Source organism: Carya illinoinensis, chromosome 4 (assembly GCF_018687715.1).
Source record: "Carya illinoinensis cultivar Pawnee chromosome 4, C.illinoinensisPawnee_v1, whole genome shotgun sequence".
Taxonomy (NCBI): Eukaryota; Viridiplantae; Streptophyta; class Magnoliopsida; order Fagales; family Juglandaceae; genus Carya; species Carya illinoinensis.
The window spans coordinates 36,090,484-36,191,862 of record NC_056755.1 but is presented as its reverse complement, the minus strand read 5'-3'; the positions used below and the strand labels follow the sequence as shown (position 1 = coordinate 36,191,862).

General features: G+C 37.4%; 4 protein-coding genes and 2 pseudogenes across 4 annotated transcripts; 5 read left to right on the top strand and 1 right to left on the bottom strand.

Moving 5' to 3' along the window:
• The first annotated feature begins 21,375 nt into the window (after nucleotides 1-21,375).
• Nucleotides 21,376-26,385, top strand: LOC122308151 (receptor-like protein kinase HSL1). Its single transcript, XM_043121340.1, has 3 exons — nucleotides 21,376-21,579; nucleotides 23,018-25,697; nucleotides 25,803-26,385. Exons 2-3 carry the CDS (start codon nucleotides 23,078-23,080, stop codon nucleotides 26,162-26,164), a joined length of 2,982 nt encoding a protein of 993 aa, XP_042977274.1. The 5' UTR covers nucleotides 21,376-21,579; nucleotides 23,018-23,077; the 3' UTR covers nucleotides 26,165-26,385.
• A 23,995-nt stretch (nucleotides 26,386-50,380) lies between these two features.
• Nucleotides 50,381-50,962, bottom strand: LOC122306457. Its single transcript, XM_043118888.1, has one exon. The coding sequence runs from the start codon at nucleotides 50,960-50,962 to the stop codon at nucleotides 50,381-50,383; it is 582 nt and encodes a 193-aa protein (XP_042974822.1).
• A 9,232-nt stretch (nucleotides 50,963-60,194) lies between these two features.
• Nucleotides 60,195-66,631, top strand: LOC122306456 (annotated as a pseudogene).
• A 438-nt stretch (nucleotides 66,632-67,069) lies between these two features.
• On the top strand, nucleotides 67,070-69,205 carry LOC122306455 (annotated as a pseudogene).
• An 11,748-nt stretch (nucleotides 69,206-80,953) lies between these two features.
• On the top strand, nucleotides 80,954-81,622 carry LOC122306454 (uncharacterized mitochondrial protein AtMg00810-like). Its single transcript, XM_043118885.1, has 2 exons — nucleotides 80,954-81,173; nucleotides 81,492-81,622. The coding sequence occupies exons 1-2, from the start codon at nucleotides 80,954-80,956 to the stop codon at nucleotides 81,620-81,622; spliced, it is 351 nt and encodes a 116-aa protein (XP_042974819.1).
• A 6,122-nt stretch (nucleotides 81,623-87,744) lies between these two features.
• Nucleotides 87,745-91,353, top strand: LOC122306453 (receptor-like protein 52). Its single transcript, XM_043118884.1, has 4 exons — nucleotides 87,745-88,338; nucleotides 89,805-89,877; nucleotides 90,192-90,351; nucleotides 90,405-91,353. The coding sequence occupies exons 1-4, from the start codon at nucleotides 87,745-87,747 to the stop codon at nucleotides 91,351-91,353; spliced, it is 1,776 nt and encodes a 591-aa protein (XP_042974818.1).
• The last annotated feature ends 10,026 nt before the right edge of the window (nucleotides 91,354-101,379 follow it).

Sequence of the window (101,379 nt, the reverse complement as noted above, 5' to 3'; positions counted from 1 at the left end):
TTCAGCCATCCTCAAAACTTTCTCAAACCCCCTTTTGTCCTTCTTCTTCTGATTATTATTACTCAAATAAAACTTTCTTGGAGGTACAACATTGCATAAAAATCTCTTCTTTGAGCTGGTAAAGCAGCCAAAACTAGACCAACCCCATAGATCCCTTCTCCAAACATTTTAGGAACTGTTGATTCAGTACCCTCTTTCCATGTCTTTCCACCCCAACTTTCCTATTTATTCCATCTTTTTACCTCAGGTTTCTCAGGTCCAACATTTACATCAACCATATGCTTGGACCTATGCCTAATCTTATCCCATCTCGGATCATCAATGACCCTTGATTCTTATTCTCCTTCTTATATCTTCCTCAAAATCTCCATCTCTGTGAACAAAATAACTTTGTCGATCCTCTACCTTGTCTATTATATTCCTAGCTTCTTCACTCCCTTGTAAAAAATAGGAAAACTAGATATGGTCATCCTACAACATTCTCATTGGTTTAGCCAAATGTAAATGCAAACTAAAATTTGACTAGCAATCCTTTAAAATAGTCTACATTGGAAGAGGCAAAATCCAAATGAAAAAATCTCTCATTTTACTGCTACATTACAGTTGCACCACTAATTATTATTTACATATATATATATACACAAGTGCTTGGGTTCATATAGTTTTACAATGGATTTGAATAAAAAAATGTGAGAAAAATAAAATAGACAAAAATAATTTAAAAATAATTAATAATATTTTATTATTATTTTAACTAATAGATGGATAATCTAACGTGGGAATCTCTTTTGAAGGGAATAGGGAAAAGACAAAATATATGATTTTAACTTTGCTTTTGTCAATAAGAATGCTATTCTCTGGGGTCTTTACTAATGGGCTCTGCTGAGGACAAATGTCATATTATCATCATGCCATGTTAGCATCAAGAAACAGGCAATTACATTATTGATGTACTTTATCTTTGTGTAATAATCGTATCTTGGTTTTTCTAATAATTCCAACCCATTTCATGGAGGTTGTGGAAAGCATTGGCCATTGACTAAAGAGATCGCATGCAGCTTGACTGCTTGCATGATTGGTTGAGGAAAAAATGAAGCTATCTAGAATCCCAATAGATTGGTTGTGGAAAAAATGAAGCTATCTAGAATCCCAATAGATGAAGGAGTTGCTCCCATTGGATATAACTTTTCCTAACAACAATTCCACTTATCAAAATGAGAATGATACTTGCAGTCATGATGAGTATGTAAACGTCTCGCAATCACTTTAAAAAAAACGAATAAATATGGGATCCACATGAAAAAAAAATTAATTTTTTTATAGTGGACCTCACTCTTTTTCAAAGCGACTATATAGTACTTGCACATTTCACGACTGTATGTAGTATTATTCAATCAAAATAATTAAATAAATAAAATTCTGACAACAATCCCATTCATGAAAAATTATTTGACATCATGATAGACAAGGAAAAAAACAAAGCAATTTTGCCATGCTCCCAAACTACTAAAAATTTCAGTTGATCTCCTTTTCCCCTTAAAAAGATAAAACTACACCTATAAATTCAACAAAACAAAAAATACCAAAAAATCCTATTAAATCAAATTTTTTATTTTTAAAAAATTAAAATGGGAAATCACCACTTATCTAAAAATATAGAGCTAATGGGAATATGCGGATTATATTATTTATTTTATATTTTAACACTCCCGCTCAATGAATGAGTCCAAAATGTAGAATATTTAATTAAATAGGGTAGAGTAAAGAGTTAGGGTTCAAACTTAGTAACTTTAATCTAAAACCATGTGAAATCACTTAAATTTTTTAACTTCTGATTTTATTGTTAAAAAAATATATAATTTTTTGATAATTTGAAGGATAATTTGCCTAAATTGATAGTAAACTTATTCCTCATTCTTCCCTTGTTCACGTTGAGCCAAGCTTCAAACTTTGTTTTTCATCTTAAAGAATCATTAGATAAAGGTGCTTTTGAAAAAGAGAATAACTTATCATTAAAAAAAGGATTTATATTTTAGGTGGATCTAAAGAATTTGTTTGGAACTTTCACCTCCTAAACCTACACAATTCATGATGTTTTATATTTAAATGCTCCATTTGACTTGTCAACACAATTCATGCTTAACAAGATTGATTTGGCTACTATATTTAAAAATCAAGACTTTCTAGTGATTAGAAGAACAAAACAACAAAAACACCACAAAATAGAGTTTTTCGATGAAAACAAGGATTTTAAGCTCGTACCAATCATATTAAACACTCCCTTGTGGTCAAGGTGGTGGTTGGGGGAGATTTTGCTTCTTTTTTGGGAAATTTTGCATAAATACGGTGGTTGGATGCAATGAAGGGGTGAAGGCGTAGCCATTGCTTTGGGTGTTGAGTATTGCCCGTTTTGGAAGTACACATTCCTCGGATTATTTTATCCAAAAATGTATCGAGTTTCATATCTCGTTTAGTTAAATAGATGAAATAAGATAAAATGATAAATCTATTAATATTAGTGAAATGGTTTGAGTTAAAATGTTTTATGGGATTTTGAGAAAGGAAAGAGGAAAATTAAATAAAATTATTATAAAGTTAAAATATAATTATAATATAGTTTTTTAGTATTATTTTTATTTTGAGTTTTAAAAAAATTAAATTTTCTTTTGTGTTTTGTTTGGAAGTTAAGAAAGTTGTAATGATTATATAAAAAAAGTTGAAAATATGAAATTAAAATGCATTTATGTTTAAATAGTATTTGGATATTAAGATGAGATGGATTGAGACCATCTATGAAACCAAATGAAGCCTCGGTCTTTTTAGGTTTGTTATTCAATTTCACTTAAATGAACGCTGACCAGATTGTTTTGTCATATCCTTTAAGAAGTGTTAGGGTTTCTTGCTAGTTCAATATGCCTAAAGGAAATAATATAGAAAAGCAAACTGTTTGCATTCTCTTTAGTGGCTTGAGGGAAAATAAATGAAAGTACAAACACCTTAATCTCAGGAGTGTAACCTAAAATGTGTGTTGAAAGATATAATTCAACCAATCTGGTCATAATAATTATGTTGAAGAAGCCCAATTTATTTAAAAAATTAAGTGCTACAGCAACAAAAAGATGGAAAAGGGAATATAGACACCCTAACCTCCCAAAAGAACATAATTATTATTATTATTTAAATTCAAATAAAATTTGATAAAAAATAATATTGATCCTAAAAATTTTAAAAACTTCTTAAAATCTTTGTAAAATATGAAATTTTTCTTCTAATCCCATATAAAATTCTTGCGTCTTCTTAAAAGTTTGAAAAAATGGTTCTCTATATTTTAAAATTCATAATTTTTGCATCCAAAATATAAAAATGAGTATGCGTACATATAAAAATTTTAAAAAGAAAAGAACAAAAAGACAAAACTATACCACTAAAAATTTAAAAATTTGGAAATATGAATTAAAAAATATACAATCCAAAAAGTATTTCTTATAAATTGTAGGAATATGAAATTAAATTACGTCTATAATGTGTTTTCTTATAATTACAAATAATAAAATGTATAATATATACACAGAGGCATGAATGCAAGCATTATCGTCATTGCATAGGTAGTGACGGAACCAGCAATTTCTTTAAAGAGGGGCCAATTTTTTTTACCATGTGACACATTTATGCAAAATAAACAAAAATTAAAAAATCATAAAAACATTACTACATTTTTTTTTTATAAGAAGATGTACTTTTTATTCATTAAACTCAAATATTACAAATTTGAATAAACCCAAATAGCTTGGGAAATTCAATCTGGAATTGAGTTCCACCAAATACGTACATATATCATCTAAATTCCATGCAAAACGAGCCAAAGCATGAGCAACTCCATTTGCTTCCCTTCCCTTATGATGAAGGGACCAAGTTGGATACCTTTGAAGCATATTTTTAATCTCTTTAATCAATCCACCCCATAATGTAGTGGAATACCCTTCCTTTTCCAACTGTTGAATTGCAAACAAAGAATCAGATTCCACTCTAAGTTCTGTAATTCCAAGGGACACTCACAATTGCAAACCCCTCAAAATTGCAAGGAATTCAATCTCCAAAGAATCAACTATAGCAGGTTCAGATTTACTTGCTGCAAATATCACATTCCCTTCATTGTCACGAAGCACAGTACCAACACCAGCCTTACATTGATCACTGAAAAGAACACCATCGATATTCAGCTTCAAAACACCTTCAGGAGGAGGCTGCCAATGGCACTTATACTTCTGTTTAATCTTCGTGGCCTCTATTGCTGCTTTATGTTCCTGGTATAAGGTAAATGCATGCTCCATAACTTGCTGAGTTGATAGGACGTTTCCCTCATATATTCTTTGGTTTCTTCTATACCAAAGTCCCTATGCAAGAAGGAAAAACTTCTCTAATTCTCCTGTTCTTCTTCTCTTAATTACAGCAGTAGCTAATTGCATAAACTGCATCCTGACTGTTGCTTGTATTATGGAAGGGAAAACCTGCAACCAACAATCAATAACACAAGGGCAATAAACCAGTGCATGAGTTAGATCTTCATCTTCTACTTGGCACCATTGACAGGTAGCTTCTTCCATCACTCTTCTATTCTTCAGATTTTGAAAAGTTGGAAGAACGTTTTTACACACTCTCCATGCAAAAACCTTGACTCTTTGAGGAACATGCATCTTCCATAGGTGCTTCCATAATAATTTTTCATCTTCTGCTCTGGAACTTTCAGCCTCATCTCTATTATGCTCAAGAGACTTGAAAAAATCATAAGCACTTTTTACACTGAAAATCCTACTCTTATCATGCTCCCATATAAGTATGTCAGGTATGTTATCTGTAGGCAAATGTATACTTAATACTTCATTAGCTTCTCTTGCTGGCAAAACACTCCTTACCTTCTCAATATCCCAACTATTCTGTTTTGGCATCATCAGAGAGGACACCATCTGTAATCCTGTTTCAGGAGGAGTATCAACCACAGAAGATAGAAACTTTTGTTTTGGTAGCCAATAATCAATCCAAACTAGATTCACCTGCAACCTTTAAGCAAACTGTTCTTGGTTTCCCATATGCCTCTCCACACATAAGAAGGATTCCCAGTCATTCTAGATTCAATAAAGCTAGTTGTTGGGAAGTATCTAGCTTTAAAAATCTTATGCGGTAGGGAAGATTCTTCATGCATTATCCTCCATCCTTGCTTAGCTAGAAGGGCCTTGTTAAAAATTTGAATACTTTTAAAACCCATACCTCCTTCCATTTTTGACTCACACATCCTCCTCCAACTAATCTAGCTTAATTTTCTCTCTTCTTGTTTCTAACCCCACCAGAAACTAGCCATTAAGCTTTCAAGTTCAGAACATAGGGACTTAGGCAATTTAAAACAGCTCATAGTGTAAGTAGATATGGATAGAGTAACAGCTTTCAACAAAACTTCTTTCCCTCCTTGTGATAAAAGTTTTTCCTTCTGACCTTGTAATTTAGATCATACTCTATGCTTCAAAACAGAAAAAGCTTGGTACTTACCTCTTCCAACCATAGGTGGCAATCCTAGATATTTCTCATATTGCTGAAAATGAGTGACACTCCAAAACTGCATGATCTCCATTCTTTGGGCTGAAGGCACATTGTGACTAAAAACCGTATATAGAAGTCTTTGATCTATTAATCTTCTGTCCAGAGGCTTTTTCATAAATATCAAGTCTATGTTGCAAAACTAAGCAAGATTGCATGTTAGCTTTGCAGAACAAAACACTATCACCTGCAAACAGTAGGTGATTCAGCTTAGGAGCCCCTCTACATACTTGAATTCCTTCAATCTGTTGATGCACATTTGCCTTGTTCAGCAATGTTATGAGACCCTTAGTACACAGTAGGAATAGATATGGAGAAATGGGATCACCTTGTCTTAGTCCACGAGTTGGCTGAATTGGCTCTTTGGGTTCTCCATTCACAAGAATTGAAAAAGAAAATGTTGTGACACAAAACATCACCAATTGAATCCATCTTGAACTGAACCCCATCTGTCTCATCACCTCTTCAAGAAACTTCCATTCAATTCGATCGTAAGCCTTGCTCACATCCAGCTTCAGAGACATGAAACCATCTTTTCCACTTCTCTTCCTTCTTAAAAAGTGCACCATTTCATAGGCCACAAGAACATTATCCGTGATTAATCTACTTGGTACAAAAGCTGTTTGTGATGGTGAAATAATAGTAGGCAAAACTAACTTGAGTCTGTTAGCTAAAACCTTTGAGATTAACTTATAAATAACATTACACAAACTAATAGGCCTATAGTCAGAAACAAGCTCAGGTAGTTTCTTTTTAGGGATCAATGTGATAAAAGTATGATTAATCTCCAAAGGAAATGAGCCACTGTTAAGAGCTTTAAGCATTGCATCGGTACCAACAATAAACCAGAATTTCTGATAAAAAATAGAGGCCATTCCATCTGGTCTAGGTGCTTTTGTAGGATGCATTTCATCTAATTGCTCTCTTTACTTCCTCAGCTGTGAAAGTTGCATCAAGCTGTTCTACCATCTGAGCATCAACTCTACCATTAAGATCTTGCAAGAAATCCATATTACCCAATTCCTCAGCAGTTGCAAAAAGGGTCTGAAAATACTTAGTAATAACTCTATCTCTTGCCTCATTGACTTGCCACCTTCGAGTTGAGTCTTTGATCCCTTTGATGCAATTCTTCTTCTTCCTTTGAGATGCTTTATGGTGGAAAAATTTAGAATTCCTATCTCCCTTAGCCAACCACAGCACCTTAAATCTTTGTTTCCACATAATCTCACTTCTTTGCAGCCATTGTTGGACATCCTTTCTTACCTGTTGAATTTGCTGCCTATTAAGTGATAAAGGATCATTCTGATGAGCCATTCTGAGCTTTTCTTGAGCCAAACTTAAACACCTTTGCACATTGCCAAAGCTTGCTCTATTCCAAAGTGACAATTTTTCACTACAGTACTCAATTTTCTTCATGACTATACTATGTTCCCTTTTTCATTCAACAGCCTTCCAAGCTCCATCTACCACTTGCTTACATCCAGAATCTTCAATCCACATTGCCTTAAAATGAAACAATTTCCTTCCAGGTCCCTTTTGCACCTCATTTGACAGTTTTAGAATGATAGGCTTATGATCTGAATAAGCAACTACCCCATGAGTAACCACAGCCATTGGATAACAAGAGTGCCACTTCAAATTTGAAAAACACCAACCAAGCCTCTCACTAATTGTATGGCCCTCTTCCCTCCCATTACACCAAGTAAAAGGACTGCCTTTAAACCCCAGGTCATGCACTTGACATTCCTCAACAACATCTCTAAAGGCCTTCAATTGTCTTTCTGGTTTGGCTCTACCACCACTTTTCTCATCATTACTCATAATCTCATTGAAATCTCCCAATTTAATCTAACCTATATCAGGATGAACATTTAGAGACCTCAACAAAGACCATGATTCATTCCTTTTACTGACTTCTGGTTGACCATAAAACCCAGTTAGCCACCAAGAATGTCCATTTGCTCCTTCCTCAGTTACTTCAGCATGAATATGAAACTTAGAAAAACTTTGAACTTTAACGATGTATTTCTTCTTCCAATACAGAGCTATTCCTCCACTTCTCTCTTCACTACTAACAGCTAAATAGCCAAAAAAACCCAATTTAAACTTCAACCTTTCCATAGCTCGAGAATGCAATCTAGTTTCTTGTAAAAATAAAATCTCAGGGGCTTCTTTTCTGACCAAGTCAGATAGAATTTGAATTCCCAATGGGTTCCCAAGCCCACGGGAATTCCACCTTATAAAACTCATTGATCTCGGCAGGGCTGTTGTACAGCCTCTGCCGATCCCAATTGGTTATTTCCTCTTCTAGAGTGAATTCCTTTCTCAACATACACACCATCATCATTGGATAAAACTGTATACTTACCTCTTTTATGCTCACTAACAAGTACTTCATCACCAGCATTCCCCTCCAATGATCTCTTCCTTTTGGCTTCCTCCTCAACTTGGCTTGAAAGCTCCTCAGATGAAACATGAGAAAATGCTCTAGCTCTTTTCTTCCAAATACTTCTGGTGCACCTTCTCTGCAATGGCATAGCTTGGTCACTTTGAGCATCATTTAGATGATCTTCATTTACTTGGACAGGCTTAGCAACATCCCCTCCATTTGCCTCAGACAGCCCAACTTCAGCCCCAATAATAGGCCCATTGATAGGCCCAATATGAAAAGGACTCATAGACTTAGTATTGATAGGCCCAAGATTACCTACTTTGTGCACATGAACTTCAGTAACTACTTCAGCTTCAATATTCTCATCAGTCATTACAACATCAGAAACTTCTTGCTGACTATAACAGTCAGTAACTGATGTCTTTTGGAAACTGTCGTGAGTTATTCCTACCTTTATACCTGAATGAATGCTCCCCTCATAATGGTGCAATGAAGTAGAACATCCGTTACCTTTTGTGGCCTCAGCCACCGCAGCAACACCAGCCACCACCTTGTTCTGCTCCTGCATCACCCCATTGTTCATGGCACCACCTTTAGCATTATGATCCTGCAATGATTCCCATCTTCTCTTGAAATTTGACTCTGCCAGTAACAAAGCACCAAATTAAGGAGATGATTGAGGTTCCAGTTGACAAGTAGAACTTTCATGTATAATTCTACCACATGTAAAACAGAATCTAGGGAGCTTCTCATACTATATAGGACACCATACTTTAGTTCCTTGCACCGTGCATGTCCTTCCTCGAGCAAGTGGTTTCTTCAGATCAATCATAATCTTTACTCTGAGACAGCTACCCCATCCAACCTCATCATTATCAACATCCACATCCAAAACATTGCCGATAGATCCACCCAACTTGACACCATAATCCTTATTCATACCAAACAAATGAAGGTTATGGAATTGCACCCAGAAAGGTGCAACATCAAACTTCAATGCCTGTACTAGAGTAATGGCATCGAATGGGATAATCACAAATAATTGGCCATCAAAAAACCATGGCCTTCCCGCTCTATTCTTTCCTTATCAACGTGAGTTGCAAAACTCATCACAAACACATTCCTGCCAACCTCCTTCAACATAGTAGGTTTGCTAAGTCGCCATATTCTTGCCATTGTCGACTCCACCACCTGCTTTCCCAGTTGTCGATCACACCACATTTTTCCTATCAAACTCAAATCACCCTTAATCTTCACCACTGAAACATCCACCTCCTCCAACACAATTGATGCATCTTCCTCTTCACTTAGCCGCAGACTACTCCACATATTTTGCAACCCTTTCATTCTAAAATAAAACCACCGAGACTGGAAAAGAAACCACCCCTCAGGGACAACACACCACCTCTAAAATTCTCCCAGGAAAGAACCTTGAGAGAAAACTAGAGAGGAGACTCCATGGGTGTTCTCAAATTTGGATTAAGATTTTTCTAATTACATAACATTACTACATATAAAAATATAGGATCTTGATAGTTTGCTACATACCGTAGAAATAAGATTCTATAAGTACAACTTAATATATGTTTCAGATTTTTTACAATAATGTTTTATAAAATAATATCCATCCGTTATTATTTGCGTAATGAAATATTTAGAATTTAATTTTTTTGATAAAAACTATCAAGTGATAGTTTTGAAGGTCATATTTTATTATAGTATGTAAGCTAATTATGTTTTATGTAAAATTTAGATATTTTTGTGTTACATTAAACATAATGTTATTTTTTCATAAAAACTATCAAGTGAAATTTTTTAAGGTCATCTTTTATTATAGTATGTAAGCTAATTATATTTTATGTAAAATCTAGATATTTTTGTGTTACATTAAACATAATGTTATAATTGAGACCTTAAATATATATAAATATATATATATATATATATATTTTGCTTAATGAAGTCTAGAAAATAAAACCTCTCAACTATTTTTTTTATATAGATTATCAAGCTTAAATGATTTTTCTTGTATTAATTTCAATTTGGACTCCATACATTTAATAAGCCTATTATTATATAACAAAAACTTTGAAATCAATATTAATAAGTTTATTATTTCTCTGATTAATTTTAATTTAATTTTGGTGAGACCAAATCCTTGAAAATATATATTATATAGAAATTATACAAATTTTAAGAACTATAAGAGAAAAATTAGAGAGACATTTTTAAGTATATTAAAATTCTATAAAATTTTAAAAAGTATATGGTGTTATAAACTTACTTGTATGACCATCTTTAGCCACCATCTTTAGCCATCAATTAAGACCATTGAGCCATCGATTAAGACCTATCTTTAGCCATCCATTAAGACTTAAGCTATACCTAAACTCTTTTGTACTCCTATATATATGAGTATCATTCACTTGTATAAGATCAAATTTTGCATTGAATAACAACTCTTTCTCTTACAATATCCTCTTTCTCTTGCAATATCATTTCTCTTTTAGTTTCATAATACGTTATCAACATGAAGGTTCTGACGATTTTGAAGCTAGTAGTCTTCTACTTCAAGTAAGTTTTTCAATATATTATTTGTAGTTCCCAAAATGAATATGAAATGTTACATTACTTATTATTACTTGATGAAACTCTATGTTTATTCTCATGATTTTGTGAATGTATTTCTTTTTCTTTTTTTTATAAGAAAAACGACTTCATTCAATGAGCAAAAGATTATAGATGAGAGAGATCAAGCCAACAGACTTGAGAAAGAAAAGGAGGGACAGACCCCATTCACATCTCCAACTCATCTACGGATGATGAAGCGCTAAAACTGCATGATTAAGTTACTTAAGTGAATAAATTGTTTAATAAAAAAATAATTTAAGTACTTAATTATGCAATAGATCACAATACTTGAGTCAATTGATAATTCTGATATTCTTAGTGCTTTTGAAGATTTATAATACAATTATTTCACATAAAAATAAATATTTCATTTTTATTCCTCTCATATCAGGGGTAGTTTGGGCAATACACAGCAAAGACATCATTCAAAAAAATGAAGTGTAAATGCACACATGCAGACCAGCAGAACACTCACACATGCAGACCAGCAAAACACTCACTCGGACAGCACTCACTCGGACAACACTCATTCGGATAGCACACAGCCGGACAGCAGCCACTCACACATGCAATACACATGCAGCAAGGAAACTCACACATGCAGACCAGGCCTAAAAGCAGCAGATTTATTCTTTCTTTTTCGAGTAGCTGGACGTGCAGCAGGAGATCAATAGCATCACATGGACAACAGCTCACACATGCAATACACATGCAGCAAGAAACTCACACGGACGGACAACACACACTCGGAAAGCAGGAGCAATGCAGCTCATGCATCATTTCGTTGGAAAGCAGCTTTTGGCATGTGAAGCTGAGAGATGGAAGCACGTTGAAGACAGCAGGATGCTGGAACTCACAGATGGAAGGGAAACAAATCAACAAACATAGCAGACAGCACGCAAGAAAGCAACAGAATCATGTGCTGGACCAAAAACAGAACCATGCACATGCATGTTGCAGGAGAAGAATGGGAGGTAGCACGTTGCAGACACTCGGACAGCAGCAGAATTATTCTTCTTTCCGGATGCTTGAACGTGCAGCAGCAGGAGATCACATGGGATCATGGAAGACAATTGAACGTGCAGCAGCGGAGATTTTATTCTTCTTCTTTCTTTCGTTTAAGCGGGAGCAGCAGGAGATCAGCTATTTATTTAGCTGGAAGCAGCAACACCAGAAGGAGTTCTTAGCTTTTTCTTTCTTTCTTTTCGTAGAGTAGCTTAGCTTAGATTTTTATTTTCTTTCATTTGCTTTCTTTTTCGTTTAAGCTAGGAGTTGAGTAGCTTAGCTTGTATTTTTATTTTCTTTCTTTTGTTTTAGACGCTGGGCAGCCAGTTTATCTTTCTTGCTGTTTCTTTCATTTTCATTCGGCTACAGCAGTAGCTTAGCTTGGATTTTTTTCTTCCTTTCATTTTCAAAAGTGCAGTAGCTTAGCGTGGAGTTTATTTCTTCCTTTCATTTTCAAAAGTTTAGTAGCTTAGCTTGGAGTTTATTTCTTCCTTTCATTTTCATTCGATGCAGTAGCTTAGCTTGGAGTTTATTACTTTCTTTCATTTTCATTCGGTGTTGCAGCAGTTTTATTTTTATTTCATTTTCGTTTCAGACGGTATCTTTATTTTTATTCGGCTGCTTCTTCGTTTTATTTTTCTGGGTTGCTCTTCATTCTATTTTCTGCAATTTACATTTCAGTGTTTATTTTGGTGTTTGTTCTCCTGCGGGCAGTGGCAACATCTTTAGGATTTATCTCATTCGGATATTTTCTCAGATTTTGTCATGACTCAACTTAGATTTATTTTTATCACTAGAAACATCATGTGTAGCTAATTTAGAAACTTGGGTTGTGGAATGAGATTTAATTTATTTTAAGTTCTAGTTTAATGCAATATTTTGTGATTGATTGTTGATTTCACTATATTACTAGTCAGATTTAAATTGAAAATAGATTGCGGCTCTTGCTCTTGTTTTGTTGTTGACGTAAGGCACAACAAAAGCTTGAAAATTATCAAGGCTTCTCTCGATTGTTTGTTAATGTGTTTGGCTAGTAAAGTAGAGAATCCCTTAGAAAAAAATATTGCAAAACTTGAGCATAACTTTTTATCTTCCGTTTATCAATGCCTTGACTGGATTGTTAATCGAGAAAATTATTTAGAATCTGAAATAAAGAGAGTCTCATACCCAACCCAAGTGTTCGTTAATTTGTTTTTTTTTAGAAACTCTAATTTCAACTTCGATTATCTTTTTGCATTGCATTTGAATTTTATATTCATCTCTCATACTTGATTCATTTGTTACTCACAAATCTCTTATACGCTTTGATAACCCATTATCCCTGTGGAATACGATCATGGACTTATCCTTGATACAACTTGACACTTCTACACTTGGAAGCACATTCGAAAACAGAGTCAACGGACTAGGCATGTCTTGCCAAGGTGTGAGCTACTTGATTTCCACTTCGGACCACATGTTGAACTTTAAAATCATCAAACATTTTGAGTAGATCCCGGATCTCCTGTATAATGTTGCCTTGAGTTGATAACAGTCCTGTGTTTGCAGAAAAGGCTTCAACCATGATTAAACAATCACTTTCAAGCACCACTTTTGAGATCCCCAAATGCAAGGTAAATTGAAGGCCTCGTAACATTGCTAAAGCCTCAACGGATTCTGGTTCATGGAGCTCGTGTTTGACTTTGCTGACAGCCATAAGCATAATACCCCTATCATCTCTAACCATAGCCCCTAGTCTGGCCTTCCTGAGATCAAAAAATAAAGCAGCATCCACATTTATCTTGCAGAAACCAGTTGGAGGGGCACACCAGCAGCCTATTTTCTGCATTAAGTAGCTTGGTTCAGAGGTTGGTGGGATTTGAGACTTTCGTAATCCGATAGCATGGTGGGCAGTCTGCATAGGACTCAGAAGTGAGTGTTCAATATTCCACTTATTTCTCCTATACCAAAAAGACCAAGCAATTAAGAAAAATCTTCAAAGTAAGTTTTGGTCCCCCCTATGTACGAAAACCAGAGCTGCTTGAACAATTGTACACAACTCAGGCAAATCAGATACCTCGGGTAATAATTGCTTCCATGCATCTTTGATGTCCTGGCAATTTAGCACTACATGGGCTATATCTTCAATGGGGTAATTGCAAAACTCACATGTAGTATTCTCTACTATCTTCCTCTTACACAGGTGTAGCTTGGAGGGTAGACTATCCTTGCAAAGTCTCCATGCAAACACTCTAACTTTATTGGGTACCTGAATTTTCCATATGGCTTTCCATAGTTTTTGGTTTTGACTAGCAGCAGAACTCTCAGCAGCTTCCTGTGTTGAAAGATATTTGAAGAACCTATAGCCACTTCGAACACTAAATACCCCATTTTTCTCATGCCCCCACATTCATACATCTTCATGTTGGCCAGGACTGAGGAGGATTTTTAGGATGTCTGAAGATACTTTTGGATTGAAGAGAGCTCTAACCTTTGGAACATCCAACCAATGTGTCTCTTCGTTTATCAAAGAATCAACTCTTGCTAAGAGATCCCTCTCCTCATTTCTAGATACCTCACTCAACAAAGAATAGTGGCCTAGAACCCAAATGCCTTGCCATATCCGTGCCTTAGCTCCATTCCCAATTCTCCATTGGCATCCCTTTCTCAGTATATTACTAACTTCCCAGATTCCTCTCCAGGTGTATGAAGCATTGTGGCCCAACTGAGACTCGAAGAAAGAAGAGTTAGGGAAATATTTTGCCTTGTACAGCTTATGGACTAAAGAGTCTTTTGACTTGAGCACCCTCCAAGCCTATTTAGCTAACAGAGCCAAATTGAATAACTTGAGATCTCGGAAGCCCATCCCACTAAATGTATTTCTTATTTACAATATAAACATACTTGTGTTCCTAATTTATATATGTAGAAAATGTCAAATTTTACAAAATTGGAATTCGTTGCTCTTGACATTTCTAGAAAAAATTATTTATCTTGGATCCTTGATGCTGAGATCCATCAGGATGTGATGAACCTAAGAGATACAATTAAAAAAGGAAATCAAGGCTCCCGGCAGGACCGCGCCAAGGTAATGATTTTCCTTCGGCACCATCTTCATGAAGAATTAAAAACTGAGTATCTCACGGTGAAAGATCCCCTTATTTTGTGGAATGAGTTAAGGGAGAGATATGAGCACCAGAAAACTGTAATCCTCCCAAAAGCTCGTTATGATTAGATGCACCTGAAGTTGCAAAACTTTGAGAGTGTTAGTGAGTATAAATTTGCACTCTTTAAAATTAGCTCATTATTGAAATTAAGTGGTGAAAATGTCACTAATGATGACTTGTTAGAGACGACATACAGTAACTTCATGCATCGAATGTGCTCCTGCAACAGCAGTATCAAGAGCGAAAGGTCAAAAGATATTCTGAACTTATATCTTATCTTCTAGTGGCTGAGCAAAATAATGAGATTTTGTTAAGAAATCATCAATCACGTCCTACTGGTTCTATATCATTCCCTGAAGTGAATGGTACTAGATTTACACCATTCCCAGAAGCGAATGGTGCATCTTTTCAAAGAAACCGAGGGCATGGACAAGGTAAAAAAAACTATAGAAGTGGAGGTTCTAGAAGCGACCACACTAAAAGGGATAATAATCAATATACACCGTACCATCAGAAGTGGTTCAACTCAGAGAAAGGTAAAGGTCCTCAAAACAAATTTTTAAAGAAATATGAAGATGGATGCCATAGATGTGGTATGCTGGACATTGGTCTCGTACTTGTCGTATAGCTAAGCACTTGGTTGACTTATACCAAGCTTCTATAAAAAAAAAATGAAAAAGTTTGAAACAAATTTTGCTGAATCATCAGATGCTTTAGTTTCTATAGATAGAGAAGATATTACAAACCTTGATGTTTCTGATTTCTTTGAGGATTCTAGTGGTAGAGTTGATCATTTGATTAGTGATGGAAGTGTTCCTTTTAATTAATGTATTTTTTTTTTATCTTATTGTAAAACTTTTTTTATATTTTGCAATGTATTGTAGTAATGAAAGTTTTATATATTTTGTAGAATCATGAGTCTTACTAATAAACTTTTTATCTCTGAGATGAATAATAGAGATGTATGTCTGGCTGACAGTGCTACAACTCACACAATTCTTAAGGATAAAAAATATTTTCAAAATCTAACATTGAGTAAATCCTACGTTCATACCATATCTGGCTTATATTGTTTTGTCTAATGGTACCAAATTTTGTATTGATGATGCTCTATTTTCTTCACGATCCAGAAGAAATACATTGAGTTTTAAGGATGTACGTTGTAATGGTTGTCATATTGAAACCACCAACGAAGACAATAAAGAGTATCTTCTCATTACTAAAATAATTTCGAGCCAGAAGCTCGTATTAGAAAAACTATCTGCTCTCTCATCTGGATTGTATTATACATAAATGAGAATAATCGAATCACATGTGGTAATGCACCAGAAGTGCATTGACCCCAAAGTATTTATGACTTGGCATGATCGCCTTGGACATCCGGGATCAATAATGATGAGACGAATAATTGATAATTCGAATGGGCATCCCTTAAAGAATTAGAACATTATCTTACCTAATGAATATCCATGCTCTGCATGTTCTTAGGGTAAATTGATTATCAAACCATCTCTCTCAAAGGTTGTTTTTGAATCTTCTTCATTTTTACAAATGATTCATGGGGATATATGTGGGCCTATTCAACTATCAAGTCGACTGTTCAGATACTTTATGGTTTTAATTGATGCATCAAGTCGATGGTCACATGTTTGTCTATTTTCCACTAGAAATATTGCATTTGCTTAATTTCTTACCCAAATAATTAAACTATGAGTATAATTCCATAACTATCCAATTAAAACTATTCGATTGGATAATACATGTGAATTTACATCTCAAGTTTTTGATAATTATTGGATGTCAATAGGAATAAATGTTGAACATCCAGTTGCCCACACACACACTCAAAATGGTTTAACTGAATCATTAATTAAAAGGTTTCAGCTAATCGCTAGATCTTTACTTATGAAATCAAAACTTCCTATTTCTGCTTGGGGACATCCTATACTTCATGCAGCATCGTTGATTCGAGTTAGCCCATCAACATATCACAAATATTCTCCATTACAGTTTGAATTTGGTCAACAACCAAATATTTCTCATCTTCTTATTTTTGGATGTACAGTATATGTTCCAATTGCACCTCCACAACGTACAAAAATGGGTCCTCAAGGTAGACTTGGGATATATGTTGGGTTTGAATCTCCATTTATTATTAGATACCTTGAACCTCTTACAGGGGATATGTTTAAGGCACGTTTTGAGGATTGTCATTTTGACAAATCCATTTTTCCAATATTGGGTAATGAGAAGTCGGTGCCTGAAACACGACAGGAAATTACTTGAAAAAATAAAGCCCTTTCCCAATTTGATCCTTATACAAATGAATGTAAACTAGAGGTTAAAAAGATTATTCATTTGCAAAGTATTGCAAATCAATTACCGAATGTATTTATTGACACTAAAGGTGTGGTAAAATCATATATTCCTGCTATTAATGTTCCAGCAAGGATTGTAGTCCCTGAAGGACAAGTTGTCAAAACAACAATAGGTGACTCTAAGATATGCCTGAAGCATGGACAGCCTATTAGTGCAAAGGATAAAATTCCTTGGAAGAGAAAAATACAAAATGAATTTGGTACTCCTGAAGAGTTCATACCCACAACACAGGCCATAAGAGTAATTGATGCTTCTGAAGAGACTAAATCTCCTGAAAAAGAACCTCCTAAAGAGGAATTTAATGAAATGTCTTCCCTTAAAGAGGGACATGTACCTGAAAATAATAAGATCTCGATACATTTCATGAGTATTGGAGAAATTTTGGATAGAAATAAAACTGTTGTCGACAAGATATTTTCATATAAAATGGCCCTTGACATTACCAGAAGTAATGAAGAAATTGAGTCAAGAACTGTCGAAGAATGTCGACGTAGAAATGACTGGTCAAAATGAAAATCATCTATTGAAGCTGAATTAAACTCACTAGCAAAGCGAGAGGTCTTTGGACCAATTGTACAAATACCAAAGGGTGTAATGTCTGTTAGATATAAATGAGTATTTTATACGTAAGTGTAATGAGAGCAATGAAATTGTACGATATAAAGCACAACTTGTTGCACAAGCTTTCCTGCAGAAACCAGTGATTGATTATGAGAAAACATAGTCTCCTATTATGGATGCAATCACATTCAGATTTTTTATTAATTTGGTGGTTATAAAAAGATTGGATATGCAGTTGATGGATGTGGTCACTGCATATTTATATGGATTATTGGATCATGACATATATATGAAAATCCCTGAAGAATATAAAATGCCTAAATCTTCTAATCTAAGTACATCTAGAAATATGTATTCTATTAAATTTCAAAGATATTTATATGGGTTAAAGCAATCCGAACGCATGTGCTATAAATGCCTTAGCAAATATCTATTGAAATAAGGATTTGAGAATAATCCAATATGCCTATGTGTTTTTATTAAGAAATCAGACTCCAGATTTGTTATTATTACGATTTATGTTCTGATATAAATCTTGTTGGAACTCCTGAAGAGATCAGAGGAACCGTTACATATTTAAAGAATGAATTTGAAATGAAAGACCTTGGCAAAACGAAATTTTGTCTTGGCCTACAGCTCGAGCATTTACAAAATGGAATTCTCATTCATCAGTCAAATTATACAAATAAAGTCTTGAAGTACTTTTACATGGACAAAGCTCATCCCCTGAGTACTCCAATGGTTGTTCGATCACTTGATGTGCAGAAAAATCCATTTCGTCCTTGTGAAGATGATGAAGAAATTCTTGATCCTAAAATACCTTATCTCAATGCAATTTGAACCCTGATGTATTTTGCAAATTACACTCGGCCTAATATTGCATTTTCAGTTAATTTACTTGCAAGATATAGTTTCGCACCAATTCAAAATTATTGGAATGGCATTAAACATGTCATTCGATACATCCGAGGTATGGTTGATATGGGATTATTTTATCAACATGGATCAAGTCCACAATTAGTTGGATATGCGGATGCATGTTATCTTTTAGATCCACACAGAGGTAGATCTCAAACTGGATATGTATTTACTTATGGAAATTCTGCTATATCATGGAGATCTGTCAAGCAAACACTATCTGCTACCTCTTCAAATCACTCAGAGATCATTGCAATTCATGAGGCATGTAGAGAATGTATTTGGCTAAAATCAGTGATTCAACATATTCAAGAAAAGTGTGGTCTTCCAGTGATTAATGATAGTCCAACAATTTTATACGAAGATAATGCTGCTTGTATTACTCAAATTAGAGGAGAATATATCAAAAGTGATAGAACCAAACATATTTTATCTAAACTCTTTTATACCAATGAACTTCAGGAAAAATGTGAAATTAATGTTAAGCAGATACGTCAAGTGATAATCTGATAGATTTTATTCATTAAAGCATTCCAACTGCAACATTTAAGAAGATTGTGCAAAATATTAGAATGTGAAGACTTGAAGACCTATTATCATGCACTTTTCAGGAGGAGGAAATATCTTGAAGACTTGTGCTGATTGTATTCTTTTTCATTCACTAAGCTTTTATCCCACTCGGTTGTCCTTTGTAAGATTTTAATGAGGCAATCTTAAAGCACTTAGCAATACACATGAATGTTGTACTCTTTTTCTTTCACCATTGGTTTTTTTCCCACTGGGTTTTTCCTTAGCAAGATCTTAACGATGCATATTTTTATGTATGGTCATCCAAAAGGGGAGTGTTATAAACTTATTTGTATGACCATCTTTAACTATCAATTAAGACCATTTAGCCATCAATTAAGATCAATCTTTAGCTATCAATTAAGACCATTGAGCCACCAATTAAGACCTATCTTTTGCCATCAATTAAGAGTTAAGCTATACCTAAATTCATTTGTACTCCTATATATATGAGTATCAATCACTTGTATATGATCAAGTTTTGCATTGAATAACAACTCTTTTTCTTGCAATATCCTCTTTCTCTTATAATATCATTTCTCTTTTAGTTTCATAATATTTGAGATTATGAATTTTTTGGGATGAGTCATTTTCTATATTTATAAAACTATATTTAATAAGATCTTAGAATCTTGGAGCTATTTTGAATTTTCCGTAAATTTGGAGGGTCATGCCCCCTTAAGCTAAAGGTGGTTCCATCACTATGTATAGGTCATTGCATACATCAATATGCCCCCAAAATAGAATTCCTACTTTGGACATTGACTAAATACCGTCGTGGGCCTACTTTGATCTAGATAGTGGTATGATATATATTTAGACATAACCCTCTTTATGTGGTATGCATTTTTTGGATAATGAGAAATCACATTGACCAATAAGAGATTGCAATGTGGCAAGTTTAGATAATGAGAGAAAAAATAGAATAATATTTTTTAGTTCTATAAAAAAATTTCTGAAAATAAATAATAAATTTGAAATTTTATTTGAATATGTATATATTTTTATAATAATTTTTGTGTTGATTTATATTTAGATAATGATTAAATAAAACATTTAAATGGCATATGTTCTAGATGATTTCGAATAATATTGTTTTAAAAAAAATTAAAAATTTGAAAAAGCCTTTTGTGTCTGGATCTTTAATTGAAGGACTACTGCCGGTGAGAAACCTCACAGTATGCCATGATGGCACGAAGAAAGAGGTAAATATATCATTGTATTTTTATCTTTGTGTAATAATTATATCTGATTTTTCTACTTCTATCCCATTTCATCGAAGTTGTAGAAAAGTAATGTGATGTATATTCATAAAATATGTAAATATTATATATTCATTTAAAAATAAAAGGTAAAATTTATTATTAAAAAATTAACTTTTTTTTATATAAATACTATACTTATTTTTTTTTTAAATAATTATACGATTGGGACTGATAGTCTGATATATTATTTCTTGTTACGGGCAAGCATCGGCCTTGACTAAGGTGATAAGGTCAGTGTCAATGCTTTAATGGAAGTGGAAAAAAGGATTGCGCTATCCAATGAATGAAGGAGAAGGTGCTGCTCCGCTGGACATCGTAGTCGTGAAGTTCACGGGATAGTGCGGATACAACCAATACATCATCCAAACGAGTCAAAAGTCTAATACACAAGTGAGGTTGGCGTCTTTGACGTTTCAACCCTTGTTCACTTTGGAAAATTTGCAGATGCGAGATTCCTTGAATTTTCCTTGATTCGACGTTTCGACGTTTCACCATTTGATGTGTTTTTTTTTACTAAATTTACTGTGCCGTTGTAAGTGTATTTCTCTACATGATTATTTTTAAAAATAATTTTTTTAAAAATTTTACTTAATTATTAAGTAATTTTTAATATATTAATATATTTTTTAAATATTATAAAAAATAAAAATAAAAACATATTTTTGCCACGCAACACGCCCAGCGACATCCTAGCACTGCTTTTGTTTTTCTCCAGAAATTTCCGTCCAAATTAGATCCAGACAGTAGAGTATTATTCTTTTCATCTGAATCCAGTTATTAACCCAGTTAATCCGGTTATTTTAAATTCCAACAAAACTTTTACCTGTGCCGAGAGAGAATAAATAAAAATGTTAAAAATCGCTCCCTCCTAATTTTCTATATAAAGCTTTCTCCCATGCCAAGACACCTACTCGAAACTCAACCCCTCCCCCTCTCTCTCTCTCTCTCTCTCTCTCTCTCTCTCTCTCTCTCTCACACACACACACACACACACACCCTCTCTCTAGTGGTTTATTCATGAAGTACTTCTGTTAAAAAACCAACGGTGCCATCTGAGTCAACTCAAGCCAATCAACCGCTGCGAAACCAGGGCTCCAGCCCCAGCTGCTGCCGCAAAACTCACAAGGTAAGGTCTTTGTTCGAATTTAATAGCTTTAAAGTTTAAAAAATGTCTATAAAAATGTTAATTATATAAAAAATAATAAACATAAAGTCCTATTAAAAAAATCCTTTCAAAAATTGTTAAAATGATTTTTTTTTAAAAAAAAAACAGAAAGAGCAAAAAAGGAATAGTAATAAATCCGGATATCTAATTACAACTTAGATATTTGGAATTAAACTCAATTATCCGCCTAGATAAATCTGGCCAACCACTCGGGTTTTAGCCAAATTTACCTACGCGGATAATCTCCTGGTTTTCAAAACCTAGATATGGATCTAGTTATGATCAGGTATCCGAATCTGTATCTAGTTACAATCATATTTTCATATATTGATTAGCTCATTGTTGAGATAGAGTTTAGATTAGAGCCAGAGCCAAAGTAACTCAACCCTTGCAATGACGAAAGCAACTCTAACATTTATCCATTTTTATTTCTACCTCAATACCTTTTCTCTCTTTCTCATCCATGCAAACTCTCAGCTTAATGCTCGAGAACAAGGAATCTTACTAACCTTGAAAAAACTCTAGGACATTGGATTCCAACAAACTCCTTGTCCCTTGTTCGTGACCTTAGATCACTTGCTCCAATGGCTCTATCATCAGATTATCCTTATGAGAATATAACATCAATAGAACAATCTCACCATTTATTTTCAACCTTAAGAACCTCACAACATTCTATGTTTATAATAATAGTTTCCACTCAATAGAGTTCTCGAGAGCTCTCTACAACTATTCAAAGTGGAAATTTCTAGACCCCTCACAAAACTACTTTTATGGTGTAAAAATTCTTGACCTCTCTACAACTTATTTTTTAAAGGATTTGTACAAAATCTTTATGACCTCTTGCATAAATCATTTTTCTTATTTTAAATATAATTTATACTAAATAAGATTTGGCAGCTATATTTAAAAATCGAAACTTTCAAGTGACTAGAGGAATTAATATACTACAAAATTATTATTATTATTATTATTATTATTATTATGTAAACAAAGATTTGAAGCATGTACCAATAATGTTAAACACTCTCTTAGGGGTTGCAAAGTCAATCATGACACAAAAAATAAGAGCGAGATGGATAGTTCTTAACAAACTATCCTCTTGGTTCTAAATATATGAGTAAATCTACTAATCTTGTTTTAAAAACGATTGTTTTCTTTAAGAATCCTTTGTTTTGGTTCTTATTTACTTAATAGGGATGCAAAGTTCTAGCCCAACATAGCTATATCATCTCAGCAAGGATGTTGGACTAAACTTGCAATTATTGCTCAATGAATTTGCTTTCCAAGGAAAATAAGCAGATGTTACACTCTTTTAATTTTCCTTGATTGGAAGTTTGAACATCTCACCATTGGTGTGTTTTTTCTTATCTTTCTCGTATTTTCATGTGTTTATTAGCTCATTGTTGAGATCGAAGTTTAGACCAGAGCTAGAAGCAAAGGAACTCAACCTCATATAATGAAGAGAACAACTCTAATATTTCTCCATTTCTCTATCTGCATCGGTACCTTTTTCCACTTTCTCAGCCATGCAAACTCCCAACTCAGTGCTCAAGAACAAGGAATCCTACTAAACCTAAAAAAACTTTGGGGAAACCCAGAATCTCTCAAACACTGGATTCCAACAAACTTCTCCTCTCATTGTTCCTGGCCTGAGATCACTTGCTCCAACAGCTCAATCATTGGATTATCCTTTCGAGATTATAACATCAATGGAACAATCGCACCCTTCATCTGCAACCTCAAGAACCTCACAACATTTGATGTTTCTAATAACAGTTTCCACTCAAAGGAGTTCCCAAGAGCCCTCTACAACTGTTCCAAGCTAGAAATTCTTGACCTCTCACAGAACTACTTTTATGGTGCAATCCCCGATGACATTCATCGCATGTCTCGGCTTCGAGAGCTGAGCCTCGAAGGCAACAACTTCGACGGTAACATCCCGGCATCTATCGGGCAGTTGCCAAAACTGAGAAAACTCAAGCTTATCTCTTGTTCATTTACTGGTTCTTTCCCACCAGAAATTGGAAACTTGTCCAATCTGGAGGATCTAAGATTGGTTGATAATTCAAAGATAGTATCAACGTTCCCTTCGGAGTTTGGAAAGTTGAAGAAACTGAAGTATTTATGGATGGCCAGGACGAATTTGATTGGAGAAATCCCAAACGTGATTGGAGAAATGGAAGCTTTGGAGCATTTGGATTTGTCACAAAATAGCTTGACTGGGAAGATCCCGGGCAGTTTGTTTATGCCAAAGAATCTAACGATTGTTTACCTTCACAAAAACAAATTTTCTGGGGAGATTCCTTCGGTGGTTAAGGCTTTGAACCTCGATGTCGTCGACCTCTCTGAAAATAAATTGTCAGGGACAGTTCCTGATGATTTTGGAAAGCTCATAAATTTGACAGGTCTGGCTTTGTTTCTGAATCAATTATCTGGAAAAATCCCAGATAGCATTGGTCGTCTTCCGAGGCTGGTAAATCTTGGCTTATTTAACAATAATTTTTCAGGGAGTTTGCCTGCAGAACTAGGGAGGTATTCTATGTTGGAAAAGCTTTGGGTTTCATCCAACAGACTTATGGGCCAGTTGCCAGAACACTTGTGTGACAATGGAAAGTTGGTGGAAGTGATAGCTTATGAAAACCAGCTCGTTGGAGAGTTGCCCAAGTCATTTGGAAAATGTAGCAGTTTGGAATTAGTCAAGATATACAAAAATAATTTTTCTGGGAATATTCCAAGTGGTCTTTGGACATCATCAAATCTGAGCATGTTGATGTTAAGTGATAATTCTTTTACAGGCGAGCTTCCTGAGAGATTGGCATGGAATCTTTCACGATTGGAGATGAATAATAATAGGTTTTCAGGTAAAATTCCACAGGGAGTGTCTTCCTCGAGGAATTTGTTGGTTCTCATGGCTAGTAATAACCTCTTCACTAGCACGATTCCTCAAGATCTTTCTCGTTTGACAATTCTTTTGCTTGATCGAAACCGACTTTCGGGCTCCCTTCCATCATATATTAGTTCATGGAAATCATTGAATACACTAAACCTCAGCCAAAATGCAATCTCTGGACATATTCCAGAGGAACTTGGTTCCTTAACAGGCCTTACTGAATTGGACTTGTCAGAAAACCAGTTGTCTGGCCTAATTCCATCAAAACTTGGCTTCCTAAAGCTCACTTCACTCAATTTGTCTTCAAATCATCTGACTGGAAACATCCCAATTCAATTCGAAAATGATGAATATGCCCACAGCTTCTTAAACAATCCTGGTCTTTGTGCTAATAGACCATCTCGATCCCTTAACCTAGAAAATTGCAGTTTACGTCGCCAAAAGTCGAGCAAAACTTCTTACAAATTAATTGCTTGGATCATAGGTTTGGTGGTAGCAATTCTTCTAGGTTTATTTATTTCATTCTTTGTGATAAGAAATTACAAAAAAGGAAAGCATGGATTACATTTGACATGGAAGCTCGTTTCATTCCAGAAGCTGAATTTTACAGAATCAGACATTTTGTCAGGATTGATAGCAAATAACCTAATTGGTTCTGGCGGATCAGGTCAAGTATATCGTGTTGTTGTTAATCATTCAAGTGATATTGTTGCTGTGAAAAAGATTTGGAATAACAGAAAGCTTGAAGAAAAGCTTGAAAAAGAATTTCTGGCAGAAGTCAAAATACTTAGTTCAATTCGACATGCCAACATCGTGAAGTTGCTCTGCTATATTTCCAATGATAATTCAAAACTTCTTGTCTACAAGTATTTGGATAACCGTAGCCTGGATCGCTGGCTGCATAGGAAGAGTAGAGTAACAACTTTTTCAAGTTCAGTCAATCATGCTGTCTTGGATTGGCCTAAAAGGTTGCGTATAGCAGTTGGAGCTGCCCAGGGGCTCTCTTATATGCACCACGACTGCTCACCACCCATTGTTCATCGAGATGTGAAGTCAAGCAACATCCTTTTAGATCTTGATTTCAATGCACAAATAGCTGATTTTGGTCTAGCAAAGATATTGATCAAGGAGGGAGAACAGACTGCAATGTCAACTGTGGCTGGCTCTTTTGGCTACATCGCTCCAGGTGTGTGACAATATAGATTTCCAAGTTTGCTTTTATTGATGATGTTTTCCTCTTTCTCCATCACCAGAAGTTTGGCTTAGCTTGTGTTGTTGAATTGAAATGCAGAGTATGCTCGCACAAAAAGAATTAATGAGAAGATCGATGTTTACAGCTTTGGGGTTATTCTTCTAGAACTGACAACCGGAAGGAAAGCCAATGAAGGTGATGAAGACTCATCCCTAGCCGAATGGGCACTGCGACACATTCAAGATGGAAAACCAATAGGTGACGCCTTGGATGAGGAGGTCAAGGAACCCTGTCACTTGAATGAAATGTGTCATGTTTTCAGACTTGGACTCTATTGTACTAGCACACAGCCTTCTACCAGGCCATTCATGAAAGAGGTTCTTAAGGTTTTGCTCCAATGTAGCCAAATAGTTAGAAATGAAGAGAAGAATGCAACAACTCAGATGTTTTTCCCTTCCTAAGGAATTCAAAGCCAAATTAGGATGCTCCGCAACTTTTCAAGACAAATGAAAGACTAGACCCTCTATGGTTCCTAAATTGAGTGAATTCAATGTTGAAGTTATTACCATTAAGACTGTGTTTGGTAAGTGAAGTAGTCTCAGGGTTGAATTGGATAGAGAGTCAAACTAGGCCTCAGACTACTTCACTACAATTTACAAACTATTTGCTATTTTTTTCACAACTATTGTGATGCCCCCAACTCCCACATACGGACACGTGAAAATCGAGGCGTCGGGATGATGACAACACGGGTCACACATCCCATCGCCAAGTGCTAAGTGTGTGTACGTGCAACACATGTACATAAAAATAATGCAGCGGTAATAAAAAGTCTTCCAACTAAGTACCAAAATTTTGTTCAAATACAAACTCGCTTAAAAACAAGCGTACTAATAATATTACAAATAATCAGTAAAAATATAATACCAATCAAAGATAGGAAATTAAACCACAAGCCATGAGTGATCCCCAATCACTCCTCTGGCGACGCCGCCTCCTTAGGCTTAGCCTCCTCGTCCTCTGCATTAAAATCTACAGTACCACAGGTAAGTAACAAACCAAACAAACCTCAAGATAAAATATATCCATGCCACAACAATATGCATGAACATAATGCCATATGCATATGTCGCAAAAATTCACATTATCCACGCATGCCAAAAATCCCATTTTGGCCCAAAACATTTCCTTTAAACATATTCTCACCATTATCCCAGATAATGGCCCAAAAATCAATCTTGCTATTTTTTCAGAAAATTGCCCGTTAACCAAACCATCAGAGCACTGTAGGCAGGAATTGCAGGCGGGAGTCTACCACCATCCCTACTCACCACCATCCCTACGAGTGCACCGTAGGCAAGAATCATATGTGGGACTCTACCACTATCCCTACTTACCACCATCCCTATGCTGCGTGCACCGTAGCCGGGACTCTACCACCATCCCTGCTCACCACCATCCCTACACTTGCCTCTGACACAAACTAGTCAATCCAATCGTTCACATATACCGAAAATCATTTCTCGCTTGAGAACCCAGTTTGCAAGTTCCAACACATGTACATGCATGCAATTACACGAAAACCCAGTTTTCCTTTTCAAACATGAACATGCATGCACTATGCAATGCAAACATCAAGATACAAAATATCCAATAAATCTCAAAATCAACCAAACATAATTAACTCCATACTCAAATCCATTCGACCCCCGACTCCTCGGACTCAGTCCTACAACCAACCAATCACAATTATTTGTTAAAGCAAAATACATTTAAATCTTAAAGGAAGTTTGAAAAATACTTGCAGCGCTATATAATAATTTTCGGATGATCAATGGGCTGCAAAAGGCGGAGAAAAAGCAACATAACAGTGTAAAAACACTGTGGATGTAGGTTGTAAAAATACCCACTTTTGAATGGGGACAAACCAAGGCTTGGGATTGATAGGGAATGGCTTAAAGGTGTTTATGAAGCTAGTGGAAGTGGTGGTTGGCAGTGGGTGGTGGAGAAAACGGCGGTGAAAGTGAAAAATGGCCAAAACGGAGTTGAGCTCGTGGGGGCTGCTCTGGCAACAGATCGGAGCTGGAAATGGGTGGTTTAGGACGGCAAGAGGTCGGTGATGAAACTGTGAAGAGATGGTGTCCGGAGGTGGAACGACGGCCACGGAAAGTGGTGAAAACCGTGAGGCTTGGTGGACTTCGTGGGGGCAAACGCGGCTCAAATGGAGGTCAAATTTGGTGGGGAGGTGCGCCGGCCGGAGGGGAAGAGGAAGGGTTGGGCGGTGTGTTACACGGTGGCCCCACGAGGCAGGTCTGGGCGAACGAAGAAATAGATGGAGGGAGGGGGAGGGGGTGAGTCATGTGGCTGGGGAGAAATAAGGAGGAAGAAAGAAAAAGAAAGAAAAGAAAGAAAAAGAGAAAGGAAAAAGATAAAGAAAAAAGAAAAAAGGAAGGAAAAGAAATATGGTCCAATCCTCACATCTAGGGTCCAGAAATTGATCCAACGAAAACAATTTTAAAAGCTATAAATTGAATAAAATAATTTTAACGCATTACCTTGCTAAAATATAATAAATAACTAGTAAAAACTAACAACAAAATTTTAAATCCAAAAATAAACTAAATTAAATTAAACAACAATTTAAACACAAAATAATAATTAATATTAAGAAAGTACCTTAAAATAAAGAGCACAATAAAATAAATATAATCTACATAAAAACACTTCAATTCAATATTAATAACATAAAATAGTTAAAGACCAACAATAAAGTAATTCAAGCTAGATAGTAATTTAAAATGTGATGTAATTATTAATACTAAGAAAACACATTATTTAAATCTCACAACTTAAAAATCATAAAACAATACGACGAAAAATACGTTTAATTTAAAAATAAAGGAACCACTAACTATAATAATTTCAAATAATCCTTTAATAAAAATACACGTAAATACAGGGTTTCACAACTATTCGCTACTTTTTTACTTGAAAGCAATTGTTGAGATTTCAAGAACCTTTAAGGTATTGTATAGGATAGCATATTGTATGATTGTATTGCCTATCCTTGTGGTAAGACTTTTAGAAAATGATTTTAAGAAAGAGACATGAATTACCATTCGCTTTAAAGCTTTTTGCATTTCCTACCTAGGATACAAAACACTTTATGTTTAAAAATAAAATAGGCTTCTTAAATTAAAGAGAGTTACAGCGGAAAATACTAAACTTTAAAGTTAAAAGTCCTTGATACAAAACATAATGCATAAGCTTTCGTGCTCTTCTCCTTTGGGCCATGTCCGTTCTGACGCCTTCTACTCATTTTGTTCCTAGGAGGGGCATACATAAAATCTAAAATGAATCGAATACTCATAGGCGTTACTTCAAATAGTCAAAATATACTAACATATGTTTCCAGTCATGTATTCATCACTCCATACATACTATACATAAAACATTCGTTCATTTAAAACATTACAAGGTGTGGTTCTTTTTAAGAAGAATTTTCTTTCGTAAAAACATTTTCCTACGCCTCGTGTCTTCATTTCTTAAAGAGTCAAAGCACACATACATTTTCTCTTATCACTTTCGTTCGGCCAGTACACACTGTTATGTCTCGTGTGTGAGGGCTAACGGTCTTCCCTTGGACTTGAACTCCGCTCGTGGCCACGGGTTGGGAATCTCTTTCAGTCAAGGGGCAGCACTGGGTGCACCGTTAGTACTATTTACCCGACATTGCAATCTGCCCATTCATTTGGTACCATCATTCATTCATATGGCCATTATGTATTTTCATACATTATGCATTCATTCATTCAATCCTTTCATTCCTTTTCATTCTTTCAGTCCCTTCATTCATAAACGTCATTTAAAAGCATGAGCTTAAATATCATCTTTCAAGGCATTAATTAAAGACATCAGCTCATGGCATCCTTAAAGCATCAATTTATAGGACACTTAAAACACTTTCTTCACATCATTTAAAGCATCGCTTAAAGCATAAGGCATAAGCATCACAATTCATTTCATGAAAATACATACAATATGTACTATGTATAATATCCATTCACATGCATACAATTAATATTTTGGGGTGCATAAAAATGGGCTGCCAATAAGGGCCATTACATACATATACTTGAAGATTTATACTTAGCATGTTTTCATAAAACATCATTGATTTTGTAAAGCATCATAAAGAGAAACATGTTATTTTCAACGCATTCATATCTTTAGAAAAATCTAGAATTGTATGAATATAATACTTACCTGGACTCCATGCTATACTCATTTCATGCAGTTCATTCATGTGCATGTCAGATGGTAACCTACATGCATACAGAACCTTAACGTCATTCTCCATCTAGTGCATAAGCTTCTAAACTAGAAAACACAGACTACATTTCACTTAAACACACTCTCCTTCTATCCCGTCCTTCTATATCTTCCATATCATGTTTCCTCTTTCTGGGACCCACTTGGGTCACCTTTTCCAAATTCAGCGTTCTATTTCGAGGTCTTATCTTTTAAAGAAAACCTCTATGATTTACCTTAGGATTAAGACACTAGTACCTTAATCTTACTCTTCCTATCAACCACATCCTGATGCATAACTTGAACTGAACAAGTCATGCCTCCCAGTCCTAGTCCATACACACGTCACTTCCTCCCTGCATCCTAGCCCACACTTCATCCTCATTCTCATCCATGCAGACCACATAACTTTAAGCTGACTCTATGACTTAAACATTATGTACCCATGCTCAAATAGATTACCCATTACATATAATAAATCCGTGCAGCACATGTGTCTAACCAGATTACACACGTACCCTACTCCCTTTTATCACCTATGATCAACATATAATCCGTTTAACTCTCGCTAGTGTAAACAAGCTCCATACTCTGATACCAACTTTTTACTCAAACTCGGCTAGCATGACTCTTCATGCTACCCGTCCAACAACATAGTTCATCCCAACACTTAACAAACAAGACTCCATTCACAACTACACATCTTCTACATTACGTTGCTTGAGAATAATCCCAAGCTACACTGTTATCCTCCACTTCACCTGGGATCATGCCACGTCACTTCAACACCAACTTCTAACTCATTACAAGCACGACTCCTCACGTGCTCATGCCATTACGTGACATCCCGTCATGTTTCCACTATGTCACTCTTACACCACTCTGTGGCTTCACAAGTACTCTCAGCCATACCCAACTACACCTTGACACCTGGCACTACGGCAGGATCACATCACAATTACTCCGGGACACTGTTCCGCAATTTCTGACACTACACAACATGCTCTAAACACCTTAACTATGCCATCACCCAAACATTCGTAACACGCAATCTAGTGCATCACAACTTCACCACACGAAGTACACTCCAAGTGTACTCCCTCCAATCCATACTTCACCACACACCACCACGATAATGGCACACACTTCACAACCACCATTACAGCATAGCCCACACACTACAAAAAATCTTGTATTTTGCGGCGACATAATTTCGCCGCAAAAAGCATCTCTTTTGCCCCCAAAGGAATAAACCGACTGAAAGTCATTTGCAGAAAATTGGCCGAGAATAAAAAGTCTGGGTTGATGAACTGCGGTGAGCTTTGGAATTCGTCGGATTGAAGAGTTTTTGCTATGAAGGAATTCCGTCGGAAATAATAGGTTTTCAACTAAGGCAAAAACATTTTGCTGCGGGGTTGGATCTCTGGAAATAGTTATTTGCGGTGAGTATTTTGCGTCGCAAGTAATAATTATCCCCAAAAAAAAATTATACAAGCATAAAACTGCATTAGTAAAAAAGCAGGCCAAATAAAAATTGTATATTTCAAGGGAAATCAATAAAAATCCAAGTACAAGAAAAATTATCCAAAAGAATAAAAGTAAATGTCCTCTAAAAGATAAACATCAAGTAAAAGTTGAATATGCAAACATGACACAAGGATTTCACCTGTGTCATGTTCAAAACATCCTCAAAAATATGTTTGCAATAGATTCACCAAATGCATACTTTTCTATGTTTTGCTTCCGGTTCAAATTTAGATATTTCATCCATTAGCTGATGGCTCAAAAGTATATATTCTGCATGCTTTCTTTGCAAACAAATGCAAGGGATCTATAAAAGAAACAACATCAAAACTATAATGTGCACATATGGGTTTCACATATAGCCACGACCACTTAAAATATGTAAAGAGAATTAGATGTTGCAACTTTGTCCATACAAGTCTTCAAAGCAATCACTCCAGGGCCTTCAATTGGAAAGGAAGAAAGAAAGAAATGAGCAATTTGTACCGGGAGAACATACAGTCCCCTTAAAACAGTTGATTTGTAAGATAAGAGCTGTATAAGAAACCCTTCAGCTTCCAGCAAAGCTTGAAGTGTACCATCTTCACCAATACATCCATGCACTGCAAATAATAAAAGATAAGCTTCAAAAAGAGAGATTGCAAAGAAGATGATGTCCATTCCACATATTAGCTGTGTTCAGAATAGTATATTTTATTAAAGGTGATTTTTTCATTTAAAAAAAATAACACTAAATTCATGCATAAAAAATTAGTAGTAAGCTATCATGTTTTTGAGACTCAAAGAAAAAGAAAAAAATGTAATATTCCTCCACTATAAAATAAATGGATGGTAATCAAAACATGCAATAAAAACTGTTGCTTGAACTTCCTTGGCTTGCTTGATCCATTCCCTCAAAGAAAATCTCACAGGAGGTGGTTCATCAGAAATATCAAGTTCTGTAAACCAACCATGTTTTGTTAAACCCTCCATGAGATCATTTATCACTGTGTTCTGCAACTGAGATATCAGCGCAGCTCGAGCTGGTTCAATTGCCTCTATGCATGCAACAATCGCTTCCTCTGTTGTGTGTCTTAGCAAAAGAAAGTAACTGTAGTCAAAGAAACAACTTGCTGATGTGAATCTAACTCTTCAACTTTTTAATCAATTGAGTAATATAATGAGTACATTGAATATTTGGCAGACCCTTGAAAGACTGTCATTTGGTAGAATGATTTCAAGAATAACCAATCTATGTAGAGATACTGCAAAAATCATTACTGAAGAAGCAGATAAACCATACAAAGTGACATGCTATCTTGGGTACTAGAAATTTCGGTGTATATGACTAAAATAAATACCTTATTTGTAATTGCATGGAAACATACTAAACTTAGGGACACCCATATGTGATCTACACTTACTGTTTTCCTTTCTTCTGTCCTCAGAGAGAGAGAGAGAGAGAGAGAGAGAGAGAGAGAGAGAGAGATACATGAAAACCTTAATCTTTGAGCCAACCAAGTTCTTTCCATTATCTGATTCTTAAGACAACAATCACTCAATAAGAAACTGATTTCAAAAGCACAAAGGAATAACTTAAAGTAACTATAGTTAAGGAACAAGCCTCTAGCTGTATCTTTCCACCACCACCAATTCCTTCCAACTCCACTACCATTTCATGTGAATATCCTAGCAAAAGACAAGTTTTTTATTAGATCATATTCAAACAAAACTTGTAGCCTTGCATTGAACTAACCTGTTGAACATTAGTACAATTGTTATTAAAGAAGCTGGACATATCTATACCATTACAGACTGTAAAAATAATAACATGCTTCAAGGTAGAAAAGTGCAAACAACTGAAAAAGTTTTACCTTGGTACCAAGTCCAATTGTTTTCTTCAATTTGAAAAAGTCATGTGTGTAAAATAACTTCAAAGGTGTTTCTTTTGTGGAAACTCCCAAGTCAGAGAACTTCTTTAAGACATTACAGTTTCTGAAAACAATCAAATATCCCAAATTAGCTAATATCACACTTGAAAGGGCTTAATTGGTATGAACTACAAGTTCATTGGCCTCCACGTATATAGAATCAATTCAATTTACACTAAGCGAATCATTCTCATTTCGAAATGCAAAACTAATGAAATAATCAATTGAATTCTGATTACTTTTTTTTCTCCCATGTCATGAAGAAGTTTAAAAAAAAAAAAACATTACATGTCATGAACAACCACTTTGTATCCTGCCTTTATTAGATTATTCACCATTCTAGAGCCCATATTTCCCAGTCCTATGAACCCAACACTCTGTAATACATCAATGGCTTGAGAAATTTGAAGTAACTCCACAAAAATGCATTACAATTTAGAAGACTTGGAAGGAAAAACACCAGATTTTCAGATGGGGAGAGCTAAAAACATCTACAGTAACTCAACACCAAACACACATGAATATCCCAAAAATGACTAAAAAAAATTTACCCAAACACACAGGAACTCCAAATCTATGAAATAAAAACAAACAGAGATGAAGGCAATAAAACTACGCTCAGATTGAATGCTTGCAATACATTTACCTAAAACGGGAGGGAAAAAAATTGAAGAACATAGAGCCATTACTCACCTCCTCAGTGAGGTGGCGACGACACGACAATAGGCACGGCTTGGGAAGGGCGGCAACAAACTCACTAAGAATAGAGATGGAGTATTGAGTAGGGGGAAAAGAAAATTGGGGGGGGGGGGGGGGGAGAAAAAGAAACAGGGGGGCTGGGAAAGAAACTTGCTAGGGAGAAAAGCCGTGAGGTTTTTATAAGAACCTTTTGCGTCTGTGAAAACTCGTCGCATGAGGTATTTTTAGCAGTGATTTTTTTTTGCTCACCAAAACAAAAACACAGTTACAGTTGAAAACGGCTCTGCCGTCCAATTGTTGCTCCCGCATAACTTTTTGGCTATAAAAATGACATTTTCTTGTAGTGACAACAACACACTAAACGTCACAACTATGCCCAACACTTCACATACACAGCCACACTTCACGTCAGCCAACTACTCAGCGAACTCCACAATACCAACAAGATAGTCCACAACCAACCAACTTCATATAAATAACGAGGAAAAGAGAAAGAGAGTTGTACCATCGTTGGAATAACCCGTGCGTTGCTCGTTTTTCAGCACTACCAATGCCATCAGAAGCCACTAGCTTGGGTGGTAGCGTTCACCGCTGTGACCTTGGAATGGGGCTACTTCGAAAGGCCGTATCTAGGGTTTCTCGACTAGATTTAGGCTATGTGAGGTGGCCAAGGTGGCGATTCATGACGTTCCTATGGTGGATCTATAGGGAACCTGTGTAAAGAGAGGGTTTTCAAATGGGAGAGGAGCTGGGCTTCTACTGGGCTACAACTAGGCATGCAGGAGCTTAGGGAAGGTGCGGTGGAGCTATGGCGGCAGGAGGGCACACTCACGGTGGCTATACGGTGGTGGATCTAAGCTTGTGAGGTGGATGAGTCGTGAGAGGCTGGGGGCCATTTCATGCTAGCTACGACTGCTTGAAGGAGAGGGGGAGGCTGGCGAAGGTTGTGGGTCATTAGGGAAAGCTCATGGTGGCAGCTAGAGGCTATGGGGGGCGGAGCTTGGCCTTGGGTACGTAGAACCCGTGAAGGAGATGGGTTCGTACGTGGGTCTAGGGATGAGCTATGGGCTTCGGGTCAAGGGGAGGGGGAAGGAGGTGGTCATGGTGACGTCTTGGTGGTGCAGGAGAGGGTGAAGAACCAATAAGATAAAGGGGAGAAACGAGGAGGAGAGGGAGAGGGGCTGTGCCATAGGGGGCTAGGTTTAGTGGGGGTTGGTCACCAATGAAGGGGAAGGTCGCTGGTGGTGGTGCTGGCGATGAGCAGCGGCGGCTTGAGGCTGCGCAAGGAGAGGCTACAGTGGGGAGAAGGGAAAAATAGGGACAGAGAAAGAGAGAAAGGGGGCGGTTGCTGATGGGTAAGGAGAGAGAAGGTGAGGAAAAAAGTTAAGGTTTGGGGTATTTAATCTTGACCTTTCATCCTAGGGTTTCTAATTTGATCTATGGGTAGAGATTTAAACACTTCAAAATATTTAACTGAACTAATAGATAGATAAAATAAAATATGATGGTACTAAATTAAAATTAAAATTTTATTTTATAAAATAACAAAATACTATTTTTCATCATAAAATAAAATAATAGAGTTTGCTAAATATCTTTAAGAGAATAAAATCATCTAATTATTTAAAGTTTTCAACATAATAGGCTTATGATTTTAATTATGCGGCATGGCCCCAAGCCCATTAGGATTAGCCCAAAGCAAACATTAGGAAGACCCGAGGAACCTGGCCTAGGCCCCAGGCTCGTAGGCTCTCCCAGCAACCCGAATGGGACCCATGGCCCACGGAAATCCGGCATGCCTAACTAGGTTAGGATGGGACATTACAAAGAGAACTCGAGAAGCCAAACTAGAGAAAACTGAATGAAGCACAATAAAGAGAAGAGACGAGACTCCAAAGTAGTATGCAGAGATCACGCCGCATTAAATAAGTTTACCAGACAATCACGCCACATTAATGACTGAACCTAGAAGGTCATGCCGCATTTAAAGCGATATGGCAGAAGGAGTTCTGAGAGAACTTCCCTTCCCCCCAAGATGCAAGGTATGGCCTCCTGGCCCCTGGGCTGGGTATATAAAGTCCCTCGACCCTCAGGTAAAGGAACCGGCCTTTTTCTCTAATAGAATTCTCCCTACTAAACATTTTTACTAACTAAATCTCCTACTTCTGGAAACACCGAAGAACTATCTCTAACTTTGTGATGCCCCCAAATCCCCACGCACGGACACGGGGAAATCGAGACGTCCGGATGATGACAACCCAAGTCCCCACCCTATCGATGAGTGTCAAGTATGTATAAGAGCAACAAATGTGCAAAAGGAAACGCAGCGGATAACGAAAGTCATATAACTAAGTACAAGATTTTTTCTTAATATAATACAAGCTGTTTAAAACATACATAAATAAAATATTATATAACACAAATATAGTTTTAAAAATAGCTACAAAGCACAACTTCAACTCAAAACTCCGGTGGAGCCGCATCTTCGGGCTCAGCCTCCTCCTCCTCCTCGAAGCCTGCACCAAAATCTACGGAACCAAAAAAATGGCGTCGCAGGTAAGTAAAATCCAAACACCACCAGATAAAAACATATAAAACTCAAACAATATGCATGATGTATGCCCAATGCACATGTCTCATAAACCACATCTCAAAACCCATAAAAAAATATATTTTTTCCATGCATGCCAAAAATCACATTTGGCCCATATCCAACTCAAACCGTTATCCAATTAATCCGTATGTACCATGACCTCCCCTAGGGGTCATCCGCACACCCTGGCTCCAGTGCCACACTGCAGGTTACGACCACGCATGTGACACCTAACGAGCGATGCCCAGTTCCGCGCCCCCCACGTTCATAGCCAAGCATCCTCTAGCCCTCGCCAGCGAAGGGCCACGGAGTCGGTGCGTAGAGCGATGCCCAGTTCCGCGCCCGGCGCGTATGTAGCCACGCATCCCCTAGCCCCCGCTCCCGTCATCGCCCGGCGACAACTCAGGGGACTTCACTCAGTTTATTCCGCTCCCGAGTGACCAAAGGAGCTCCACCGAGATAATACCCCATCCCGGCTTGGGGTCGTGATACACACACACCCGAAAAAAAACCACTTACACAAATAAAACAGGATTTTCTTAATTAAATAAAAACGCATGTGCATGCACCATGTAAATGCGATATCAATGCACAAAATAATCAACCATCCATAAATCAACAAAACCAAGCACTCCGTTCTCAAACCATCCGACCCCCGAACTCCTCGGACTCAGTCCGGAATCAACCAACCAGCAGATAAATAATTATTGAATGAGCAAAAATATATTTAAATCTGAAAGTAGGGTTTGGAAAATGCTTACAGCGCTATATGGTATTTTTAGAAAGCTTGGGGCGTTGCAAACGGCGGAAGGAAAGCAACGTAATAGTGAAATTTCACTGTGGCCGTGGGTTGTAAAATACCCACTTTTGAACGGGGACAAACCAAGGCTCGGGATTGATAGGGAAGGGTCTAAGGATGTTTATGAAGCTAGTGGAAGTGGAGGTTGGCCGTGGGTGGCGGCGAAAACGGTGGTTGATGGCCGGATTTCCCAAAATGGAAAGCTAGCTCGTGGGAGCTGTTCCGGTGACTATTAGAGGCCGGAAATGGGTGGGTTAGGACGGCAAGGAGTCGGTGATGAAGTGGTGAAGACGCCGGAGGTGGAGCGGCGGCGGCGGATCGGAGCAAAATCTGTGGGGCTTAAAGGGTCATTTTCGGCTAAACGGCAGCACGGCTAGGGCTGAGATTCGGTGGGGTGGTGCGTCGGCTGGAGGGGAGTCGACTGGCGGGGGTGGTGTCGACCACGGTGGCCGGACGGCAATGGGTCAGGGCTGATGGTCGAACGGCGTGAAGGAGAGGAGAGAGAGAGGGTCGACGCACGGGAGGCTCGGGGGAGAAAGAAAAAAAAAAGAGAAAAAGAAAGAAGAAAAAAGAAAAAGAAAGAGAAGAGAAAAAGAGAAAAAGGAAAAAGGGAAAAGAAAAGATGTAGGAAAGAAATGAGGTTCAATCCTCACTTCGGAAAACAAAACAAAATCGCCGAAAACGAGATCAAAAATCGTAAAATGACTAAATAAATAAGACACAACATCAAATAAATAAAAAAAAACAATTTTAAAACGCAATAATTTAAAATAAATAAACCAATATATTAATTAAATTAAAAACAACCCTTCAGTGAAAATACACGCAAAAGCGGGTCATCACAAACTTAGGCATCAGAGGGTTCTTGGGCCATCCAGTGCCAACCTTTCCTACTCTCTCTCTCTTTGTTATCGCATGCCCAAGAAACTGAAGACTTGGACCGTTGAGAAACTGGACCTTAAGGGGCGTATGAAACACAGTGTCAACAGTGGTGCCATCTATGCATATCCCAGAGCCTCATCAAATCCAATGCAAATCTCACGAAGAGCCCAGCATGAATCCTATGGCGCACCCGGCAGGACTTATCCAAGGCCATCAACATAAGGAGACTAACGGATATACATTAATTGCCAACTACCCAAGATTTGTACAAATTCACAAATGGAACATCAGATACTAAACCAGTCTCATTGGAAAGCCAAAGGCCAACGTACTGCAAGGAACTGAAAAGAATGAAATACGAAGCATCCCCTTCAAAAAAGGAAAGCTCCACGACAGGCAGACGAACAGACCCTATAAGGAAAAGCCAGAAAAACAGAAGGGCATCATGGCATAAAGAAGATCTTTTAACACAAAAGATATACATATAAAAGTAAAGAGACGCGTGGCGTCAATGGTCTCTACAAACATAGAACAAGGAAAAAACATTACATCACAGCCTATGAGAAAGAAAAGAAAGGGAAAGGCACGACAACAGCACCAATTAGAACCAGTCACTGGAAGCCCCTAAGTCCCCCCTAGAGACTAGTGGGGCCCATCCCGAGAGAGCCATACTCCTGTTTAGGTTAGGTCAACCCCGACCTTTTCAAAGCTACCTCCCTCTAAATCAGCACTAGAGTCACCACCGGGAGGAAGGTCAGGAGGGACATCATCCTCCTGGAGAAATGCATCTAGAATCATAGCCTGCCCAATCTCGCTGGAGTGATTAAGGGTAACCTGATCAGGCTCAAGGTCTCAAAAGTCAATAGCCTGCAATTGTGCCTCCAGCACTTTAGAGCTTCCTTGAGGGTTCAGAATGACATGGTCGTGCATTCTTTCAATGCCTTCAAGATACCCATGAGACCAAGCTTCATCCCGAATGTAGAGACCCCTTCTCAATTGTTTGCCAGATTGGGTGGCGACCTCCTACACAGGCAACAAGTCGCTCCGCAGATCCTAGATGACCACGTCTTGGGTAGCCATCTTTTATAGTCTGCTCCTAACTCGGCCAATGCCTCATCCTCTCTAATTTTGGTTGCGGACAACAAAGCTTCCCGGTCCTCCATAATGGCCAAAAAAGTTGAGCGCTCCTCTTCCAGCATTTTGAGCTGCTAAGTGTCAAAGTCCCTAAGGCCCTTTAGCCTCTCGTTCTTCTCTTGTGCCAAGTCCAGAGTCTCCAAGAGCTTGCCCGACGACTCTTGGGCTATCACAGCCCGCTCTCTGGCCATAGCCAACTCCACCTCTAGGCAACTTCTCTCCTCCCTCTCCCCGCTGGCGTAATGGACAGTCGTCATCACCATGGACCAAAGCTCCAAATTTTCCCTCTCAACCGTCTCTCAACCATTCACTATATGCTCGACCAGCCTTTCAACTCCTTGCAAATCCTAAAGTTAGAAGAAAAAGATAAGGATGAAAAGAAAGAGAGAGAGCATGGCTGGGAAAAAAGCATAAAATAATAAGGGACCTCAAGGGAAAGCTTCCGTAGCTACCTGGACTCCCGTTCCAGAGCTTCCTCCTGCCAATTCCCACCCTCAAGCAGGGAAGGTGCCAGAACAACCTCGTTTGTACTTTCTAAAAATTGCGAGTCCACCCTGTCTCCCCTTGGTTCATCTAGAACCACCTAACATGGTTTACAACTAGAAGAAGCAAGAGCGCCATCGGTCACATGACGGCCAAGCATCCTCACCCTTGGGGCTACACCGACTTACCTCCTGGGAATTACCTACTACCCCCACAGCCTTCCCAAGGCTCGGTCGAGTAGGGACAACAAGCTCAATTACCATGGCCTTCCCAGGACTCGGTGGGGTAGGAACAGCCAGCTTGGCCAACAATCAATCATCTACAACAGTGTTAATAGTTGTGCCCACCGATAGCCCAGCAGTAGCAACAACAGGTGAAGTGTCACTTGCAAAAACTCCTTCTCGAGGAGACCTTCGGGTAGAATCACCCTCTTCGACGGACTCGAGACCCCCCATGAGATTATTCAAGACTTCCTTGGACACAACTCCCTAGCCAAGGATCGAGCAGTAGGCGCCGATGAAGGAGACATCTCTGGGTTTAATTTCGGAAGTGGTTCCACCACCCGAGTTTGACGAGGAGCCTTGTCTAGAAGAGCTCCTCAAAATTTTATCTAAACCAAGTTCCCCCTCCAGGATGCGTCCCGCAACTCAATAAGAGTGCTTGGGCCCCTCGGGCCAGGGATCACGACAGGCTCCACCACTACAGCTAGTGTAGGGTAGGCACTGCAAACATGCCCAGATTCATGGGCTCTCCCACCCCATGGCACCTAGTCGGCCTCATAGAAGATGAAGAATGAGCAAGATGTCTCACAGGCACCACCACTCCAAGGCAGTTGGTGCCAACGGTCTTCGACAATGCAAGGTCGTCCACACCAGGCTTAGAGCAAACTTTCTTCCCTTTGCCCTCAAAGGGAAAGTCCAGAGCCCATTTCCTTGACGAGTTGGGAGACAAACGGATTAAAATGCAGCAGGCAGAGGGAACAACATGGCCCACCAAAGGAAGGAAAGCAGTGAGATTAACCTCCCTAAGGAGAACCTCTGCATGGACAAGAAGAGAATGCTGAGTCACCCACTCCTGAACGATCACAATACGGCACAGCTCATCGGGTGTAGCTATTGGGCACACCACCTTGTCACTAGGCACAACCCCCCATGAAGCCCTAATGGGGAACTTGTCATAACCAATCTGACCAACCGGGAACTCCCACCCTAGGCTAGACACAAAGAAGAATTTGCTGGTCTAGTCAGAAACCTTACGCTATCTCAGCTCTAGCACCACTAGGGCACTCATTTCTCTGAAGCTACAAATGTCCCCAGCACCCCACTTTATGTTGTGAGTCAAGAGGAACTCATGATAAGTTAGCATGCTCAAGTCGGACTTCAATAAAGCCCGTCGCTGCATCAACAAATCCGGATCCACCAAGCATTTGGATGAAGTTGAGCCAGAGCCAACCCACGATACAAGAATTCATAGACCAAGTGAGGAAAGGGTAATCTCAGCCTGCAAGTGAACATGCTTGGGAAGAGGGCCATGCAACACGCCAAGCCATCAATGCCAATAGCCCTTTCGCATGGTGCTAGGGCTTCAAGAACCACCGTATCTAGGATACGGTAAGTTAAAGCTAGTGACTGAAGAAAGTCAGGAGAGGCCTCAAAACTCCAAAAGTGACTTGTGTAGCTTGGTTCCAATGAGCCAGCCTCAGGATGACACTTAAGACTCGTAGGTTCGGCAGATTTTCAGGCAGCCATTTGGACAGAGAGAATCCAACATTGGAGAATGGAAGAATAAAGGCAAAGTGAAAAGAATGAGGAAAGGGCAACAAGGGTGTGGCAGAAGTTCTCGATATGAGTAAAAAGAGAGGAAAGCCCCACACATATACGCAGCTACAAAGGAAAGGAAACTTCTGATAGCCATCATTGTGGAAAAGACAGAGCGACTATCATCGAGTGTCGGGATTACGTCCCCTTGAGCCACATCAAGAATCGCGACAGTAGAACCAGAGTTTGACACGTGGAGTAGCTTGACCACACATGCTTTCACTCAATCGACTAGGTAGAAATGACAAGTAGTGTTACTTGACAAGATTAAAGAAATTCCCATCGGCCTAGTCTGATGAGAATTGGTAGGATAACTATTGTGGAGATTTTCCCCAGGCCCTAGGCCCATGAGGATTGGCCTAGACCAAATATCATAAAGACTTGAGGAACTTGGCCTAGGCCCATAGGGTCTCCTAGCAACCCGAATGGGACCCATGATCAATGGAAGTCAGTCGCGCCTGTCCAGGTCAGGATGGGACATTACATAAAGAGCACAGCAAGCCAAACCATAGGAAAGGGAAGGAAGCACGCTAGAGAGAGGGGATGAGACTCCAAAGCAGCACAGAGAGATCACACCGCATTAATGACTGAACCCAAAGGGCCACGCCGCATTAAAAGTGATATGGCAAAAGGAGCTCCGGCAGAACTTCCCTTCCCTTCATGGTGCAAGGTATGGCCACCTAGCCCTTGGGGCTGGGTATTTAAAGTCCCTCAACCCTAACGTAAAGGGATCGGCCTTTTTCTCTAATTGAATTCTCCCTACTGAACATTTTTACTTACTAAATCTCCTACTTCTGGAAACACCAAAGAACTATCGCTAGCTTAGGCATTAGAAGCTTCCCGGACCATTGCAAGGCCACCCTTTCCTACTCTCCCCCTTTGTTATCGCAAGCCCAAGAAACCAAAGGCTTGGACCCCTAAGAACCTAGCCCTTAGGCATACGGAACACACCTTGAACACTCATATTATTTTATCCAAAAATGGATCGAGTTTCATGCCTCATTTGGTTAAATAGATGAGAGAAGATGTGATGATAAATCTATTAATAGTAATGATATGATTTGAGTTAAAATATTTTTATGGGATTTTGGGAAAAGAGAGAAAAAGAACTGAAAAAAATATTATAAAGTTATAATATAATTATAATATATTTTTTAATATTACTTTTATTTTTAGATTTGAAAAAATTAAATTTTCTTTTACGTTTTGTTTAGAAATTGGAAAAATTATAATGATTAGATAAAAAAATTGAAAATATGAAATTAAAAAGCGTTTATGTTTAAATGATATTTGGATATTAAGATGAGATGAATTGAGACCAACTATGAAACCAAACGGAGCCTGATCTTTTTAGGTTTGTTCTTTATCTTTACTTAAATGAAGGCTGACTAGATTGTTTTGTCATGTCCTTTAAGAAGTGTTAGGGTTTCTTGCTAGTTTGATATGCCAAAAGGAAATAACATAGAAAAGCAAATTGTTTGCATTCTCTTTATTGGCTTGAGGACAAATAAATGAAAGTACAAACACCTTAATCTCAAGAGAATAGCCTAAAATGTTTGTTGAAAGATATAATTCAACCAGATAATGAAGAAGCACATTATTTTTGAAAATTAAGTACTACAGCAACAAAAATGATGGAAAAAGGAACATGGACACCCTAACCTCCCAAAAGAACATAATTATTATTATTATTATTTAAATTCAAATAAAATTTGATAAAAAATAATATTATCCTAAAATTTTTGAAAACTTCTTAAAATCTTTTAAAAATATGAAAATTTTCTTCTAATCCCATATAAAATTCTTAAGTCTTCTTAAAAGTATGAAAAAATAGTTCTATATTTTTTAAAATTCATAATTTTTGGATTGGAAATATACCACCAAAATTTTAAAAAAATTTAAAATATAAAATGTAAAATTCATAAAGTATGAAAAAATTTATAACAAAAACAAAAAACAAAAAACAAAAATATACCACCAAAATTTTAAAAAATTGGAAATATGAGTTAAAAAAAATATACAGTCCAAAAAATATTTGTTATAAATTGAAAGAATATGAAGTTAAATTAGGTCGATAATGTGTTCTCTTATAATTATAAACAATAAAGTGTATAATATATACATAAACATACAATATATATATGTATACATATATACATATATTATATATGTATATACATATATAATATATTACATACATATATTATATATATACATATAATATATACATATACATACACAGTCAAGAATGCAAGCATTATGGTCATTGCTTAGGTCATTGCATGCATCAATATGCCCCCAAAATAGAATTCGTAGTTCCGCCATTGAGTAGACAAATTCATGCTATGGCCTACTTTGATCTAGATAATTTTTTATTTTTTTTTAAATATAAACTTTGCATTTCATTTTGAAATCAAGTAATACAATTGTTGTCTCTATTTAGACATCCCACAATAAAATCTAGGACATTCTCTGTCCACACTTTTTCTTCATCTATAATCAATGTTTTTTTTTTTTTTTTTTTTTTTGCTTAAGTATGAGCAACCACATTCTTTTCTTTATGAGTATTGTCCATTTTAATCAGTTCTTGAAATTAAACTTGACATCCTCTGCTATAAGGCTATAACAAGTCAACACTTCTCCATCACTGCACACTGCCAAGATGACTTCCTTTGCATCCCCTTCGAATTTGGCTTTCTAAATATTAAGATAACAACACAACTCTACTGCTTTCCTCAAAGCATAACATTCTGCCACAACTGTTTCTTCTACATTTGCTTTCTGATTACACACAACAATCAAGGCCTCGCCTTCTTCATCTCTAATCATGATACCAATTCTCATTACCTTCCTTTTTAGGTCCAAAGAAGCATCCTAGTTAAACTTTACAAATCCTCTTTCTGGTTTTCCCCACCTCAAATGATTTTCCCCATTATTCTACACTTGTTCACCAACTTTACAAGAATTCTAAATAGCTTGATAGTCTTTTAGATTAGCCTTTGTAGAAATGATTAGATTCCTAGGACATTTCACTCTTTTTTCAAAAAACAAAACCATTTCTATGCAGCCATACCTTTCTGAATGTCACTGCTAACTCTTCCAACTGACTATTGTTCAAACAAGGCATGAATTTCTCCCACAACAGCAGAAAGTCTCCTTCAAATTTGCCCCATTTTTTAACATAGCTATTATCACTTCTCCAAATATCATTTTCTGTAGGACACTCCCACAACACATGTATAAGGGACTCTTCTTCAACTTCACACATAGGGCACCTTTTATCCTTCATCACTCCCCTCTTATAGAGATTCACTTTAGTAGGTAACAGGTCAATGCCAACTTTCCAAAGAAACAATTTTGTTACCCTTGACACCTCCAAGTCCCATATATTCTTCCACCTTTCATCCTCTTTAACTTCTTTTGAGCTCTCTCCTTTGATCTTCTTCCTTCTGTCCACATGCAGAAAATATGCACTTCTAATAGAAAAATTTTCCTTTTTTGAGGGACCCCAAAACATCTTATCTTTAGCTCTACCTCTACTCAATGATATGCTAAAAATCTTCTTAGCCTCTTCTCTATAAAAAAAGGTTCTAATCTATTCTCCATCCCACTCACCCTTCTGCTTATCAATTAAAGCTTCAACCCTTGAGTTTGCCTACAACAAAGATACTGGAGATTGAACAGCATAAGAAGAAGGGCTAAGAAGCCTATTAAATTTCTCCAAGTCCCGAAAGCCCATGCCACCCCTACCTTTCTACAGTCCCATCTTATCCCACTTCGTCCACTCAATCCCCTTCCCCTCCTGTTGTTTACCCCACCAGAATTGGGCAAACAAACCATTGATCTCCTGGCACAATTTCTTAAGTAGTTTGAAAATACACATGGTATATGTAGGGATAGCTTGCAGAACTGCCTTAATCATGACTTTTTTACCAGCTTGTGATATAAAGTTATTTTCCCAACTAGTCATTTTCTGCCATATTCTTTCTTTAAGATTCCTGAAAGTATTGAGCTTTGATCTTTCAACCATAGCAGGAAAACCAAGGTTCTTCTCATAGGTTCCACAAACAAAAGAATTACTAGCTTCCTTTATGGCCTTCTTATCTATTGCCTTAGTATTTCTACTGAAAAAAAAAAAAAAAATAGAAGTCTTGTCTTTATTAAGGAACTGGCCCAAGGCCGTTTCATAGATTTTTAGTACCCCCTCGAGCCACTTGCACCCCTCTTGTAAATTGCTGCTCCTCATAATAGTTTAATAGAGAGCTTAAACCCTCAGCACAAATTAAACACAAATATGATGACAAGGGGTCACCTTATCTCAACCCTTTTGTAGGCTCAAACTTGTGCCCAGGTACTCCATTTGTTAACATAGAGTAAGCAACAGATTTAACACACTTCATCACTAAGCTCATCCCCTTCTCAAAAAACCACAATTGTGTCAAAACATCCTCCAAAAACTCCCACTCTACACAATCATAGGCTTTAGACCTACCTAACTTCATGGCCATACTCCCCACTTTACCATTTTTCCTAGTCTTTATGGAATGTAATAACTCATAGGCTACCATTATATTATCATTAATCAACCATCCAGGGAGGAAAGCACTTTGGTTTGGGGATATAATATCGGATAACACTAGTTTAAACTTGTATGTGATGGTTTTGGAAACTATTTTGTACATAACATTACACAAACATATGGGTCTAAACTCACTCACTTATTCTCGGTTCTTTGTCTTAGGCATCAAAGCTAGATAAGTGTAGGTAAGAGAAGGGTGTAGAGGGTGACCATTCAATATAGACACAGCTACTTTACACACCTTACTTGACACTATGCTCCATTGATTCTAATAGAAACATAGGCCAAAGCCATCTAGCCCAGGAGCTTTTAGTGGGGCCATCTGCTTCACAGCTTCTTCAACCTCTATTTCATAAAATCTTCTTGATAACCTTTCATTCATTTCAATTTTCAGTTGTAACCCTTTTATCCATTCCTACAAGACAGGTCTCAATCTCTTCTCTACTTGGCTTTGTAGTTTGAAACAGCTTCCCAAAATAATTCCTGAAAGTTTCTTCAATCTCTTTATGTCCCACAACAATTCTGTTACTCTTATCTTCCACCTCTTCAATGTTGTTTCTTCTTCTTCTTTGATTAGAACAAGCATGGAAATATTTAGTGTTCCTATCTCCATGCTTGTACCAATTATTTTTGGAAAACGCTATCTATACGAAGACCTCCACGCAGTGTTTCTTACGCAGCTATGCACTCTATTTTTTTTATTAAATAAAAGAGGCCATCAAGCATCCAGGCCCACCAATACCCTTCAATGGGTGCATTTTTTTGTTTTCTTTTTCCAACTTTGAGTAATAAGTTTTGTTGCTTATCATCTTCACACACTATACATTATTTTTATTATTATTTTATTTTATTCTTTTTAAATTAATTGAGTTATTCTACTCATTATTCATATACCATAGATTTGGCAGGAGAAAAAAATTAAAAAATTATGTGTGGTGTGTGGTGTTTTTGAGTAATATTAAATATGGTCTTAAAGTATGCAAACCTTGTACATTTGTTTTTAAAAATAGAATCTTCCGTTAAAAATATTACTTTTTCATGTAAATCTCACTTTTATTCACTTTTTTTAAAATTGGATGTAAGAAAATAGATTTTTTTTTTTCAAGAAGAGCCGAAGATCACCTGTCCACTAGTGACCCCGTCCCAATTTTATTAAGAAACCCTCACTTATGGCAGAGGAAAACCGTGGTTATAGACCGACACCTGGGGTTACAAAATAATCAAAAAAGACCACAACCAGGTGTCAAAAAAAAAATCTAGAAGCCTCTAACCAGAAAAAAAAAAAAAAAAAAAAAAAAAAAAAAAAAAAAAAACAAGACAACAAGGAACAAACCAAAATGCCGAAAAGGAGAGACACCTGCAAAAAAGACATTAGCACAGGAGAAAACAAAACAAAAAGGAAAAGAACTTACCAAACCAGCACGACATCCGTTAACTTCAACGCAAAGAAGGGAATCCCAATTTATCCAAACGAATTAAGCCTCTGGGAATCCTAGGCATATTCCCAATAACATTCCAAACCGAATGGTGACCAGCTGCATCTCTCTTAGCCAACTAGTCAGCAACTTTATTGCCCTCTCTATAAACATGCCGAAACACACAAACCATAGAGTCAGTAATATCAAGAATATCCTCCCAGAAATCCTCCAAATACCAGACACCACATCTCCTCCTATTCCACCACGAGATAACTACTTGAGAATCTAATTCAATTTCCACCAAGTGTATACCCAAATGTTTATAGGCTTTGAGACCTTGCAAAAGAGCTAACAACTCAGCTCTATTATTAGAACCAAAACCAATATGAGAAGTAAAGGCATGAACCAAATGACCGCGATCATTTCTAATAATCCCACCCACCCCTGAAGAACCTAGATGACCAAGACTACTGCCATCTATATTCAATTTGAACCACCCTTGAGTAGGTTTTTTCCAAGACACAAGTTGAAAATGAGGTCTAACTAGGGCCAAAGCCGGGATATGTAAAGCCTGCAAGATATCCAAATCATACTGGGAACAAATATTAACCTTATTCATGTCTTGACACACAGAAATCATCCAGAACTTAATAGCATGCCAAACCGAATTGAAAGGCTCGAAATGCCCCTCCATACGGGCGGTACATCTTCTTTGCCAGAGTTGCCAAGTAATGATAGAAGGGAGAAAACCCACCAAATGCCCCACTTGAGAAGAAGAAAAAGCACGTCGAAACCAGGCTGTCACTATCTCCATCCAAGAGCGACCAATAGGAAGACCAAAAATAGTACCACAATAATGCCAAATCTTTGCAGCAAAAACCCCTTCAAAGAAGACATGGTTTTGATCTTCATAACTACCTTCATCACAACAGTCACAACGAGAAGCTATAGGAATACCAATCCGTCAAAGACGATCGTCAACACTCAAAGCCATATTCCAAGCTTTCCACATAGTAATAGAAATTTTAAGGGAAAGAGATTTATGCCACATCCAAGAATGCCATTCCATGCTAGACCCTCGAACTCAAATACAATCCCAAGCCGATTTAGTATTGAAATTACCACTCTCATGCTTCGTCCAGATCAACACATCAGAGCCCCCCTTACAACGAGCCAAGGCCTCAATTATGTAATCCACATTATTCTGACCCACTAAGGCAGTCAACAAATCCACATCCCAGCTATTAGACATTTTACAATCCTTAATTTGAAGCAGCGGATTTCCCACAATATGGAAATCATCAATTAAAGGACCACCTTCCCTCCATTTATCATATCAAAATAAAATGTTCCCATCCCTAACACGCCACTTGGAGTTATTGAGGATACTGGGAAGACTTTTAAAGATCATTTTCCAAAACCTTGTACCTTTTTTAGTGTCAAGAAGGGACAACGGGGAAGATCCCACATATTTTTCCTTAAAGAATCTAGCCCATAAAGATTTACCTTGAATTAAATTCCAAGCAAACCGCATGTGCAAGGCTTTTTGCATATCATCCAAATTGCGCAACCCCAGACCATCTTCCTCAACTGGCTTATAGATATTGGCCCAAGCCACCCATTTTTTTTTTTTACCTTTCCCATTCACCTTACCCCAAAAGAAAGTGCTCATCAGACGATTAAGGACTTTGATGATAGATTGGGAAACCTGCAAAACAGCAAACAAATATAAAGCCATACTAGAAAGAACATGTCGAAGGAGAATCAGACGACCCCCCGAGGAAAGGATCTTCATTTTCCACCCGCTAATTTTTTTCAAGACTTTATTCACCATCTCCTCCAAATGCTCTTGCTTGAGACACCCAAAACAATAGGAACCCCTAAATACTTAAAGGGAAAAGATCCTTCCGAAAACCCTGCCATCCGCTTGAGAGCTCTCTTACGGGCCGAAAAGATTTTCCGAGAAAAGAACATGGAAGTTTTATCTTTATTGATCATCTAACCTGACCAAGTTTCATACTTCTCAAAAACCCGTAATAGCTCCCTAATAGATTCTTGCTGCCTTTTAGAAAAATCACAATGTCATCAGCATACATAAATGAGAAATCTGAGGAGTATCTCGAGCTTGAGAAAATTGACCAATCTTTTTTCTGCCACACTGTGTTTCAAGAGTCTCGAAAGGACCTCTTGAAGAATAATAAAAAGATAAGGAGAAAGAGGATCCTCCTGACGAAGACCACGACCCCATTGAAAGAAACCTTTCGTCTTACCATTAAGCATCATAGAATACCAAATATTAGAAATACAAGCATGAATTAAATCACAGAAAGAGGGAGGGAAACCAAAGCAACGAAGCACCTCCAACAAAAAGTTCCAATCCACTCGATCATACGCTTTGGCCATATCAACTTTAAGCATGATATTACCACCATGAGACTGCTTATTAAGAGAATGGACCATTTCCTGAGTAAGGCTGATATTTTCAAAAATACTATGCCCAGGAATCAAAGCGCCTTGCTCAAGAGAAATCATCTTGGGAAGAAGACCATAAGACGATTAACAATTATTTTGGAGCAAATTTTATAGAAAACCGAACAAAGACTAATCGGCCTAAATTTGTCGAACCCCGAAGGCGCATCCATCTTCGAAATAAGCACAATAAAAGAAGCCGAATAAAACCTCAGAAGAGATTTAGAGATAAAAAATTCTGAAATAGCAGACAAGACATCCATCTTCACCACCTCCAAGCAACTTTTAAAGAAACCCGCACCAAAACCATCTGACCCTGGTGAACTATTTATAGGAATAGAAGAAAGGGCTTCATGAACTTCATCCAGAGAAGGAATGTGACAGATACAAGTACCATCCGCTTCATCAATAACCTGAGAGATTAAGTAAGATAAATCTGGAAGCTCTCTTGACTGATTGGTATTTTGAAGAAAACCAGAAAAATAATTAACGGCACCTTGATGAATGTCTTCCGGAGAGGAATACTCTACCCCATTCAAAGTTCTCATCTCTTGAATTTTCTTATTCCTTTTGCTAGCTAAACATACATGGAAAAATTTAGTATTACGGTCTCCTTCCATTTTCCACTTAAGCTTAGCCATTTGAGCCAATCTAGTATCTTCTCTACACCTCCATGAGGACAACTAAACAGTGGAAGAAGCAAGCTCTCTTTCGGCATCTTCATTCCAATCCCTTTGAAGACTACACTCTAGTTCCTCAACTTTCTTTTCAAGGGTATCAATCTGAACATTAGTCCTCCCAAAAACTGTCTTGTTCCATTCCCAAAGTGCCACTTTAAGCTTCTTAAGTTTATTAGCAAGATTTAACAGACCTGTACCAATAGCAGGAGTAGACCAAACATTCTAAACAAAATCCATAAAATCGGGATGCTCCACCCACATTTGCTAGAATCGAAACGGAGAGGGGCCATAGGAAAAAGGATCCTTACAAAACTCTATGAACATTGGACAGTGATCTAAAGAAGTCCTCGGCAGATACAAGCAAATCGCGTTGGGACAATTAGTAAGAAGGTTAGGATCAATAAGCACCCGGTCCAATTTAGCCCAACTTCTGGAAAATCCTCATTGACCATTACACCAAGAAAACTTACATCCCTGTGATTTCATGTCAATCAAACTGCCCAGGTGAATCCAACTATTAAACTCATCCATGGCGAGACGAGGCCGTGATCTACCTCCCTGCCTTTCCAACTCGGAACGAATAATATTAAAGTCACCAACGAACAAACAAGGCTCAGCACTAGTACTATTTGAGCTTAACTCCTCCCATAGATTCCATCTATCCATTATATTGCACTTGGCGTAAATAAAATTGCCCAGAAAGTGGAAGGGACCCTCTGCTATACATAAAGAGATAAACAGCAAACCCGTACGAGTAACTTGAACGTCCATGCCATTCATCCAGAAAATCCAAATTTTCCCACCAGACTCTTCATTAGAGATAACATTATCAAAACGAAAAGCCCGCATGTACCTATGAGCTTTATCAAATTTCTAAAAGGGTTCCATAAAAACTACCATCTTGGGCTTATACTTAACCAGAAGCTGATTTAAACGACTTTTTGTCATACCAATCCCTCGGATATTCCAAACCAAAATAGGACTAATCATAGAGAAAACTTAGTGGCTCGAGTGAGAACCCGAGAGGAGCTTCTAACTTTCTCAAAATGTCTTTTAGTATATTTCCTCTTCACAACGTCACCCTCTGTTTCCATATGGTATTCCTTGTCCTGTGGAAAAATTTCAGCATGTAATTCAGGTTCCGGATCAGACATCGAACCCTCTTCCACATAAAAAACATCCTCTTGAATGTGTGCATCATGCCTCTGCTTTGTGAAATTTTCGTTGATAAGAGCAACACCATCACCCGAACTGTCATTGGCCACCTCAGCCCCCCTTGACCTTATAGAAATTCCCATAGGTACATCCTTCGTAACTCGAGAATCCAAATTCAGACCAATGTAAGAAAATAGATACAGAGCAAAACTATAATTATCTCACGTATGGTTTGTAACGAGTAAAAAAAGAGAAATAATATTTGTAATCTTAGAATGTGTAAGATTCATGCACTCTTTTTTAAAAAATGAGAAAATCTAAGATCTACATGATAAAATTAATTTTTTAAAAATAGACTGCACTTATTTTTAGAATGAGTACACAAAATTTGCACAATTTAAAATTGTATCTAACGTTATTATAAAAAAAATTATATAACTTGAAAATTTTAAAAATAAAAAATGAAAAAATTAATTTTATAATTTACAAATAAAAAAGATTTGAATTGTTAAAACGTAAAGGAAAACGATTCCCACACATCACATTACGCAACTCAATGCACAATAGTCCTGAATGTTCACGTTACATCATCTTTTCTTTTATTTTCTTTTTCTTTTTCAAAGAAATGAAATTCGGTTCAGCTTATTTTCCCAAAAAAAGCTAAATACAAGCATCATGTGCAATCATGGTGCAATCATAGCCTACTTCACTTTTATAAAACAACAGCATTTCATAGACAATGCCCCTCCCCCTTCTTCTTCAACCTCTCTTTCTCCCTCTTCATCTCAATTAGGTGGGAGCAATAACATGGAGATTTTCACTTGTCAATGGTGCAAAGGCTGAATCCCACAAACCCACTAAGCATCGTCATCAACAGTGGCACTGAGTTGGAACTCCCTCTCCTTCTTAGCTTTCTCACCCTGCCCAACCTGTTCAGCCCACTCTACACCGACCCTATTCTCCTGTGTTTGCCAAAATTTGACTTTGATGGCTTTTAAAAATTTTATTTATGAAATTTGCAATTGCGTTCCTAGCAAAAGAAACAATTTTTTTTGTATTTTTCAATTCATACTCATATTTATAATCTATTTAGCTAATTTTTTATGGATTAAATTAGAAGTTAGATTCCATAACATTACACAATGGTAGTTTATCTTCAGCTATCTACAAAATCTTGAATGTATCAGTTGGCTCTAAAACTAAAACTAGAAAAAAACGTATACGGGTTTGCAAATTGTTCAAGGTATTTGGAAATTTGCGAACTAAAACTTGGGAGAAATTTATGAATTGGATTTGGGAGAATTGAAATGGGGTTTGTGAACTGGGAAAGATCTGAAAATTAATTAATAAGCGAATTGGAAGTGGAAGAAAATGATTTGCGAATTGAACTAGAAGAAATTATGGGTTTAGGAGAACGAGAATCGGGTTGCACATCTCAACGAACAAAACCCACCGCAACAGCTAAACAGCCGCATGTTCAAGAGGAAGTTGCACCCCTCTGCCCTGTCTTTCTCAACTTTCTATCGTCTCTCTCTCACCCCATATCTCTCATTATCTCCCTATCAATTAAATGAAATCCAGCTTCATTTCATACTGGAAAAATTCTGACTTTTCTACGGATGTTGTTTCAAGTCAATACAAGATTTTGACATACTAAACACCCACATGAACACCTGACTCTTTGAAATTGCTTGGGTCATGCCCAACTTGCAAAAAGCATACCCATTTAAATTTTAAATTTTTGAAACTAGAATCACAAAAGTGAGGCTACTTTGGGGACATGGAGATCAAAAGTATGAGACATACACAAAGATAAGTACCGAAACATGGATGTGGTGACGAGCGGTTATTTTTCGACGACAAGACATATAAGTACCATGGGGCAACGTCGATATTGGGGTTGTGTAAAGGTTTTATTTTCAGCTCAAGAGAGAGTGAACGTGTGGCAACAACCTTTGTTGTCGGCATCCAACAGTAGCAACAATGGCGGGCGATGGTTGTGTGTGCTTGGGGGCCTTGAGGCCTAAGGGAGAACCCCAGGAGATCAGATAGAGTCCAATTTTGAAATTTGAAAATTTTATATCTGAGTTCCCAACTTCCCTATTACACAATTCTTTTTTTCTAAAAAAAATAAGGTATTCACTTGCCAAGTAGGACTGTTGTGCAAAGTGTAGTGTAAAGTGTAGTGCGGGTATCACCACTCAAATGTAAATGGGTTGCAAATCATAGAGTACCATGTCAGAGTAAAAAAGTAGTGCGTAAAAGGCTTCAAAACATGTAGCAGCACCCATTATTTTGTGCCCTTTGTTTCCACCAAAGATTTTCCTTATCTAGTATCAAGTTCAATTCTGCAGTTACCCTTCTGATTTCATCCACATTACTATAGCATTCCTCTGCTTACAAAGTTTGTAATAGCTTAGTTTTTTTTTTTTTCTATTTCCTTCACCCCCCTCCCTCTTGTGTTTCTTCCATCTCTGAAAAGCTACTCTACTTTTCTGTAGTAAACCAGTCACACTGGTATTTTGTGAACCTTCATCTTCCCTTCTCTTCCATGCTTCTTTTAGGATTCCTTCACAATTCTCTTCTAAAGCCCAGCTGGCCTCATATTTGAAAGGTTTTTACTTCCACCTACTCTGTCTATAGCCTCTCTCCTTGTATTTAGGTGGACTAATAAAGGTTTGTGATTAGATGTTCAGCTACTAAAACTTCCACCCTTGCCTCCTTATAAATATCCAACCACTCAAGATTTGCCACTGCTTTGTCCAACCTTTCCTTAGTAAAGATTTCATCATTATAAGAGTTAGTCCTCATGTACTTATCCCACTTCCATCCCAGATCATATTAGTTTACTTCACTCAGTAAATCCCTAAACATCTCCATTTGTCCCTCATGTCTTGCCTTCCCTCCCCACTTTTCATCATTAGTTAGAATTTCATTGAAATCCCCCACTATGCACCAACCTGCATCACCTTTTTGCTTCGTTGTTTTCAGCATTAACCATGTTTCCTTCCATTTTATTGTCTTTGGTTGTCCATAGAAGTAGGTAAGCATCCATCTAGTCTCTCCTTCACCTTCTACCAATGCATTTATATATCTTTGAGAAAAATTTATAATATCTACTTTCACCCTTAAATCCCACAATAAAGCCAATCCACCCCTTCTTCCCACTGCCTCCACCGCTAAACATCCCTCACAAGCCAACCTCTTTTTCACATTCTAACAGCTTTTACTTCTAATCTTAGTTTTCATGATAAAAACTAAGTTGGGTTTATTCTTCTTTGCTATAGAACAGAGACCACAAACTGTCCGAGGATTCCCCAACTCAATATTTTCATAGTACTTGGCGAGGCTAACATTCAGCCTCCGCCATTAAACCAATAATATCCCTTGAAAGTCCTCCACCTTCCCACTTTCCTCTCTTACTCATCTTGTCATTATCCCTAAACTCCACCTCACCATTGTTTCTCTTTTTCTTTTTCTTTTTTTTTTTTAATTTATTTTTTCCTTTGTAATTTGTCCCTTCTTACTTTTTTTATTCCAGCCTTCCTCTTCCAAACCCCCTTCTTAACAAGCTTATCCACCTCCACCATGCTCCCCTCCTCAAAGGTTACTACTAAATCCTGCAATCCTCCCTCACCCCTAGTAGCCATATCTTCTTCTTGTGGATGCAATGAAACACAGACTATCTCCCATATTCCTTCTACCAATTCCCTTTCTTCTTCACCCCTCTACACCCCCCCCCCCCTTTCTTTCTATTCATAATTTACTTCTTATCTACTTTCCCCTTTTTTCATCACCCCATCTGAATCTTCTCTTACATTTCTAATTAGATTCTCACTTTTTTCTCCCTCACTCACTTCCCTCTCCCTGCATTCCTCCCCCTCCTTCTCACCCCCATTTTCCCCGTTACGAGCCATATTTCCTCCCTCCTTCCTCTACCAACTACCCTCTTCATACCTACTGGCCCTTTGTTAAAGAATTTGTTTCTTTGAAATTGCTTGGCCCTCATCCATAATCCATATTGTTGTCCTTTTCCTTCTACACTCTCCCCTCAACTACTACAATCATTGGTCCTATGCACAATACACCCACATGAGAAATACATTTTTCGCAATTGTTCATAGCTAAAAGGGATCCAGAAGCTATTTCCTTTTACCTTCATCATTCTAACCCTTGCCAGCAGCTGAGTCAAATCCAAAAGAATTTGTACTCTTAAAAATTCCCCCAGCCACTTCCATCATCTCTCACATCCACCTCCTCTACCTTACCCACCTTACTCCTAGTTTGCACACCTCTCCATTTTGTGATGCACGATAAATGCAGGTTATGAAATCTTACCCAACAACTTTCTGTATCAAAACTAATGTTTCTTTAAGGGAGTATATCCATCAAACTCCTTCATCACAAGTATTTGGTTGTCAAACAACCATGGTCTTCATGACCAAACTTTTTGTTTATCGACTAGATTTTTTAATTCAATGATAAAGGTGTTCAGACTCACCTCAATGAACTTAGCAACCTCACTTATCCTCCAGATTTTTGCCATCATTGACTCCACCACTTCTCTACTTATCATCCACATCGAGTAGATTTTCCTATCATAGACCTCTGTTCCTTCAGTACCAATTCACTCGACAGGTCTTCCTCAATATCTATCCCAGCTTGTTCCTCTTCCCGTAGCTTAAAACCCTTCCATTTTTCCTCTAAATCCTCCTTCCTTTAGCAAAAGATAATCCCCTCCAGCACTAGGTTTTCGCCCCCCACCTTGCCTTCCTTTCGCTCTGCCACCTGATGACAGTTCACCACCAAAATCTTTCCCAAAATTGACTGGGACCACCTTCTAAATCTACCCTTTCTATTATGGAAAATTCTATGTGCAGTCATTTTCGCGGACTCCTTTGTGCACTCCAGTGATATGATTGGTTGTGTATTAAAAAAAAATTAATCCAGTCAATCATATCAATGGAGTGCGCAGAGAGTGCGCAAAAATGACTGTATGTAGCATTACTCTTCTATTATAACCACCTCGCACTCACACTCATGTGCCTATAGCGCACTAACTCTCACTCCACCCCCTTTCTAGAGAGAGAAGAGAGGAGAATTGTTTTAACTATGCGTTTAATTATTTTGATCTATCTTGTGTAATATATATTTAGTCATAACTCTCTTAAATTTCTCCATCCATTGGTATTAATAGAAATCACATTGACCAACAAGAGATCACAACTTGGTAAGTTGATTTTTTTACAAAATAATTTTAATTAAATGTTTTTTTTAAAAAATAATTATATTTATATAATAAAAAACTAGTTTTTAAATTCTTAGAAGCTTTTAAAAAAACAAACAAATTAAAAATCAAGGTTGCTCTTCGTGGTTGGTGGCACCAGCTACCATTCGGTGGCCCAATTTGGCTACCCCATGGTGGATGTCCACCTTGGAGTTGGCCTAAATTAAGACTCAAGTAGATCAAGTAGTAGCAAGTTCCTCCTACGTACAATTTTTCATACGTAATATGATATTTCCTCATTGCTTTGGAAGGGGTTTGGACACGCTTGGTCTGCTTGATTTTGAAAAAAAAGAAAAAAAGAACATTTGAGAAAGTTTTTAGATGTAATATTTAATAAGTTTTATAAAATGAGAAAAGAATAGAATAATTATTTTTTAAACCAGTTCTATATTAAAGTTTGTGAAAATAAATAATAAATTTGAAATTTTATTTGAATATATATTTTTAATAATACCTTTTACGTTGGTTTTATGTTTAGATAATTATTAAATAAAATATTTAAATGGCATATTTTTCAGATTTAAAGATATTTAATTTGATTATCGAATAATTTAAAAAAAAAATTGAAAAAGCCTTTTGTATCTGGGTCTTTAACTGATGGGCTACTACTGGTGACGAACGTCATATTTTCATAAGAAAAAAGTTACTATGCCGCCTAAGATTTACCGCTCTAATTAACTGCTCAGTAAAAAAAAAAAAAAATTAACTTTATGTTTAAGGAAGTGATTTTAAAAGCATTGATGTTTTAAAAAAAAAAAAGAAAATATTTAAATATATTAAAAATGTGAAAAGAAAAATTAAAAAAATATAAGTTTAAAAGTGTGCTAGCGGTAACAATGAGTGGTGCTACTCAGGCGGCTGAGTAGCACCGCTTTGTTCATAATGCCATGATAGCATTAAGAAAAAGGCAAATACGTCATTGTATTTTTATCTGTGCAATAAGATAAATGATTTATGTCCTGATTATGTGTTCCGATAAAAGTTTTTTAATTTTTTAATACTTAGTGATTAAGGAAGTTACTACAACAAAAATGGGATTTAGTGATAGAGGAAACTATCTAAGAAAATGACCAAAATGTCACAAAATATATTTGGTGATAGTTGGAAACCATTACCATGACCGTTAACTAATGTGCATCACAGAATACATTTGATGACAGTTTACTGTACAACCATCACTAAAAATATTTTTAGTAACGGTTGGAGGTGTGCCGTTTGATATAACATTCGAACGTGGCCTTTTTCTGTGACGGTTAAAATCTATCACAAAAAGTCACGTTCGAACATCAACCATAATACATTCTAATGTACACAAACATACGAACGTACTGTTCTTAACGTTCAAACGTTATGTGTATATTAATTGTCACCCGATGACATCCAACCTCATTTCTCGCTCCATACTCCGTTTCCCCTCTGCCACTCACATCGCCGTTGTAGCCGTCATATGCCACCGCAACCATCAAAAAAAGGTATGTCCCCTCCCCGTACCATTTATGTGTTTTTTTTTAGAATTTAATCAGTGGGTTTGCCGAGTATCGAAACCCATTGTGGCTGGAATTTCTTCTTGTTTTTTCGGCCACCAAAAGGGCAAATGGCTAAAATGCCATTGTAGAAACTTTCCTTGTAGTATATAGATAATTTCTACAGTGGCTTTTTGTCCCGAAACATGGATTTTTGTGATTTCGAGAATGGCTTTGTCGCCATTCCTGCGTTGTAACGTTCAGACATTACCATGTAACGTCTGAATGTTACGAGGACGTTTCAAATTCTATTTGTTGATAACGTCCAGACATTACATTTTAACGTTTGCATGTAAACATTACGCATTCGAACGTATTTATCCAATGTTTCAAGAATATATTGGATAAAACATCCGAACGTAAACCCATTGTCTTAGTCAATTATAGTAAACGTTTGAATGTTTATCTTATTACGTGCGAATGTCTTGTGAATATGATTTACATTCAGACGTACATCATTGTACATTTGGACGTAAATTCTTTCTAGTTATTACCACATCATCATTCAAACTTTTATCTAAATATGTTCACACGTCTTGTGAATATGATTTACATTTGAACGTACATTCATTGTACATTCGAACATAAATAGTAGAATTTTTTATGATATTTGCTATCAAAATTTTTAAATTTATAATGATAAGATGAGAATTTTGTATATAAGTTGACCATCCAAACTTGCCATAATATGCATATATCTGTAATTCTAATGATTTTTTAGATTTTTTTTTCCAGGATATGACTCATTATATGACAACTAGGAAACGAGGGAGGGAAGGAGGCAGTCCAAACACTACTCGACTGGGGGTGCATTGGTGATGGGTGAGTGAGAAATATTGATTAATGAGTTTGATGAGGTCAGGTGGGAGCAGAAGACGCTGAGAGACGTCTTCCTCATGAGAGGCTGGGGCCCAATATGAACATTAAAGGGAAAGATTTACCCCGCAATGGTTCGCAAGTTTTATATGGGATGGCCACCATGCCCAATGATGCATCCTCCTATACCATCACTGTACACGGTGTACAATTCGAGTTCTCAACGGATGTTATCGTCGAGTTACTCCAGATCTTACATCACCTACCTGAGGTGACAGCTGCTCAGGCTGGTGACACAGCAACTGCATTAGATATGGGCACATCTAAGGCAGATGTAGCCACTTCTGCTTCATCCATGTGCCCTGTTGACACTATGGCCGGTCATGATGAAGATCGGCCCGAGGCCTAGGATATGGCTCCTGAGGCCGGTGATGATGAGCGGGATGAGGATTTCTACATCCTCACTGGCAAAGACCCCACGAAGCTTGAGAAGCTGATTCCTTTCTTTCGCATGTTGCAAATTTTTGTCGCAACAAATGTAGACCCTGTGGCACATAATACCACATTCATTTGCAACAAATGCAATTTCTGATTCGCTTGAAACGTGGAGAGCCCATTGACTTGCCACTTGTTATATTTGAGCGGATCTGTTATGAGGCGAACATCTATACAACGGACAACCTCTGGTATGAAGTCATCACCACTCGGCTATTACTAGCCTGGAGTGTGCCACTCCAGGCGGAGGAGATGATGCTAGACTAGATGAGCCCCATTGACAAGACCACACACCGTCTGAGCATTGGACAGGGGAAAGGCTCAGCTTGGCATCAGTCTGGTCTTGTATCAAATCTTGTTCCTCCGACCGAGTCTGGGGTGGTGTTGCTCCCCCGTCTGAGAGTAGTAGTCAGCAGCCGATGGGTGCATCTGCGGGGGATGTGCGACTTGCTTGGATTGATGTAGTGATGACAGATATAAAGGCGTATATAGACCAACATATCGATCAACAGATTGAGCATGTAGATCAGGTTGTTGCACATCTTGCCCATCATGTAGATGTCCTAAACGATAAGGTTGAGACATTGATTGAGGAGTTTCGATCATTTGTAAACCAGCAGTTCTGAATGTCCTTTGCAAAAATTAATCATATTTTGTTTTTGTATTTTCGACATATATAATGGATAATATTATTTAACGTATTTATTGTAGCTTAATTTATATTCTCAATTTTTTTAATATTAGCTTATACAAGCTTAACATTAAACAAAGATATATTGTAGTCAATTTTAAAAATATAAATTAACAGCTAACGTTCGAACGTTGGTGCTTAAAATTTTCACGTTCCCACGTAAGTAGACATAACGTTTGAACTTTAATGTGACGTGAACAAAATATTTGACACGTTCGAACGTAAAAAAATCCTAATTAATATTTAGTGACGGTTTCTACAAAGCGTCACAGAAAATGCATTTTAGTGACGGTTTAAAAACCGTCACAATTTCCAAACCGTCACTAAAAAAAATTTTGTTGTAGTGAGTATTTCTTAATAATGTTGTGAATTTTTTTTAAAATATATATATTTAAAAATATAAAAAAATGAATGAAAAAAAATCTCAAAAAATATATATATTTTTCTTGAGACCAAGGTCGTGCTACGTCCTCGGTGGATGTTGCACTTCTCGTGTAATAATCATATAGACTTGTCTAATACCACCCATTTGACGAGGGTTGTGGAAAGCATCGGTCTTGATTAAAGAGATCAGGTCTGTGTGAATGCTTTAGTGGAAGTGAAAAAAAGGATGAGGCTATCCAATGAATGAAGGTACAACCAACAGGCAACAACTAAACAATCATCCAAAGCGACTCAAAGTCTAATACAGGAGTGGGATTGGGGTGGTTCGACGTTTATTCCCTCGTCCACGTTGGAAAATTTGCGGATGTGAAATTCCTTGAGTTTTCCTTAATTTGACGATTGAACTTTCCACCATTTGATGTGTCTTTTTCTCATCTTTCTCTAATTTTCATTTAGGGGTGTTCATCGGGATTATAATTTTTTTAATCCAACTCGAAATTCAGAAATCTCCGACCGGATTGGATCTGGGCAGTTTGAGTATTATTCAATCCGTACTCGGATCTTTTTTTTTTTTTTTTTTTTTTTTAAAGCTATTAAATTCCTTCAAAAACTTTACCTGTGTCGAGAGAAAATAAACAAAATTGTGAAAAATTAAGTCCCACTCCCTCCTAATTTTCTAAATAAAGCTCTCTCTCTCTCTCTCTCTCTCTCTCTCTCTCTCTCTCTCTCTCTCTCTCACCCTACCTCCAAGGCCTGATTCAAGTACCTCTCTCTCTCAACCCCCACCTCCAAGCCCTGATTCAAGTACTTCTGTTAATCAGCCAACGATGCCATCTGAGTCAACTCAAGCCAATCAACCGCTGCAAAACCAGGGCTCCAGCCCCCAGCTGCCGCAGCAAAACTCACAAGGTAAGGTCTTTGTTCGAATTTAATAGCTTTAAAGTTTATAAAATGTCTATAAAAATATTCATTATATAAAAAACAATAAAAATAAAGTCTTATTAACCAAAAAAAGCCTTTCAAAAAGTGATAAAATGATTTTTTTAAATAAAAAAAGAATAATAATAAACCCGGATATCCAGTTACAACCTACATATTCGGATTTAAATTCAGTTATCCGCCCAAGTTTTTCTTATTTTAACTACTCCATTTGAAATGTAAACATAATTTATGCTAAATAAGATTTGACTGCTATATTTAAAAATCAAAACTTTCAAGTAACCAGAGGAACAAATATACTACAAAATTGAGTTTTTTTTTTGTTTTTTTGAAAACAAGAATTTGAATCATGTACCAATCATGTTAAACACTCTCTTATGGGAAAAGTCAAATATTTTAAAAAGAAGAAGAAGAAGAAGAAGAAGAAGAAAGAAAGAAAGAAAGATTGAGATTGATAGTTCTTAGCAAACTATCCTCTTGGTTCTAAACATGTGTAAATTCTACTAATCTTGTTTTAAAAATGATTGTTTTCTTTAAGAATCCTCTGTTTCGGTTCTTATTTACTTAATAGGGATGAAAAGTTCCAGCCCTATATAACCGTATCATCTCAGCAAAGATGTTGGATGAAACTTGCAATTATTGGTCAATGAATTCCCTTTCCATACATGGAAAATAAGCAGATGTTATTATCTTTAAATTTTCCTTGATTTGAAGTTTGAACATCCCACCATCGAATGTGTTTTTTCTTATCTTTCCCGAATTTTCAAATGTTTATTAGCTCATTGTGGATATCAGAGTTCAGACTAGAGCCATAAGCAAAGGAACTCAACCTTTTGTAATGAAGAAAACAACTCTAATATTTCTCCATTTCTCTATCTACTTCAGTACCTTTTTCCACCTTCTCAACCATGCAAACTCCGAGCTTAGTACTCAAGAACAAGGAATCCTAATAAATCTGAAAAAACTCTGGGGAAACCTGAAATCTCTCAAACAATGGATTCCTAGAAACTCTTCCTCCCATCTTTCCTGGCCTGAGATCACTTGCTCCAACGACTCAATCATTGGATTATCCTTCTGAGATTATAACACCAACGGAACAGTCGCACCCTTCATCTGCAACCTTAAGAACCTCGCAACATTTGATGTTTATAATAACAGTTTCCAGTCAACGGAGTTCCCGAGAGCTCTCTACAATTGTTCCAAGCTGAAAATTCTTGACCTCTCACAGAACTACTTTTATGGTGCAATCCCCAATGACATTCACCACATGTCTCGGCTTTGAGAGCTTAGCCTCGAAGGTAACAACTTCGGCGGTAACATCTGAGCATCTATCGGGTAGTTGAAAGAACTAAGAAAACTCATGCTTTTCTCTTGTCCTTTTACTGGTTCTTTCCCACCAGAAATTGCAAACCCGTCCAATCTATAGGAACTACGATTGACTGATAATTCCAAGATAGTGCCAACATTGCCTTCGGAGTTTGGAAAGTCGAAGAAACTGAAATGTTTATGGATGGCTAGGACAAATTTGATCAGAGAAATCCCAAACACGATCGAAGAAATGGAACCTTTAGAGCAGTTGGATTTGTCAGAAAATAACTTGACCGAGAAGATCCCAGACAATTTGTTTACGCCAAAGAATCTAAGGATTGTTTACCTTCACAAAACAATTGTCTAGGGAGATTCCTTAGGTGGTCAAGGCTTTGAATCTCGATGTCGTCGATCTCTCGGAAAATAATTTGACGAGGACGATTCTTGATGATTTTGGAAAGTTCAGAAATTTGACGGGTCTAGCTTTATTTTTCAATCAGCTATCTGGAAAAATCCCAGATAGCATTGGTCGTCTTCTAAAGCTGATAAATCTCAAGTTATCTAATAATAATTTTTCAGGGAGTTCACCTCCAAAATTTGGGAGGTATTCTATGCTGGAAAAGTTTCATGTTTCAACCAACAAGCTTACAAGCCAGTTGCCAGAACACTTGTGTGATAATGGAAAGTTATCGGGAGTGGTAGCTTTTGTAAACCAACTCAATGGAGAGTTTCCCAAGTCGCTTGGAAATTGCAGCAGTTTGGAATTAGTCAAGATATACAGAAATAAGTTTTCTGGAAATATTCCAAATGGTCTTTGGACATCATCAAATCTGAACATGTTGATGTTAAGTGATAATTCTTTAATAGGCGAGCTTCCTGGGAGATTGGCAAGGAATCTTGAACGATTGGAGATGAATAATAACAGGTTTTCAGGTAAAATTCCACAGGGAGTGTCTTCCTCAACAAATTTGTTGGTTCTCAAGGCCAATAATAACCTCTTCAATGGCACGATTCCTCAAGATCTTTCTCGTTTGACAACTATTTTGCTTGATCGAAACCAACTATTTAATTCATGGAAATCATTGAATACACTAAACCTCAGCCGAAATGCAATCTCTGGACAGATTCCAGAGGAACTTGGTTCCTTACCCGGCCTTACTGAATTGGACTTGTCAGAAAACCAGTTGTCTGGCCTAATTCCATCAAAACTTGGCTTCCTAAAGCTCACTTCACTCAATCTGTCTCCAAATCATCTGACAGGAAACATCCCAAGTGAGTTTGAAAACGATGAATATGCCCACAACTTCTTAAACAATCCTGGTCTTTGTGCTAATAGACCATCTCGATCCCTTAACCTAGAGAACTGCAGTTCACACCGCCAAAAGTCGAGTAAAACTTCTTACAAATTAATTGCTTGGATAATAGGTTCGGTGGTAGCAGTTCTTCTACGTTTATTTATTTCATTTCTTGTGATAAGAAATTACAAAAAAGGAAAGCATGGATTACATTTGACATGGAAGCTTGTTTCATTCCAGAAGCTAAATTTTATAGAATCAGACATTTTGTCAAGATTGATAGCAAATAACTTGATTGGTTCTGGCAGATCAGGCCAAGTATATCGTGTTGCTGTTAATCATTTGGGTGATATTGTTGCTGTGAAGAAGATTTGGAATAACAGAAAGTCTGAAGAAAATCTTGAAAAAGAATTTCTGGCAGAAGTCAAAATACTTAGTTCAATTCGACATGCCAACATAGTAAAGTTGCTCTGCTGTATCTCCAATGATAATTCAAAACTTCTTGTCTACAAGTATTTGGATAACCGTAGCCTAGATCACTGGCTACATAGGAAGAGTAGAGTAACAACCTTTTCAAGTTCAGTCAATCATGTTGTCTTGGATTGGCCTAAAAGGTTGCGTATAGCAGTTGGAGCTACCTAGGGGCTCTCCTATATGCACCACGACTGCTCACCACCCATTGTTCATCAAGATGTGAAGTCAAGCAACATCCTTTTAGATCTCAATTTCAATGCACAAATAGCTGATTTTGGTCTAGCAAAGATATTGATCAATGAGGGAGAACTGACTACAATGTCAGTCATGGCTGGCTCTTTTGGCTACATAGCTCCAGGTGTGTCACAATATAGATTTCCAAGTTTACCTTTATTGATGATGTTTTCCTCTTTTTCCATCACCAGAAGTTTGGCTTAGCTTGTGTTGTTGAATTGAAATGCAGAGTATGCTCACACAAAAAGAAATAATGAGAAGATCGATGTTTACAGCTTTGGGGTTATCCTTCTAGAACTGACAACCGGAAGGAAAGCCAATGAAGGTGATGAACACTCATCCCTAGCCGAATGGGCATTGCGACACATTCAAAATGGAAAACCAATAGGTGATACCTTGGATGAGGAGGTCAAGGAGTCCTGTCACTTGAATGAAATGTGTCATGTTTTCAGACTTGGACTCTATTGTACTAGCACACAACCTTCTACCAGGCCATCCATAAAAGAGGTTCTTAAGGTTTTGCTCCAGTGTAGCCAAATAGTCAAAAACAAAGAGAATAATGCAACAAATGAGATGGTTATCCCTTCCTAAGGAATTCAAAGCCAAATTAGGATGCTCAGCATTTTTCAAGACAAATGAAAGACTAGATCCTCTATGGTTACTAAATTGAGTGAATTCAATGTTGAAGTTATTACCATTAAGATTGTGTTTAATAAGTGAAGTAGTCTCAGGGTTGATTTGGATAGAGAGCCAAACCTAGCCTTAGACTACTTCACTACAATTTACAAACTATTCACTATTTTTTCACCACTATTCACTACTTTTTTACTTGAAAGCAATTGTTGAGATTTCAAAAACCTTTAAGGTATTGTATAGTATAGCATATTGTATGATTGTAATGCCGGTCCTTGTGGTAAGCTATTTATAAAATGATTTTAAGAAAGAGATAGGATTTACCATACGTTTTAAAGCTTTTTCATTTCCTACTTAGGATACAAAAGACTCCATGTTTAAAAATAAAACAGGCTTCTTAAATTAAAGAGAATTACAACAAAAAATATTAAACTTTAAAGTTCAAAGTCCTTCATACAAAACATAATGGATAAGCTTTCGTGCTGTTCTCCTTTGGGCCATGTTCGTCCTGATGCCTTCTACTCATTTTGTTCCTAGGAGGGGCATACATAAAAACTAAAATCAATTGAATACTCATAAGCATTACTTCATACAATCAAAATATATTAACATATGTTTTCAGTCATGCATTTATCACTCCATATATACTATACATAAGACATACGTTCATTTAAAACATTACGAGGTGTGGCTTTTCTTAAGAAGAATTTTCTTTCGTAAAAACACTTTCTCACACCTTGTGCCTTCATTTCTTAAAGAGTTACAGCACACATACATTTTCTTATCACTTTCCTTCAGCCAGTACACATTGTTACACCTCGTGTGTGAGGGTTAATGGTCTTCCCTTGGACTTTGACTCGGCCCATAGCCACAGGTTGGGAATCTCTCTCAGTCAAAGGGCAGCACTGGGTGCACCGCCAGTACTAATTACTCGGCTTTGCAATCTACCCATTCATTTGGTACCATCATTCATTCATATGGCCATTATGTATTTTCATACATTAAGCATTCCTTCATTCAATCCTTTTATTCCTTTTCATTCTTTCGGGCTCCCTTCCATCAAATATTAATTCATGGAAATCACTGAATACACTAAACCTCAACCAAAATGCAATCTTTGGACAGATTCCAGAGGAACTTGTTTCCTTACCAGTTCTTATTGAATTGGACCTGTCAAAAAACCAGTTGTCTGGCCTAATTCCATCAAAACTTGGCCTCTTAAAGCTCACTTCACTCAATCTGTCTTCAAATCATCTAATTGGAAGCATCCCAAGTGAGTTCGAAAATGATGCATATGCCTATAGCTTCTTGAACAATCTTGGTCTTTGTGCTAATAGACCATCTCGATACCTTAACCTCAAGAACTGCAATTCGCGCCATCAAAAGTTGAGCAAAACTTCTTACACGTTAATTGCTTGGGTCATAGGATTGGTTTCATTCTTTCTGAAAAGAAATTACAAACAAGGAAAGCATGGATTGCATTTGACATGGAAGCTCATTTCATTCCAGAAGCTGAATTTCACAGAATCAGACATTTTGTCAGGATTGACAACAAATAACCTGATTGGTTCTAGTGGATCCAGTCAAGTATATCTTCTTGTTGTTAATCATTCAAGTGATATTGTTGTTGTGAAGGAGATTTGGAATAACAGTAAGCTTGAAGAAAAGCTTGAAAAAGAATTTTTGGCAGAAGTCAAAATACTTAGTTCAATTCAACGTGCCAACATAGTGAAGTTACTCTATTGTATCTCCAATGATAATTTAAAACTTCTTGTCTACAAGTATTTGGATAACCGTAGCATGGATCGCTACCTGCATAGGAAGAGTAGAGCAACAACCTTTTCAAGTTCAATCAATCATGTTGTCTTGGATTGGACTAAAAGGTTACATATAGCAGTTGGAGCTGCCCAGGGGCTCTCCAATATGCACCACGACTGCTCACCACCCATTTTTCATTGAAATGGGACGTCAAGTAATATCCTTTTAGATCTCGATTTCAATGCAGAAATAGCTGATTTTGATTTAGCAAAGATATTGATCAAGGAGGGAGAACCAGCTGCAATGTTAGTCAACGCTGGCTCTTTTAGCTACATAGCTCCAGGTGTGTGACAATATAGATTTCCAAGTTTTGCTTCTATTGATGATGTTTTCCTCTTTTTCCATCACCACAAGTTTGGCTTAGCTTTTGTTGTTGAATTGAAATGCAGAGTATGCTCGCACAAGAAGAATTAATGAGAAGATTGATGTTTACAGCTTCGGGATTATCTTTCTAGAATTGACAACCGGAAGGAAAGCCAATGATGGTGATGAACACACATCCCTAGCTGAATGGGCATTGCGACACATTCAAGATGAAAAACAAATAGGTGATGCCTTGGATGAGGAGGTCAAGGAACCCTATCACTTGAATGAAATGTGTCATGTTTTAAAACTTGGACTCTATTGTACTAGCACAAAGCCTTCTACCAGGCCATCCATGAAAGAGGTTCTTAAGGTTTTGCTCCAATGCAGCCAACCAATTAGAAATGGAGAGAGGAATGCAACAACTGAGATATTTTTCCCTTCCTAAGGAAGTCAAAGCCAAATGAGGATGCTTAGCGTTGTTCAAGACTAATAAGAGACTAGATCCTCTATGGTTACTGAAAAGAATTCAATGGTGAAGTTATTACATTTAAGATTGTGTTGGGTAAGTGAAGTAGTCTAAGGCTTGATTTAAATAGAGAGCCAAATCAGGACTTAGACTATTTCACTACTATTCACTACTAGTTACAAACTATTTGTTACTTTTTCACAACTATTTATTACTTCTTCACTTAAAAGCAATAGTTGACATTTCAAGAACTCTAAAGGGTATGTATAGGATAGCATATTGTATGATAATGTTAGATTAGCTAATACGTGAGACACAAATAGTTCAACTTTCTTAGTGATAGAACATGTATCATAAGGTGTTAATCTAAGTACACCAAAGTGGTCTTCCATAGTGTTTGAGACATTATACCACAATTTCCATTTAACTTTTATAAGAATAATAAACCAAATTTAGAACACTTCAAAGACTTCTCTCTAATTTCCACTACTTATTTATGTTCAAAAGTACTTGTCAAAAATCTTCTCCCCCGAAGTATACTATTCTTAACTTCTATCTAATGTCCACAAGGATGGAAGAGTTGTTATATTTTGGTTGAACTTTCCCAACGACTGTTCCATTCAATTTACAAGGGATACGAGTTAACCAAATAAACATCTTAAATCATAGTCAAAAAACGAAACAGATCAGGGGTGAAAAACATGTGAAACAGTGGAATGCTTGTAGACTATCTTAACTCTAATTAGAAGCAACTTTTTTTCGAGCAATTGATAAGTTTTTTTGGGCAATTGACTTATCTATTGTCCTCTTGTTTTTTTTACAAGTAATACTACATACAAGTCTCAGGTATGCAAGCCCTTTACAAAAAGTGGACCCCACCAGGTAGCAAAATTTTACCTTATCAACCCTAAGCTTCTTTTGGCTGTTTTTATCATTGACTTTCTGTTTTCTTTTTCTATGTTCCATTGTAGCAGCACTTATTACAAGAACAACTGTATTTTAGGAGCTTTATTGTTACCAGACAAATCAGGTACCCGTTCAGAACACTCGGTGCCAATAAAAAAAACAAAGACTCAAAAACATCCTTACAAACTATTAGTAATCAGATGATAAGACCGAATTACCAAAAAATGCTCTTCAAAATTCAGGTTTGGAGGCTTTGGGGGCCAAATATTTGGAGTTGGAATAGGCGGTTGGGTTTGAGTTTTTTTAGCAACACCAATACCAAATTGCTAAAAATAAAATGAAAAAAGCAGATACATTAAAAAAGATCAGACAAAAAAAATTCACTTAAAGAAAAAAAGATATTTTTCCAAATTCAACTAAATGGTAAATGCATACATTAGAAAAATAAATAAATAATGTAATGTTGGTGAACAAATTTGAGGAGAAAAGGAATGAAAAAATGGTAAGTTTTAAATAGTTTGACAAATTTAAGCAAATTTTGCATATTACTTCTCTCCGAGTTTCTTATAAGTTCAGAATTTTCCCCACCAAAAAGTTGATAGTGAAATGACCTATCTAAATAAAATAACATAAAATGTTGAACCTTAACGAGAAGGCCAGAGAAAAATAAAATAATAATAATAATAAAAAATAAAAATTACCATGAAAAAGAAAAAACATGAAAAAGTCTAGATTACCTATAAAATAAAAAATAAAAGCTGGATGAAAAAAGACCACCAAGTCAAATTGGTTGCAAGGAATTGCCCATTTACAAAACCTATGGTGAAAATTGCCAATGGTTTCACTGTCACTAACATACCCACGAAGTTAGGGGAGGGGATAGGACGACGGGGGAAATCGCCCATCGTTTCTTTATTTCCTACATTATTTTATTTTATTTTATTTTTTTTGGTGGTGTTGTGTGTGTGTCTGTTGGGTGGCCGGGGGGGGGGGGGGGGTGGTACTCTTTGGGGGACCTGCTTATGCCTTCGTCTCTAATGGGAACAAAATATGACATACAGAACCAAAAACAATTTTGGCAACAGGCATAAATTCAAGCACTGACCTTCATAGTTGCATTAATGATTTGAGTTTTATATTGAAATTAGCTAGACTAGGTGATCAAGGATACCACTCGATTCATACAAGCAAATCAAATAATCAAATTATTAAACATTCCATGCCAATTGTGAGGTTGTTTATCATTATACTCAACATTAAACGCAGTAAACAAAGCACCCAATTTAAAAAAATTGTACAAGGTCTGGGTCAGGGTTGTATTAACAAGTAGCACCTATGCACCGAGAGTTCAAACTGAAATTAATGAATTATGCCACTTGCAACTAATGAATATGTCAAAATACTTAACTTATTACTAAACAAGTCAATATTCATTGTGCACAATACGATGAAAAATAAGACCATACACAGACTTCAAGCTGCATAAGTAGAAGTGAAGTCACCATCCGAAAAAGAGACAAGTTTAAACAGGGTGGCGAATAAAAAATTTTCCTACCTCAGTATTAAAGGAATTCTCAGCTTGGCTGGAACAATATCACCTAAAAATGCAGCTTCTTCAACCATCCTACACAGAAGCCTGCGTACAATGTCCCCCAAATACATACCAGAAATTATCTTCTCAAAGATCTGCACACAACAACCAGGAAGGTGTAACAAATATTCAATGAGCCATTCAAATAAGCAGAGATGTATTTAAGGCATGATTAAGATTTCATAGGAGTTTACCTGTTCTCCAGGGTTTAAACTATCATCCTCTGATGCTTGATCATATTCTGTTAGCGGAAGGTGGGATGACTGGAAGTTACCCCACTCCATATTGATAACCTACAGTATGATAAAAATAACTTATTGTCGGTTCATCATCTTGCACTTAACAGTAAACACTGAGAACCACTCCTGAAAAATTTTGTACGTGAAACAAAAAAAGTGATGGAAAAATGCAGGTAACAGTTTCACAAAATCGATACCACCGAAGTACACTAACCATCTCTCCTGATTTAGGAAGAAGACCAGCCACTTGTGAATAGCATGTGCCCTCTCTACATATGCTGCATCTGTACTAGTGCCTAAAATGACACCAACAATGACATCCTGGTTGCAGTATCTACCTCCTGGTAATGTTCCAATTGTATCATTGACCTACATCAATCCAGCAAGTTTGTGTTGCCCATGATAGAAACAAAGATCATAGTGAACAGGAACATCCCTCAGCACACACTGATGCATTATGTTAAGATTACAAGAAGAAAACAATTGCAAGAAGAAGGATCCACCAGATGAACGTGCCATGTATAAGGGAACCCACATAAATCACGTCTATACGTGATTTCCTCTATGTATATATATTTGAAGGGCTACTCTGTTTTTAGCTATACTTTCCTTAAATAACTGTTGTATTGGTTATGATTGTATATTCCTTAAATAGCAGTATTCATTTATTATATATAGATGAATGATAATGCAAAATATGTGTGAAGATTTTTGCCAAATCATTTGCGTAAACCTTATATGGTATCAGAGAGTTCTTCTCCCACGAGATCAGAAACGTCCTCCAACTCCATGTCGTCCCATGATGAATCCACACTATCTCTTGTTACTATCAACACTTCCAGTCAATCACCCCACAAACTCACATCCTCCAATTATCCTTCCTGGCGTGCAACCTTTCTCACTATTCTCATCAGCTATGATCTGATGAAATATTTGGACGGTACCTTTCGGTGTCCTTCTCCACCTACTGCGGATTCTTCCACCTCTGCTGTGGCACTCTATGCACACTGGTGCCGACAAGACCAGTTATTGCTGAACGCTATCTTTGCTTCTGTTTCTGAAGCAGTTATGCCCCTCATTGCTATGACCGCTACAAGCCGTGATGCCTGGCAGCATCTTGCCCGCTTGTTTGCTAGTAAATCACCGGCACGGATAATGCAGTTGAAGAAAGACCTCACCCTTATTCAAAGGGGTTCCCGCACGGTGTCTGAGTTCCTTCATGCAGTTAAGGTAATTGCTGATGAACTCTCCTTGATTGATGCACCAGTTTTGGATGATGATTTAACGTTATATGTGCTAAATGGTCTTGGCTCTGAGTTTCGAGATATGGTAGCTCCTATTCGCACTAGAGAAACTGCATTGTCTTTTGCAGAATTACATGATCTGTTAATTGGCCATGAACACTACCTCAAACATATTGATGGAACTCCTTCAACGCTGGTTGTTACTGCTAATTCCTCTCAATGGAAACCGTCCAATCCAAGGTTCAAAAACAACAAGAATCGATCCAAACAAAATTCCTATAACAAAGCTCCTTCTAAGAAGTCCCCTGTTGTGTGCCAAATCTGTGATCAGCCCGGTCACTATGCCAAGCAATGTGCAAAACTGCAGTCTCGGCCTGCGGTCAACTGCACTACTTCCTCGGCTCCCTCAAATGGCAAATGGCTTCTTGATTCCGCTGCTTCCCACAATATTACGTCTAATTTGGCTAATCTCTCCATTCACTCTGAATATGATGGACAAGATGAGGTTATTCTTGGAGATGGTACAGGTTTGCAAGTTGCTAACATCGGTTCTACTTCTATTTCCTCCCCTTCACAGTCTCTTACGTTAAAAGAAACTTTGCATGTGCCGCTTATTCACACAAACTTGATTTCGGTTCACAAGTTTACACATGATAACAATGTTATTGTTGAATTTCACCCCTCTTTTTATCTTGTGAAGGATCGGATGACGAGAGTGGTGCTCATGCACGGTAAGTGTGAAGGTGGAGTTTATCCCGTGGAACTATGTTCTTCCTTGCCTCAGGCTCATACTGTCACCTTGGCTGGAACCCGTGCTTTGTTTGATCGTTGGCATCATCGGCTGGGTCACCCTACTCCAAAACTTTTATCATCTCTTCTTTGCCGTTTAAATTTACCTGTGTCCTCTCCCAAGTCCTTAGTGTCATGTATTTCGTGTCACTGCAATAAGTCGCATAAATTACCATTTAGCGTCACTTCTCTTACGAGCAATGCTCCTCTTGAATATTTGTATGCCGATGTTTGGGGCCCATCCCCGGTTCCTTCGGTTGATGGCTACCATTATTATGTACTTTTTGTTGATAATTTTACAAAGTACTGTTGGTTCTATCTTATGCGAAATAAGTCTGACGTGGCCTCTATTTTTGTTCAATTCACCACTATGGCTGAAAATCAATTTTCCAGAAAAATTAAAAATTTTTATTCCGACAACGGTGGTGAATTTCTCAAACTTAGACCTCTTCTGGCTGCTCGTGGTATTAGCCATTTTACCACTGCGCCGCATACTCCCCAGCAAAATGGTACTGCCGAACGTCGCCATCGATATATTGTTGAAACGGATATGACCCTTTTACATCATGCCTCCGTTCCTTCCACTTATTGGTCATATGCTTTGGCCACGACGTTTATCTTATTAATCGTCTTCCTACTCTCTTACTCTCGTGTCAAAGTCCCAACTACCATAAGTTGCGTACATTTGATTGTCAGTGCTACCCTTGGCTTGTTCCCTATCGGACAAATAAATTTCAACCCAAGTCCAAACCGTGTGTCTTTCTCGGTTATTCCTTAACTCAACATGCTTTCAAATGTCTGGACCTTCACACTGGCAAACTCTATCTCTCCCGTCATGTTACGTTTGATGAAAACATTTTTCCATTCACAAAGTCACCACCTACTGCTTCTTTGCCTGCTGCTCCACCGCGTTCTGTTGTTTCCTCACCGACTCCAGTTCCTCCGATTTGCATTGTTCCCTCGGATGATCTTCCTGTCACACCTTCTACGCCTGCTGCTACGACAATTGTCAATCCAGCTCCTCCACCAGGTATGGCTTCCTCTGCTCATGCTAGTAATTCCTCTAGTTCTGAGACTCCCCTGCCCATAGCACCTGCACCTCCTACCCATGCTCATCCAATGGTTACTCGGGCTCAAAATAATATTTTCTGTCCTAAGCAACTTTCGGTTACTGCCAAGCATCCTATTGCATCATCGTTGGAACCGACTTGTGTATCTCAGGCACTCAAGGATCCCCGTTGGCGTAAGGCAATGGCAAAGGAATTCACTGCCTTAGTTTCACATGGCACCTGGCACCTGGTCCCTAAGTCCTCTGCCTCTAATTTAATTGGTTGTAAATGGGTGTTTCGGATTAAGCGTCATCCTGATGATACCGTTGATCGGTTTAAGGCACGCCTGGTTGCTAAAGGGTTCAATCAGTGCCCGGGTGTCGATTATACCAAGACCTTTAGTCTCGTTATAAAACCGACCACCATTCAACTTATTTTATCATTTGCATTGTCCAAAAACTGGCCACTCAAGCAAATTGATGTCAATAAGGCGTTCCTGCCTGGTCAGTTAACTGAACAAGTATTTATGCAGCAACCCGCCGGCTTCGTTGATCAGTCTCATCCTCATCATGTTTGTTCACTTCAGAAATCTATTTATGGTCTTAAGCAAGCGCCTAGGGTCTGGTTCAATACTCTATGCTCTGGTCTTCTTGCGTTGGGGTTCTTTAATTCCAAATCCGATAGTTCCTTGTTCATTTACAATCGGGATGGGATCCTATTCTACATGTTGGTGTATGTTGACGATTTAATTCTCACCAGTAATAACGGCCAGTTCTTGCAGCATGTTGTTCAGTCTTTAGGTGATAAATTTTCACTGAAGGAACTAAGTGATCTGCACTACTTTCTCGGAGTAGAAGTCATTTCGGTTCAGCAAGGTCTCTTTCTTTCTCAAAACCGTTATGTTCATGATCTCCTTACCAGACTGAAGATGGATGGTGCAAAGGAAGTTCAAACACCCATGTCTGTGTCTGCTAATCTCTAGCTTGATGATGGTTTGGCTAACTGTGATGCTACTGAATACAGACGCACCATTGGTTCTCTTCAATACCTCTCACTAACTCGCCCAGACCTTGGTTTTGCAGCTTGCTCAATTCATGCACAAACCAAATGTCACGCACTGGCAACATGTTAAACGGCTCCTACGCTATCTCAAACAGACCATTCACTTTGGTCTTCTATTGCGTCGTCAAACCAACCCGGTGCTTAGGGGCTTCTCAGACGCTGACTGGGGTGGTGATCTTGATGATCGAAAGTCTACTACAACTTATATAATTTTTCTCGAAAATAATCCTATCAGCTGGCGCACTAGGAAGCAAAAGGCAGTGGCTCACTCATCTACGGAAGCTGAGTATCGAGCACTAGCTACTGCAGCTTCGGACATTGCCTGGATTCAATCTCTTCTTAATGAACTTGGCATCAAGTTACGTGAACCCCCACTCCTACTCTGTGATAATGTTGGCGCAACTCAGCTAAGCCTGAATCCAGTTATGCACTCCCGGATGAAACACATTGCCATTGATCTTCATTTTTTCCGTGACTTTGTTCGTCGTGGTCAGTTGCGTGTTGCTCATGTTCATACGGATGACCAACTTGCCGATCTACTGACAAAGCCCCTTGCTCGGACTCGCTTCAGCTCATTACGTGGCAAAATTAACGTTGCTGATGGCACGCTTATTTTGAGGGGTTGTATAAGGGAACCCACATAAATCACGTCTATACGTGATTTCCTCCATGTATATATATTTGAAGGGCTACTCTGTTTTTAGTTATACTTTCCTTAAATAGTTGTTGTGTCAGTTATGATTGTATATTCCTTAAATAGCAGTATTCATGTATTATATATAGATGAATGATAATGCAGAATATGTGTGAAGATTTTTACCAAATCATTTGCGTAAACCTTATACCATGCACAAACAGAGGAATATAAGTCTACTGAAATGAGCTGTAAATACAATTCTTTTATTATATTTACTCACTCCTTTGTATCTATAAATAGCACTAGGTACTCGTACGTATGCATGTAAGAATCATGCAATAACATTTCTTTCAATAACGACATTCGGTTACGTCGTCTTCTACTTCGCACTCACGTTGCCTCGCTGCTCTATTTTTATTTTTGGCTCTGCATCTATACCTTTCTCAATATTATGCATTGAGAAGGTGAGGGTGGCTAGGCAGGTGGCGGGCAAGAGAGAAGGGGGAGGGGAGGAAGAGGGAGAGCATACTTATGCATATGCGCACTGTAGATAACATTCCCCAGATGTTCAGACCTTACACTAATTAATTTCTTTCCTACTACTGATATTAGAATCTTCTACAACCAAAGTGGCCTCATGAATGAAAACCCTTCCATGGTGTCAAGGGCAATATTAATTATGTCAAATTTCTTTAACATTGCTGCCAAGTCTAATTGCAATTATCGACTTCTACTCCCAAAATATGTAGCAAACAAACCATCCCTTCTCCAAAAGCAGGTACAACAATTTCAGTAGCAACAGAATGCTTTGGAGTGATATTCCATTTACACATTACTTCTTGTTTCTAGATCCTGATATAAGAGTGCATCATTTTAAAATCCAGATCAAGCACTGGGGCCCGCCTATGATCTGCTTCTAGGTGAATGGCCATTCCCATAATATGCGCAGGGAAAATTGTTGCCATTGAATAAAGTGAAAATTAAAAAAGAAAAAAAAAGGCAACACGAAACATTTACTAGTTAAATTTACGTCGAAAGATTTTTTAACACAGGCATGATCAGTATTAAAAAAATATTTGCAGGAGTTTTGTGCTTATTTTACTTGGAAAAATTGACAACAGGCCTTGTCATCAACTATAACAATAGATAGAGAATAGCCATATCAATATTAACCTTTGATAGACTTATTAAAGAAGTACTAACGTCCGAACTCCCTGTCATAAAGTGTCGAGGAATTGCAACTTCATCAAATTCTTGATTGATAATGTGTTTTCCTTGCCCTCCTAACTCTACTCATAGGAGATCCAGTGCATAAAAAAGACCTTTCTCATTCCTATTAAAATTAGATTGAAAGTGAATGAACATGCTAAGCTGAAATTCAATTCAATAGTACAAGGACAACTGATATCACAGCCTATCTCAAAGGTTAGGTTAATCCAAGTCAAATCTTTGTTTTTTCCTCGACAAATCAAGTCAAGTCAAGAAAATTTCTCCGAATCTCGTATGAATGTTTGCCATTCTTTCTTGCGATGCTTAGGCCATGCTTCTTTCTTTCTCGTTTTAGGCCATGGTTGTTGGGAACTATTTCTTTCTTTCGATGGTTTAGGCTATGTTTGAGAATAAACAAATACACTGCAGATCAGGTGATTAATACTCAATCAGATCAAGCAGTTGTATGCTCCTCCTGCAATTTTTCATACATTATATATCAGGACTTAATTGTATTTTCCTTCATTCTTATTATTTTTCATTTCATTTGTTGCATCTCACGTGATAGTCACATGTATAGGATTTGGTCATGTACTATAAATAACTACTGTACAATGTCAATTAATTCAATTGATTCTTTCTTTTATTCCAGAAGGCTCTTCCTTCTTCTTTTGCTCTGCTAGGGTTTCTAATTCCCGAGCACATCTTTTGCATTTCTTTACATTTTACATGGTATCAGACGTTTTTTCTCCTTGGATTGCTTCCATGGCTCCATTTGATAAATCCGATAAATCTGTCTCTGAAGATACTACTTCTCCTTACTTTCTTCGTCCTAGTGATAGTCTTGGTATCCTTTTGGTCACTCAACCTCTTATTGAAGAAAACTACCATGCATGGTCTCGATCAATGTCCATGGCTCTCTTTGTGAAGAATAAGCTTGGATTTATTGATGGACTTCTACCTAAGCCTTCAGATTCGACGGATTATCTTCTTAATTCGTGGTTCTACAGTAACAATATGGTGATATCTTGGATCTTAAAGTTTGTTTCTACTAAAATTTCTTCTAATACCTTGTATATTGCAACTGCATATGAGATCTAGTCCAATCTTAAGTAACAATTTTCTCAGAAAAATGGACCTCACTTTTTTCATTTGCAAAAATCGATTTCTTCTCTTACTCAAGGTTCTCTTTCGGTGAGTAACTATTTTACTCGTCTTAAGGGCCTTTGGGATGAACTTTCTAATTACAATCATATTCCTGCTTGTTCTTGTGGTGTTGTACGAACGTTGAACTCCTATGTTCAATAGGAACGTATTTTACAATTTTTGATCAAATTATAAGAATCTTTTGCACTTGCTCATGCACAGATTTTGCTTATGGAGCCTCTGCCTCCTCTAAATAAAGTTTTTTCACGTGTTTACAAGAGGAACAACAATGCAAAATTTCTTCTGTCTATTTGCCTTTTGTTGATTATCATGTATTGTCCTCTCATGTTGATAGTACCAAATCTGTTAAATCCTTTTTCAGTATGTAAACATTGTGGAATTATTGGTCACGTGATTAAGAAGTGTTTCAAGTTGCATGGTTTTCCCCAAGGCTACAAGCCAATATAGAGGCAGCAATCCATGGCTAATTCTACTGTCCTTAGTGATAATAAATCCTTGACTGTTTCTCCTTTTTCATTGACTGAGACTTAGTATTAGAAGCATTTGTCCATGCTTCCCACTCCTAAATCTATTGATTCAATTCCTTTTGCTATCAATACTGTTATTTCAAATAATTTTTCTAGTATTATTTTTCCTTGTAATAATACTCATTCTATCTTTTCTGTTACTCAGTATAATATATTTGATTCAAATTCCTAGATTATTGATACTGGGGCTACTGATCATATGGCTCCTTCTATTGACTGTTTTACTTCTATTGCTCATTTTGTTAATGCTTTTGTGAAGCTTCCAAATGGTCAATCTGTGTTTGTTATACATATTATCTCTGTTTCCATCTTTGAACATCTTATCTTACATGATGTTCTATGTATTCCATCTTTTCATTTGAATTGATTTCTATTAGTAAGTTAACACAGTCACTAACTTGTTCCTTCTTGTTTTCCTCTAACATTTGTCTCATACAGGACCTAATTCGTTGGAGGCTAATTGGAGTGGGTAGATTGCATGGAGGTTTTTGTATACTACAACAGTCAAACCTTTCTAATTCTACTTTTACTTCACATACTGCTTGTTTACCTAAAACAGTATATACGTCTGTTTGTTCCAATACCTTCAAATGCTCTAATTATGAGCTTTGGCATAATAGACTTGGTCATCCTTCTAATTCTAGAATGTTGTTTGTTAATAATTTTGTTTCTAAATTAACTGCACCATGCCATCCTTGCATGATTTTTCCTTTAGCTAAACAGAAAACATTGCCTTTTTCTAATAAAGCTTATTTGTCTGCTACTCCATTTGACCTAGTTCACTGTGGTGTTTAGGGTCCATATTCTGTACCTACTGTTGAACATTACAAATATTTTTTGACTATTGTTGATGATTCAACTCATGTTACATGGCTTTATCTTTTTAAACATAAATATGAAGTTTCACATATTTTTTAAGATTTTTACAAAATGGTTAAAACACAAGTGATTTAACTATTCAGTCTTTTTCCTCTCCAATCTCTATCCTTATACCATTACCTTCTGACTTTCCTAGAAGATCTTCTAGAATAAAAAAGGTACCTGGTTATTTGTAGAATTTTCATTACAACTCCTTTTCTACACACTCCACATTAGATCCTTCAACAAATTCTTCGTCATCAATTTCTTCTTGCCTTTTATCTTCTCCTCCTAAATATGATATCTTCAATTTTTTGTCTTATGCTAATCTTTCTTCTTCCCTCAAATCTTTTATAATGCCCATTTTTGCTGATACTGAACCTGAGTTTTATCATCAAGCTGTCAAGCACTCTCATTGGAGAGTTGCTATGTCAGCTTATATTGCAGCCTCAGAAATTAATAATACTTGTACTATTACTTCTTTACCTCCTGGTAAGAAGTCCATCGGCTGTAAATGGATTTATAAGATTAAATATCGTGCTAATAGTTCCATTGAAAGATATACCCAAATTAAAGGCTTGGATTATTCTGAAATATTTCCTCCTATTGCTAAAATGGTAGCTGTTAAATCTCTTTTGGCCATTGCTGCTGTGAAAGGCTAGTATCTTACACAGCTTAATGTTAATAATGCTTTTCTCTATGGGGATTTATTTGAAGAAGTATACATGGTTCTACCTCTTGGTTTTCATGTTCAAGGCGGGTCCCAAGTTTGCAAGTTGAACAAATCACTCTATGTTTTGAAACTGGCCTCGCAGCAATGGTTTTCTAAGTTTCAACTTTTATACTCAAAATGGGTTCTCGACAATTCAAAGCTAATTATTCTCGTTTTACTAAGGCTGAGGGTTCATCTTTCATTGCCCTTCTTATCTATATTGATGATATTCTCATAGCTAGTAATGATATGAAATCTATTGAGCTTTTAAAGTCCTTGCTTAATGAGAAGTTTAAGCTCAAGGACCTTGGTAATCTCAAATATTTCCTTGGTTTGGAAGTGGCACAGTCTCCTGCTGGTATTTCTTTATGTTAGAGAAAATATTCTTTGGAGATTCTTCAAGATGCTAGTTTACTTGCTTCTAAACCTGTTGCCATTCTTATGGAACAAAATATTAAATTGAGTAAGGATATGGGGGACTTGTTACCTGATCCTACAGTTTATAGAAGACTTGTAGGTCGACTTCTTTACCTCACATTAACTCAGCTAGATTTTTGTCATTCTATCAATAGACTTAGCCAATATATGGCTCAGCCTAAACAGCCCCATTTACAAGCAGCCTAATGAATTGTACAATATGTCAAACGCACTCTTGGTCATGGTCTCTTCTTTTCAGCTGCCAATTCATTATCCCTCAAAACTATTGTTGATTCTGATTGTGCTTTTTGTCTTGATAGTAGAATATCTACAAGTGGTTATTGTGTTTTTCTTGGCGATTCTTTGGTTTCCTGGAAGACCAAGAAATAGACCACTGTCTCTAGATCTTCTATAGAGGCTAAGTATAGACTGATAGCTTCTACCATTTGTGATATCATTTGGTTTCTCAATCTATTATCTAATTTTCATGTTTCACATAATCATAGTGCTCGACTTTTTTGTGATTGTCAGGCTGCATTACACATTCCTGCCAATTTGGTCTTCCATGAAAGAACAAAACATAGAGAGTTGGATTGTCATTTTATTCGAGAGAACATACAAGCTGGAGTTATCAAGAATTTTCACTTGGCTTCTGATCATCAACCTGCTGATGTCTTAACCAAACCTCTTGGTTATCACAAATTTCATTACTTAGTTTCCAAGATGGGAGTACACTCTATATACTCTCCATAATGAAGGGGTTATCAAGACTTAATTGTATTTTCCTTCATTCTTATTATTTTTCATTTCATTTGTTGTATCTCACATGATAGTCACATGTATAGGATTTATTCATGTACTATAAATAGCTACTGTACAGATGTCAATTAATTCAATTGATTCTTTCCTTTCTTCCAAAAGGCTCTTCCTTTGTCCTTTGCTCTGCTTGGGTTTTTGATTCCCAAGCACCTCTTTTGCATTTCTTTACATTTTACATTATATTACATTTTCTTCATTGGTTTGGTAGGCTTTTGTCACGTTTCATTTACTTGATTTTGTAAATGGATCTAAACAAAATCTCTCATATTTTCCTTGGTGGAGAAGCGAACAAATCTAGGAATTGGTATAATTGCATACATAATATGGAGTAGTGGACTTCTATAATCAAAATTTTAAAACAAAGGGTTGTAGTGAATGTATGTCTTGCTTTAGTTTGAACGTTAAGAGTATCTTAGAATATCTAAATATAATAGTCAAACAGTTTGTGAATGGTAATGAAGTAGTTTGAAAATATCTAAAAAAAATTGTGTTCCAAACAAATCCTTAAAATTTTATCTTATTTAGAACCTATCCAGACATGATGCAGAATTGGGAGTTGATTTACCCTGGAATTACTTTGTCCACCTTTTTTCATTTAGGGTCGATGGTAAAGGAAATGTGATTTGGTATCATTATTGATGAGGTGCGTATCAGATGTAATTGTTGCTAGAAGCTAAAGGAAAGGGTATTACGATTGGATAGGCTCACCTGAAACGTAGTCCAAGAATCTACGTGACATGAGATAGCATATAAAGCGAAGGTCAACATCCTATTTCAAAGCTAGTTGATCCGAGTCAAGTTTTTGTTTTTTCCTCGGCAAATCAATTCGAGTCGAGTAGAGTCAAGTTAAGTCAAGGTAATTTTGTATTAATAACATCAGTAAGGTGAGAGTCTCCTCTCTATTTTCTCTCTAGTGAATAGAGGTGGCAAAAAGTAGTTATAACTAACTGCACGAGAGTGAGTGTGTGAGGCAGCCATGGATGAGAACTCAAGTGGAGGGATGAAGGGACTGGAAGCTCAGTGGGGGAAGCTGAGGTTATCGGAGGAGGAGAAAGTAATAGTAGATGTTGGTGAGGAGGCAGAAGAGGAGGTCTGGGAGCAAGGAGAGAGGAGCGTCATCGGGAAGATCTGTATGGAGAGATTGATAGGTAGTGAGATTATATCCTTGACAATGGGGAAAATCTGGCGAATCAACAAGCCTGCGGAGTTTAGAGAGGTAGGGGATAATAAATTTGTTGTAATCTTTCGATCTTTGACTGATAAATTGCTAGTGATGGATGGTAGACCTTGGTTGTTTGACACAATTTTTTGCACTCCAAGAGTTTGATGTTTATGCACAGCCAAACGAGTAGAGGTTTGAGTGTGAGCCATTCTGGATTCAAATCCATAATTTACTGATGGCTTGTATGACTAAGGAGAAAGGGAGGATGATTGGTGAGACTCTAGGTAGGTTGATGGAGGTGGATGTACCAGTAGATGGGATAGGCTGGGGAAAATATTTGAGAGTTAAGAGTGGAAATCTCTTTGAAGAAGGCTGTGGTGCGAGGGAAATGGATTAAAGTGAATGGCCAAAATGTATGGGTAAGTCTAAAGTACGAGAAACTACCTAGATTGTGTTTCCAATGTGGATGGTTGATTCATGGAGAGAAGGTATGTTTGAATCGTGTTGAGGGGAATGGTAGTGGGAAGGGTATGAAAGAGCAGCTTGGCTCATGTTTTAGGGCATAGATGGGTCCTAAAAAGAAAGGATATAGGGTTACTAGGGAGGAGAGGTATGGGGGAAAAAAGAGAGTTATGGTGGAGGTGGAAAGGGAGAGGAGAGTGACTATTCTGCTGTTGGGGGAGGTTGGAGAATGGAGAAAATGGATGAGAGAAGAGAGGGAGAAACAGTGAGGGGGGAGGTGAGCAAGAACAATGGTGAGGAAGTATCTGAGGAAGGGGGAGGTGAGATGAAGGGGGTAGTGACATGGTGTTGAAGGTATTGGAGGTTAGGGAAGGACTAGTGGAAAAAATGAAAAGGTTGGCAGGGGAGGAATGTTTGGAAAGAGAAGTGAGAGGGGTGAGGGTGGAGGAGATTGGGAAGGAAGCTATAACAAGTAAGATGGAGAGTGAGGATCTAGTGTCGGTACAAACCCTGGGTAATGAAGGGGAGGAGAGTGACAAAATTCAAGAGCAAAGGAAGACATGGAAAAGGAGAGCAAGGGAAGTGGGAAAATCAGAAGGGGAAGGGGTGATGGTTGAGAGAAAAAAGAGAAGGGCTAGGAAAAAAGAGGATGAGAGTGGTGATGGGGAAGAGGTTACAAAGAAGCTAAGGAATGAGTGTGAAAACTCATTGTTCTTGGCAGGTGCTATGAAGCAGCGCCCTGCCGGGACTAATGAGGGTCCTTAGTTGGAACTATCAAGGGCTTGGCAACCCTCAGACAGTTCAAGTCCTTTGCAAACTTGCAAAGGAAAAGGGACCAGATATTGTTTTCATTATGGAAACAAAAGTGAGATCAAATAAAGTGGAATTAGTGCAAAAGAAGTTGGGATTTGAGGGCTGCTTGGTGGTGGAACCAAGAGGGTTGAGTGGAGGGTTGGTAATGTTGTGGAAGGATATGGAAAGGATTGAACTATGGAACTACTCTCAATGGCATATTAGTCTATGGGTGCAGGATAAAGGGGGGATCCTAAGTGGCTCTTGACTGGATTTTATGGGAACCCAGAAGCTGCTAAGAGGGGGCTTTCTTGGGACCTGTTACAAGCCATTAAGCCTTCAACAGCGGTAGGACGGTGTTTAATAGGGGATTTTAATGAAATAGTGTCTCAAGCGGAGAAATGGGATGGGAAAGAAAGAAGGGAGGGTCAAATGGAAGATTTTAGAGATGCTCTAACAAATGGGGGGGCTGAATGATCTTGGTTGGAGGGGCCTGAAATACAAATGGTGTAATGGCCATGAAGATGAAATCCTTTGTTAAAGAGAGGTTGGATCGAGCAGTTGCTAATCAAGTATGGAGAAGGGACTTTACTGAGGTAGGAGTAGAGACAGTGATTGCTTAGTGCTCTGATCATCTTCCTTTATTGCTTGCTTAAGGGAAGGGGCCTATGAGTTGGGATTTAGAAGGGGAGTGTGGGGAAACTCTGCGAGGGGTATGGAGGAGAAATAATAGGGTTGAAGGGAAGCTGTGCAGTGTTCAGAGAAGACTTAATTCTTGTAGACAGGCTCTTTGCTTGTGGTCTAAAGGAAGGGATATTAAGAGAGGTGAAAATATTAAGAAGCTCTCAAACAGACTCAAAGTACTTAAAGAAGTGGAAGGGCCTAGCCATATGCATGAAATAAAGAAGGTTAGTGGGGAGCTGGAAAAGTTGTTGGAACAAGAGAATATATGGTGGAAACAAAGAGCTAAGGCTCATTGGCTGCAGCAAGGGGATTGTAATTCAAAATTCTTTCATGCTTGTGCAAGCCAAAGAAAGAGGAAGAATTTGATCTTCGACGTTGCCAATCCACAAGGGTGGAAGAATTTGATCTTCGACGTTGCCAATCCACAAGGGTGCCTACTGAGGAAGCTACTAGAAATTGAGGGGGCTTTTAGAGATTATTTCTTGGAAGTCTATACCTCAAGTGAGCCTTCTCTTGTTGATATTGAACTTTGTATTACTGAGATAGAACTAAAGATCAATGGGGAGATGAGGAGGGATCTTGAAGAGATATTCAAGATGGAAGAGGTAGAAAGGGCTCTAAAACAAATGTCCCCATGGAAGGCCCCAAGGTCAGATGGTTTTGGGATGGGATTTTATCAGAAGCACTGGGGGGTGGTAGGCAAGGAAGTGTGTAATGCTGTACTGGAGTTCCTCAATGGGGGGTCTATGATTGAGGATTTAAATCATACCCTCATTGCACTGGTACCAAGGGTGAAGAAGCCAAAGAATGTGATGGACTTTAGACCAATTAGCTTATGCAATGTTTTGTATAAGCTAATTTCAAAAGTACTTGCAAATAGAGTTAAAAAGGTGCTGAATGTGGCAATTTCTCATAATCAAATTGCCTTTATTTCAGATAGGCTTATTACTGTAATATTTTGGTGGCCTTTGAGTTGCTCCACTCGATGTAGTAAAAGCAAAAAGGGAAAACATGAAGTATGGCCGTGAAAATTGACATGTCTAAGGCCTATGATAGAGTAGAGTGGCCTTTTCTGAAAGCTATGCTAATCAAATTGGGGTTTGGGGAAAAATTAACAAGGCTCCTCATGGATTGTGCTCAAATAGTTAGCTACTCAGTAGTGGTGAATGGTAGGCTTGGGAAGAAAATTATACCATCTAGGGGGTTGAGGTAGGGTGATCCTCTCTCCCCCTATTTGTTCCTGATTTGTGTAGATGGACTAAGTCAACTTTTCTTGAAAGCTGGGAGGGAAGGAGTTATAAAGGGTGTTGCAACTGTGAGGGGCAGATTAAGGGTTAATCATCTGCTTTTTGCAGATGATTGTGTGATCTTTGGCAGGGCTACTAATGAGGAATGGAGAAGCATTTTATGCTATACTTGAATGCTATGGAAAGGCCTCGGGGCAGAAATTAAATAAGCCAAAGACCTCTATATTCTTTACTACAAATACAAAAGAAAGTGTGATGAGGGAAATCTTTAAAAAAGCTAGATCCTTTATTTGTGATAGATATGAGAAATATCTTGGTTTGCCTACTATTGTAGGTAGATCAAAATATAATGCTCCTAAGGGTGTCAAGGAAAGGTTATGGAATAGGATCCAAAATTGGAAAAATGGCTTTCTATCAAAAGCTGGGAAGGAAGTGTTGATCAAGGCAGTGCTACAAGCTATTCCTACTTATACGATGAGTGTGTTTAAGTTGCCTCAAAGGTTATGTATTGAAATTGAGCAGCTATTTGCTAAATTCTGGTGGGCTCAATATAAAAAAGACAATGGGATCCATTAGGAGGAAGTGGAGTTGCATGGGGTTGAGTAAATCAAATGGAGGATTAGGGTTTAGACAGCTTGAAGATTTCAATATGGCCATGCTTGCTAAGTAGGGATGGAGAATATTAAAGGACCCTAATTCCTTGGTGGCTAGAATTTTTAAAGAGAAGTACTTCAAAAATTATCAACTGCTTGAAGCACCATTGGGAAAGTCCCCTTCTTTTATTTGTAGGAGTATATGGTCAAGTTTAGGGGTAATAAGGAGAGGAATGATATGGAGGGTTGGCAATGGGAAAGATATAAAAAAATATGGGGACAAAAATGGCTGCCTAAACCTATGATATGTTGTGTACAATCCCAAGTGAAAGTGCTACAAGTAGATGCCTATGTATGTGAATTGATTAATGAAACTACAAAAGGGTGGAAGGTGGAACTTGTGAGGCAGATCTTTGAAGAAGAGGAAGCGGATTTGATTTTATCCTTACCAATTAGTCCAATGGGAGCTATGGATAGATTGACATGGGAGCATACAAGAGATGGAAAGTACTCAGTTAGGAGTGCTTACCATATGGAACAGGAGGCAAGAGGCAAAAGGGGGGAGAGGTATCTGGGGCTGGGAAAGAGGAAGGAATATGGAAACAAATTTGGCATCTAGGTCTCCCAGGGGCTGTTAAGCACTTTATGTGGAAGCTAGTCAATAACATTCTCCCAACAAGGGTGAACTTAAGAAAGAGGAGGATAGTAGAGGAAGCAAGGTGTCCTATTTGTTGGATAGAAGAAGAAACTATAATGCATGCTATTTGGTGGTGCCCAGTAGCATATGATGTGTGGGTAGAGGAGGGGAGTCCTGTTCAGAAGTGGAGGGTAGGGGTGAAGGATGTCTTTCAACTTTGGGATGAGATGCATAGCAAACTTACAACTGAGAATGTTGAGAAAGTGGTTATGATGTTGAGAAATATATGGCACCATAGAAACAAAGTCATTTTTGATAAGCAGTTCTTAGGTCCAACTACTGTGGTACAAATGTCATTGGTGGGATATGAAGATTTTAAGGTAGCACAAAGGAGGCTAGGGGGCGAGGTTGAGCAGAAAAATGATAGAGTAGGAAGTGGTGGAGGGAAGGGATGGAAGAAGCGAGAGGGGTTGCAACTTAAGGCCAATTTTGATGCAGCTCTCAATGTGTCATCTCTGAGTATGGGAATTGGGATTGTCATAAGGGACTGTAATGGAGAGGTTTTCGCTGTAAAGTGTGCTAAAAGGACATGCAATTGCCATGCTGTTGTTGCAGAATGCACTGCTCTTTGGGAAGCTATGGTTCTATGTGAAGATTTAGGGTTAGGGGTTGTGATGTTTGAATGGGATGCCAAGGCTGTTATAGATGCGGTAAAGAAAAAAGAGAAGGTTGACTCATAGTTTGGGCATTTGGTGGAAGGTCTGCAGTAGAAACTGAGGAATTATAATAGTTGGGAGGTGGGGTTTTTCCATAGGGAGGGTAACGAGGTAGCTCACCAGCTAGCTAAAATGGCTATGTTTGGGGATGATGACATGTACTGGGTAGAAGAGGGTCCAAAATTGATTACTAATCAGTTGTTCATAGATAAAATGTATACTATTACTGATACAAATTGAATACGAATACAAGGTGATTTTACTTTAAAAAAAATGTAATTTTGTATTGAAATTTTAAAAAATAGATAGTAAAATTGAAAAATTATTGGAATATATATATTTTGTAAGAATAATTCCTATTTTAATTTTTATATTTTTATAATGATTGGATTAAAAATTTAGATAAAAATATTTTTAGAGTTAAAGATAATTAATTTTATTTCGAAAATGTTTTTAGAAAAAAACTTAAAAAATAAGGAAAAAACTTGAAAATAATTAATTTTATCAAGCCATGTTAGCATAAGAGGCAAATATATACTGATGAACTTTATCTTTATGTAATAATCATATTTTGATTTTTCCGATTCTAACCCATTTCGTGGGGGTTGCGGAAAGCATTGGCCCTTTACTAAAGAGATCGCAGATCAGCAGCATGCACATATAGTCAGTCAATGCTTGACTGCTTGCATGACCGGTAGTGGAAAAAATGATGAAGCTATCTAGAATCCTAATACATGAAGGAGTTGCTCCCATTGGATATAACTTTTCCTAATAACAATTCCACTTATCACAATAATTAAATAATTAAAATTCTAACCACATCATCTAAAGCAAGTCAATGTCTTCCACCATCTTACACGAGTGGGGTTGGGCTCCTTATTCCTCTTTTTTTCTTTGTTGACATTGGGTCAAGTTTAAAGCTTTGAATTTCATAGGAGAGAACGATTAGATATAGGTATTTTGGAAAACAGTATAACTTATATTTAAAAATCAAAACTTTCAAGTAACTAGAAGAACAAATATTCCACAAAATCGAATTTTTCGATGAAAACAAGGATTTTAATTTAAGCACGTACCAATAATGTTAAACACTCTTATGGGTTGCAAAGTCAATAATGACACAAAATAAGGGGAGTTGGATAGTTCAGGAAACTAGCCTCTTGGTTCTAAACTTATGAGTATAAATCTTCTACTAATCTTGTTTTAAAAATGATTGTTTTCTTTAAGATTCTTCTGTTTTGGTTCTTATTTACTTCGTAGGGATGGAAAATTCCAGCCCAACAGAACGTATCATCTCGCAAAGACGCTGGTCAAAACAATTATTGATCTATAAATTCCCTTTCCATGGAAAATTTGTAGATGTTCCGTTCTTTGAATTTTCCTTGTTTTAAAGTTTGAATGACGTTCCACAATTGGGTGTGTTTTTTCTTATCTTTCTCCAATTTTCATTTGTTTATTAGCTCATTGTTGAGATTAGAGTTCCAGACCAGAGCCAAAGGAACACAACTTTTAGCAATGATGAAAACAGGTCCAGTATTTATCTATTGCTCTTTCTACGTCCCTTTTTCCTCTTTCTCAATCATGCAAACTCCCAACTCACTAGTCAAGAACAAGGAATCCTACTAAACCTGAAACAACTCTGGGAAAACCCAGAATCTCTCATACATTGGATTCCAACAAACTCATGCTCTCATTGTTCCTGGCCTGAGATCAGTTGCTCCAACGGCTCTATCATTGGACTATCCTTCCGTGATTATAACATCAATGGAACAATCCCACCCTTTATTTGCAACCTCAAGAACCTCATAACATTTGATGTTTCTAATAACAATTTCCTCTTTATGGAGTTCCGAGAGCTCTCCACAACTATTCCAAGCTGGAAATTCTTGACATCTCACAGAACTACTTTTATGGTGCAATCCTCGATGACATTCACTGCATGTCTCAACTTCGAGAGCTCTACCTCGATAGCAACAACTTCGTCGGTAACATCCCATCATCTATCGGGTAATTGATAAAACTGAGAAAACTCATGCTTGTCTCTAGTGTCTGTTTACCAGGTCTTTCCCTCTAGAAATTGGAAACCTATCCAATCTTGTGAAACTGGGATTGGCCTATAATTCTAAGATAGTGCCATTATTGCCTTCAGAGTTCAGAAAGTTGAAGAAGTTGAAATTTTTATGGATGACCGGAACAAATTTGATGGGGCAAATCCCAAACACGATTGACGAAATGGCAGCTCTGGAGCATTTGGATTTGTCAAAAAATAGCTTGATTTGTAAGATCCCGAACAGTTTGTTTATGCCAAAGAATCTAAGGTTTGTTTACCTTTACAAAAACCAATTGTCTGGGGAGATCCCTCAAGTGGTTGAGGCTTTGAATCTCAATGTCATTGATCTCTCAAAAAATTATTTGACACGGCCAATTCCTGATGATTTTGGAAAGCTAAAAAATTTGACAAGTCTGGCCTTGTTTCTCAATCCACTATTTGGAAAAATCTCAGATAGCATTGGTCATCTTCCGAAGCTAATAAATCTCAACTTATTTAATAATAATTTTTCAGGTAGTTTGCCTTCAAAACTTGGAGAAATGGCAACTTTGGAGCATTTGGATTTGTCAAAAAATAGCTTGACCAGTAAGATCCCGGACAATTTGTTTATGCCAAAGAATCTAAGGATTATTTACCTTTGCAAAAACAAATTGTTTATGCCAAAGAATCCTCCTGTGGTTGAGGCTTTGGACCTTGATGTCATCAATATCTCGAAAAATTATTTGATAGGGACAATTCTTGATGATTTTGGAAAGTTAAATAATTTGACAGGTCTAGCTTTGTTTCTCAATCAGCTATTTGGAAAAATCCCAGATAGCATTGGTCATCTTCCAAGGCTGATAAATCTCAACTTATTTGACAATAATTTTTCCGGTAGTTTGCCTCCAAAACTTGGGAGGTATTCTATGCTGGAAGTGCTTCAGGTTTCAAACAACAAGGTTACAAGCCAGTTGCCATAACACTTGTGTGACAATGGAAACTTTTGGCAAGTGGCAGCTTCTGAAAACCAACTCAATGGAGAGTTGCCCAAGTCGCTTGGAAATTACATTAGTTTGGCCATAGTGGTAATATATAAAAATAAGTTTTCTGGGAATATTCCAAATGGTCTATGGACATCATTGAATATGACGATGTTGAGGTTAAGTGATAATTCTTTTACAGTCTGGGAATATGATGATCGGCACGGAAGCTATCAGTATTGGAGATGAATAACAACAGGTTTTGGAGTAAAATTCCACAGGGAGTGTTTTCCTTGAGGAATTTGTTGGTTCTCATGGCTAGTATTAACCTCTTCAATGGCACGATTCCTTGAGATCTTTCTCATTTTTGACAATTCTTTTGCTTGATCGAAATAGACTTTGACGCTCCCTTCCATTAGATATTAATTCATGGAAATCTTTAAATACTTTAAACGTCATCTGGAATGCAATCTCTGGATAGATTCCAGAGAAATTTGGTTCCTTACCATACCTTATTGAATTGGACTTGTTTGAAAACCAGTGGTCTAGACTAATTCCATCGAAACTTGGCCCCCTAAAGCCCACTTCATTCAATCTGTCTTCAAATCATCTAACTAGAAGTATCCCTAGTGAATTCGAAATGAGGCATATGCCTATAGCTTCTTGAACAATCTTGGTCTTTGTGCTAATAGACCATCTCGATCCCTAACCTCGGGAAATGCAATTTGCACGGCCAAAAGTTGATCAAAACTTCTTACCAATTAATTACTTTGATTATAGGTTTGATGCTAGCAATTCTCCTAGTTTTATTTATTTCATTCTTTGTGATAAAAAATTACAAAAAAATAAAGCATGGATTGCATTTGACATGGAAACTCACCTCATTCCAAAAGCTCAATTTCACAGAATCAGACATTTTGTCTGAATTGACAGAATATAAAAAGATTGGTTCAGGTGGATCAGGTCAAGTATACCATGTTTTTGTTAATCGTTCAAGTAATATTGTTGCAGTGAAAAAGACTTGGAATAACTACAAGCTAGAAGAAAAGCTTGGAAAACAATTTCTAGCAGAGGTCAAAATACTTAGTTCAATTCAATATGCCAACATAGTGTAGTTGCTCTATTGTATCTCTAGTGATAAGTCAAAAATTCTTATCTATGAGTATTTGGATAATTATAGCCTGGATCGCTAGCTTCATACAAAGAGTAGAGCAACAACCTTTTCAAGTTCAGTTAATCTTATTGTCTTCAATTGGCCCAAGAGGTTGCATATAGCAGTTGGAGCTGCCCAAGGGCTCTGTTATATGCACCATGATTGCTCACTACCCATTATTCATCGAGATGTGAAGTCAAGCAACATCCTTTTAGATCTTGATTTCAATGCACATATAGTTGATTTTGGTCTAGCAAAAAATGTTGATCAAGGAGGGAGAACCAGTTACAATGTTAGTCGTGGCTAGCTCTTTTGCTACATAACTCCAGGTATGTGGCAATATAAATTTTCAAGTTTCCATTTATTGATGATGCTTTCTTCTTTTTCCATCACTAGAAATTCAGCTTAGCTGGTGTTGTTGAATTGAAATGTAGAGTATGCTTGCACGACAAGAATTAATGAGAAGATTGATGTTTACAGCTTCGGGGTTATCCTTCTAAAACTGACAACCAGAAGGAAAGCCAATGATGGTGATAAACACACATCTGTAGTCAAATGGGCATTGCGACACATTCAAAATGGAAAACCTATAGATGATGCCTTAGATGAGGAGATCAAGGAGCCCTGTCACTTGAATAAAATGTGACATGTTTTAAGACTTGGGCTCTATTGTATTGGCACACAGCCTTCTACCAAGCCATCCATGAAAAAGGTTCTTCTTAAGGTTTTGCTCTAGTGCAACCAGCTAGTCTAAAATGGAGAGAAGAATGCGGCAACTGAAATGCTTTCCCCATCTATCCCTATAACCGACTTCTGCTTCTCTCCATCCCTAATAGTGTCTCTACCCAATTTATTGAGGATATGGAAGATTCCAACAGCGGATAGGTAGCCCCATGTGAGGTAACAATGACACAAAGCTCCACAATGACTTTTCTCATTTTCAGAGAGGTATTCGATATCTAACAGAGAAAAAATTAAGTATAAGGTCCATTGAATTAGGAAAAGATTTGTTTTTTTTTTTTTTTAAATGTCATCCAAAACACCAAACTAAACATAAGAATTCCTCTCTGGAAAAAGCATTACACAAAAGATTGAGTTATTTTGAATCCTTTTCTTCTTCTAACATAAACAAATATATATAGAAAGAAAAATGACTCCTTTGTACACATCTAGATGTGCTTGGAATGCACCTTTCACAATTTTTAATGAAATTCTTATTACTTTACCCAAAAAAAAAAAAAATGAAACCCACTTATCAAAAAAAAGAGGAAAAATGAAACCAATTTCTAAGGTTCAATAATGTAAATAAAATTTCCGCCAACAATTTGGACCACTTTTAATACCTCTAAGACATCCTTCAATTTGCTCCCAACCACTCTCAGATCTGAAGATTTGTCATGATGCATCGCAAACATGTCTGGAGTGCTAAATATTTTACATCAACAAAACTTACACAAAACTACCCCACAATTCAATTAACAAGGAATCCGAGTTAAAAAAAAAATAGACATCTCAGATAGGGTGACGGGGGAAATCACCCACAATTTCTTTATGTTTGCTACATTTTTTATTGGGGGGGGGGGGGGGGGGGAGGCTCTTCTTTCTGGTTTCTCTATAGTCTACTACTCTTTGGGGGAGCCCTATGGCCCCTCTTGTGGCTTCGTCTATAATGGGAACCAAATATGACATATAGAACCAAAAAAAATTTTGACAACAGGCATAAATTCAAGCACTGACCTTCATAGTCGCATTAATGATTTGAATTTGTATTGAAATTCACTAGACTAGGTGATAAAGGCTACCACTTGATTCATGCAAGAAAATCAAATAATCAAATTATTAAACATTCCACTCCAACTGTGAGGTTTTATAAAAAAGTTTCGTACCTTAGTATTAAAGGAATTCTCAATTTGGGTGGAACAGTATCCCCAAAAAATGTAGCTTCTTCAGCCATACTACATAGAACCCTGCGTACAATGTGCCTCAAATACATACCAGAAATTATCTTTTCAAAGATCTGCACACAACATTCAAAAGTTGTAACAAATATTTCACGAGCCATTCAAATAAGCATAGATGTATTTAAGGCATGATTAAGATTTCGCAGGAGTTGACCTGTTCTCCAGGGTTTAAACTCTCATCATCTAGTGCTTGTAAAAGAAATTCTGGCATAAGTCAAAATACTTAGTTCAATTCGACATGCCAACATAGTGAAGTTGCTCTACTGTAATTTCAGTGATAATTAAAAACTTCTTGTCTACAAGTATCTGGACAACCATAGCCTAGATAATTGGCTGAAGAGGAAGAGTAGTGCAACAACCTTTCCAAGTTCAATCAATTGGGGGTGCTACCTGCATACTACGGGGCAGGGGACCCCCATCCAACAACCCGCCCTCACATGGGCGTGGGGTGGGGTTTTCCCCCCTAGCACATGGGTGCGGGGCCCCCCATTCATGTGTTTGGGGTTAGGGCCTATCCTTCCTCACCCCGCCTTGCCCAAATGGGTCACTCAGTCCTCTAGGCATAGAACACGTTTCTAGACCCCGAAAGACATGTACTAGGCCGAAAATGGCCTATGCTTGTTTCCGAGCCATTTTGGGCCGAGAAATTTGTAAACATAGTGATTGAACTGCATTATTGGATATTTTATACATTTAAAACTACTGTATTTTTAATTGTTTTATTATTTTATTATTGGTTTTAGATATAAAAATTGATTAATAGGCATAAATTTAAGTTGTGATTTAAATTGAATAATAGCATAATTTATGCTTAATTTTAATACTTGTAATTTAATAATATTTCATGCACAGGACTTTTAATATTTTATTTTTCATTTTTGTCTAGTTACCCAACTCCATGCACCACCACTCCTCTGTAAGCCCAACACCTCCACAGCAGCACCTTCACTTCCAGTAGCACGCATGCGTTGCCCCAGCAACCCACAAAGACAGATGTTGCACACGAAAAGGAAATAAAGAAAGAGGAGGGCGCACGCTGGAAGATACAAAAAAGAACAAATGAAGACAACTGATCACGCATGGAAGACTTGGAAAATGGAGAAAAGCACTTGCGACAAAATCAAATGGAACCACAATAAGGTTTTGGTTTGAGGATGACTGTTGTGGGCAGTAAAATGTATGGGATGCAACATGCCTAAGCAGAGCATGTACAGCCACGACAGCCCAAGGACTTGGCGTAGGTAACAAACGGCAGGGGCTGGAGTATACGTGCTATGGGTGTTGGGGCTGAAACGGGAAAGACAACAATGCAGGAGAGGAAAGCACGCCTATAGGAGCTATGCAACATAGACGTGCTATTGGCTGGGGACGCGAGGAGGCAAAAATGAAAAGAAAAAGAAAAGTACGCTAGAATGAAAAGAGGCGTAGGTGCAGAATAGGGGACGAGACGCTGGGTTTTGGCATTTTGCAAGCTCCACTAAAGACACGTGCAAAGTGGCAGACCTTGGTGGTTCTTACACACAAGCAAGGCCAACATTTTCTTTTCTTACTTTTTTGACCGACACACGCACGTGGCTAAGAGATGAGTTTTGTTTCTTTCCTTATTTTGGACGCACAAAATGGCTATAAAAGGGAGAGGTGTTCTACACCTCTGAGGGAATGGAGTTTTGTTCTTAGTATTGTTTTTAGTTCTTGAGAGAACACAGGTGGGGAGAGTGAGCTAGGCAACACAATTGTAGAGCCTGTGGCCTAACTTTTGCTGCCCAGCCTTCCTCCTCCATTTGTAGCTAGGCAACACCAGATAATCTAGACTTGCGAAAAGATCACAATATGATAAAGGGTTAGAATTGCATAATTAAGTTGTTTAAATGAGTGATTTATTTTATCAAATAAGGATTGAACACTTAATTATGCATCAAATTCTAATATTGAATGTCAAATTAATTGATGCCAATATTTTTGCACATCAAAGTCTCATATTTGCCCTTGAAATACTTAAATTATAATATCATTTCATTTATATATTGTAGGGCATTTATGGAAGGAAAGAAAGAATGGGACCTATGAGAAAATAGAGAAATTGATTATGGTTTTATAGAATCTCATCTAATAGAGATCAAATGCAGCATCATTCGGATCACACCAACTCACACATGCAGAAAGAAAATCATTCGGACTGCAACCACTCACTCGAGCACCACATGGACAGCAGCCACTCACACCAGCTCACACACGCTGTACAGCAGCAAGAAGACACTCATTCAGACTCACACCAGCTCACACATGCAGGACAGTAGATTTGTTCTTCTTTTTCGAATAGATGAACGTGCAGCAACAAACCCACATGGACAGCACACATGCAGCATCATTCAGACCATAGCAACTCACACATGCATCATCACGTTGGACACAGCACACATGCAGAAAAGTGCAAACATAGCAGACAGCAGCCTTCGGATAGCACTCACACCCATTCACACATGCTGGAGCATATCACGTTGTGCAGCACAATCATTCTTCTTTCTTTTTTGGATGGCTGAACGTGCAGCGGCAGAGGAGTTTTTACTTATTTTCTTTTTGTTTAAAAGCTAGCGAAAAGCAGCAGCAGGAACGGGGCTGGCTTTTGACTCTTTACTTTTCAAATTGTTTTTATACGGCTGGAGGTTTTTCCAGACCTAGGAGTAGAGTAGTGCAGAGTTTTTATTTCCTTTCTTTTTCGTTTAGTAGCAAGCGGCTGGTTTTCATTTTATTTACAACTCTGTTTTTGTTGGAGTCTCCGGCGCAGCAGTCTTTAGTTTTTCTTTTCTTTTCGTATAGACGGAAGGCAGCTTCTTTCATTTTTGGATTGTTTTACGTCCTCTTTTTCAGCTTTCAGTCGGCTGGGTTTTTTTTTTCTTACTTTACATTTTGTTCTTCCTTTCTTTTTTCGTTAACGTTGTAGAACAGGGAGTCTGTGGAAGGCCTGCTCTCTCTCTCTCGGTTTCATTATTTTTGACTTTTGAGTTTTATTGTTGGGTTACTTTCGTTAGGCAGTAGGAGTAGTTCTTATTTTTATTTTCCTGCAGTTCAGACCGTGAGGCGGCAGGGGAATGTTTAACCTTTTTGCTTCTTTACACTTTGAAGCTTTACGGACAGCTTTCAGTCGGTTATCATTTTGGTTTTTTTACTCGTTCTTAGTTTTGGGCCGAGTCTTTTTCGTTGGAGACGGAACTCTCTCTCTCGGGATGTTTAGTTTTATTGTTTTTTTTTTCCTTCCATTTTGTATTACTGCTTCTTCGTTTCTTAGTGGTTGCGAGACCTTCGGCTAGATTTCATTTTCTAGTTCGGTTGCTTCTTCATTTTTCTTCTGGGTTGTTCTTCATTTTTTTCTCTCTGCAGTTTAGTTTTGGCCTCTTCGGACAGTTTTTATTTTGGCCTTCGGTAGTTTTTTTTTCTCTCCATTTCCGTTTTCATTCTTTTCTTTTTTCCTTTGACTTTTATTTCTTTGGTTTTATTTTTTTCCTGTGCTGCGATTTCTCCTTCGTTTAGGCTCATTTTTATTTTGGGTTTATTTTTGCTCTTAGATTTTGTTATGGCTTTAAATAGATTAATCTTTGTTGTTATAATTATCATGCGTAGCTAATTTTTGAAGCTTGGGTTGTGGAATGAAGCTTGATTTGTTTTGGATTCTAATATAGTGCAATATTTTGTCGATAAATGATGATCACTCTATATTACTAGTCGGATTTGAATTGAAAATAGATTGTGGCTCTTGCTCTTGTTTTGTTGTTGACGTAAGGCACAACAAAAGCTTTAAAACTATCAAGGCCTCTCTCAGTTGTTTGTTAATGTGTGTTTGACTAGTAAAGTAGAGAATCCCTTAGGAAAATATTGCAAAACTTGAGCTTAGCTTTTTATCTTCCGTTTATCAATGCCTTGACTGGATTGTTAATCGAGAAAATTATCTAGAATCCGAAATAAAGAGTCTCATACCCAACCCAAGTGTTCGTTAATTTGTTATTCTTAAGAGCCTCTAATTTCAACTTCGATTATCTTTTTGCATTGCATTTGAATTTTATTTTCATCACTCATACTTGATTCATTTGTTACTCACAAATCTCTTATACGCTTTGATAACCCATTGTCCCTGTGGAATACGATTCTGGACTTATCCTTGATACAACTTGACACTTCTACACTTGGAAGCACATTCGACCACGAGTCACAATACTTCCTCCAATCATCTAACTTCATCTTCTCAAAATGGCAACCTCTTCCAACGTCTCAAACTTCTTGAAGTATTCATGACATTGTTCCTTGTGATGTCGAAATAGTGTAGCTATCAACTCATTTACAGTACTCAAATCCTCGCTACGGTTGAAATCGAGTTCGAATTCATCCTAATAAGTGAATTATGTCAAAAATATGATATACTAATTTTGGTGAAAAAATGTACTCTCAAAGTAAAGTCACCAGCACACGACTTCGAACGAGCTCTTGAATCTCATTCAAATCATCTCGCAATGATCGCACATAAAATGGACTACTGTGCCAATATAGGAGGAAAGCTCTACTGTACTATCATCCACTCCCCTAGTTGAGTTATCAAGAATGGTGATCTTGGTTTTTCCGTGCCTTCTGTTTTTCTCAAAAGAGATGCCACGTGTATAGCCACAACCGCGATGAGCGAGAGCATCAACTAATAGATAATAGTATAACTATAATTATAAAGTTATTGAGAGTATTAAAATATACTTAATTGTCAACGATATTTCCTTACTGGTACGTGTCAACTAGCTGTCTATCTCATGCGTGTTAACTTCTTCAGTAGCAGATTCCTCAAGTGGAGAATCCTCAATGGGTTCGAAACTTGGTAGAGGCACATTTCTTCGTTATCGTTTTGGCGACATCCTTGAAAATGATTAATATGATAAAAAAAACTAATTTGAATAAATTATGAAAAGTATAATATTGTATAGTCACCTATATGAATAAAATATTTAGTACTTTTATTTTTCATCTTCGGATGTATTTTCCATACTCGTTTTAGAATCTCCCTCAATAACATCTTTGTCGTCGTCGTCATCCTCTTCTTCGTCCTCCTTATCCACTTTATTCTTAGATTCTTCTTCTTCTTCTTCTTCCTCACTTACTTCAATGAATGATCATTTAATACAGATGGGTTGAGATGGATAGGTGGGATGTCATCTCTACATGAGGGAAGTAACTCAAGTGCACCAAGGTCAACAAACAAGTTAATACGCTCTCCATCTTCCTGATAGGCCTCTACAATCAAAGTGTCATCTTCATCTCCACTATTCTCGTAATCCTTACACGTTCCAGATTCATATGTATTTCAAGGAATAAATTTTTGTATGAATCGTCAAGTTATCTTGCCATTATCATCACCAGCGACTTTCAATGAATCAATCAAGTAATAAACTTGGGTAATTGACAAGTCATTACAAATGGATCATTTTCGTACCATTTAGATGTAGTATTGACACTCATAAAGTGATTATTCCTATGTATCAAAACCTGACCATAGCCTAGATCCCACCAACCACATTTAAAGACATATGTTACAGACCCACCCAGATATTTCAATTTGATAATACCATGTATGACACTATAAAAGTCAATATCATCTATTCCATGCCTCCCCTCGATCAATACACCACAATTTTGAGTATTTCTATTACATTCACTGTCCAAAGTATGGAATCTATAACCTCAAATTGTGCATGCAATGTATCAAAATGCTCTGTTTGAGGGACCACGGGCCAATGCATGAAATTCACGAGCACCTGGTTCCAAAATCTAACAATTAAAATAGTATAACTTATTAAAAGTTACCAGAAATTAAAAGTTCTAGAATTTAACATATATGTAACTTTAGTTCATACACATTGTTCAAACTATCTAGAAAATTCTTCTTCATGTATTGCCTCTATATTCTCTATGCCTTCTGTCCTAAGTTTGTTCATGTGCTCACTGTATGTAAGTGCAAAAGAATATTATTTTGAGCACAAAAGTTATAGCTAAATTTTTTTAACTATAATTATTCGAAGCACGCAACGACATATCTGAGATAGTCATTAATCTCCTGGCAATTATTCAACACGTACCACCGAACTTTATCCAACTTTCCATCAATTAAATCGTAACCCGTTTGTGCATCTAAAGGTCATACATTCTGGGAAAACACTGATAGCTTAAGAGGAGGCAGAGCAGCAAGATCGGCATTTCGCACTTGACGATTAAATAGTGACTTAACACCATAAAGATATAGAGAGCAAAATGTCAACCATTCATTGTGTATATAGGCCTCTGCTATTAAATCCTCAGTTCTGGCTTTATTCCCAATGCTGCACTTCAGTTGACCCAAATATCTTTCAACTGGATATATCCAAAGGAACTGCACTGGTCCACCCAACAGTATCTTTTGAGGTAAATGTTTTGCTAAGTGGATCATTATATCAAAAAATGATGGTAGAAAGATTTGGTCGAACTTACATAGTATAGTAGTAATGTCGTCTTCCATCTTTTGCAACATATCACAATTTACTACCTAAGCGCACAAATCCTTGAAAGACATACAGAGTTCGGATATGACAACATATATTAGATGTTAGCTTCCTACGAATTCCCACCGGTAATAACTTTTACAAAAGTATGAGACAGTTATGACTTTTCAGTCCACTAAACTATGTGACAGTCAACATGTACATCAGGGCTCACTCATCTACCGATATTTAAAGCATAATCATCTGGCAACTTCACACCATACAACCATTTTCAGAAGTCCATTCTCTCCTTCATGGTCATCGTAAAACTTTCATGCGGCATGACCACTCTAATACCTTCCACCTACAAATGAAGATTATGTTTAATTATCATTCTCTTAAGATCTTTCCTCATCTTGATCTCATC

Coding starts and splice junctions, on each gene's coding strand:
- LOC122308151 (XM_043121340.1), top strand. CDS start 23,078: ATGAAGAGAACAACTCTAATATTTCTCCATTTCTCTATCTGCATCGGT. Junction 25,698..25,802: donor TTTTGGCTACATCGCTCCAG/GTGTGTGACAAT, acceptor ATTGAAATGCAG/AGTATGCTCGCACAAAAAGA.
- LOC122306457 (XM_043118888.1), bottom strand. CDS start 50,962: ATGGCTAAGCTTAAGTGGAAAATGGAAGGAGACCGTAATACTAAATTT.
- LOC122306454 (XM_043118885.1), top strand. CDS start 80,954: ATGGGTTCTCGACAATTCAAAGCTAATTATTCTCGTTTTACTAAGGCT. Junction 81,174..81,491: donor AGTGGCACAGTCTCCTGCTG/GTATTTCTTTAT, acceptor TCTTCTTTTCAG/CTGCCAATTCATTATCCCTC.
- LOC122306453 (XM_043118884.1), top strand. CDS start 87,745: ATGCATGCTATTTGGTGGTGCCCAGTAGCATATGATGTGTGGGTAGAG. Junction 88,339..89,804: donor CCAAGGCTGTTATAGATGCG/GTAAAGAAAAAA, acceptor TTTGTTTATTAG/CTCATTGTTGAGATTAGAGT. Junction 89,878..90,191: donor CAATGATGAAAACAGGTCCA/GTATTTATCTAT, acceptor CTCTTTATGGAG/TTCCGAGAGCTCTCCACAAC.